Source organism: Gastrolobium bilobum, unplaced genomic scaffold (genome assembly GCF_033153095.1).
Source record: "Gastrolobium bilobum isolate Gb01-03AN ecotype WA unplaced genomic scaffold, APGP_CSIRO_Gbil_v1 utg8498, whole genome shotgun sequence".
Classification (NCBI taxonomy): Eukaryota; Viridiplantae; Streptophyta; class Magnoliopsida; order Fabales; family Fabaceae; genus Gastrolobium; species Gastrolobium bilobum.
This window is the reverse complement of record NW_026898476.1, coordinates 284,088-428,266: the sequence shown is the minus strand read 5'-3', so window position 1 is coordinate 428,266 and position 144,179 is coordinate 284,088. Positions and strand designations below refer to the sequence as shown.

At 33.3% G+C, this 144,179-nt stretch overlaps 13 protein-coding genes across 17 annotated transcripts; 5 read left to right on the top strand and 8 right to left on the bottom strand.

The window, feature by feature from the left end:
• Window positions 1–6,350: 6,350 nt before the first annotated feature.
• LOC133316573 (tubby-like F-box protein 3) lies at window positions 6,351–10,327 on the top strand. 2 transcript variants are annotated; one of them, XM_061518337.1, is made up of 6 exons: window positions 6,351–6,932; window positions 8,155–8,239; window positions 8,388–8,517; window positions 8,606–8,785; window positions 8,991–9,475; window positions 9,858–10,327. In XM_061518337.1, exons 1-5 carry the CDS (start codon window positions 6,645–6,647, stop codon window positions 9,460–9,462), a joined length of 1,155 nt encoding a protein of 384 aa, XP_061374321.1. In that variant the 5' UTR covers window positions 6,351–6,644; the 3' UTR covers window positions 9,463–9,475; window positions 9,858–10,327. The 2 variants fall into 2 exon arrangements, with proteins under 2 accessions (XP_061374321.1, XP_061374320.1); XM_061518336.1 differs by having other exon boundaries at window positions 8,155–8,242; window positions 9,858–10,326.
• A 912-nt stretch (window positions 10,328–11,239) lies between these two features.
• LOC133316577 (inactive beta-amylase 9) lies at window positions 11,240–13,890 on the bottom strand. Of its 2 annotated transcripts, none has more exons than XM_061518345.1 (3): window positions 13,474–13,890; window positions 12,432–12,913; window positions 11,240–12,329 (listed from the first exon to the last, which is right to left on the bottom strand). In XM_061518345.1, the coding sequence occupies exons 1-3, from the start codon at window positions 13,712–13,714 to the stop codon at window positions 11,445–11,447; spliced, it is 1,608 nt and encodes a 535-aa protein (XP_061374329.1). In that variant the 5' UTR covers window positions 13,715–13,890; the 3' UTR covers window positions 11,240–11,444. The 2 variants fall into 2 exon arrangements, with proteins under 2 accessions (XP_061374329.1, XP_061374328.1); XM_061518344.1 differs by having other exon boundaries at window positions 12,432–12,917; window positions 13,478–13,887.
• An 8,523-nt stretch (window positions 13,891–22,413) lies between these two features.
• On the bottom strand, window positions 22,414–23,616 carry LOC133316562 (uncharacterized). The gene is made up of 2 exons (XM_061518322.1): window positions 23,338–23,616; window positions 22,414–23,078 (listed from the first exon to the last, which is right to left on the bottom strand). The coding sequence occupies exons 1-2, from the start codon at window positions 23,460–23,462 to the stop codon at window positions 22,724–22,726; spliced, it is 480 nt and encodes a 159-aa protein (XP_061374306.1). The 5' UTR covers window positions 23,463–23,616; the 3' UTR covers window positions 22,414–22,723.
• Window positions 23,617–24,705: 1,089 nt separating this feature from the next.
• Window positions 24,706–30,869, bottom strand: LOC133316561 (probable serine/threonine-protein kinase At1g54610). Its single transcript, XM_061518321.1, is given in 8 exon segments — window positions 24,706–24,910; window positions 24,912–25,142; window positions 26,430–26,547; window positions 26,949–27,049; window positions 28,656–28,883; window positions 29,047–29,364; window positions 29,489–29,773; window positions 30,209–30,869. Coding segments are annotated over 8 exon segments (1,656 nt in total). The 5' UTR covers window positions 30,518–30,869; the 3' UTR covers window positions 24,706–24,844.
• A 15,264-nt stretch (window positions 30,870–46,133) lies between these two features.
• LOC133316584 (uncharacterized) lies at window positions 46,134–53,301 on the top strand. Its single transcript, XM_061518352.1, has 8 exons — window positions 46,134–46,509; window positions 46,722–46,894; window positions 51,406–51,499; window positions 51,770–51,880; window positions 51,984–52,073; window positions 52,428–52,513; window positions 52,712–52,776; window positions 52,897–53,301. Exons 1-8 carry the CDS (start codon window positions 46,138–46,140, stop codon window positions 53,001–53,003), a joined length of 1,098 nt encoding a protein of 365 aa, XP_061374336.1. The 5' UTR covers window positions 46,134–46,137; the 3' UTR covers window positions 53,004–53,301.
• A 943-nt stretch (window positions 53,302–54,244) lies between these two features.
• Window positions 54,245–56,051, top strand: LOC133316583 (divinyl chlorophyllide a 8-vinyl-reductase, chloroplastic). The gene has a single exon (XM_061518351.1). The coding sequence runs from the start codon at window positions 54,512–54,514 to the stop codon at window positions 55,748–55,750; it is 1,239 nt and encodes a 412-aa protein (XP_061374335.1). The 5' UTR covers window positions 54,245–54,511; the 3' UTR covers window positions 55,751–56,051.
• A 2,188-nt stretch (window positions 56,052–58,239) lies between these two features.
• LOC133316611 (CASP-like protein 1D1) lies at window positions 58,240–59,509 on the bottom strand. The gene is made up of 3 exons (XM_061518387.1): window positions 59,292–59,509; window positions 58,622–58,748; window positions 58,240–58,495 (listed from the first exon to the last, which is right to left on the bottom strand). Exons 1-3 carry the CDS (start codon window positions 59,507–59,509, stop codon window positions 58,271–58,273), a joined length of 570 nt encoding a protein of 189 aa, XP_061374371.1. The 3' UTR covers window positions 58,240–58,270.
• Window positions 59,510–61,217: 1,708 nt separating this feature from the next.
• Window positions 61,218–64,477, bottom strand: LOC133316576 (E3 ubiquitin-protein ligase MIEL1-like). 2 transcript variants are annotated; one of them, XM_061518343.1, is made up of 12 exons: window positions 64,252–64,477; window positions 64,033–64,120; window positions 63,873–63,929; window positions 63,726–63,758; window positions 63,549–63,626; window positions 63,309–63,352; window positions 63,167–63,207; window positions 62,488–62,570; window positions 62,282–62,373; window positions 62,124–62,200; window positions 61,950–61,984; window positions 61,218–61,618 (listed from the first exon to the last, which is right to left on the bottom strand). In XM_061518343.1, the coding sequence occupies exons 1-12, from the start codon at window positions 64,299–64,301 to the stop codon at window positions 61,493–61,495; spliced, it is 804 nt and encodes a 267-aa protein (XP_061374327.1). In that variant the 5' UTR covers window positions 64,302–64,477; the 3' UTR covers window positions 61,218–61,492. The 2 variants fall into 2 exon arrangements, with proteins under 2 accessions (XP_061374327.1, XP_061374325.1); XM_061518341.1 differs by having other exon boundaries at window positions 61,950–61,991; window positions 62,131–62,200.
• A 10,620-nt stretch (window positions 64,478–75,097) lies between these two features.
• LOC133316590 (uncharacterized) lies at window positions 75,098–75,849 on the top strand. The gene is made up of 3 exons (XM_061518359.1): window positions 75,098–75,527; window positions 75,646–75,755; window positions 75,841–75,849. Exons 1-3 carry the CDS (start codon window positions 75,098–75,100, stop codon window positions 75,847–75,849), a joined length of 549 nt encoding a protein of 182 aa, XP_061374343.1.
• A 519-nt stretch (window positions 75,850–76,368) lies between these two features.
• Window positions 76,369–82,466, bottom strand: LOC133316598 (lipase-like). The gene is made up of 11 exons (XM_061518371.1): window positions 82,247–82,466; window positions 82,082–82,156; window positions 81,239–81,318; window positions 80,650–80,715; window positions 80,458–80,505; window positions 80,263–80,330; window positions 79,436–79,508; window positions 79,194–79,355; window positions 77,870–78,064; window positions 77,051–77,139; window positions 76,369–76,832 (listed from the first exon to the last, which is right to left on the bottom strand). The coding sequence occupies exons 1-11, from the start codon at window positions 82,344–82,346 to the stop codon at window positions 76,619–76,621; spliced, it is 1,170 nt and encodes a 389-aa protein (XP_061374355.1). The 5' UTR covers window positions 82,347–82,466; the 3' UTR covers window positions 76,369–76,618.
• Window positions 82,467–87,609: 5,143 nt separating this feature from the next.
• LOC133316571 (ISWI chromatin-remodeling complex ATPase CHR11) lies at window positions 87,610–96,173 on the top strand. 2 transcript variants are annotated; one of them, XM_061518334.1, is made up of 25 exons: window positions 87,610–87,891; window positions 88,195–88,323; window positions 88,409–88,515; window positions 89,556–89,659; window positions 90,198–90,295; window positions 90,476–90,655; window positions 90,752–90,973; window positions 91,693–91,827; window positions 91,917–92,199; window positions 92,298–92,371; window positions 92,509–92,729; window positions 92,819–92,906; window positions 92,997–93,090; window positions 93,180–93,368; window positions 93,498–93,529; window positions 93,645–93,721; window positions 93,846–93,935; window positions 94,014–94,083; window positions 94,186–94,240; window positions 94,332–94,390; window positions 94,478–94,643; window positions 94,973–95,151; window positions 95,270–95,485; window positions 95,583–95,672; window positions 95,778–96,173. In XM_061518334.1, the coding sequence occupies exons 1-25, from the start codon at window positions 87,661–87,663 to the stop codon at window positions 95,793–95,795; spliced, it is 3,207 nt and encodes a 1,068-aa protein (XP_061374318.1). In that variant the 5' UTR covers window positions 87,610–87,660; the 3' UTR covers window positions 95,796–96,173. The 2 variants fall into 2 exon arrangements, with proteins under 2 accessions (XP_061374318.1, XP_061374317.1); XM_061518333.1 differs by having other exon boundaries at window positions 87,614–87,891; window positions 95,583–95,681.
• A 1,054-nt stretch (window positions 96,174–97,227) lies between these two features.
• On the bottom strand, window positions 97,228–104,439 carry LOC133316572 (serine/threonine-protein kinase PBL27-like). The gene is made up of 5 exons (XM_061518335.1): window positions 103,888–104,439; window positions 102,841–103,040; window positions 102,434–102,623; window positions 98,462–98,853; window positions 97,228–98,309 (listed from the first exon to the last, which is right to left on the bottom strand). Exons 1-5 carry the CDS (start codon window positions 104,018–104,020, stop codon window positions 97,698–97,700), a joined length of 1,527 nt encoding a protein of 508 aa, XP_061374319.1. The 5' UTR covers window positions 104,021–104,439; the 3' UTR covers window positions 97,228–97,697.
• Window positions 104,440–128,620: 24,181 nt separating this feature from the next.
• LOC133316596 (monothiol glutaredoxin-S10-like) lies at window positions 128,621–129,260 on the bottom strand. Its single transcript, XM_061518367.1, has one exon. The coding sequence runs from the start codon at window positions 129,132–129,134 to the stop codon at window positions 128,826–128,828; it is 309 nt and encodes a 102-aa protein (XP_061374351.1). The 5' UTR covers window positions 129,135–129,260; the 3' UTR covers window positions 128,621–128,825.
• Window positions 129,261–144,179: the final 14,919 nt, after the last annotated feature.

Below are 144,179 nucleotides of genomic sequence, written 5' to 3'. Positions count from 1 at the left end.
TTTTTTTTCTCTTCAATATATAGATTTTCGTTAGATGAAGTTGCTCCTCTATCTAAAAGCCCATAAATGCATCAGCTTATAATATGGTTGTTTTTCTTTTCTTTTCTTTTATATTTGCCGAACTTGTTCTAAACTATTGTCCCCTACTATCCTCATGTGGTCCTTCCTTTTTGTCATGTTCTGAGTCATGATTGCCCTTGTTTAAGCTTATCTGTAATTCTATCAACAGATTATGCTACTATGTACAATACTATAAATTCCTGGATAAACTGGTCAATGGCATACATCAAAAAATGTATATTAAATTTGGGGGGCAAATTGAGTCTTCTAACATCTAACTTCTAAGGTGTTAACCTCCACGTTCCTTTGGAATTTATCTTGAGCTTCTACAAAGGATAAATAAATAATATTGCGTCATCACTTCGCTGAGCAACGAAAAAGCTTCAAGAATTCATGATAACAACATAATTGTCTGAATGTCACCTGGTCCTTATCTCAGCCATTGGGTTAGATAGTTTCTATTGTTAATAATTTCAGTCGGCACTTTTGTACTTTAAAAGTTTTAGGAACTGTCTTTATTCTCTGTGTATGTTATCAAGTAATGAAATAAGATTAAAAATATCAAAATTTTAAACAAAAGTTTTTCTATCGAGATGTAGTTGTTTTCTAGTTTTTATTTCAATTAGGTAGGCGAAAGAAAGCGATTGCTCATAGTAAATTACATGTATGTCACGGGTTATTATATAGCTTACACAATTAAAGAATAAATATAACTTGTATGTCTGTATCTTCTTAAGATGACAACTAATTTGTTGTGAACTTACGCTATTTTAATTAAGTGATTTCAAATTCTCAATCAAATTTTTATTATACTGAAACTTACCAAAATACATTTTAAATGTTGGCAAAAAAAAAAAAAATCTTAAAACTTATATAATACGAAATCTGATTATACTATTTTGTCAAAATTTTCTGGGAAGGTTGGAGAACATGTTGCTTCATTTATTATTATCATTATTGTTATAAATATTTTAACAAATAAGTTATTTTTTTTTTTTGATGAAGACAAATAAGTTAATTTTAAAACATAGTGGAGTTGAAGTATTAATTTAAGGGGTTTGCATTTATCATTTAACATGACACAACAAAGTTTCCTACACACACAACATTTTGTGGGGTCTACATTTTTTGGAAAAAAAAAAAAAAAATTACGGCACGCAAAATGAATCTATATAACATTACACAATCACTTTTCCTACAACATAACCCTTATAAAACCCATAATTTAATGTCTACAATGTAGCAATCCATCCTTGAGACGTTCAAGAATCCTCGTTATTTTTAATTTCAACTATTAGTTTTAATATTTGTTTATCTTTTAATTAAAGTGTATTATAGCAAATTATATGATAAATAGTGATGAATAATAATGAGATAGACAACGAGAAGAATTTTAAAATAATCCCTCTCTGTTTTCCTTAGAAGCAAGTTTTTTAAGAACTAAAATTTGTATTCAATATAAATATAATTTTATCTTTCTTTGTAATCGACTCTCAAGCTAAGTAGTTACTTTTTGGAATGAGAAATTTAAATATGGTTTCTTATAAATTATTTAAAACTTTTACTACTAATTCACTAGTAATGGCAATTTTTTTTACAAGCAAATGCGACGTGATGATTTTGCTAGTATTATTTATTTATTTGGAAAAAGATGAAAAAAACTGGCATAACATGTTGTTTGGTGGTACTAGCCTAATTTGAAGAGAAGTGTTAATGAGAAGTTGCTCTCTTGTTGATGGAAATAGAAAAAAATCCCAAACCTAATTATAGAGGCAACGGAATGATTGAAATGAATAACAATTTGGAGCATGTAAAAAGCAAAATTGGGTAGCAAATTAATCGAAGTGGTTGATAGATGGGGCCTAACAATGCACTGAAAGCCATTGTTTTTGCGTATAGATATTAGTATGGTGGGGTTAGCATGACCTCTACCTAATGCTAAGTTGTGGTAGGAAGCCTAAGAATAGTGCCACTAAACTTTCCACCCCATTTGGACAAGGACACCATGTTTATATTTAGTTTCTTCTTCTGCACTATTTTTTGATCAAATCCTCAATAATGCTATCACTGACATTAAGCTTTAAAATTAAGGCCATTGGTTTTGATTATACTCTAACCAATCGTTTACAAGTCTAATGTTTATACGAGGGAAAAAAAATCTCCCCAAAATTTGAATGTTACAATGATGACTACTTAATGAGTGATTCGTCATACATATGTATGACATATTGGTCATGATAAATTAACTATTACCAAACTTAAAAAAGGGATAAATATTTGGTGATTAGGAATTCAAGTTAAGTATTACTTGAACTTAGTTTCAAGAAACTAAAAATAGAATAATATTCAAACTTGAGTTGGTGAAAATTTTAAAGGTTTAAGTTGTATTTAAGCTATAAAAAAAAAACTTTTTTTATTATTATATTTTGTTGCTGAGAACAAAGAATCGTGCTCCATAGTATTTGAATAAAGTAAACAATGTTGATTACCAAAAAAAAAAAAAAAAAGTAAACAATGTTGTTCAGTTTTGGTAAATATTAACGTGTATTAGTTGTGGAATCGAATTAATGATACTTGATTGCGGTGATGCTATTGTTTAATACGGGTTCAGTGTTAAAGATATGATATTATACAATAAAATACGCCTATTAGGCTATTAGCTACTACATATTGATAGTGATTCAATTAGCTATTAATATGAATATCAAACTGAATCTTCAATTTTCTGAAGCTACACTTGGGTTATTTCATCATATCACTCGAGCGTTTCCCAAAATAAAAACTTTAAAAAGGGCACATTGTACAAAATGTTAAAAATCTATATGTGTTGGGTTGCTTGTAAACGAAGGTTATCGATTTAGTAACACACGCACACAAAAAAAAGTTATTGATTTGTGTAAAGAACCTTGAGATACACCACCCCAAAAGCTAGCTCAAAGGGTGAGAGTGCTCAAAGCCTTATAAAGGCCACATTAATTGCACATCTAACCAATGTGGGATTATATATCTCAACACGCCCCCTCACGCAAGAGCCCTTTAGGCTAGAAGGGTGGAAATTGCACAGACCCATTTTTGGTTTACCTTTTTGTGTTTATTTTATTTTATTTTAATTCCACTTTTTAAAGTGGGGGACGGTGAGGCTCTGATACCATGTAAAGAACCTTAGGATACATCATTCCAAAAACTAGCTCAAAGGATGGGAGTGCCCAAAGACCTTATAAAAGCCACATTAATTGCACATCTAACTAATGTGACACTATATATCTCAAGAATTTGTTTGTTTGTTTGTCGAATGTGACCAGTTTTGAGTGTGAAAGATTCTACCTCGAATTGATTAATCGATAACTGTAAAAAGGAAAAAAAAAAAGAGCTACCCCTAAATTACAAACCTCATTTGATAATGTTCTAGAGTTGCTGTAGTTAACCACTAAAATTTAAACAGCTAACATAAAATTGTCTGAAGCTTTTATGTTACATTTATGCATTTTAATATTGGATCTCCAACTTCACATGTTGCTGTAAAAATTATTTTTTTATGCCACCAAGTATAACTATGTCTTACTTATAAGATATAATTGTAATATTAAAGATATTTTTTTCTCCACCACGTTAGTTAACAATTTTTTTGAAGAGAATTTTTGTTTTTAACATTACAATTATATCTTACAGGTAAGATATAGTTGTAATTGATTGTTACAAAAACATTTTCCTTATAGCAACATAAGAAGTGATTTTGCCTTTAATATTCTCCTAAGACAAGATAGCTTTATGTACACATAAGTGGGTTCTGCAAAGAGAATAAAGAAAGATAAAAATGCGGTTCATTCACTTGCATGTATGTTAGGGGATAAAATAAATTTTCTCATGTATTATCCTTTTTTTTTTTTTTGATAATCAAAACTCATGTATTATCTAATATGAACATATCATATAAGATGATCTTAATCATCAATAAACAAATTAACGGTGATAATTTTATAACTTTATATCTATATATTTTTTTTTCTAATCTTTTGTCACCATTGATTTATTCTTATATAGTTAAAATCTTTCTACATTATATAATCATGTTAATAACATACGAGAGTATTTTGAGCTTCTTTTTGCTTTATGTAACTCGTCATTTTTTTTTTTCTTAAAACAAAAAAGTTCCTCTGAGTTTTAAAAAAAGAAGTTATTTTTGGAAATCATGCAAAGTGGGCCATGAACACAATCATCTAAGTTCGTAGATGGTTGATTTGATTATTGTTACTTTTCGTCACTTTTTTTTTGTGGTAATTGTTTTCTTTTCTTCGTATGCAACGAGATATTCAAGTGAGTTAGTGAGGTCGGATATGTGTTCGATTTCCGCTGAATGCATTTTTGGGGAGGGGCTGAACCTTTAGCCATCACTGTTTTCCCGCACTCCGGATTAGTCCCATAGCCGGCTCAAAGAGTCGAAGCTCGTGGAGATACCGGAGGGAGCCAACTCGTCTCAAAGAGATAATTAGGGTTGGGTAACTCCAAAGATATTCAAGTGATTTTAAATTTGTAATGATGTATATATTAATGAGATAGGATATTGCAACAACCAAGTAGTGTTACTATCAATGTTACTATTAATCAATTTCACCGTTAGATCGATTATGTTGATCCATCGGTTATTTATTTCCATCTTTGCATGGTTATGATTCTCCATATTTAATACTTTATATTTATTTCTACCTTTATATGGTTATGATTTCTCATATTTAATGCTTTCACTTTAAATATGGAGAATCATAATCATACAAAGATGGAAATAAATATAATCTTTGGATCAACATAATCGATCTAACGATAAAATTAATTGGTAGTAACATTGATAGTAACACTATTTAGTTGTTACAATATCATTCCCCTATATTAATTTATTAGCTGGCTTTAATATTTGATATATGTTTACCTGGAAAGCTCCTAATATTTAAGCATTTTGTTTTAATTCCATTTCCGTAGTAACATTCTCCTTAAACAAGCGATTTTTGAAACTCCATTTTCTCCCTTGTATATGTTGCTTCCATATTAAAGATTAATTTTATGTTCAGAGGATCTAGAGAAAAGGTTGACGACACAGAAAAAAAGTGAAAATAAAATGAAAACTTCCAAGTTTCAAACAACATCCCAAAATATTTGACATTATATAAAGAAAAAAGTGACCAATAAAAATTCAGAAAAGTTTGTATGTGATATAAATAATCACTCTTTACATTAACAAATTGATCAACAATAATACACATAAACGCGGCGGAGAATCAAAAGATTTGATGAACAATATTTTGTTCTGAACATAAAAATTTTAATATCTCACAAAAAACTATTTTTTGTACGAAAATTTATTAGTAAAAAACATTAAATGGAGTAATATCTTAGGGTATAATTAAGTCATTAAGTGTATATTTAACAATGAATTGATAACTTCTAAAATATCATTGGATTGAATGCTCTTTTTTCAGAATTTTACATGTCAATATATGTTTTGACGGGAGGAATGTTATATTTATAATCTATTTTTGTTTATAATTTCTTATAATCATATTTTAATCGTTGATTTTCGTCTATGAACGGTTGTTATTTATTGTGAATTAATAATTAATTAATAAATTTAATTTATGAAAATAATAACCATTGATTGACAAAAATCAAATGTTAAAATATAATTGTAAGATGCTATAAATGAAAATAGATTGTATCTATAACTTTATTTTTTTATAGATATTAAATAAGTGATATTTTATCAAAATTTATGAATATATATATAAAAAAATATATAATATTTTCACATAATAAAAATAAAAAAATATTTTTCTCATGTTACATGTGATAATTTGTCTCATGCAACACACAAAAAAGTGGATGAGACCCATTTTTTTTTCTGTCTCTCTTTTCTTCGTAGTGAATCCTATCCACTTTTGTATATGTTGCATGAGACAAATTATCTCATCCAACATGAGATAAACATTTCTCATAAAAATAATGCAAAAATGTTTAGTGTGAGAGCCTCTTTGAACGTAATTTTTCCTAATAACTTAAACATTTATCTAGTTCAAATTAAATGGAATGATAAAAATTTGATTAGAAGAATAATTAAACTTTTCAAGTGGATCATCACATCACTAGGATTTTCATTGAACTAACCAAGCCAATTTACAAAAGATATTGAACCAAACTCTTTGAGCCGCCACCACCAGCTTAATGCCTTATGGCTTATGATTCCTCCACTCTTATATTTGCGCATCTCCCACTAAATTATTACATTACATTTCACAGTGCCACCTTTTCATTTTCATTTTCATTTTCATTTTTTTCTACTTCTCTCTCTCTCTCTCTCTCTCTTCAAGAAAAAACACTGAACTTTCTTATAAGAATCTCATCTCTCTGCTTCTCTCCTACCTTTTCTTCTCTTTTCCCAAACCCACCAAAAAAGGATCAATTTTTTTTATTCCCCAGAAAAAATAAATAAATTCCCCTCAATCAACACAACGCTTAAATCACCCTAGTTCTCTCTCTCTCTAAAAAGTACTAGTGGTATTCTGAAAGTTGAAACCTTTCACCGTTTCCAAATTCCGATGGCTATAATGAGGAGTATAATGAGATCGAGGTCGCAAAGGGTGGTGCAGGAGGAGGAGGTGGTGGTGTTCGACGACGGCTTAAGGCAGAGTTGTTGGGCCAACATGCCCCACGAGCTCCTCCGTGAGGTCCTCATCCGAATCGAGGCGTCGGAGGCCACGTGGCCGCCGCGGAAGAGCGTCGTCGCCTGTGCCGGAGTGTGCCGGAGCTGGAGACAAATTACCAAGGACATCGTCAAGACCCCCGAACTTTCCTCTAAGATAACCTTCCCCATCTCTGTTAAGCAGGTTTTTATTTTATTTTATTTTATTTTATTTTATTATTTTTTTGGCATTGATCTTAATTGGGTTTTCAATTCCCAATATTAGCATGATTGCTTAAATTAGGGCAACAAGGTTTCCTTATGTTACTTTGTTCCTTTATTTTTTTTAAATATTTTGTTATTAATGTTTGTTCAAAATGATTACAATATTTTTGGCTAGATGTTTGTATTAAATTGTGTTACGATTGTTTTAAAACCCAAAATAAAAATAAAAAATGGATGATGCTGTTACCCATGGCCATGGAACATGGTGGGCAAGACAGCATGTAATTGTGAGGGGTGACGTTGAACTATTCTTTTCATTTATTTTGTCTTCCAATATATAAATCTATTACATATTATTAACTTTATTTCCTTGGAATATTAATAATCTGTTCCTTTGTATTTTTTATTTTATTTTCCCTTCTGATTCATGATTTTTATAGTATTTGATGAGAAAATGAAATACTTAATTCCTGCTTCTACTGTAGAAAACCCGTCTAAATGTTCTTTTTCTTCCAGTGGAAAATATAATTTTGATTGACCCATCTTATTTCTGGATAATATTGAGTTGTTGGCAGAATTATTGATATCTTTCTCTTCCGTACATGGCCAGAAATAAAAGTTTTTATATCACCGGGGGGGCTTGGACCACTAAATAGTGATGTCAATTTTTTTTAACTGTTGTGAACTTTGTATGGGAAAATACTCTGTAATTTCCTTCCAAGACATTGTAAAGGACCATGTTTTGTAGCATATGGGTATTATCAATGTTATTATTGGCAGCCTTTAGTCCATCTTACATCAAGCTGTGTATTTTCTTGTGCCAGCTAGTTGTTCTAAGTCAATTATCTTCTACTAGTTTAGCAGGGATATATTATGTTTTGGTTGGGTAGCGACCACTGAAAGTTGAAATTTCTTTGTTTTTGATGTATATAAGATGCCAAGCCTAAAAGTAAATAAAAGGAGAGGTTCCTCCTCTTGGCAAATTGAGTGGGTACCTGAAGATGCTTATTTGGTGTGGAATGCTTTGCTTTATTATTTCCTACTCACTATGGTATTGCTCTAAAGATTCCCTTGTTTGTAGAAGGGCTTCACTATTGAATGTCACTATTGTGCTTGTCTTTTTATTGCTGAGTACTTCAATGTATTGTTTCCCTGCCCTGACATTGCTTTAACATGTTTTAATTGGCAAATAATTTTGGCAGCCTGGCCCAAAGGAGCATCTCCTCCAGTGTTTTATAAAGCGTGATCGATCCACCCAAACATATCATTTGTTTCTCAGTTTAAGTAGTAGTGAGTATATTAATAAAACTTTTGGTCGATTTCATTCTGCAAAAACTTCAGTTTCTTTGTCTTCCCTCAGTTTTTGGTTTCCTTTTTGAGATCGAAAGCTTCTATTTCTAAAGTTGTGGGTTCTTTCGGCCACTATTCAATTCAGCGCTAGCTGATGAAGGGAAGTTCCTTTTGGCTGCACGCAAATGTAGACGTTCCACCTGCACAGATTATATCATCTCTCTAGATGCAGATGATATTTCAAGGGGAAGCAACACCTATGTTGGGAAACTGAGGTGCACTGCTAATCAAGCGCTGACCATTATTTTTTTTTTCCTGTTTATTAGTGCAAAGACTTATACCATTTTCTTCCCCTTTGATAAGATCAAATTTTCTGGGAACCAAGTTCACAATCTATGATGGCCAGCCACCTCATGCAGGGGCAAAGATTACAAAAAGTCGCTCCACTAGGCTGGTGAACCTAAAACAAGTCTCGCCCAAGATCCCTACAGGAAACTATCCAGTGGCCCACATCTCATATGAATTGAATGTGCTAGGCTCCAGGTAAGCTTTACATATTGCAATTGTGCATAGATCATCCTCCATAAAATTAACTAATTACTGCTATACTATAATTGTCTTTGCATAAATTTTGACTTTCCATACATGGTTTTTGTTTGGTGGACAATAATATTTTGACTTTCAGTAGCAAAAGCTTTTGCTGAAAACATATTGCCTTACATACTTACCATCTATATACGGAAAGCAGGGGGCCTAGGCGAATGCATTGTGTGATGGATTCCATTCCTGTCTCAGCAATTGAAACAGGAGGGGTAGCCCCTACACAGACCGAGTTTTCTTTTAACAACGTAGATATGTTTCCTTCATTCCCTTTTTTTCGATCAAAATCAAATCGTGTGGAAAACCCCCCCTCCGGACCCCTGGGCGATCAAAAGGATGGGATGCTAGTGTTGAAAAACAAGGCTCCAAGGTGGCATGAGCAGCTGCAGTGTTGGTGCTTAAACTTTCATGGACGGGTGACAATTGCCTCAGTTAAAAACTTTCAGTTGGTGGCATCCCCAGAAAATGGACCTTCTGGACCAGAACATGATAAGATTATCCTCCAATTCGGAAAAGTTGGGAAGGATTTGTTTACAATGGACTACCGGTACCCTATCTCGGCATTTCAGGCATTTGCAATCTGCCTCAGCAGCTTTGATACAAAGATTGCTTGTGAATGATGTGTTTATACAGGTATTCATTTGAAAGTCCAATATTCAAAAACTAAAATAAAATTGATTAATAGAAAGCTATAGAAGCCAAGTGCTGTTTGTACTATTTCCATTGGCAGATCACTTAGCACATACATTTTGGTTTAGCTTAAATTAGTGCCACTATCCAACAGTAGGCCATATTATTAATTAATTCCTCTAGCTTTGTGTGCCTAAACTAAAGGATGGGAGGATAACTTCACTTGAAAACCTTTCTTATTCTATCTATAACCTTGTGACAGTTATCTCAGTTCCACTATCTAAATTTCAAACCAATTTTTTTTTTTTTTTTCTGGTTAGTGATTGATTCCGTATGTAGTTTTTGAGTATGCCAATTGACGACACTTGCTTCTTGTTCATGCCAGCTTCAATCCAGATTACATTGTTATTTCTTTTTCGCCGCTGCTGATGATGTATGGTTTGAATGTAACTTGGAGGGAAAGCAATCCGATAAAACATGTTCAGGAAGATGATTTGATGGTATTGAATTGAATTTAAAAGGACGGTGATGCAGATTTGAGTGTTTCAGTTGATTTATGGGATCACAATTCATCACTTGTGGGAAGATCACATGAAAGTGTAAAGTAACTTGGAACTTGTATTATCCCGTGTATACTGTTCCCTGTGTACATAAATACCCTCTCTCTCTCTCTCTCAATTCTTCTTAACAATTTGCTTTACATTTGGTTATTTATGCAATTTAATGGTGGTATGTAAGTGGGTCTATTAGCATCGAAGTTGATAGTAGCTGTTTTTTTTTTCATTCACGGACTTCTTGTCCTTTCATAAGAACAGAGTAATCTACTCACTTGCAAATGGACAACTAAATTGCCAATAGATGTCATGTAGTCAATAATAAAATAAATAAATTGTTGGATGTCAACTAAATTTGCCAGAGCTTCTAAACAAGACCCTGAAACCATGGCTGGCTTCTCATTATCAATTGGTAGAGGAAGAGGGCATGCTGATGCATCTTGAGAAGAACCAGTTCTTCATTCATATCTGTATGTAATTCCAATATTCCTTCATTTACACTGAGACAATGCTTGCTTCTAGGACCACTACAACTGCAACAATGAACGAAAAGCAACTGAAAAACCCACCTTTTTTTTTCTATTAAGAAAATTCCATCTTAAATTATTAGACATCAAGTAAAAGCTTCTGTTTCAATTATCACGAACCCTTACATTATTAGTTTCTAACACAAATTACGTTGTGTACAGTCAAAACAAAAACTCAAGAGTGACGAAAACGAAATCAAATGCAAAAAACCATATTAATGGAAAAATAAAAAATAAAAAATAAAAAAACCAAACGTTATGGCATTAAATTCAAAAGAAGCAGGGGAAGGGGAAGGGGAGTGAATGGATGAGGTAAAAGCCCCACTTCACTTGAGGTCCAAAGTCGAAACCTTTTCCTTCCGAACTTCTTGTTGAATGAATCACGTGTTCTCGTAACGAACGGAGCCATATACTCTTCAGCACGATAATTTTTCATCTTAAGTAAATATAGTAGTTAATAAGTGTATATCAACTCAAGTGCAAGTTTTAATTAGTTTATTTTACAAACCAGGGAGGAGAAGAAGATCAAGTATTATAAGCACTTTAAAAAGGGAAAATTGTTTCACTTTTCCTAAAAAAAAAAAAAAAAAATCATTCTAGTTAATTTTATTTGTCTCTTAATATTTTTATTAAATAAAACTAAAGTATTTAACAATTAATGCAAAAGTACATCACATGAGCACTAATAACAAAAAGGTCAACTGCTCTGCCACCCACCTTGGCTATGTTATAAGGAATGCTTGTAATGTAACTCTGCTCGAGGTTAAAGCAGGAAGGTATCCTCATCTTAAGCTTACCTAATAACATGTCCTCAGTCTCATCTCATTCAAGGGTATAGAAAATAGTTATATACAAATATACATGATTATCATCATTACAAATTTACAACAATTAGGCTGTTTGCATGCTCACGCTTGATTCTTGGCTTCTAACCGCATATTCAGCACCTTCTTCATCAGAAATCGGCAGATCATCTGAATGCAACTCTAGTTGATTAAGGCTCCGAACAAACTCGGTGAATGAAGGAAAATGCTCTGGGGAAAAGAAATATGCTCCCATTCTATGATATGTGAACAAGTCCAGCACATTATCCACTGATAAATACTTCTTGATTTGTTCGAAACCCCCAGGAGCACCAGACTCTGAAGAATTTTGACCCGAAACCTTCAACCCGTGCTTTCTGCAAGCTGTCATAATTTGTGCAAGTAACAGCTCAGGGCTGGAATGATTTTCATTTGGCTGATTTGCATCTGAAAGGTCCATTCCAGGTAATATCATTTTGCATGAGTTCCTAGCAAACATCTCTGCAACTGCTTCATAACCATCCCTCTTAGCTGTGTTATAGAACCCTGCTGTTAGCTCGGAAGGATGGGATCGAGTTCCATACCAAGAGTGCATGAGTGGGATTTTTCCATATATTGTCACACCAGTGTCACCTAAAGTAGAAGCTGCTAATGAAAGGAGGCAATCTCCATGAGTTATGAGCTGATTAGAATACCAGGAAAGGAAGAAGTCACCATATGTAGACTCCCAAGAACCCCCATCCTTGAAAAAGTTATTGGAGTATAGTGACTGGTCATAGGTAGGTGCATCATGTGGACCACCAAGCCCCCATAAAGGATTTCCAGAAGCTTCAGCATGTTGCTTGAGAAAGCTGAGCATGTTTTGGTCATAACACTGGAATTCCCCAACTACTTGAGTTTTCATATTACCATGTTGTGGGTGGTGAGATGGATACCGTAGCTCACCATCTGGTCCTAAACCCATGGAAATGCTCTGCAATATGACAAGATATGAAGATAATGTCAATCATATATAGTAATATGAAAGTGGATATTATTAGAGTACATAACTGGTCCTGGAATCCAAAATTCTTACCGTGATTGTAGAACCCATGAATGGAGAGAAGGAAGACTTGAAGCTCTCACAGAAACTCTGGTACACTTGGACTGGAGTCTTCCCATCAAGAACAGGAAGATTATCAACTGCCAGTGATAGGCATTCTTCATAATGCTGTCCTGAACGGTCTGTAAAGAAAATATTTGGTTGAGATTCACCAATCTGGGACACCCATTTGGGTAGAGGGATATTTGGATTTTTAGACCCATGAAAGCAAAGCGTCACATGGAGCTTGAGACCCACTTTCTGAACCATCTCAGCAATAGCAAGATAGCATGACCAATCATATTTTCCCATGGCATCTTTCTCAACAATTCCCCACCAAACAGGTAGCTCAACACCTTCAACTCCTAATAGCTTCAAAGCTTTTAGGCCAGCTGCAATTGCTCTAGCATTGTTTATTGAATTGCAGTCACGAGAAACTGCATCTAAGGGCAGCCCCACAAATAATCTTACACCATCTACCTGCAACATATCATTTTAAGCGTGTCATTCTTATTTTCTAATGGCTTGAACTTGACATTACATAACAAAACTTAATTGTATTTGACTGCCGAACATGTAGCATGACTGCATGATATTTGAATGTAGAGTTTACTAAACCTCTAGTATTTAAATCCCCTTCAGACTCTAATCCCTGTTTCTCATGGTTTTCACTCATTAATGCAAAAAAAAAAAAAGCCTCCCCTCAAATTCACCAGATGACAATTTCAAGGAAAAATTATCACTCAATAATATTGTGTAGCAAATTATTTGACTTCATTATTTACCTAGTTAGGTAGTTGATGTTGTTGATTAACTATGTAAATGAAGAATTTAACATGCTAATTTGGATAGAGTTGACATGTTCATTTAATTTCGAGCTAACAGATATAAAAATAAAGTCAAACCAAATATAGAAAAACTACTAATTGATAGTTTCCTTTTAGAGTCAAAAGACAAAAATAAAAATCCCATTTTTTTCTCCCATAGTTTTCTAGCATCCAAAAGCAGCACGCAACATAAAAAGAAAACAGAAAACTCACCAGTTTGGATCTTGTTCCAGACCCAGATCGCTTCTTCTCCTCTTGAACAGGTTCATACTGAAGAGCTTTCAAGGTGAAGCTTATCCCAGCCTTCTTCCACCTCATATTCCGACCAAAACTAACTCTATCATTCGAAAACCTGAAATTATCCCTCAGATTACAAAAACCCACTTCCCTAAACGCCAAATCGGACTTTCCCAGCTTCGCTTGAGAACTACCAATCACCGAAACCTCCATGGCCAAGAAAACAAAAACAAAAAAAGGTAATACTATCACAGCAAGAAAAATATTCACCAAATGAATGAAAATTCTAGCTTTTCCAGAATACCAACTTGGGGTTTCCAATATAATTTTCACAGAAAAATATGGGATTCAATGAAAGTAGGGATTTTGAAGATGGGAAAAATTGAAATGGGCAAGGCTCGTTTATAAAGAGATGGACCCTGAGACACGCTTTTTCTTTTTTCTTTTTCTCTTGTGCGTGGGACCCATAAACGAAAAAGAGTAACAAAGTTAATGCTTGCAATACAATTTGCCACGTGTCCTTCTGATAGAAAACCAAAGTTGAGCCGCATAAAACTGTTGTTCATTTTTGTTTCATAATTCTTAAATTCTTAATATATATATATATATATAGAGGTATGATCATTTGACAGCTCGTCTGAGAGAGTTATTAGATCAAAAAAGATTAACGACTCTGATTGGCAAGCATGTGACACCATTGATATTTTTTGATCTAACAACTATCAGATGAAGTATTAAATTTAAAATTTGATACTGATATCAAAGGATGCTGTGATATATATATATATATATATAGCAAAGAATATAAGGAATATAATAATTCCTCTAAAATTGAATCTGGTGTTCAATGGGCGTAGATGAGTTGGGTATGGCTGGATTATTGTATTATTAGGGGTTGATCTTTTTTGGTTCTGATGCTATTTAAATTTACAATCTTATATTAAAAATATTGTGCATAATGATGTTCCACCCCGACACATGGATAGATTCGAATTGAGTCCCATGAAATATTATGTGACATACATTATCCGAAATGGATTAATAGGTACACTATTAAATATCAATTATTAATGCCTTAAAATGTCTCTTTGTAGAGAAAATAAGGCAAGTGGCATGTGGCATGTGGCTCAGTTGAAAAGTAAAGAGAGCAGTGGTAGCCTCTGCGTCAAAGCAATGGGACACAATTGTTTACGTTCATGAATTGAATGATAGGTTGGGGATGTGCATCACACGTGGAGCTGACTCATATACTCTGTGCTCTGTGGTGTGGTGCTGTCACATTCAGAATCAGATTCATTTCATTGGTACGTGTTCCAGTGTCTGCTTCAGCTTCTGCAGTTTTGTTCTGGATCTCTCTTCCTCTATGACTCAGATCAGACCATGCACTTTCTGGATAAGAAAAATTAAAAATTAAAAATTATTTATCATTTTTAGGTTGCAGACAAATTTTGAAAGCAAATGTATTATTCTAAGGATAAAGAAATTTTATGCAACTACTTACTTATTTTTCATTGGATTTTTAATTCATAATTAAAGTTTAAATTATGGATAAAATTAAAAAGGTTTATGTTTAAAATTGGAAGAGGTCTAATTCTATTTCCAAGATAATATTCTAAGTCCAACACCAGGTGTCAAATAGAGGTTCAATATCTTAATCTATATTGTATTAATTTGTATAATAATTATGAAATTTTGTAATTATATTTTCTAATCTATTGTAAATATATATAAATATAATTTTGTTATAAATGTTTTGTTTCTGAATCTTCTGGTGATCAGGTTTAATAATAAAATAATATAATTTCATGAAATAATTATAATTAAAATAAAATTATTCATGTGTTAGACATGGAAACAACTCCTCCCAGAAATATGCGTACTTCGTATATAAAAACTATTGGCTGATAATTGATGAGAAAAGGTATGAGTTGCTTCTTCCAGTCGGCATTTGGCAAATTAACTATGTCTTATTTGTTTTATTTTCTTCCAAAAAAAAAAATTTTGTGAGAAAAATTACTTTGAGGCCGGAAAAATTGAACACTTTCTTGTAATATTGTGACCAGCCTAATTGATTGAAACCAATTCTGGGGTGTTAGGTCGGTGAATCATGTTATGTTCCAATGTGCCATGGTCCTAGATTTGATAAACGCGTTTTTTTGTTTGACTAATTCATTGAATAGAGGGAGGGAAGGGGATGGGAAAGTGGGAATTTGGAAAGGAAAACATGTTTCTTCATTTCAGCATAGCAACATAACTTGTTTCTGTTTCTCTTTAACCAACAGTGAAGAAGGGTGCACGGTTGTCAAAATAACTTGGATTTAACAATCTCCTGTTTGGGGTGTGAAGAAACAATTGAAGTAACTCGTGTGTATTAACAGAGCTGGCAAAATGGGCCGAACCTGCCGGGCCGGCCCGCCCTGCCCGCCAAACGGGGCGGGGCGGGCTGAGTTTTCTAAACCCGCTGCCCGCCAAGCACGCCAGCCCGCCCGGGCTAATTTTTTTTTTTTTTTAAATTTTTAGTGTAAAATGTGACGGGCTTGGCGGGCAGCCCGCCCCGCCCGCCCAAACGGGACGGGGCGGGCAGAGATATCTAGTCCACCTTCAATGGCGGGGCGGGACAGGACGGGCCAGCCCGTTTTTTGGCGGGCAGGGGTGGGGCGGGGCGGACAGCCCGCTTTGCCACCTAACTATTTGATTAAAAGTTGATGGCCATTGGTATAGGCACTTGTCACATTTTGTAGGTATAATTCCAATTGGGATTCAGAATTTTTTTTTTAGTACTTATTCATGTGAGATCGAGGTCTGACATAAATATAAATACAATCAATTTAAATATAATATGAATAAAAAATTATGTTAAATTTTTCTACACGAATATGATCTTCCATTTTGCAAGGTGATATAGAGGTTTATTTAAGTGCACTCGATTAGAAGTGGCCAAATGGGTAACCCGTCCCAAACTGTCTCATTCCGCCGCCAACTCGTCAAAAATGGGCGGGCTCGCCCCGCCTAACATTTTGATACGGGTAAAAAATTTCAACTCACCCTATTTTGTGGAGGGTTTGCGGGTCAACCTGCTTAAAAAATAAAAATTAATTAAAAATTAAAAATAAATTATATTTTATTAATTTTATAATATTTCTTATTTTCATTTCACAATCTCTTAAGTATTTTTCTAATCTAAAAAATAAATGTATACTAATATTCAGTCAAATATTTTTTAGGATCTTATTTTTGCCTCAATATATGGATAACTTTTATAATAAATAAAGTTTTTCTTCTTTATTTTTTCTAGGGAAGTATTAAGATAAAAAAAAAAATTTCATATCACAAAAGCACAGTAACAATTAAAATACTACCTATTAGTTTAAAAGAAAAAAATTGACCCGCAGGCCAACCCGCCCCGACCCACTGTCAACCCGTTTTGACCCACAACTAAGCGGGGCGGTTGAGGTGGGTTGGTGGGTTGAAAAGTATAACCCAACCCGTCCCGTTTTGACGGGTTGACCCGTCGGGTTCAACCCAAATTGCCACCTCTAAACCTGACGGGTCAATCTGTCAAAACGGGGTGGGTTGTATTATACTTTTTAATCCACCAATCCACCTCAACCCGTCCTTGCTTAGTTGTGGGTCAAAACGAGTTGGCGATGAGTCGGGACGGGTTGGCCCGCGGGTCAAAATTTTTTTTTTTTTACTAATAGATAACATTTTATTTGTTACTAAGCTTTTGTGATATGAAATTTTTTTTATCTTAGTACTCCCCTGAAAAAATAAAGAAGAAAAACTTTATTTATTACAAAAGTTATTCATATATTGAGGCAAAAATAAGTTCCTAAAAAATATTTGACTGCATATTAATATACACTTAGGTTTGAGATTGGAAAAAACTAAAGGGATTGTGAAATGAAAATAAGAAATATTATAAAATTAATAAAATATATTTTATTTTTTATTTTTTTATTTTTTAGGCGGGTTGACTCGTCAACCCATCACAAAACGAGATGGATTGAGATTTTTAACCCATATCAAAATGCAGGGCGGGGCGGGTCTGAACGGCCGACCCGTTTTGCCACCTCTACTCTCGACGCATATTTCATTGGGTGGGGCGGAGGAAAGAGAAGGAAATAAAAGAGATATTTTCTATGGTCCAGGATCACTTAATAACTTGGTGGTGCCCCTCACAACATCAATTTTTTCTTTTTCTTTTTATTCCTGCTATTTTTCCTCTTTCTCAATTTTACTTTTCCATTTACATTAAGGGACCACTTAAAAAATGATGGTCCCGGAACATAATAGATGCTCTAAAGGAGAGACCGAATAGAAAGAAAAAAAAAAATTCAGGCATCACTTTTTTAATGAGAGGACCACCGTAGACTTGAACCACTTAATTTTTTTTCTTTGACATGACACCACCAACAATTTGAGATATATGTGTTCTTGACAGTTGACACCAACTCAATTTGCTTATTATGCAAATTAACACTACATAACAAGATATATGTTTTGACTTCATATTTTATGATGGGATATAGAAACAAAGCACTAATCCCTAATTCCTTATTTGTAGTTTTGTACTAATATTAGACTTCAGGTATGTTCTAAGGTGTGAAGATCTGTTCAGATGGGCAATAAGTAATGAGGTTGAATCAATATATCTACAAGATATAAGTATTTGTTTTAATTGTGTATTCTTTGTGAGGAAGGTGGAAGGTTGGATCAATCATTTGCATATGCATAATTGGTGTCTTATATTAAGTGGTGATGAGTAATAAATCCCGTCAACTTGGATCATACCTTGGCTATTTATACCATGTCGTGTTTGGTATGAGATGGAAATTTTAGGAAATTGAATGTTAACCATTTAATGCTTGGTAAGGATTGCGTTATTATTTTTTCTTATATTAATTAAATAAAAAAATAAATCATTAAATATATATAAAAAAAGAAATTAATTCTAAAAGATCATATTAATCACTTTCAACTATTTTAAGATATGTTTTTCATATATTTTGATAACATAATATTCTTTAATTATTAATTTATTTTTTTAAAATGAGCACCCGCCACGTACGTGAGCCTTAGGGGGTGTTTGGTTCAAGTTTTTGGAGAGGATTACCGGTAATCCTTCTTTGGTAAATGTAATTACCACGTTTGATAGAAGGAATAAGTTACGATTCCCGGATATCCAAGGATTACCGGTAATTTGATTTATAAAGAAAAGTCACTATTCAGATTACCAAAAATAATATGGTAATTCGGAATACCAATCAGAATACCAAGTAAAGGGAAAGCACAACAATAAATTTTGAGACAAAAATACCTCAATACACATAAAAATCTAGACCCAATCTATCAATTACAAAAGTAAAAATAGTTTGGGGTTATTTTTGTAAAATAACCTCATATTCCAAGTCATATTTCGTTCTAAACCAAATATGGAATCAGTAATTTTTACCCAGTATTCCCGATAATATTTTGGCGAACCAAACACATCTTTCGTAAGATTCCAAGTAAACTCAATTTCTACTGAATTCCCATTAATCATGATTCCCGGTCACCAAAAAATTTCTCCTTTACCAAACACACCCTAGAAGGATACAAATAGGGATAAACGGAGACGATGTGTTGTAGTGTAGGATTTGAAGTCATGTACTCTCCTGACATGTCTCACAGTTTTACTGATAAAATTATAGGTATTATTTTTCTGCAGCATAGAAATAAAAAATGGAATTTATTAATTTCTTTTTTTAAAAAAATTATCAGGATTATTCGTCGTATTTATTGTCTTTTTTTTTGTGTTTTATGATAGACAAATTATTTCTATCATAACTGTAGAAATAGTTTTTCCCTAAAACTGTTCCATAAAGACTTATTCATAAGTATTTATCAATAAAACTTGTAAGAATAAAATAAAAAGTAATAATTTATAAATAAGCAAAATACTAATATTTTTGAGACATATTAAAATAAAGTAATTTTTCAAGTTATGCAAATAAATACACTTCAATTGTTATTTTAGAAAAAATGAAAAGTTAAAAAGGATGAAAAATAAAATAAAATAAATAAAATAGTAGATAAATTTAAATAAGTTTAAAAAATTATCACGTAACACTTATGGTAGAATAACTTTTATTGTATATATGGGGGGAAATTGTTTTTGATACAGAAATTTTTTCTATGACACTTAGAGCCCGTTTGTTTAGACTTCTTAAAAAAGTAATTTTTATCTCTTTCTTATTTTAGAAGTGCATTTTATAAAAGTTAAAGCTATTTATAGTTTTATAAAAAAAATTAGTTTTTGAAAAAATATTTGGCTTTTGACTTCTGCTTTTCTTAGAAGTTAAAATTTTTAGCTTGTGAAAAAAGTAAGTTTTTGGCTTTTTTGTGACTTCTACTTTTTTTAAAAGCAGATATCCAAATGAACTAAAAACAAGAAGTGTTTTTTTCTTAAAAAAATAACTGTTGAAGGAAAAAAAAAGCTTATCCAAACGGGCCTTTAGGGGTGTTTGGTACGCGGTATTCTTTAGGATTTTTAAGAAACTGAATTTTTCTAAATTTTTAATTTTCGGAATTTATCGTAAAGTGAATATAAAAATCATATTTAAGAAAATCGAGATTCCCGGATAAAAAAAAATTTCTCCTTTACCAAACGCTCCCTAAAAAAAAGAGAAAAAATATTAGTGGAATTTCTTTATTTTTATGTGAATGAGACAGAATATATATATATATATATATATATATATATATATATATATATATATATATATATATGATCCTTTGACTCTGGTGTCAAATTTGAAGTTTGACACCTCATGTGAGAGCTGTTAGATCAAAAAAGATTAACGACTCTGATTTGTAAGCATGTGATATCATTGATCTTTTTTGATCTAACGGCTCTCGGATGATCAAAGGATCATATCTCTATTATATATATATATATATATATATATATATATATATATATATATATATATATATATATATAAAAGACCGACAGACAAATAAATTTATACTCGAGAAATGATTATTAACAATATTAAAAGCATAAGTTAGAATCACAGAATTGTCGGCTCACAGAAAGTCAAGTAATTTTTTTTTTGTAAAAATTATTTGTAAATTTGTACAGTATCACATTAAAAATTTGGGGTTTTAGTTTGTCTTTTAACATGACCAGAAAAACTTTCCTACATACAATATTTTGTGGGGTCCACACTTTTTAAAGCAAAGAAAAAAAAAAAACTATGGCACGTAAAACGAATCTCTATAACATTACACAATCACTTTTTCTACAACATAACTCTTAGGGGGCGTTTGGTATGCGGGATTTTGAGGGATTCCCGGAAAACTGAATTTTTCTAAAATTTTAAATTTTCAGATATTATTGTAAACTGAATGCAAAAATCATATTTTTAAAAATCGAGATTTCTGAACGAATAAAAATTTCTCTTGTACCAAACACCCTCTTATAAAACCCTAAAAATTTATATAATATTCACAACGAGAATTGACACATCTAATTGTACCTTTTCCTCTTTGTTAATCGTGGTTTGGATTTGATTATTAAATTTTTCGCTTATAAAAGGACGTGCCTTTTCTTAATATAAAATTTCATAAAAAATAATAGGGAAAAACAATTCTTACGTTGTAGGAGAGTTCTCTTCTCATGTTAGTGAGAGTTCGTTTTGCGTGCAATAATTTTTTTGTTTTCTTTATTTTTTATGTGTGGACCCCACCATGAATTTGAGTGTAGGAAACTTTTCTTCTCTCCAATAACACGAGAAAAATATTACCCAAAATAATATAATGTCTAACTATTAATTGTTTTGTTAATCTTTAGTTATTCCCGGATATAATATTTCTTCTATAAAATAGAAACAGTGATCATTTTGTCACGTTTGGCCAACAAAATTATCAAACTGTCACGTCAACAGTAAATTTTCACGGAATGTCATGTGGGATAATTCGCTACACTGTGTAGCAAAATAAGCTTGCAAATAATTCGCTACACAGTGTAGCGAATTATGTCACGTCAGAATGCACAGTCAGCAAGAATGACACGTGTCAAGCAGGTAGTAATTCGCTACCATGTGTAGCAAATTATGTTCGCAAATAATTTTTTGACATGTGACATACTTTCGCAAGAAAAAAGCTGACGTGTCATAATTCGCTATCACTGGTAGCGAATTTGGTCTGCAATATGACCATATGTCACGAAATTATTGGCCACGAAATTCGCTACCAGTGGTAGGAAATTATGACACGTGGCAGTCTGGTAAAAAATACTGTTCACGTGATATTTAGATAAAAAAATTGACAAAACGTGACATTTTGATCACTGTTACTATAAAATTTCGTCAACACTAATTTCAGGATATTTTTAATGTAAGTTTGGTTTGCGAGTGTTATCCAGAAATAGGTTACAAAGATCAAAATAAAATAATTAAATAAAAAATATAAACATTTAATATATCAATATTTTAGAAAATATTAATTCTTTTTTAAGTACTAAAATGAAACAATAATATTATATTCATTACTTAACGTTTAATAAAACTCTAATTCTATTTAATGACCCTATCCATTAAGGCAAATGGCCATACTGACAACTCACTTAGGGCCCGCTGAAACGTATAGGACATTCATGGTGCATGTAGATATGCACTCATTGCGACAACAACCCAATTAGTAGATCGAATTCAAATTATTCAATAATTCATGTGAAGACCTCGAGATCCTTATCACTTTAAGGCATCTATGAGGATGACTGGTCCCTGCCTACACATTACGAGGTTTTTAATTTTATTTATTTATTTTTGTTTTTTGATAGTAAAATATTAGGAATAATGGATAGGTGGTTTGTCAAATTCTATAAACATCATTATTTTTTTTGGAAACATATAAACATCATTATTAGGGCGTTGAAATTGGACAGGTACAATTTATTTTATTTGTTTATTTCAAACTATTGAACAAGTACACTTTAGATGCTTTTTGATGTACCATTTATCTAACAAGAAACAATCACTAGGGTCGGGTTTTCTCATGGCATTAGTAGTACTAGTACCCACTACCCATCATATAATATAATAACTTTTTGGTCCAATATTACAAGATCTCCTACTACTACAGACACAATGAACATATAGTTCCATAATTTCAGAAAATCTTTTGGTTTATGCATTGGTTACTGTTAGTTAGCATGCATGAATCTGCCCACCAACCTTAATAAGGAGGTGGGGCTCCTGGTGGGTAATCAGGAGGGCCCACTGGATCATAAGAAGGTCCAGGAGGGCCCATTGGACCATAAGGAGGGGCAGGAGGTCCAGGAGGGCCCACTGGATCACCCGGAGGGCCAGGAGGAACAGGAGGCCAATAAGTGGCAGGAGCTACTGGTGGTGGCGACATGGGAGGCCCAGGTGGGCCAGGCAAAGGCGGCGGAACAACTGGATCCGGTGGAGGTGGAGGCGGAGGCGGGGGTGGGGGCGGTGCTTGTGGTGGAGCCACTGGAATTGATGGTGGTTCAGGTGGGGCGCCAAAACAGTCTTGGAACAACCAACAACAGCAAGCTATGTAGAAACTGTCAAAACACAAGAGAATTGGAATATGGTTAACAATTTATGTAAGGGGAGGGTTATATTTACAAACTTTTTGTTTATAAACTATACTATGTTTTTTCAGGAGAACACTAGGTTACACTATGTTCTCCAGGAGTACATAGTGTAATTTGCAAAAATTTGTGAAATTTTTTTGTGAATAGATCATTCCCCTTTAAATATAATGGACCTTAATGCTAACACATATATTAACTAAAACCAAGAAGAAAAAATGTTACCAACCAAGAAGATATGGTGTTACACAGTCCATGAAAGAAGTTGCCAAGAGGGGAAGGTGGGCCGGGCCATGAACCTGGATAGCCCGAAGGCCCAGGCCCTCCAGGAGGTGTTGGTCGTTGTGGTCTCATTCTTAGCTTCCAAGAACTTGCAAGCTCACCCCCAGTACCACTGAAGAGACCAAGCTGATAAATGACTCAAAAACACACCCATTTACTGATGCTATGAATATGAATATCTATATCTCACTCTCAACACGGTATAACTCATAGTCCTAGAGCTGAGAGCTGAAGCAATAAATATATAGAGAGACACAACCCATATGAATGAAAGTGGTACTTATGTTATCCATGGCTGCCACGTGTCCTTGAAACACCTAAAAATAACAGATTTGGAATCTAACTGTCAAACTCAGCAACTGCTATTCTTCAATCTACCTTTCTTTGTGTTTGGGTTGTTAACTTTTTTTAAGATGAAAATATAAATGGCACCAAAATTTGGCAATGTAATTGATGGAGAAAGTGAGAACTTAAACAGAGGGAAGGGCTATAAATGGGAGAAGGAAGATTTTAGGTATTGGAAAGTTTTCATTGTAGAATGGTAGGTCAACTCGGTCGTTGACACGTTCCATTGTCTCATCCAAAACCAAACTCAAATGGAGGACAATGATTTGACAAAATGAAACCCCACTAAAAAGAAAGGGAAAAAAAAGTGGGGGAAGTCAACAGAGGAGGAAGAAAGTAAAATGGCATAAGATGGATCTCAATGTGACACTTTTGAATTCTCTCAGTGAAGCCTAGCCTGCATACACTAAGATATAGATTATCCATAACCATCACTAAGGCTATTTTCATAATATCTAGTTCCACTTCTACCTCAATGAGATCAGAGCCAACCATAGATTTTGTATTTTAAGCATTGTTTATGAAGTGGTTAACTCCATCTTACATGAAATTGAGCTCTGGAAAAAAAATACTTCTGATAAAGAACTTGAGTACAGATTTAGCCTCGCACTCAAATGCTACGAGAAAATCACATAAAACCCAAAAAACAAAAAATATGTCTTCCAGGATAGTTGATAATCATTATGATGATATTGATACCAGAAGCAAATATCAGCTCTCTCATGCAAGCTATAAAAACTTGACATTTCTTTTACTATAAACTTTCTTTGATTATTCAATCAAAAGGCATTCCAACAAGAATCCAAGTTCCATTTTTGAGTTTTTTTTTTTTTTTTACCCTCTCACCCAAACATTAAAGGAACAACATAATTCCAACTTTAATTTTTATTAATGTTCATGTGACCTAATTGAACTTGTTATTTGTTAACTTGAGAAAAAGAAAAAAATTAAGATATACAAGATAAGGGAATAAACCTCTGATCATTGAGAAAGAGATGGGAGCAGGAAATAAAATATCTTTTACCTCCAAAACCAATGGCTTTAATACTTCTAAAAATAATGATTTGGTGTTATACTACAAGAATATTTCTTTGTCAAATGACACATTCTTATCTTTTTGAGTCCTCCTTTGATGACTTTGATTGTATATACCCATCACCTGCCATGTTTCTTCTTTCTCCTTGGTACAGCCACACCAGCAGGATCTACCAATGGGCCAGACCAGGTTTGAATATTTGCTTTAGGTTGTGAGAAGTTTGTGGAACTGAATGGAACATCAGGAGGATCAAAAGCTGGATCCATGTGATGTGAAGAACCCAAAGGATAGCCTAGAGTTCCATCTTGGTGGGGAGGAGGAAACTTCTCACTCTTGCTCTTAGCATTTGCATGTGTGATCAGTCGCCGTCTCTGTAGCAAGAGTTAAAACATTAACACTGTTCAATATATAAAGGTAAGCTTTGATATAACACAATTATCTGGAACAACACTTAAAATTCCAAGAGGGATGCATGTACTTAGGTTTTGCAGTAATACTAACTGTTTCTACAACCAATGCAACCAAATTTTCCAAATCTAAAGAAGCATTCCAAAAGATGGCGTCAGAACAGTTCAATCTGCACTTGCGACCTAACTTATATTAGGCTATGGATTAAAGAAAATATTTTAGGCTATGGATTAAAAACAAGTAATAAAATAAAAGACAAATCCTTTTATTTTATGCACTGCATTGGAACAAATTTTTAAACCATTAAAGCATACAAGAGTACAAGGCATCATACACCTCTAAAGGAATTACCAAATATCCTTATGTTAAGGTAATATATCATGTGCTGATTTTTATATAAGCTAAAATATTTATTAACCTATTTTTAAAGATGATTTCAAGTCTCAGTAAAGATAATCTATTATGTTAAGGAAATGCCATGACTTGCTTGTTCACATGCACATACAAATGGTCCTGTCGAATAGAACCAGTGATATAAATCAATGCCTGCTTATGACTGTTGCCATGTCTTTAGTTTATATAATCGTTAAAAAGGAAATATCAGGACGAGACTATATAATCAGATCATTATAATATTTAAACCGAACTAAACTAACTTCATTTGCACACCATCTTTCTACCCATTACTAATTTTCAGTTTTCACACATTAAGACTTAAGAGACAATGAAGCCTAAACTGCTACTCGTCTTTGGATATTGTCATGTCTACAAGCCAAAGAGTGAAAATTAATAAAGAGGCAAATGTATAAACAGATGAGAAGGGATGGAAATAAGAGGAGATTCATGACAATAGATGACTTTTAGTTTCTACAGCATTTGGGGCACATATATACAGCAAAATTTTCCACCAAGACTTTTGAAAGGAAAAAAAAAAAAAAGTTTTCACCAAGACAAAATTCCACCCAAAATAACATCATGTAAACTCTTCTACATCAGTAAAAATGATAACTGAGTAAATTATTAACTCGTGACATGAAAAAAGAAGGAACCAAACTTGTTCAAACTTCAATCAAATATCCACAAAGACTGCATGCAGCCAAGTGAAAAATAATAAGAAATGGATATCGTTATATATATCAACTTGACATTTACTTCATTACTGATAATCGATAAATTTATTAATTTTTCACATTAAGCATAAGCAATACGAAATACTTGCTGGAGTGAATGAGGTGCCTTATCAGACATACATCAATATTTGCTTGCAGTTCAGCATTGGCCTCTGGAACTGGAATTCCCCTCCCAATGCGCTCACGTTGACGAGATTTCTTGACACCATCAGCATTAGCTTTGCCAGCTGCTCTCAATCTACAGTCATGACATATTGAAATGTGAGGATTTTCATTGTGTCTCCTGAAAAGAAATATCTTCTGCTCCCTCCAGTATCATGAAGAGGTGGAGTAAAGATGGAGAGGAATGACTAAATAAACAAGTCCAAGTTACATACATGCCTAGCAAGTTCCTCAATCAAATAAAGGAACTTGAAGAAGAAAGAGAATTGAAATGAACAAGTGCAATATAGCAGAAGTAAAATTTAAAATGGATAATTATAAAGACATAAAAAGGACACAAAAGCAGAACCGAGCCAAGCATAACATGGTCAAAACTTAATCAACATGCAAGCTTTTTGGTAAATTTTTATAGAATTAAGGGTTTCATCATATTGTCGACGAGACAATCTTTGAGATGTCAAAAGTAATTTAAGCCACCTTCTAGCCTCTTCATCCCGTAGCTTCGCATCCATCTCCTTGCTCGGAGGATATTTTGGAAGGCTAGAGGGCTCACAAGCATACGGTTTTGTTGTAAAGAACTGCAAAAGAGAATCAAAGAATGTCAAACTAGGATCCTTACATCCAATTATTCAAACGCCATAAGGATTGCAAGCACAGTTCATCATATCTCAATCTTAAAACTATACACAATTGCCAACAAATAGCTATCTCTGTCACTTCCCATGAGAAACAAGCAACCCCACTTCTAACGCAGTATAGAGTTAAAAAAGAAAAGAAAATAAAGTAGTTTTGTTTGTTGCTTAAAGGGGGAAAAACAGTCAAAATTGATTGTAGTAAAGTTCAGCAGTTCACCCATCCATAGGTTCATTTTAAGTTAGTTTATCATCATTTCCGAACAAAAGTTTTACATATTTGTTCAGGATTAGCATAGGAATGTATTTTATAGAAATCAATCTTGATAGTTGCTACTTGCTAGTCTTATGATAAACATCGCAAGAGTAGAGAATTAACAAAAACAGAGATTCGTGATATGTAAGTAAGCTTGGGTATGATGAAGATGCTACGCACAGGTTTGGTAAATTAGTATACAAGTATGACTGATGGGGAGGGAAAACTGGATCCAAACAGGTGATCCAAAGCAGCGTAATGACCAGGATTACAGAGAAGTTAAAGTTTGGTAAGAAACAGCCAAATTCATATTGACTGACAATTGATAATCCAACAATTGACTAGGTCATACTGGCCTAATTGTTTAACCGTGCCTACCAAGTCTTGGAATATTATACTCAGTCTAACTGGACACGTGACAAATCAAGAATGAAACTACCTAGAAGATGAACAGTCCAAAATTTCAGAGTTTATTTGAACAAAAACCGTAGTGCAACAGCTAATTAGATAATTTGGTCTGCAACTGGCATCCAGAAGATCGCTTATTTCTTTGTTTGAGAATTTCAACAAATGTACACTTTCAACACTAAATTTTATCCAATGTGACACACAAGTTTTTAAAAGATAAATAGTTATGTAACAGAACTCCAGAGCTTCCAGTGTTATGAAAAACTCATGACAAAAATGTTAATTAAATAATTACCAGAAAGATGCACATGGTGCACTCTGCTACAGTTTGGTGTAACCTATGCTTCACTTTGCTGCATTTGGTAAGAGCATAACTCTTGTATCTTTTAGGATGTTTCAACGGCATAACACTTTGATTTGGGATTAAATTGGGAATATGGTTTCTATCTAGTGAAAAGCACATGGCCTTTTTAATGGGGCATCACTAACAGATATGTTGAGGGATTAGGAAGCTTCCTTCCATAGATTATTTTGTTTTTTCTATTTTGTTCTTTTGATAAAGAGTTTTCCTATACCTTCCTCTTTTTGTAATTCTTTTTTAATTTGTTTTAATAAATTTCTTCATTTATCAAAGAAAAAGAAGAGATCAGATACTGAGTAATTACGACAAAAACATATTTACAAAAGCATGAGCAGTGGGGAAAGGAAGAAAAGTCATCCAACTAATCTAAGAAGGATACAAAGTTAGGGTCATTCTATTTAAGAATTAAACATGAACAAGAGCACCCAGTCATGCAGCTGTAGCATTCCCAAACAAAAAAGAGAGAAAAGCAAAAGAAATTAGGTGATTTCACCACATTAATTTAGTCAATTCAATTATTATCTTACTTCACTATGCAATGCAGCAGTGGCAGTCAGCCGTTCAGCCGGATCGATTGAGAGAAGGGTCTCAATTAGCGGCAGGGATGATGGTGGAAAATCTTTAAAAGTGTCTGCTATGCATCGCTTGTATGACTGTTGGGGCTTAAAAATAGTAGCATGTGGCAACTTTGACTTTTTCCAATATTCTTCAGAAGGGGAACCACATAGCTTAAATATCTTATGTAGCTGCTCCACCTGCGAAGCATGAAGGATACCATATCAGCAAAATCTAAAGCATAAATCTCAGCCACAGACAGCAAAATCTTGCACCGGACTAGTAAACTGGATACATTACATATTATGCTCTTAAAAGGAGCATTTATAGAACCTATATAATGTATCCAGTCATAGAGATTACCTCCGTTCGACCAGGCATAATAGGCTTTCCAGCCAATAATTCTGCAAGAATGCAGCCAGCACTCCAGAGGTCCACTCCTACACCATAGTCAGTGGCCCCAAGAAGAAGTTCTGGAGGTCGATACCATAAAGTCACCACTCTACTAGTCATAGGGTGCTTGTGATCAGGATCAAAGAAGGACGCTAATCCAAAATCAGCAATCTTAAGGATTCCTTCATTGTCAATAAGAAGGTTTGACCCCTTTATATCACGATGCAGCACATGACGGTTGTGACAATGTTCAAGCCCAGAAAATAGCTGATGCATGTAACATTTTACCTAAAATACCCAGATATGACCATAGATAAAAGATCCACCTCAAGGAGCAACCAAAAAAAATAAGCTTGAATCATATATTTCAAACAACAAGAACATGCACTTAGATAAATAAATAGGCCAAAACCTGAGGCTCTGTGAACTTAATTGCTGGGTTTGTAGCCAGTCCAGCCAGATCATGCACCATGTATTCAAACACAAGATATAAACTGCATGACATTCTAGAAGTCACTAAGCCTTCCAGTTTGACAACATTGGGATGATCCAGACGACGCAGAATCAGAATCTCTCTGGCCATAAACTTCACACTCTCGGGCTCTAAATTGTCAAAACGGACCTTCTTTAAGGCAACAATTTTCCCCGTTAACATATCCCTAGCTTTGTAAACATTGCTGTATGTACCTTGCCCAATCTGATTGCAAAACAGTAAAGGCACCAATGAGAGATTCAATCTTTGTCAGGTAAGTATATAGGAAAATTAACTTTTAGACATTTTGATGGAAGACTTTTCAATTTATAAGTTCCAATAATAAAAAGTCAAAAATCCATATTTACTATTTTTAGGTGTTGCCTTTGCTTGCATTCAAAAACCAAACATAAACCCTTCTTTTGAGCCAAAATTCCTCAAGTTATCTTAAAACTTCAAAGAGAAATACAGTAACACAAACATCATCTTTTTAAGGAAATGAGCAATGAAAAACATAAGAACAGATCACACTTTCTTAAAATCCAAACAACAAGATCATATTATCACCACTCACCAACATCATCAAATCAAAATATCCACATACTCAAATCGAAAAATATATATAAAAAAAAAATCCACTGAATCAAAGGTGCCCTTTACCTTATCAAGTTTCTCAAAAGTATCAGCCCTTCTAGGGGTCAATCCATTGATAGCTTCCCCAGCAACCTTGGAGAGCCAAGATGGCCACCCTGCAGCTACCTGCTCACCATGAACATTGTTAGGTGGATTGCTCAACCTCGGATTCGGCTTAGAAGATCTCCTCCTCTCTCCCCTTGGCCTTGTCCTCTTCTCTTCTCCTCCACCTTCCTTCTCATTCTGAATCTCTCCTCCACCAACCTCTGCTTTTCCTTCTCTCACTTCCTCTCTCCTCTCCTCCGCCGATGACTCTTTCCCAAACACACACCCCATGTCTCAAAACATCTCATTTACTCCTCCTCCTCCATCATCACGCTCCCACACTTGCACCAACCACATTTTCCCTCACTTTCTCGCCATCCAAACACACCCCTCCCTAAAGAACCATTCAGCCTTGTAAAACCCTAATGATAAATCTTGACAAGCTGGAATGTGCAAACACTAATTCAAAAGACCCTAACTTTTGCAGACAAAAGTGAGAGAGCAATGATATGAAGACACCCCACAAATTGTGAAGCAGTAAAAGAAAATAAGACCAGTGTTTTTTTCTTTTCTTTTCTTTTTCTTTTCAAGGTGGGTTTTTTATTTTAATTTTTTTTTAATTTTTTTTTTTTTTTTCTCCTTTTGGTTTTGGATATGGAGGAGGATCAAAGTTGAAACAGTTAAAAGATGTAGTTGGGTCCTACCCGATTCATGGATCAATGAAAAGAAAAGAATGTTTTATAGAGAGAGAGAGAGAGAGAGAGATTATGGGGTGGATCTCTTCTTTTTCTTTTCATGTTCTCTCTCATAGCAACAAGCAACAATGGTCTATGCATTTATTTTGACTCAAAGGAAAGAGGACCAAAAGGGAGCAAAAAACTGTACCTATAAATTATAACCTTCTCTCTGTGCCTAACTCAGTTTTTTCTTCAGTACTGTGCTTGGATCAAGGTGAAGAAGCTTCCATTGTAAACTTTAAGGTTCCAATCAAAGTAATACACAAAAATCAGAATCAAGTACAAGGGAAGTGTTTATGCTAATATATTCACAACAGTGGTTTTATTTTTATTTTTATTTTTATTTTTATTTTTTTGGTTTTTGTTTCTTGCTTGCTTGCATGTGGTAAAAATATAATTGGCTAAGTTGGTGGGAAGGTGCATTGGATCCAATGTACACCTCATAAGTTGATATGTACTTTATTACATTTTTTTGGGGCCAGTTTTGATGGCCTGAAGTTATAACTTAGACGTTAGAACATAGCTTTAAGGACAAATGAAGGATTTGCTCGGTTGGTCAAGATTTATGATAAAAATAAGTGACAATTAAAGCATGTAGTTATTAAAATAATATGGGTTTAGTGTTTTTCCATGAATAAAATTATCTTTTGTAATTCCAAAGTATGTTTTGGGGTTTAATAAAATAAAAATATTTTGAAAAAATTTATATTATAGGAAAAATATAATTTTCAAAAGTCTTTCAATCCAAAACAACTTCATCTTAAGTTATACGAGATAATTCTATCTACTATGAATAAAATAAATTTCTAGAAAACTTTAATTTTTTGTGTAAAAAGGATTTATGATATTGACACAACAATATGCGTTTATTTAGAGAAATATAATCCCCAAATAATAAGGGAAAGATGTTTCCATTGTTATAAAATAACATTGTTTTGGGTTTGCACCACTTTATATTAAACCCAGAGATGTAATAAGGACAAATATATATATAGAGAAAAATATTTATCATTTTAAAAAACACAATTATATAATATTTTTAATAAAATAATCGTGTTTTGGTATATATTTATGAGTCTTTTATATTCTTTCTCCTTCACAAAATTAAGAGGAGAGAAAAAGAGAGTACTATAAAAATAAGAATGTAAAAAGTTAACAAATATATACAAAAACATAGTCGTTTCATTCAAAATAATATAAAGTTATGTTCTTTAAAATAATAAAAAATTTGTTTATAAATTAATTTTAATAATTTATATAGAATATATGGTCAAGTCATTTGTAATGTAATGCATGTTTGGAAAAAAAAAATTCAAATAAAATATTTTTTTTTTCAAAAACTCTTCTAGAAAGTTGTAATTAGAAGTTTATCTAAACAAACGTTTTCTCTTGGAGCCAAAAAAAAAAAACAAAGCTGGATAAATTATGCAAGGGGAATACTAGTTTCATTTTATATGAGATTATTTTTCTCATGTTACCGAGAGAAATTAAGTATAACCTATCATTAAAAGGTAAAAAAAAAAAGTAGGTGAGATTTTTGAAGTAAAAGAATATGAAATAATTATCTCATGTAAAATGAGAGTATTATTTTTCATTATGTAATGAATTGAAATATAGTTTATTTTGAAAGTGTATAGTTTTTCAATCATAATACAAATGTAGGAAATTTAAGTATGAATTCTAAGTAAATATATAGATTAAAAAAAAAAACTTCACATTAAAAATGAATTGACAAAGTAAAAACTTTACTAATTAGACGTTATATCATATTCATTATTGTAAAGAGTATATGAACTTATAGTTAAAAAGAATATTGATGGCAATATGAATAAAATAAAGTCTCACATTAAAAGAAATAATAAAAATTTTAGCAAAAGTATCCGTAAATTTGCATCAAGGTATATACAATATAATAAAATTTTCTCTTGTAACCTACTCACATGAGAAATAACACGGAAGGGGTCAATATATTCTACTTGTCTAGGACCAAATTAAGCCCACCTACCTTAACAACCATCCCTGTCTTATTGTAGCTGTCCTTATAATTCAACCTTTCAAACCTTAACGAAAAAGATAGTGGATTACGATAATGTAAAGCAATTAATCTTACTTGTCCAGTTTTGTATATTATTCACATAATAAGTATGGCAGAAGAAAATTGCATAACAATCTCACAACATTACCATGTACCACATAATTGGTACTCAATGGGTGGATCACACACCGCTGTTTCAAGCATTTTCTTTTTGCTTTTCATAGTATTTTTGGATATAATAGCATATTATCAAGTACTGACACTTCAAAAATTTTGACGTGTAATGTCTGATACTTCTCGACGCTCATCGACACTCTGACACTTCCCGACACTCCAATACTCATTGCAAAAACTCAAAAAAAAGTTCAAAGTTTACGTTGCATTGCATTTTGAGTTCCAACTATTAGATTCTTTAGATTATAATTATCATTTTATTGAGTTTAATATACACATTTGAGATATCTTATGTTTCTTTGTAAAATTAATGAGTTTTATAAGTTTAGCTTTGTTTTTTTGTTAATTATTGAATATTAAATATAACATATACTATATAAATTAAAAATATTATATAATACCAAAACGTGTCCTAACGTATCAAAATTTAATATTTTTTAGAATTAACATATCAGAATATCGTGTCGTATCGTATCCGGTGTCTCGTGTTGGTATCGGTACAACATAGATGACATAAAGCGATTTAATTAAAAGAAAATCTGTTTTGAAAGTTTGGAACGTTAATAGAATAGATGTAATGCGCTTATCTTTGATTTTTTATTTATTTTTTCATTGTTTTCTTTTCGAAAAAAAGTTATTAATATTACGTTAACGCTAGAATTTCCAGACCTTGTAATGTAAGAGGCACTTTGATGGTTTTCAATGAATGAACTTTTTTATTCTTTTTTATGTTTTTTCTGGGGTTAACACTTTCTTGTTACTTTAATTTCTCATAAAAAAGAAGGAAACCATATATTGCTACACAATCAGAATCAATTACTTTAGATAATATTTATTTAAAATATTAATATAAAATTATCAATATGATCCTATTTACGAATTTAAATTTTTGGGTTGAATTGACACTTTATAATATTTGACTCTTTTATAATGTAAGAAATTTATTATGTATGTATATGTAATATTAATTGTTAATTATTGTAATCAATAATTAATATTTTTAACTTTGTTCCCCTCTAAAGCAAAAACTCAAGAGTCCAATTGTGGAGAGAACCCCAAAACTTTGCATAAAAATGACAGATAAAACTGTACCTGATGAGCAACAATGATGTTGGACTTGCACAAAAAGTTTACGTTAAAAAAAAAAAAAAAAAAACTTCAAGAAAGCTAAAATTTGGTCCAAACTCCAAACTTCACTAAAAAAGCAACATGACCCACAAAAATTTGTTCATATTCGCACATTTAGTGGCGGGGTCGAGGGCAGCGCTTCCAAATTTTTTTTTGTAAAGAAAGTTTAAATCAACGCTTAAACTCGCTCATAATCTAGTTGCTTTCATAACAACCTGCAGATAATAGTTTGACCAATTATTTCTCTCTAAATCTTATCAGTCTTCCAAAACAAATATGAGAATATACTCCAGTACATCCATATATCATCATTCTATTTTATAGTGGTGAATAAAAAAGTCAATATTGCACCACTAGGGTTAGCCTAGTGGTGTAGGGTGTGTGTGTTAGGAGTGTGTGTAGTGTAGGGTGTTGTGTTCAATTCCTTGTAACCTCCAAAAAAAATAAAAAAGTCAATATTACTTGTACATAAGGCAAACAAAATCACAGTGAATCCCTCGTCTCTAGATATTAACTTATTTGAGAATGTAAAACCTGCAATCAATCCTCTCTTTTTATAAAAATGAAAAAGGAAACAAAAGATGAAGAGAGTATGAAAATGAGTACGTGACACGAGAGGAAGAATAAGTTTTCTCTCTAATCAATTTGCATTGCTACGTTGTTTTAATCATCTTTGCACGTTGCTACATTGCTAACTAATATAAGAATAAATATTTTTTTTCGTCCATAACAAAAAAATTCGGTCTCCACTTTAGCCTATTATAAAAAAAATTAGTTACCAGGTCCCTATAAAATTCAAAGTGGACCAATTTTTATCTTTTTGAGGGACTAATGTAGGTCTTTTTTGAATTTGTGAGAGACCACAATTTTAACTAAATTGATTCACTTTAAATTTTTTAGGAACCTCGAGACTATTTTTTTTTGTAAGAGATTAAAATGAAGATCATATTTTTTATTAAGGACTTAAAAGAATATTTACTCCTAAAATATATATTGAACTAAGGGATAAATAAAAACATCCAACAACAAAAAATTGAAATAAAAATTTTTATGACCGCACGCATTTTACCCAAGTGGGTCCGCCACTGGTAAAAACAATAAAGAAGCTTTAGCATGCCATTTAAACAATATGTGAGACCCACACCATTCCTGGTTCCTACGAATCAAAGCTGCACTGCGACCACTACCCACTACCTGTCATGATCGCACACATGACACAACCTATGTAGGTACACACACTTAATTAACTTGATATTTACCCAATATTTTTCTATTTTCATTTAATGCCAATATAAAATTTTAATATCAATCAATTATCTGCCATTACATCATTTGAAATAAATTAGTCATCATATTCAAAAGGCATAGTTCAATTATAGGTGATAATATGGGTTAAATATGACGGGTCAATCCGTTAAAATACAATTAACTTTGTGAGAAATGTTTTGTAACAAAAAAATATTTATGAACCAATATTTTTTACTAAATATTGTACTGAAGGGTAGATTCCTAAATTATATATATATATATATATATATATATATATATATATATATATATATATATAAAAGACATGATTAACTTACACCGATATAAAAATAATAAATCTTACACTCAATTTTAACTTTTGATTTTTGTCAATTAAACAGTTAAAACTGATTGAATTATTTTTTAATTAATTATTAATTCTCAATAAATTACAATTGTCAGATTTACGAAAATCAATCGTTAAGATTGAATGTAAGATTTATTATTCTTACACTGGGGTAAGAAGATCCTTTATCTCTCTCTCTCTCTATATATATATATATATATATATATATATATATTCGGGGCATGATTAACTTATACCGGTATAAGAGTAATATATTTTATACCAATTATTAACCGTTGTAATGTATTGGGTCACACTTATTAATTAATTATTAAATTTCAGAATATTATAACCATTAAATACATAAAAATTAACGGTTAAAATTTGATATAAGACTTATTATTTTTATACAAGTGTAAAATTATTTTATCTCTGTATAATTACATAAGATTTAACTTGACAGGGTTAACACAGCAGGTAAGTGGGTTGTGCACAAACTCCTATTGACGTTTGGTAGAGGAGAAGTATTTTTTTGTTCGGGAATATCGATTTTCAGAAATATGATTTTCGCATTCAGTTTATGATAATATTCAAAAATTAAAAATTTAGAAAATCTCTATTTCCCGATAATCCTATAAAAAATATTGTACCAAACAAGGGTAGCTCAACTGACAAAGTGAGATGCCCGGGGTTGTTTAATCCAAGGTTCAATCATGGGACAATGACCAAAGTGTCACGCTTGGACAAAAAAATTACCAGACTGTCTCGCCAACAGTAAATTTTGTCAAAATGCCACGCGGTATAATTCGCTACACTGTGTAGCGAATTATGCATGCAAGTAATTCGCTACACAGTGTAGCGAAATATGTCACGTCTGAATGCACAGAACCAAAAATGCCACATGTCAAATTTTGAGAAATTCGCTACCCTACATATGGTAGCGAATTTCTCAAAATTTGACATGTGGCATTTTTTGTTCTGACGTGGCATATTTCGCTACACTGTGTAGCCAATTACTTGCATGCATAATTCGCTACACTGTGTAGCGAATTATGCCGCGTGATATTTTGGTAAAATTTATTGTTGGCGTGACAGTCTGGCAATTTTTTTGTCCAAACTTGACAAAATGGTCACTGTTCGTTCAATCATTGGCCCAAACGATTTTAAAATTCTTGGAGGTAAGAGGAAAAGACTTCCAATATGAAATGTGCACAACGTGTGAATTGTTGAGGTTGAAAAGTTTGTATTTCAACTTTTAGTATTTTACACCATATAAGAATGTGAAATATAAGAATCATATTGTAGTAAGAAAAATCTACTGATGTTATAAATTATAACTATGTATTATGAGTATTATATAGTTATAATATTAAAGTTATTTTATTTTTTTTGCCATGTCAGCCAACAATCTTATGAGAAAAAAGAAAATTTTTATATTATAACTATATATTATTCGTAGTATATAATTATATTTTTTTTTGTAGGATTAAATTTATTTCTGACAACATGACAAGAATTAATTTATCCAAATAGATGGAACAGTTATTAAAAAAAAAAATTACACGGTTGCATACTTCTTGGAAATGAAAGAAATTCAAAAGCCACGAGTCACCGCATTATTAGGGCAATGAATTAATGGGTATGACTTGTTTATACAAAAAAATCTGGCATATTGGTTTTTTTAATGACCTTTTATATTCAAAAGTCATTTTAAATATGTCTTTATTTAATTCGAATTAATTGGACATACTTAAAAGAAAAAAAAATCACATTTTTTTCATTTATAATACTTGAGAAAATTTATTTTATGAAGTTATTGGTGGTCTATTTTTAAATAAATTAAACTTCAATTTTGTTTGTTTAATTCATTGATTTGTAAGCTAGCTCACTAATATTAAATAAATAATTTTTATATATTATTAAAATTATATATTTTTTGTTTGACTAAATTGATTCTAATTAAGGTTTCGGTTTTTCTACAGCACCGACAGATATTTGATTTTTGTCGCAAAGACAAAAAATGGGACCAATTATTTTTTTAAAAAAATTATCAGAATCTGATGTCGTATCCTGATAAATGTGTCTGCGACAAACCAAATATTCCTGCCGCAGATGCAAAAATAATTTTTCCTTTAATTAAACTATAAAAATACAATTTTTTGTTTCATTGCGAATTAAAACCTACTATATTAAGTGTTCATTATATTTGAATAAAATTATAAGGTATGTGTAACTTGAGTTAGTAAAGTTGACTTGAATCATTACTAATCCTTAACAACTACAATAACTAATCAACACCGTGAGATGAAACACGATGGGAGAGATCTACGGCAAAAGTTGTCTCATAAAATTCACCAATAAATCCTAGGTGAGGCGTGACATTCTTTATTTGTCGTTCCCAAATTTTATTTTATTTTTTGGATACAAAGGAAAGGAAAGAAGCAAATAGCAATAATTACTCTGGGCACAACAGCGCCCCTAACATAGTCCAAGACCAACTCTTTACATCCATCTGGAACACAATCATACCAGTGAGTATTCAAACCAACAGAGCCAACATGTGTAGCCATCCAATTTGCCACCCGATTGCCCTCTCTAAGAATGCTACATTTCCACCCTCCAAGGCTGAGATAACAACGCTCTGATTCTGTTCATAGGGGATAACAAGGGTGTGAGCTGACATAGCCATATGCTACCAGTTGCTTGGCTATCAGAGCATCCCCTTCAAATATAACTTTCCTTAGCCCCTGCTCCCAAGCCCAATCCATATTATGAATCCCTGAAGTTTAGCCATTAAGACCATACCATGACTCAGCTTTCTAGAAAAAGCTTTGACCCAATTTCCTGATACATCTCGTATAACCCCACCAAAATCAAACTCTAGTGTATGGAAGAAAATGTGAAAAGAGGAAAAAGACAAAAAAGTGGTGGAAAGGAAAAGAAAAAGAAAAAGGTTGAACTGTTTATCTATACAAAAACAGAAAAGAAAAAACAAAAGGAAAAAGGAAAAGAAATAAAAGACTCATATTATATGAATACGTGGAAGAAGAAAAGAGGAGAAAAATAAGAGAAATCTGTTTACTATATGTTGAATAGTTATATTTAAATTCCTCTTTGAAATTGAATTTTGATCAGTAATCTTAAGCCACTTACCCAGATAATTCCTTTCCTTTTACCTAAGCCACGTTACAACCTTAACAAAGACCTCTTGATTGACTTTGTATACCAGTAAGACTATGGAGAGTGAGAATATAAACAAGCTTATGGTAGTGTTAATTCAGTGAAGTAAGAGTGAAACACATACCCTTAAACACTGAGTGTGAGTAAATAAATAAAAATCCAGTGAGGTGGTGTTGTGGAACTGCATTAAACCACTCTTTATTTCGAGAACTTATGTTATGATTTTATGACTAGTGAATGTGAATGTATGTTTGAACTCGATGTATCATTGTGATTAAACGAAATACTTGGATGTCTCGTTATTGATCAGTTTTCTGTCTGTTATTCATTAAGCATGACTAGCCGTCTCCAAACTTTCCCATAGTTTTATTCTGTTTAATTGCTGAGGACATCAATGTTCAAATCTGGGAATTGTTTGATAAAACTTTAGTTTATCTTGTTTTATGGACTAAAATAATATGAATTATCTAATTGAACAAGTCAAAAACTAGGGTTTTAATAAGATAATCATGAATTTTATGAATAATTAATTAAATGAATTATCTTTGCTAATTTTAAGGGATTTGATGACAAAGAGATTCAAATATGAAGATTTGGATAAAGGGAGATCAAATTAGAAAAGAAGATGAATCAAGGTGAAAACAAGAAGATTGAAGATCTTATCAAGTTGTTAGCAGAGGGAGCTTAAGCCCCCATTTCGAAGTTTAAGCTCTCTAAAAACGCAAATAGCTACTGCCTCTGGGCGCTTAAGCCCCCAACTCAGGGCTTAAGCGCGCGGCCAGAAGAAAATTCCAAGTCGAGGAGCGCGCTTAAGCGCGCAACGCGAATATGCAATCACCGTCCTAGGGGGCTTAAGCGCGGTGAAGCAAGCTTAAGCGCCCCAATAGGTCCAACTTAGGCCCATTCAAGGTGTTCAACTAGAATACGAACTCTTGGCCAATAAAAAGACTATTGGGGACCAGAATTACATAACTTTTACTTTGCAAAACAATTCTGGGTGCTTGGAGGCAGAAGGAATGCGGAAGATTCATCCGATTCTTGTTCATGAGCGGCGAAGACGGATCAACGTCAAGTTTTCACTGGAGATATTGAAGATCCACCAATCACCTATGGAGTTTGGGGGAGCTTTTATATTGTCTTTTGTTCTTGATTTTGATATGTCTGGCTAGTTCTTTAAGTAGTTAGGGTTAGATGGATTTTAATCGATTTATTATGCTTTGAACAATTCGTCTGTAAATTTTCCTTTATATCATGAATGAAGTTATCTGTTTTTAATGCTTTATATAGGCTTGAATCTTATATAATGATCATCGGTAAATGCATGACAATAAGGATGTTGGTGTGTGATCCAGATCTGATAACTTCATCGTAAACGTTATGATTCTATGGATAGACATAGGGTTTGCGTAATCTTTAAGATTCTTGAACTTAATGCTCATGTTCTTGGGGAATAACTGGGGAACTAGGGTTCTTCCAAGATCGTGAAGGTTTAGGGTAACAAGGAATTGAGCTCTAATTATATAAGAAAGAATCGATTAGATTGATATTAAGGACGATTAACATTAAGAAGGAATTCAAACATAATAAAGAGATTAAAGGAAATCGACACCCTAGCTACGTTCTTTTAAATTAGTTAATCCCATCTTTAATTTCTTGCTTTTATTCTTGATTCGTTACAGTAAATCACATCTTTAAATTCTTATTTTAATTCTTGCGTTTAATGTTTTAAATTCCAAATCCAAAATTCTGCTCCAAATACAACTTTGATGTGAATGCTCACTTAGATTATCATCTGAATGCCCATCTTCATTATAGCTTATAATTTCTCATCTAGTCCTCCTTTAAGAAAATCATGTGAATGCTCACTTAGATTATCTTGTCCTTAAGACTAAATAAGAAATCATCCCTAGTTCTCTTAGGGTAGCCAAAAGATATGCACCCTTCCATACAAGATTCCATCTTATTTGACTACTGTTGTAGGACGTGTGCCGTAGCACCTTAAATCCGAATATGGTTTGATCTGGGCTTGCACCCTTTCCATAATTCTTTAGGTGTCTTTACAACAAACTTTGACGGAACCAAGTTAAGAAGGTACATTTCCTTCTCTTAGGCATCTCCCTTGAACAACATTGGCAAAGATGAATAACTGAACATGATCTTCACCAAGTCTAAACTGTTTGATTTTTGCATACTGCAACTTCATTCAACTAACGCGTTCTTGGAATTGATAGTTACGAAAACTATCCTCTCTTAAATCAGGTAAGACCTGACCTTATCAGACAGGTAGCCAACACTTTAGTCAGACCAAAGTGTTTTGATTTGAACACCTACATGTTTTTCTGCCTCAAACTTAAACCTCTTGGAAATTTCCAAAAGCTTTAGACTTATGGCGCACTTGGTTCATCTGTCCAAATCCAGAGTAAACATTCATATAATGAAGTACTCATCACCTCTTCTGGTCTGAACGCTAATTGGTCCACATACATTAGTATGTACCAGTTCCAGTTGAATAGTTGCGCAAATCTTATTGGCCCCTTTGTAGGATTGCTTGGCCGTTTTACCTTCCAAAATAGGACTAACATGTAGCTTTTAGTTAAAAGATTCTTGAACTTTCAGTCCCTCTTTTAACTAAAACATGTTTCCTACTTGAGGTAATGTGACTCAATCACAAAGGCCAAAGTTATGTTTCAGTTGAAACTTTTATTTCTTTGATGAAAATCCTTGTTCATCATCCTTTCCATTCAACATAATAAATTAAATGGTATATATAACTCAAGTAATAAAGACAATTTAATATACCGGAATAAAAGAAGTTGAACTTCTTATTGAAACTGAGGAATTAAATTGTACTATTAAATCATGTTTTCACAAAACAACTAACAGAAATAAAATTCTTCTTCAAATCCGGAATAATTAAACAGTCATCCAAAACTAAAGTCATAAATTATCAAAAGATAAAATAACTTGTTCTACTGCTAATGCAGACACAAGCTCTCATTTTCAAGCTTAAAATATGTTTGTCCACTGCTGACAGGCATACCATGTTTGAACTACTGCAAAAAGTAACAAACATAATTAGTGATTCCTGAATCAATGATTCATTCACTGATCCGGCCTTGATATACCCATGTTTGGTTCTTTTCATCACCTCTGGGCAATTTTTCTCTCAGTGTCCCTTTAGTCTGCACTTGAAGAACTTGCCTTGCGGCTTCTGCATAGCAACTGGTTTGACGATTGATAACCAAGTTATTTTGTTCTTGTTACCACCTTGGGTTTTCCCTTGGATTTAACAAGACTTTTAGCAAAACCTGCGTTAACTGCATTCTGTCTAGCAGAGTTGCTAGACACAACAAACATGTCATTAAGAGTCTGAAGCATCTCTACTCCGCTCTTAACCATGTATATTTGCTTATGCAAGTGTTTGAAAAGACCGACAAGAACATAATAGCGAACTACCATATTTGTCCTTCTTCAATCTGAGTATTGCATCCTTAGACGCATCATCTGCAGGTTGCTATGGCCCTTGTACTGTCAGGACAAATTTTATCTTTCATGTTTTTAGAACAATATAAAAATTATTTTCCATTCTTCAAAGTTAGTTCCATCTATAGGTTTTTGACTCAAAATCATGGCTATAGTATTGAAGGAAATTATTTTCTGAAAAAACATATAAAGCACACAATTACAAACAAATAATGCAATAAACAAACGAAGTACAAGTAGATTCTCATAACTACTCTTATTTATTGTTAACAATCATTCACTTTATCTTTACAAGGCTTACGATGGGCAAGTCACTTGTAAAAACAAAAATTGTTATTTGGGCCTTCAATGCCATTGCCAAGAGCCTCGATGAGAGGGTTAACAATTTTACCAAAGTTGAATGTATTTAACCATTGTTTACTTTCAAAATTATCTTTGGTGTCTAAGTGTTGCCGACGATGGGCCGTACAAAACTTTACTAAAATTTTAAAAATATTAAGGTTTAATCTAGTGAAATCCGATTATCCTTATCCGATGAGGCTTCAGCGATAACCATTCACTAATAAACCCACAATTGCAGCCCGCATGTTTTAAAATTAATAAAAAAAAATTTAAAACCTTCACCCATTCAACATTTTTGTTTGAGAATTTTTATAAGCCTTGTCGAATTCATTGTTTAATTTCAAAATTATATTTAATAACTTAGTATTATCGACGATGGGTCGTACAATACTTTATTAAAATTTTGAAATTATTAAGACCCAATAAAATCCAATCATGCTTATCCGTTGGGGCCTTACATGATTATTTTATTGATAGGCCCACAATGCGCCTGGAGGTTAAATTAATTTCTTAATTTGAATCTCCTCCCATAATTATTAAGGTTCAATCTAATAAAATTCAATCATGCTTATTCGATGGGACTTCACATGATTATTTTATTAATGGTCCTATAATGCGCTTAAAGGTTAAATTAATTTCTTAATTTAAATCTCCTTCCATTCAACATAAGCAATATTTTCTAATTTTCAAGAATTATTTAATTGAGAGTATCCTTTGTTTGATTTCAAAACTATGTAAGCAAAAGCGCTGATGAACGTGCATCACTTAGCTTATCTGAATTTTGAAATCATTAAGGTCCTAAAATTCGGTCATGATAGGCAGCGTGTGCTTCACACAATCATGATACATGATTGTGGTATGCAGCGTGTGTTTAATACATGACCATTTTAGTAGACCCACAAATTACTCGCAAAATAAAAGAATTCTCTTAGAAAATTTTCTTACTAATTGTCTTGATTTTAAACTCCAAAAATAATCAATTTGATTATTCTAGATTTTACCAAAATCATAATAATTAAATTAATTTTCGAAATTAATATAACCATTAATCTAGATTTTGTTACTAAAATCATAATAATCATAATTTTATTTTACCAGAATATTTAAAATCAAAAACTACACGCATAAACTATCATACTAGTCGATAATGACATAATAGTAAATATGCACATATGAAATGTGATCATGCAACAATGACACCTTCCTTACTATATGACATGTTATCGCAAATATCATGTTAATCGCACATATAATTCATATCAATCAATAAAAGCATTAAATAATAGATTCTAATTACTTTAATCCATGGCCTTCCTATTTTAAAGAAAATATAAAAATAAAAAATAAAATATTACAACTTTGGAATTCGACTTTCGCCTAGCCCATAGTATCTGTCTCAAGCCCCTTTAGGGTTTCCATGGGCCCAAAAGCCCAAAGACCCAATCCTTTGGCGAGAAACCCTAGGACGCGAAAGAGGAACCCTAGCCGTCAGGTCTGCCGCGCCGTCACCCAAATTCAACTTAGGTCGAAACTCCATGGGAAGGACCTCCACATAGAGACGAGTGCACCGCCACCGGAACCACCCAAAAAGGTGGCCGGACGCTCCCTCGCGCTCTCATTCATTGACGGAGAGTGGCGGCCACTCGCAGCCACTTGTGGTAGAGCGTGGAGGATCCAGTGGCGGCGATCCACCCACCGTTGCGTTCTTATTTCCGTCCTCTTTCCAACCATATATAGATCGCCCCATTCTGAGATCAGGAAGTCCTCGAAAAGTCTCTGACAGTGCTGACTGCGCATCTTCCTCGTGGTTTCTCGATCTTGAACTTTTACAAAATATTGGAAAAATACACAGAAATTCCGAAAATAAATAAAAATAGCAAGGAGGAAACCTAATCATATGGAATTAGCCTCCTTGTTACAAATCGAGAAATACACGAGATACCCTAACCATGGATTAAAGCATTTTTACCGATTAAAATTTAAACTTTTATGAAAATAAACTATAAAGAATTAACAACATGAATATCAATAACAAATACAGAATAAAGGTGCCATATTTTCAAAATCACATAGAAAAATAAATAAATAAATAAATAAATCAAAACTGATCTTAATCCCCATCACAATCCGGCTCTGATACCACATGAAGGTATATCATGAGAAACGCGGAAGCGCATCGTACCGATGTGATGAAGGATAAAGACACCGCTTTGATTACCTGGGATGAAGCAGCGAGCGTGACAATTTCTCACGTTCAGTTCTCCTCCTCGAGCCTCACGATCTGCAGCAACGCACTACGAACGGTCGCAATTTCGCTCTACGGTCGATCTTCCAGGCTATAACTCAAGGGGATCAGGTGGTCGTGTGGGCAACCGTTCAGATGATGAACGTCTGCCTCTTTGGTGTGTTTCTAATGTCTGTAAATCCAAAACTAACCCTAAGCTTCATGGGTTAAAATTAGACTTTGGGCTCACTCTCACTAAAGCTATTGGGCTTAAGTGAAAAGAGCATACTAAATCCAACATTCCGGACACTCAATAATTCCACCAATTCTATAGATCTCTAATTTGACAAACAGTACCAAAGTTAACACACAGAACCATTTTTTCGGAATGATATTTGGCTGGGAAGTTTTCATAATTGAGCTACCAAACGCAACATTCTTTGTTTCCCTACCATGCTTTCTCGAGTTTTCAAATAAAAGTCGCGTACCAAACGCCTTGTAAGAGTATAATTGAAAAATAAATATAAGAGTTCCAAAAAATTATTATGCATCTTAAAATTTTTTTTTTTTCCAAAAAGCTTTTACCTTTTTTTTCATTATAATTTTTTTTGGTAAGATTATGTTTGACTAATCTTCTATTATAAGGAGAAAAAAAGCTAAAAATAAGAACTCCAAATAGCTAGTTACAACATTGTTATTAAAGCTTTAAATTTGTTATAATGTTTTTATGATTGAGAAGAATCAATTCGAATGAGTGTAAGTGTTATACTTATTATTAATTATTAATTTTATTCATATTTAGCAGATGAAATAACTAATAAATTAAAATTATACATTCAAAGTAGGATTAATGACGGGATAGGAAATTTTTATTTATTTTTTGTTCTCCGTAGGTAAAATTGGCATTTTTATATAATAATATATGTTCACTTAGTCATCGATTTATATAATATTTGATGTTTGCAGAGTCAGAAGAGTGAGGTCCAGATATCTTGGGAAGAGAAAAAAAAATCAATGCTTTTGATGGGATTGGTTACAACCACTATCCATTTCACAGCCAACACTGTTTGTGTGCACCAACCACAAACACAAACACTGTTTCAGCGTTTTGGGCATTTCTCAACTCTCTGTAACTCTCTTGGGTTCCTTTGTTCTAAGTCCAACTACTTGTTACTCTCATCCTCTACACACCCCAGTTGGGGAACCAGGCTAAAGTCACCACCTTTATCTTTATCTCTGTCTTTGATGGCTACCCATTTGCATGTCTCAGAAGGTGCACCCAATGAAAAATTGGAGCCTTCCTCTTCTCTTGCACTTGGAGAGCATGACCTTCTCATCGTGGGTCCTGGGGTTCTTGGTCGTTTGGTGGCTGAGGAATGGCGGAAGGTAATGTTTCATATCTCTGTCTTTTCCAAATTATTTGTTGTTTATCTCTAGCTCTGGTACATTTTTGTTGATGATATTTCATTTTGTTCCATGTTGATTTTGTGGGGAATATGATAATGTCATGAGAGTATGGAATTGGAATAGTATTGTTTGATATGTAATGCTGCACGGGTTTCTTGGCATTTGTTAGTAATATGTTTCTATTGAAATAGGAATATCCAGCTTGTCAAGTTTTTGGACAAACAGTAACCACTGATCATCATGAGGAGTTGATTAAAATGGGTATTCATCCGTCTTTGAAGTGGACCAAAGACATGCACAAATTTCCCTATGTGATTTTCTGTGCTCCTCCTTACAAATCCTCAGACTACCCTGGTGATGTTAGGTGAGTAATCTTTAGAATTGATCCCTTGATGTGTAGTTGGTAGGATTTGTGTTTAGTGCATTGCTTATGAATGTGTTCGGTGCTATTGAACCGTATAAGGATACCTTATACCTCAAGGTATGCGCTCAGAGATATCTTAGAAATAGATATTTTGATTGGCTTATAGCCAATACTCCAATCACTGCGCACAAGCAATAGACTTATAGCCAAGACATGTGTGTGTGCACAGTGTTGACAGTAATAGTAAATAGGTCAAAAGTGTGTACTGAGGTCTTTAGCCTCTTATTTATAAGAATTACCATCATAGGCTTAGGCCTTTGAGATCATATGAAATCTGCCTTGATTGATGGGGATAGAGATCTTATCCCTTGATCCTCTCTAGATTATATGGTTGCGATATCCCTATTCAATCTTGCTAGTATTAGGGTTGTTAGGATATGGATCCAGTCCATAACAGAATGTATCCCAAAACTTCATTTTTTTGTTGGGTTGTTAGTAAAGCTAGTGTAGGCTCTTAATTGGTTAGCTTTAGCTGTTAAGCACCTTTGTATTGATTAATCTTTGTAAATTAATCTTCTTTATATGAACATTTTCCGCTAAGAAGGTGAAATAAGTTCAACGTTTCTATTAACCATCATGTGTATGAAATAAGGGTACAGATATGTATTCAAGATGTGAACCTTCCTTTTTGTGATGACAATACTGTTTTGTTAGATTTCTAGAATAAATACTCTGCATTTGTGAAGTTCTTTCATAAGAATTATTGGGAAACATATCATCATGCAAACATAATTTATATGGGAAGCATGCTTTCAAAAAATGCTGCTGAATTCGGTTAAAAGTTTCATCCTCTGATGATGATTTTTGGCAATCCATTTCGGATGCATCCAAATGTTGTATTAAAGTTTATATTAACTCTGTGTATTTTGTTATACCAATTTTACCATTATGCTTGATTACCCTCCCTAGTCTCTTATATTAGGGTTGTATTATAACTAGTGAAAAAGCATTTATGATTATGCTTTGAATATTATTTTAGTGTTGTTTTTGGTGTTGTTCCTGAATCCGAAAAGCTTTCTCAAAGAGATATCTATAAATATCTTAATATGTTTGTATGTCACGGCTGTATTTGTTGGGTAAGTGACTTCTAACAAGGAGGAGATAACACAACTCTAGAGGGGGTGAACAGAGTTGTTTTAAATTATCTTCTAAACAAGTTCGATACAACTCAAACACCTAAAGATATCTTTGGCATTTGTTGACTTTAGTGCACAATTAGATTGGATGGATGTGTCAATTAACTTATGTGAACTATTTCAATTTCAATTATAGGTTATGTGATAAGGTCCAAATGGTCACAAGAAATATAAAATTAGAGTTACCTTTGGTATGGAAGCTTAAGAGAATAGAGTGTAATTAAAATAACTTATAGCAGAAACTTAATAATATAACCAAAACAAAGAGTAATCAAAATAGTCGGGAAAAACTCAAGATTGCAATAGGTTGCTTAATCAACAATCATTGGACAGCGTACTCAATTTAACTTGCTGGAATCGAGACAATGAATATGAAGAATAAATCAAGATTCTTGTTTAAAAAAATAATCCAATGGAGCTCAACAATAACAACATATATAAATGGAGATAAGGGATGAGAGGATCACATACCAAATTTATAATGGTTCATGACCCCTTTGTGCAATGAGGAGGCTACGTCCACTTCCTAGGCAATAAAACATTAGGTATTTGTTACCACTAACTTTTGTCAAAGTGTTTTTACAATCAAACAACTTTCAAACAAAATCCTAGTGGTGGTTACCTATGAATTACCCTATATCAAAGTAGTTCCATCGAACCCTACACTAGCTCCAAACTCCAAGAGATCACTCTCAAGCTAAGCAAAGAATCAAGGCAATGTGCACGTCACTTTTTGATCTTATTTTGAGCCTACCCTCACTTAGGACAGCTCTATGCTCCAAGCCTTGAGATTTCTCAAGCCGAGCCAGCCAAATGCTGAAGATGCTCTTGATCCGAGACTACATAAATAGGGTCAATAGATCAACAAACTATACAACCTATGATCAATTCGACGACAGAAAGATATAAAGAAAATAAGCACCTCTATGTGCAAAAATAACAACAATACAGTCCTAATCACGTCAAGATTTAAACATACACAATGATATTGCTCCAAAATTTATGGGTATGAAAGAAAAATGAATTTTATGATAATTACTATTTATGATCCGGTAACCAGTGACAAAATAAGCACTTCAAATGATCACACAAGGTTAGGTCAATATGTTGTCCAAAGGATTCAAAAATTGAAGAATTTGGTTCAAGATATTTAGGCAAACCAATTAACCACAATGCATGAACCAGCAAAAATTACAAACACCCCAAAAGTGAATATAAGCATTCAATCAGGATCCAAAATATGAGTTATAATAGAAAGAATTGATCCAACAAAATCTAAATACATTGAGTCACAAAATTGATTAATCAATACTAAGAGTCAATCACCAAGAATAAAGACAAGATAGCACCTCTAGATCACAAAGCACGAATGAAACCAACAAATTTATGATGATTTTCCTTTAAATCAACCAAGACCGGAGAGCCCTTACTTTGAACGAACTAGAACCAACAATATCAACGAGCTTTCTCAAGAACTTTCACGGATTAAAGCTCTCAAGCCCTCAGTTACATAGTTTCTCATGAACTCTCTCAATAATTGTTTCTTTTCCTTTTTTTTGTTTTACTCAACTGCAATTTACAAATTTTTTTTCAAAAGAGGAGTCTTGGTTTCATTCAAAAATTTGATCTGAAATTTTTGGGGCGCTTTTTGCATGTAATTTTTGGAGAGAGTTGAATATTTAAAAATGGTGAAGGTTTTTGCTTAAATGAAGTATCAACACAGAGACACAAGAAAAATAAAAGATTTTTGGTTAATAAAGGAGGACTTCTTTCAGGTATTAGTGCAATAATTGATTAAAATATTTGAGAGATTCTTGTCATACTATAATGTTGATTATGTGTTGATATGAACAGGTAAGAGGATAAATGGTATTGATTATGTGATTTTCAAAATTAAAGATGAATGAATAAAAGAGAGATATTTTTAGAAATAAATTTGAGTATAATATTAATTCTATGTTGATATGAACAGATAAGAGAACAAATGACATTGATTAGGTGATTTTGGTAATTAAAGATGCTCGAATAAAATAGATAATTTTTGAAAAGAAATTTTTTTGGTAGACCGATCCTAATTACCTCTTTGAGGTAAGTCAGCCTTCGGTATCCCCACAAACTTCAACTCTTTGAGTTGGTTATAGGACTAATCCCGAGTCGGGACTTAGACATAGTTAAAGCTTCTCGTCCTTCCCCAAAGATGTATTTGGTTGGAATTAAATCTAGGTTGTCTCCCCACCTACTCAGCCTATGTTGACAACTGAACTACACCCATTGTGTTTTTTAAACTAAATTTTGAATATAAAGCTGATTCTATGAGATTTGAAAAAAAAATTGTTTTAATGGCGGATGAGAGTAATAGGGGTATTTTATTAAATTTTAATTTTATTATTATTGTTATTTAATTTAATCACTAGTTATTTTTAATGTTATGTTAAGCATGACTTAAGCAACATATAAAACCAAGGGTAATATTTTTCTCAAGGTGCATAAAAGAGAAATATTTTCCTACACTCACATACAATTGTGGGACCACACCAAGAGAGAGAAAAAAAATAAAATAGTAGCTCAATTATCAATGTGACTATGTGAGTGTAGGAAAATATTTCTCTCTTATGCAACTTGAGAGAAATATTACCCTAAAACCAAATTAAAAAACCCCCAAGGGTAGCTTAGTTGGCAACTGAGTGCCCAAGGGTTTGTTTTGGTCAGGGGTTTAAATCTTGATAAAATCAAATTCTTGGAATTTTTTGGAGCTAGAGAGAAACCGTGGTCCAATACACCCTTAATGAGGAACTAGCCTTAGGGGTCGTATTTCGAGAACAAAGTGACTGGAGGAGGTTGTGCGGGGATACCTCTAGGTTATCTACAAAAAAAAAAAAAAAACAAATTAAATGCTTTCCTAATGCGTGATGATGTTGAAAAAAATTTAAAGAGCAATACTAACATATGTATCATTAAATTGAAAGTGTAACATATTATTTCCTTTAAGCCTTGATGCTCTTCAATACTTGATCTTCAACTTGTACCCATTGTTGACATCATCAAAACCTCTTCAAAAATTCTTGTTAACACTTGACACAATCTGGGGGTAATGTGCTTTTTCAGAATTGAAACAAAAATGGAGGTAAGAAAAGTATGATAAAGGCCAAATTTCATTGTTGGGAACGGAATTGACTAACTGTTGTGTGTATACTTGTTGATCTTCTTAAGAATTCTAGAAAAAACTGAAATTTATTTTGAAAAAGGAAAACTGAATCACTTTACAAGTTGTGTTTTTCTTCTAAACTTATGTTTTGTGAACTGTCAACCAATCAGGCAAGCTGCATTATGCTGGAATGGTGAAGGTTCTTTCCTGTTTACATCAAGCTCTGCTCCTTATGATTGTAACGATAATGGATTATGTGATGAGGTCGGTGTTCAACATTCTTTTGTTGCTCTCTCTCTCATTTTTTTTCTTCTTCAAAATTAGGGAGTTTGAATTTGAAACAAAGAGATTGTTATTGTCTGCATCGCTTTTCTTTATCCAAATATTAGTTTAAACTTGTTTTGATTGCTTAATTTGTGCCATTACCCATCACTTATTTCCCTCATCATATGGAGATTTATAACATTGTAGAATCATGCTTCCCATGTTCTGTCAATTAGTCTTGCTGATAGGATTAGAATTACTACTGTGCAGGATACTCCAGTCGTGCCTATTGGAAGAAGCCCCAGGACTGATGTCCTTTTAAAAGCTGAAAATGTTGTGCTGGAGTTTGGTGGTTCTGTTGTGAGACTGTCTGGACTTTATATATCCTTTTCACAATTCAATTTGCTGGGATTTCAAATATCCATTCATCTGGGTGGTTATTTCTATTATGTTTATACCTGATGCCAACCTTGACTTTTTAAACAAAGAAGATCAAGGTGCACATGCTTATTGGTTAGAGAAGGGGATTGTTGAATCTCGTCCTGATCATATCCTGAATCTTATACATTATGAGGTCAGAATTTCATTTGCATCTTATTTTAGTTATTGTCAACATGGTAATGGTTTTATTTATATTTGGCAATTGGCATCTTTAAAACTGTTTTAACATATATTGAGGTATTGAAGCTCATTTTGTCCGGGTTTGTCAGCTGAAGATTGTTTTGTTTATGTGCTTTTTCTATTCCCATTATAGTTTCACATTTTGTTTAATATTTGGTATTTCTCCATGACACCAATTTTAGTTCCTAAACGAACTTCTGGTGATAGTTTCTCTAAAACATTGCATTTTCTTATCCACTTTTGGTCATTTAGTATTTGTTAAGATGAAAAGTTGAATATTTTGTTTAATGTGCCGCTTTCAAACCAGGATGCAGCTTCCCTCTCTGTTGCAATTTTGAAGAAAAAATTTCGGGGACGGATTTTCTTGGGTTGTGATAATCATCCTTTATCCAGGTTACATGCTTTCCCTTAAGTTTGTAACTATTATAATGGACACAGTAATTGCTTCTTTCTTTCTCAGATATGTTCCCAACTATTGCTATTATGTGTTTTAGGCAGTGATGCCAATATATGCGATTGTTTCCTTCTTTTCCTCTCCCTCTCTCTATTTTGAAAACAGAAAACTCTCTCACTTCTTCTACATATTGGCAGGCAAGAAGTGATGGATCTAGTCAACAAAAGTGGTAAATTTAGTAAAAAGTTTGAGAAGTTTACAGGTAGATAATCTTTTGATTGTGAGTGGTAGATTAATGAACCAATAACACCCTTTCTTATGGGGGGTTGCTGTGTCATTACTGATTGTGAAAGCATAATGCCTTTGTATCTTGCGTTTGCAGGAACTGATGATCCCCTTGGAAAGAGATTAAACAACTCCAAAACACGCCAGGAAATAGGGTGGGAGCCCAAGTACTCTAGCTTTGCTCATTTCCTTGAGACCATTTGATTAACTGCTGAGTGTATCTTTGGTGTTGAAATCAAGTCTATTCAATATTTTCTCCATGTTGACATCGTATAGAAAATATTATCATTAATCAGTTTTTAAGTGGAAACAGAAACTCTCAATTTGATATTTACCAATACTATTTGGCATGTATACTCTTACTTGAGAGGAATTTTTAGCATTGCTGTGGTGGGGTAAGCACATGAGATGCATTAGCAGATTAGTTGTTGTCCTTGTTAGTTACTATTATCTTTGCTTTGAATGTATCCAATCCTCTACCAGAAACTACAATAGTAATTTTCTTAGAAGGTGAACAAGTAACTTAACAGCGACAAGGGCATAATACACATGGACATATGTGTATCATTTTGTTTGAAGACAAGCATTGCTTGCTGAACACCTTAAATAATGAAACATATTAACTTGCCTTCTTGGAATGACTTCCATTGTTAAAGCAAATTCCATAGTACTTCCAACTTCTTGATTTATTTAGTTAATAATTTATACAAGAAGTAAAAGAGTATTTACCCTAATGGCTCTACCCCAAAAAAAAAAAAAAAATGGTGACATGAATGGATATATAAAGATAAAATTATAATTATTTTTTAACGAGTAGTTATAGCATTATTCTTTACACCAATGCACAAAAAAGAAATCATTCTCAAAATAACTTACAAATTAACCTTATGAAGATCTTCCACAATTTCCCTTAGCTAAATTTACGTTTTTGCTGTTCCAAAGCATGTTATTTAAGCATATTTCAGCTCTTTACAAATTAGCCTTATATTTGTAGGTCAGTAATTTGTGCCTTTATATATTTGAGTTTTGTTCAGAAACTTAATTAACATTTATCTTTCTTTCTCCTCTTTAAATTCTGTTCTAACGGTGTTAATGAGTGATAGACAAAGTAGGCAGAAAAGAATAAATAAAATAACCCATTCCTACTTATTAATATAATAATACATATCATGTCATAGGAGGGAAAAAATATAAATATAAATTTAATGAACTCTATAAAATAATCATTTTTTGTATATCTTTTAACATATATATATATATAATTTTATTTTTCTGTACCAGCGACAGAGAGAGCAAATATCTGTCACCAACAGAAAAAATAAAAATAAAGATCCACTATTTTCATTTTAAAAAAAAGTATAGCACACAAAATAATGTGAGAGAAATTGAAGAAAGCTTTCTGCGCGACGAAAAAAAAAAATGAAAAAAATTCAAACCTGTTGCTCCCATGGCCCATCCACTGCGTAGCTCAACCTCAAGGAGAGTAATGATATCCCCACATCATCTTATCATGACCATCCATTTGGATTATGTTCTCTCCCTCTCTGGCTAGTTCATTGCCAAGTTAACGAGCATGTGTTTCCCTTGTACCTCATAATTTTCTTCATGTAATTTGCACTGTTTATTCTCCTTCTCAATCTAACCGTGAGCCCTTTACCATCTCTAAAACACCATCCCTTACCCTTTTGGCATAACTTGAAGGAATTGGGAAAATGTCCCTTTGTTATTCTTCCAATTTGATCACACTCCACTCAGCTAAGCATCAAAGGCTTTCCTTAAGTTTCTCTTCAGAGTCTTCTCAATTCATCAAGCTATTCAGGGTAAGCTCAACTCCTTATGAACCCATTAAGTTTAGCAGGGAAAGATTGAAACTTTATGCCTCTCTGCCACCATCTCAAGTTGTTGAGACCACCCCATCTACATATAGAAACAAGAACCCAAAAGATGTTAACGTCTTGGTGGTGGGTTCAACTGGGTATATTGGAAAATTTGTGGTGAAAGAGTTGGTTAAAAGAGGTTTTAACGTTATAGCCATTGCTAGAGAGAGGAGTGGAATTAAGGGCAGCAATGATAAGGATGAAACCTTGGCTCAGTTAAGAGGGGCCAATGTGTGCTTCTCAGATGTGACTAATTTGGATACTTTTGAGGAATCTTTGAACAGCTTAGGGGTTTCATTTGATGTTGTAGTGTCATGTCTTGCTAGTAGAAATGGAGGGGTGAAGGACTCATGGAAGATTGATTATGAGGCAACAAAGAATAGCCTTCTTGCTGGTAGGAAGCTTGGGGCTTCTCATTTTGTGTTGCTTTCAGCAATATGTGTGCAGAAGCCCCTTCTTGAGTTTCAACGTGCCAAGCTGAAATTTGAGGCTGAGCTGATGAAGGAAGCTGAAGAGGATGATGGCTTCACTTATAGCATAGTGAGACCAACTGCTTTTTTTAAGAGTTTGGGTGGTCAGGTTGAGTTTGTGAAGGATGGGAAGCCATACGTAATGTTTGGGGATGGAAAGTTGTGTGCTTGTAAGCCTATGAGTGAGCCAGATTTGGCTTCTTTTATTGCGGATTGTGTGCTAAGTGAGGACAAAATTAATAGGGTCTTACCAATTGGAGGGCCAGGGAAGGCATTGACACCATTGGAACAAGGGGAAATGTTGTTTAAACTTTTGGGGAAGGAGCCTAAGTTCTTGAAAGTTCCAATAGGGATAATGGATTTTGCCATTGGGGTTCTTGACTTTCTGGTTAAGATCTTTCCTTCACTGGAAGATGCTGCTGAGTTTGGGAAAATTGGAAGGTACTATGCAGCTGAAAGTATGTTGCTTTTGGACCCCGAGACTGGAGAGTATAGTGCTGAGAAGACACCTAGCTATGGGAATGATACATTGGAAGAGTTTTTTGCAATGGTTCTCAGGGAGGGGATGGCTGGTCAGGAATTAGGTGAGCAAACAATATTTTAACATGGTTGTGGTTAAATAAGCATGAACCCAATAGGTCATATAATAGAGCAACCAGTTTTGTTTCTGTAAATGCATGTATTCAGCCAGAGTCACTGTAATATTTACAAGTTCTAGCATTGTTGAAAGATATTCAAGTCTCTGGAAATGCCTTTTTGAAGATTCATTCTTCAATTGCATTACAGCACTACCATTCCCCTGTTAATAAATTGCTTATTGCTACCGGCAGTTAAGTTTGATGTCCTAAAACCAAGTTCAGATTTGTTCTGGGAAAAGAACGGGATGAGTGTATAGAAATGTAATGTTCATATTTCCTTGAATATAATACTACGTCAATTTTGCCGAGAGACTTGTTAAAGAATGATATAAATCATTAAAAAAGTCACTACCCAATACTTTAAAGTTTTGTGTTGAAGTGATTCTTTACATGATATTAAGTGACTATAAGGTCATGAGTTTGATTCTTACCGTCTCCTAGTTTCGAGTGGAATCAAAATAAGTTCAAGGTAAACAAAAAAATTGGGCCTGTATAATATTCACGTTTCAAGTTCAAAGGGCTCTTGTGTGAGGGGTGTGTTAAAGAATAATATAAATCATTAAAAAGGCTACCCCACCTAACACCTTAAGATTTTGGGTTGAAGTGGTTCTTTATATGTGTAGTTACTATTGCCAATTGATAACTCAAATTGAGATCCTATTCAGAATGGATTGACTAAACCATCTTTTAAAGCACCTATTACCCATGAAAATCAATGTGCAAAAAAATATAAATAAATGTGATGGATGAATTCATAGTTATCAGTATCTTACGATATACGATACGACTCATAACGTCGGCGATATGTATCATGGACTGTATCAGAAAAGAGATTGCATCGAACGATATGATATTGTATTTTACGATATGATACAATAAATGTTTCATCAACATCAACATCAACAACACATTTATCCCAAATTAATTGTATTTTACGATATGATACGATAAATGTTTCATCAACATCAACATACGATACGAAAATTAAATCAAAATTTGTAATTTTTAATATAAAAAAATAAAGATTTGATTTGCGATTTAATAAATTAAAAAAATTAAAAAATTATTATTAATAAGGAAAAAAAATAAAGATATGATTTAAACTAAAAAATCAATCTGAAAAATCTGTATTAATAAAAAAAATAATTAAATAAATATTCTAAATTTCTTCAATATCTAAGGAATAAAGTTTCTTTTAGTCACATGCCTTATCTAATTTATTTAGATATGTAATTATATATGTTGTTATGTATATATTGATTTTTTAGGTCCTCGATAATGGCATTAGTGATAATATTAGTCTTAATGATTGATGAGTAGGAGAATATCTGGTTTGCACTTTAGTTACTTATGTATTTTGCTTATTGGATCCTTTTTAGAATTTGGATTTTATGTTGCAGCGACATCGACACGGGACACGACACGATACGACACACCGACATATTAATTCTAAAATTTTGACACTTTAGGACACGTTTTGATATTAAATAATAGTTTTAATATATATAATATAATTTATATTTAATACATACAATAGCTCATAATAAGTCACATAAATAATCAAATATTCAAATTCCATAACATAAATATAAAACAAAAATAATTTTTTCATGCCTTGTTAAATTTTATGTCAAATTTCATAACAGAAAATATTTGATTTATAAATTAATTTTTGATACTTAGTTAAAAAGATAAAATAAAATAAAATTTGAATCTTAAAAAAAAATGTGTCGGAAGACGTTGACCATGTCGAAAAGTATTGACTGCGTGTCGGAAAATGTTGACAGCATGTCAAACACGTATCAAAATATGTCGGAGCGTGTCGATGTCCGACACAATTTTTTTTCTAAAATACGTGTGTCGGTGCATCAGTGTTTGAATTTATATGCTATTAATTATATTATATCTTTTTAAATTATTTTTTATTATATGTTTGTATCTTACTATTCGATACATTTACGATACATCATACAAAAGATCAGCCAAACGATACTCGATACGTATCGCAATTCACCACCCTTGGATGAATTAACAAATCAATATGTGGTATTTAGGTGTCCTCACCCTGCTGTTACTTTTAATACTGTATTATTTCTTACTTGCCTGACAATATTGGAATCTATCCAACCGGCATATCAAAGTTAACCAACTTGATTATTAGCTACACGCCTACACCTCATAAAATGAGAAGGCATTACCAAAGTTACCTTCTCCAATTTCAGATGAAGGTTTAAGTCATGTTGGCAGATTTAGTAGTGTTCATACAAGTCTTTTCATTTTTATTTTTATTTTTGAGGGAGCAGAATGCAAAATACACATCATTTTCAAATACTCAATACCTCTGAAGAAAACACTCACAAACACAAAAGTTATTCAAGTCAATCCATAGATATTGACACACTGAATGATTTTGTGAACAATGTGACTCTGGAGTTGAGTGCATATATATATATATATGCTGAAGGATCCATATTCCTGGCTTCTATCTACTTAGGGACCCGACTGTGAATGGTATAAGCTGAAAGCCAGATGAGCATGACAGTCACAATGCTGCTAAACAAAGCCACTGCTACGGAGCCAGCAATATGCCTACAAAACTTGCCATAGACGTTGCAAATTTTAGTCCAATGCACATGGCTGTTTCCCTTTAAACCGAGATATGCCACACTCCCAGCTGAACCTGTTGCTGAGGCTATTATCCCCAATATCAGCTGCACAATGTCATGGTAAACAATTTATCTTAATTTGATATACTTTGTTATATAAAGCAATATAATTTAGAAGAGAGGATGAAGAGCAAGGTCAAGATTGAAAAGAAAGGTTATTTGATTAGTTACCGCATCCCAGAAGATAAAGTGAAGGAGGAACTTCAATTTGAATTCTGGCTTTTGGATGACAGAGATCGATGCAAGAGCAGATATGAGGCCATAAAGGCCAGAAACACAGAATGCAGCCAGAAAATATCTGCATGCATATCATTTTATATGTCAAATTAAAAATCTTAACAAGTAGTCTTCAGAAGACTTGGACAGAAAGAAAAAAAAAAGCATCAACGAGATTGAGGCTTTATAATAAATGTATGTGAATGGAAGACTTTGGACATTTGAATTAAAAATGAAAAAAAAAAAACTTGAGGAGCATGGCATTAGGAAAATATGAGAAAAAATAACCCCAAAAAAGAAAAACTGTCATAAGCACAGCCGTCGTGGATTTTTAACTTTTACTTGCAAAGCAGTTAATGGAAAGATGAGGTTTGCTTTTTCTATAAAACTTACATACTAAAGAAAGGCCAGCATTTAAGGAACGTTTTGATCTTAAAAAGGGTAAGTACACTTCATATTCGTAGAGGTTTTTCATCATTGATTTTCTTTGTATCAAGATATTTTATATCATACTGAAAATAACCAAATATAAAAAGCAGACACTTAGAAGGACTTTTTGCCTGAAAGAAGTGAATTGCAATAAACGGAGAAAATATGCAAAGAATTTGAATAATTATCAACTTACATAAAAGCTGGTGAGTATTTGAACTTGGCTGGCTGTGGCACAGGCATGCCTAGGAAATTCACTATCACAGTTTGATCACTAGTGACAATCACTGCAATAGCCGCCACTGATGCCCCCAACAAAAGAAATCTGAGGATCACATCGAATTTAAAGTAATCCACCCCAGCAGGAGGAGGTGGAGTTGAAGATGATTTGTACTCAGCCTCTGTAGAAGCCATAAAGTACTCTGAAAGGTAGCTACTGAATATGATTTGAATGGCAAGTGCTAGTAGTAAACTTAGTGGGACTAGCTTGCAACTGAGAGAAGCAGGAGACTATAACTGAGCACTAACCTATTTGCTTATATAGATGGATTTGAACTTTGAGGCAAGCAATTGAACCAAAAGGGTGTAAAAACAAAAGAGCTAGAGTTCCCTGCACGCTAAGTGATCTTGTTTGAACACTTGCTTGTTAGTTGGTGTATGTGATCAGCAATACGGCTAACTTGTCCTATGTGCCATTCATGTATAATATGTACATATATAACAATCATTAGTTGATTTCTATCCCCTTTATAATGCCCATAATATAGATGAGAAATATGATTGAATAAATTGGCAATCAAGGGTGTTATTGGTAGAAGAGAAGATGAGAGAAATACAAAGGAGTAAATGTTATAAAAGTGTAAATTTGAATGCTAGTTTAAATTCCTTTCAGAGATTCGTTCAAACTAGTGTTTTACCTTAGAAAAATTGTCAAGACCAAGGAACAACGGATAATCTTGACTGTACTTGTGTGCATGTTCTCGGAACTTCTGCTTCAGTATGAATATCTCTTAGGAAAATGGCGTAAAAACATATTAACTTAATAATAGAATGTCATCGAGTGAGCCGGCCACATGCACTAGTGGACTCAAGGCCAACATATCTCACGTCCTATTGTATGGCATAACATATTGACAATCATACTTTTTAATATTTCGAGAAGAACTTTGACTTATGTGGCCTGCCCAAATTCCATTTCCTTAATAAATACTATTACTACATTCTGATAATGTCTGTTGAGATATATAGCCTCACCCATCAGCTTAAGCTTTTGGGTTGAATTGGTTCTTAACATGATATCAGAGCCTCGTGTCCCGGGTTCGATCCTCACCGCCTCCCACTTTCTCTTGTGAAATTTCTTAACATAGGTAGGTGGGCCTGTGCATTGTCCACCCTTCAAGCCCAGTGGGCTCTCGTGTGAGGGGGCGTGTTAAGATATATAAAATCTTTAATGTAACCTCACCCATCAGCTTAAGCTTTTAAGTTGAATTGGTTCTTTACAATGTCTATTAACAATATATTCTCAGTCAAATTCTCTTATCCCTGCTGTTAATACAAGACTAGTTTTCTAGGTATGACATCCGATCAGTATCCCTCCATTCTGATGCTATTCAAGAATTCGTTTGTTTTTCACATTTTTTATCCCACCTTGTCCTATACCCTTGCATTTTTACAAAGAAGCTATTTCTCATACTCAAACCGTGACCTAACAATCACAAGGAGCAACCTTGTCATTGCTATAACCCACGTATCAGGCTGAAAAAATGGGGCCATATCACATTGCAGAAGCATCATAAAAGTAAAACCACCAGAAACTATGTTGCCTTTACTAGAATAATTAAAAACTAAATCCTGTTTATTTCACTTTCTAAAGATATTCTGCTTGATTATGCAGATCAATTTATGGCAGTGAACAAATGTGAAGGAGATTGTTCTTATAGATAATTGGCATTGTATTTTCACACAAACCCGCTGGAACAAAATATGATAAAGCAACATAACAAATCAATAACAAATAATTTTTATGAAGGCTACTTCATATAGCTGATTTGTGCAAGGAAGGAATCCATTGAGTTGTGTTAATTAAATTCAACGGCAAAGACAAATCAATCCATCCTCCAATATAAATACATCACTAGAAAACACAATTACCAGCAGGGTATGATGGGTGAATAGTTTTCCCTATATTACAGTATACAAATGTTTATATCAGGCTAATGACTCAGATACTAACTCAATAGTCCACTCCATATGGTGGAGGAAAAATAACCTAAGAAAAGTTACAGGGCACAATACATCATTGATCTTGATGATCAATTAAATAAGGATTTACAATAATTGGGTCACATCTTTAATTTACTCCCTGGGAAAATCTATCTCAGAAACTCAAGAATTTGGTCATTGAGGAAGAACAGGAGGAGCAATAGCACGAGTATTATATGAACTGCAGTGACCGCATTTGTGCCCAATAATGTGGAAGTAAACTTCGGTTGTGTCATTGCAGTCGTTACAGAGTATCCAAACCTGCAATGGACGCTGCTTAGTTTTCTGATAGAACCTTGATGTATACATGTGTAATTCATATGTAAAGTAGCACTCTATCATTTCAACCCATCCAAATAATACATATTAGAAGGGCATATCCAAACGTTAAATAAGTAGGCTTTCACAAAAAAAAGTTTAACTCATCGTATTTTTTCTTTTCATATAAAATCAGCATGGTGTTCTTTGCTCCATAGGCACAAAGGACAAAAGGTGCACTCATACTCAAGCACATTTCATGCCTTAGAATGGAGATAAACAGAGGCAGCACATATTAAACAAGCAATTTTATTTTTAAAGAATAAAATTTTACCTTTCTATACCGATAATCATCAGGCATGACAGTTGCTTCAATCTAATATAGGAAAAACAAACAAGAAATCAAAATTGTAGTAGAACATTTCTGCAAGTAATATTCTTGACCAGATAATTGCACCATAAAAAAACCAAGAAATCTAGTGAAAGCATCTATAGACTTTAATTTAACCAGCTACCTCTTCATCAATTCTCTTCCATGTACTAGACATGTCAATCACGGATTTGGAGCATATGGGACAACAGTACCTAAACCATATACAAAGCCAATATTTAAGCAGTGATAATGTTTTATAGACCAAAGATTTCTCAAATAGTTAGCATACTCACTTGTCACGCTGTATCATCTCTTGATAACATTCACAATGCATTGTGTGACCACATTTCATAACAGTAGTGTCTTTCAATGAGTCAAAAAGGTACTACACAAACATAGTGAAGTCAGATCAGAATACTCTCATGTTTCAAAAAACACAAAGAAAATCCTTGCTTGATTGAAAATGAGAGCCAGGGAAGAAGAGGAATAAAAGACGCACCTCATAACAAATTGGACAATGATGCCTCATGGAGTTCTCCACACATAAATGATTATCGCGCAGACCAATTGAATAACAAGACCCTATCAGTATTAAGCAATTGATTTGTTAACATAATAAAAAATAGTTCAATTCAGTAACTAATGCGATAGATTATTAGACATGACTCCAGATAGGCAGATACCAAAAGAAACAAAACAATCCATCATAGAGGAATTCAGTGAATATTATAGCACAATGGAAATAATCTGTTCAAAATATTATAAAACCCCATAGATCAAGGGCTGAATTTGAAATATATTCTTTGAATTTGGAAACCAAATCCTGAATGCTTTGCTTTTGAGGTGCCACTTTTGGCTCCCCAGTAGTGCTCTTGATCATCTGGTGTCATTAAGAGGCTGATAGCAAGTTCGGTAATTCTATGATTCTGTCAGTTCATGTACCGTGTAAATTTTACTGATTATTATTATTTAGTTTCATCAAATATGACCTTATGCAACTCACAGAAATAGATAAAGCAGTGACAAGTTCAAGAAAAGCAAAGGAAGGAAAGAATTGAATCTGCTATTAATATGGAAGGAAACTAACAATTTGCAGCATAATCTAATTTAAAAAAAAAAAAAAAATGCTAAAGCAACAACAATAGAGACACAATGGTGGCCAGATTGTGAATGCATACCGCACTTCTTGCAGTGGTAATAATTCTCACGACCACCAACTCTGTTTCCAATTACATCACCAAAAAATAGTTGCAAGTCATAAGTTTGGGTAACTCAACTCAGGAAATAATGGAAGGATTTACTCAAACACAGCCAACGTACCTGCAGATCCCACAATCATCACAATGAAACTGTTGTTTCCCCGTCTGTATAATATGTAAACAACAATCAGCAGCAAATAGGAAACAATTAAGATTAACAATCACAAACTAGGATTAAACACCAAATATCAATTCTCAGTCCATCTCTAATAAGTATGAAGAACCAAAAATAGAAGTAACATGATCATATTGAAGACACAAATTCAATCAGATGCTGCAGATTTATTCAGTGAGTCATTACATCATCATCGAAGAATTTGCAGATGTCGCAGAAATATTCTCCCATTCTGACGCCACAGTTTGTGCAAACTTGAGCAACCTTCAAAAGAAACAAATGAAAGAAAAAATAAGAGAAAAAGAAGAAGCAAAAACCAAAAAAAAAAGAGAGGTTCTAATCAAACTGGGAATGGATACACACTGGCTGCTCTGTGTCACAAACCGAACAAACAACCTGAAACAACAATAAAATGTTAAAAACCATATGAGTCTTACCATATAATGTTAATGACACAATAACCAAGACAGCGTGGAAAAAGAAAATCAGGGTTGGTCCATTTATCCTTACATGTTCAACATCGTCCCGAACGAGTTCATGCCGATCAAAAGGGTTGCTCAGCATGCTCTAATTAGGTGAATAACACGGACCCAGATCAGATAAAAGCAAAAAGACGAGATTTTTGATGTGAAACACAGAAGAAAACGAAGGAAAAAGAACAAAGGAATACCGTTTCCTCGTTATGACAATGACGGCAAGTGTAGACCTCATTACAGCAAGGAGCTCGAATCCTGCATCTTCTCCTGTAATGCTTGCACCTACCAATCAAACAAATGTCATCAAAATCATGAAAAAGCTAGGAAATTGGAACCCAATGAATGAAAACTAAAAACTTTTATTTAAAAAAAGAAAAAAGAGAGAACAAAAGAAGAAGAAGAAGAAAAAGTACCCGTATCCCATCTTCCCAAAATCAAGACGTTCAATGACAGAGCCTTCCATGAGTTTTGGAAGAGATGGGGAAGGAAGACAGAAAGGGGAGTTTCCTGATATGGGAAGATTTTGCTGCTGTTGTTGCTTTGTCTTGATCCACAAAGAGAAAGGAAAAAGCCATTATTATGTACTTTTTTTAATGCAAAAGTATGTACCCACTTGTGGAGAGAGAGAGAGAGAGAGAGACAGAGAGAGAGAGAGAGGATAAGGGATGGCTTGCAGAGAAGGATGACTTCAGCATTAATAGAAAGAGATATGATCGTAGGATCAACGAATGGGATTTGACGAATGGGAAAAACCCAACCAACCGCGATAACTTAACCGTTCTTTTGTGTCGTGTTTCACTGTTTGATTTTGTGGGGTAATGTAACATAACACTTGCAGTACCATGATAAGTTTCCAACTCTCTCTGAACTCAATCCAATAACATTCCTTCTTTGGGAAAATTCCAAAAATGGGCAAAAATAGTTACCATGATGCAAGATAACCTTTATATGCAGCAGAAGTCATATACTAATTTGGATTCTGTTACGCGAATCTCCTTTTTATAACGTGTTATTATTATTATTATTATTAAACCACATGTATTCTTGATGGAGAGAATTTTATTCAAGACGGATCCAAGATTAAAATTTTAAATTCCTCCCAAATATGATATGGAAACACATCTCACTCCCACCACCTGCTCAGCTCTCATGCGCTAACTGAGTTACGATCAGTGGCAGAGCCACTTGTTACTTAGGTGGTGTTTTGACACCAGCTAATTTTTAAAAATGATATAAATCTTCTTTAAAAATTATGATACAATCTTAACACTAGCTGAGTTTTAAAATAATACAACATTAGCACTGGTTGAATTCTACCTGGTTGAGTCTTTTGGCACCAACTGGATTTTACTTCTAGCTCTGCCGTTGGCTACGATGGTACTGGAAAAAATCAAACACATAGCTTTCACCCCGCCTACTCAACTCCAATGCGGTAACTCATCTACCATCACTTAATTTTTAGGGATTTGATTTTCTCATGTTGCATGAGAATTCAATTCTCATGTTGTGACTCAACTAGTGGTAGACCTCATATTTATTAAAAAAAGAAAAAAAAAAAAAACTTTGCACGCAAATCAAAGGGTCACTAACATGAGAGTTGAATTCTCATTCAACATAAGAAAAAGTTTTCCCTAATTTTTATGCTATGAATTTTGATCTCGGCTTCATGCACATATTTAGAAGCTTTACAAATCATACATGTATACAGATTATTTTAATTTACTGGATACTAAGAAGAAATTACAAATCATTTAAGCGAAAATATTAAATTTCATATTTTAAAAATGAGTTTAAATTGTCTTATTTTATAGAAGATAATTATCTTATGCTAGTGAGGCATAAAAAGTTCTGCCATTCTTTTTTTATTTTTTAAAAATGGTGGGACCCACATAACTTGTTTCTATACATGATGCAAGTTATCTTCTATTAGAGGAAATTAATAAATCCCTTTAAAAATATATATAACTATTATTCTTTCGGTATGATCTCGGATCACAGGACTTGAGGCGAGGTAAGGCTTCCTACTTGGATAAGACTTTATTGGACTGAGCTTCAGCCCGTCAGCTCGACCGTGGGCTTGTCCATGACCTTCTCATATCCACAACCATCATCCGGGAGTTATTGCTTTAAGCCACTACCATTAGAGGTGGCAAAGCGGCCTGCCCGCCAAAAAGCGGGCTGACTCGCCCCGCCCCGCCATTGAAGGTGGACTAGATATCTCTGCCCGCCCCGCCAAGCCCGTCACATTTTACACTAAAAATTAAAAAAAAAAAAAAAAAATAGCTCGGGCGGGCTGGCGGGCAGCGGGTTTAGAAAACTCAGCCCGCCCCGCCCCGTTTGGCGGGCGGGGCTGGCCGGCCCGGCGGGCTCGGCCCATTTTGCCAGCTCTAACTACCATCACCATAACAAGTATTAGCTTTCACGTTAGACATTGGTATTTACCTCTGAACAGTTATTATTATTATTATATGAATAAAGTGTGTGTCATTTAAAAATATGATCATTTTAAGATGGAGATAGTGATAGATCATTGGAGAGAGAGAGGAAAACAAAGGGTCTGTTTGATTTCTGTTTTGCAAAATAGTTTTTTAGTTTTCAGAACAAAAAAATTAAAAAACTCGTTTGGTAAGACCTGTTTTGTAAAAAAATGTTTTGAAAACTATAACTGTTTTTTTGTTTTTAAAATCAAATTTAGAGAACATGTCTGAGTTGTTTTTGTTTTCTGTTTTGGTTTTTACCTTTCAAAAAGAAATAAATATAGAAAACAACGGTTTCCATAACTATTTTACAAAACAGTTTTAAGAACAAAAAACCAGAACACAATCAAACAGCTCTCTCTCCTATAATTTATATTTATCCCTCTCTCAAAATGGTCTAACTTTGTGTCATTTAAAACGACACACATTTTTTTCTTATTATATTATATAAAACAGAATCTTTTTTATCTATATTGAGTATACAACCTAAATAAAACCCAAATTTATTCATGTAATTTTTCTTTTAATCTTCCGTATAAAACGAACAAGTTTTCTCAAGTTTGTATCATTCTTATTATTTCTAATTTTTTTAAGGGGGGAAAGAAACTAGAGGATTCTACTGCGTGCTTGTTTAAGATAATATTATTGGGGTTCGAGATTCATGCACCACGCAGTCCTTATCAAGAACCCATGTCTAAGCATGAATCATCTTTTTTGGGGGGAGGGGGCTTGTGAATATGTGAATCATCCATTTTTGATTCCACTAGAAAAAAAACACACCGAAGTGTTTATTACTGGATTAGATGTACTCAGTATCAACTACATTGATAATGATAATTGTCGATGAGAAACAATTATTTTGATTCTTTTGTGAGGTATAACTTTAGAATAGATTCGAAATTTTTTTATATTATTTTGTGTTTGAAGTTGTTAGATGCAAGAGATCCTAACTGATCTATGGAACATATAATTGCAAATAGTGGCAAATCGTTGTGCATAATGAGGAGGCTTGAAGTCAATGGAGGTGATGCATTAGTATAATAACGGTAAGGGAGGCTATGGTTTCAGAAGTCTTGCGTTTGCGGTTAAACCCAATATTTATAAAGGAGTTTACTTTATAATGGATAAAATTCATAATCTCCAACAACATATGAGGTCCATTATATGAGTCCAGAAAAGAAGTGATTGAAATGAATATCATTGGACTCCACTAGTTATAGATGTGAATTATATTAGTGCTTACGTCGTGGGTTTAATTTGAAGTATGTACAAGCTAAACTGATTTTGTGTCAAGCTGAATTTGTAAGGATTATTGTTTAATAAGTGAAAGTACATCACAGCAATTGTGTCTTTACAGTCATGCAAATTTCTTAATCCAAAATGATATTTGAAATTCACTTGGATTGTAGCCCAAATGAATCACAATATTAGGCTCTTCCTGGGCATGGTGAAAAAGTTCCATCTGTCTTGTAACTTGGAAAATCGTGTTCTGTACATTTGTAGTAGATATATCTGTCATTCAACAAGTGACACTTTGTAGAGGGAAGAGGAAAGAATAGAAGGGAGAACGAATAGGAAGAGAGAGAGATGAGATTATTGTCAAACAACTCTGATCCCTTTTGAGGTTTGAATTACCATATTTAAAGAAAATGCAAAGCCTAGTTTAGAATTTAAATGAGTAAGGTTTTTGTAACAACCAATCCTAAATTATGAAGGAAAAATAACAAATTCTAAATTACGAAGGAAATAACAAATGCTTAAAAATAGGAATTGAAACAATTAATCTTCTAAATGCAGTTAAGCTGCGTATTTTATTTAAAGCAAAACAGACTGCACTATGGGCTTGGCTCATGTGAGATATTCATCCAAGTATCTTGGGCTGGTCCGCATACGTGTGGGATGTGCTCTGGTGGGCTGGACCACAACATCTCCTTCCCCTTTTGAAATATCCACGTCCTCATGGATAAGGATTTCAGTAGATTGGCGACCAATAGCTGCGCGCTGCGTGGCCTGAGGGACTTGGGGTGTCATAATCTTCTCGGTCAGTGTGTCCGAGGCATGCATAATGGGTGGGGGTAAGGGAAGCTGTCCGTCATTTGTCTTTGGTACCTCATCCCTTGGTTGGCTCAGCTCTTCATCTTCTCCACGAGCTTGAGCCAAGCTATCCTCTTCTCCACTTTCATGAGCTATGTCCTCTGCTTCCTCCCTCGCCTGAACCGTGTCTTCCTCCCATGAGGAATCTTCTGGTGCACCGTCGGTCCACTGGACCAAGACTTCCTTAACTAGCTTACCTTTTTTCCAAACCTCCCTTTCTCCGAGGATAGCTACTGCCCGGTGAAGGGGTTTGTTGTCCTGCGTGTGAGGTGGAAGATCGTGAACTTTAAACGCGGTGGGCGAGACAAACGGGCGGAGGAGGGAAACGTGAAACACCGGGTGTATCCTGGAAGATGGTGGAAGCTGAAGCTTGTAGGCGACTGGACCGATGCGTTGCAGCACCGCAAACGGACCGTAGTATCGGAGAGCGAGCTTCTGAGAGGTACGTTTCTGAACCGTGATCTGTCTGTAAGGGTGTAGTTTAAGTAGAACCTGATCTCCTTCCTTGAACTCCCATGGCTTGCGTGTTTTGTTGCTGTAAACCTTCATTGCTGTTTGAGCCTGATTTAGATTTCGCTTCAAATGTTCCATGATTTTGTTTTTGTGTGACAGATCTGTGTCAATGGCCTCCAAGGAGCTGGATCCAAGACAATATGTTAACAAGTTTGGTGGAGGGATACCAAACGTGATTTCGAACGGTGTATACCCCGTCGATCTGTTGAAGGAGGTGTTAAAATGGAACTCTGCAAAGCTCAGGATCCGTGACCAGTGGGTCGGATGCTCGTGGACAAAGGCTCGAAGGTACTGCTCTAGACATCTGTTTACTCTTTCAGTTTGTCCGTCGGTTTGTGGGTGATATGCTGAACTGTAACGCAGGTTGGTGCCTTGAAGTTCAAACAGTGCGCGCCAAAAGTTGTTGAGAAAGATCGGATCACGATCTGAGATGATGGTTTTTGGAAACCCATAGAGCTTTCCCGTAGATTCCCAGAATGCTTTGGCAACTCGGGCGGCAGTGAAGTTCGCTGGTAAGGGTACAAAGTGTCCGCCTTTGGATAACCTGTCCACAGTAACAAAAATAACACTAAAACTGTTAGAGTTAGGCAAATGTGTAATAAAGTCCATGCTGAGGTCGGTCCAGATAGTGTTAGGTGGTGTGATGGGTTGTAAGAGCCCGTAAGGGGAATGGTTTTGGGGTTTTACTTTCTGGCAGATCTCACAATGTTTGACAAAATGCTTAACATCTCTCTTCAATCCTTTCCAGGTGAAAACGGAGTTGATGCGTAGGAACGTGTTCTGGATCCCAGAGTGTCCCCCTTGCAAGGAGCTATGGAACTCGTGGAGCAGCTTTTCCTTCAGAGTGGAATTATCTGGAATATAAATTCTGGATTTGTGAAAAAGCAAATCATTTTTTAATTTCCAATCTTCCCATTTATTTGGTTCTGTAATAAGGCCCTGGATGACTGTAATAGCGTAGGTGTCTTGCTTTAATTCCTGCTGTAGAATGTGTGTGATATTGCATGTTGGCCCTGTGATTGTGTCAAGCTGGGAGTGAGGGAACTCAGTGCCTCCTTCAGGAAACCGGGACAAGGCATCTGCAGCCGCATTTGTTTTGCCCGGTTTGTAGACAATGGTGTATGAAAAACCCAGAAGCTGTGACAGAAATTGTTGCTGCTCTGGGGTTTGAACAACTTGGTTCATCAGATGGAATAAGCTCTTATGGTCAGTACGAATGACAAAGGTAGCGCCCAATAAATACTGTCTCCATTTTGCAACGCTACTAGTAATAGCAAACATTTCGCGTATGTAGGTAGATTTCTTTTGCATTGCTGGAGATAATTTTCGGCTGTAGAAAGCGATAGGTCTGTCATGCTGCATTAATGCTGCTCCGATGCCAACACCTGAGGCATCTGTCTCTAAGATAAATGGAATTGAGAAATCAGGTAAAATCAGAATAGGGGTTGTAGTAAGTAATAGCTTCAATTTGTTAAAAGCCGCGGATTCCTTGTCACCCCAGTTGAATTCTTTTTTAGAGGTTAAGTCTGAAAGAGGAGCAGCTATGGTTGCAAAATGTTTGATAAAACGCCTGTAATATCCAGCCAAGCCTAGGAAAGCACGGACCTGAGTCACGTTTTTAGGTTGTGTCCAATGTGTGATGGAACGAATTTTTTCTGGATCGGGTAACAAACCTTTACCAGATATAATGTGTCCTAAAAACTGAATTTGCTCTTGGGCGAACAAACATTTAGACTGTTTTGCAAAAAATGAATGTTTCCGTAGAGTGGATAAAACCGTCAGTAGGTGCTCCTTATGGGCAGTCAGTGTTGTGCTGTATATTAAGATATCATCAAAGAAAATGACAACAAATTTTCTTAAAAAGGCAGAGAAAACCTCATTCATAGTTGCCTGGAAGGTAGATGGTGCATTGGACAGTCCAAATGGCATCACAAGAAATTCGTAGTGGCCGTGGTGTGTGCGGAAGGCTGTCTTGTGAATGTCAGAGGCATCCATCAGTATTTGGTGGTAGCCGGACCGTAGATCGAGTTTGGAAAATATTGAAGCTCCATGTAGTTCGTCCAATAATTCATCTATGGTAGGAATAGGAAACTTTTCCTTTACCGTTATTGCATTCAGGGCTCTATAATCAACACAAAAGCGCCAAGTTCCATCTTTTTTTTTAACGAGTATAACTGGTGAGCTATATGCTGAAGTGTTGGGGCGTATTATTCCCTCTGATAACATCTCGTGGACCAACTTCTCGATCTCATTTTTTTGGTAATGGGGATACCGGTAAGGGCGTACCTGGATTGGTTTTGTGTGGGGAAGAAGGTGGATATGGTGGTTTGTGGGTCTATGTGGAGGAAGTTTAGTGGGTTTGAGGAAAACATCTTGGAAAGTGGTTAGGATCGGTGAGATGGTGTGAGGAATAGGAGGGGTAGGGTCTGTATGTGGCTGAGGACGTGATGCGGTCAAGCACATGAGATAGGCTTGGATTGGTTCTTGGGCAATGAGTTTGTGTAGTTGGGAGTTGGTAATTGCGGAAGGTGTGAGAGAGGTATTCCCTTGAAGAGTGATGGGTTGGGAGTGGTGGGTAAAGGTCATGGTAAGGGTGTTGTAGTCTGTGATAACTGGTCCCAAGGTGGATAGCCACTGAACACCTAGGACAATATCTGCGCCCTGAAGTTCTAGCACAAAAAGGTCAATGTCAAAAATGTGTTGATGCGGAAAAGTGATACGAACCTTAGTACACATCCCTTTGCAGAATAGGTTGTCCCCATTTCCAACTTGGACCTGGAATGGGCTGATGGATTGGATGGGTAAGTGCAAGTTGGTTGCAGCGCGTTCAGTAATGAAATTATGGGTGCTGCCATTGTCGATCAGGATCTGGACAGCTGTGCCTTTAACAGTGCCTGTCAGGCGAAAAGCCTTGGTAGAGTGGTGGCCAAATAGGGCATTGAAACTGATTTCAGGATACGCGGGGGTGTCCGGAGTAGAATCTTCCTCCGTGTCCTCTACGTGTGCAATCTCTTCTTCATCATCTACTAACATACACATAAAGGAAGAACCCGGTTTACATTTATGGCCAAAGACATACCGTTCGTCACAATTGTAACATAGCCCCTTTTCTCGTCGTGCCATCATCTCAGTTTGGGAGAGCCGTCGTATGGGAATGGAGGTGGACGTGGTTGTGGGTGGTTTGCCAGGCAGAGTGTTGCTGGTAGGCTGGGTACGTTGTCCCCACCTCAAGGAGCGATCCTCAGCTTCAGCGAAATTGCGGGCAAGGCCCCAGGCCGCATGGAAAGTCTCTGGTAAATGGGCCTGCACATCACTACGCACCTTTGGTTTGAGACCCGAGATAAACATGCTCTTGCGAAGGGCATCTGTGATGCCATGTACTTTACTGGACATAGTTTCAAAAGCGGCTTGGTAGTCTCGGATAGAACCTGTTTGAGTCAGGCGACATAATGCTCCGGCAGGATCCTCATAAACTGTTGGGCCGTAGCGGCTGATTATGGCTGTTCGAAAGTCTCTCCAGTTTGCAATTAGTCCCTCGCGAGACAGATTGCGGTACCAACTAAGTGCGGGTGGGTCGAGATGGAATGAGGCCAAACGAAGCTTCTTCGGTTCGGTGATGGAATAATAATCAAAGTACTGGTCCACGACAAACAACCAATCAGTAGGGTCACCCTGGGCGAACCGTGGAAAGACAAGGCGTACTGGTTTTGGTTTGGTCGGATCATTGCGTGGTGGACCTGGTCCAAGAACGCTACCTGCCGGTTGGTGGAGGCGTTGGGCCTCGAAGAGAGCGATTATTTCGCGCTGGAACTGATCGAACCGTTGGTCGATTTGCTCCTGGTTGGAATGTTGCATCTGTTGCATGAATGCTTGGCGGTCCTCATGCGCGGATGTGATGAATGTGGTGAGCCGTTCCTCAACAGAGGTGATCTGGTCTTGCATTTGGGCCATGCGGGTGGTCTTTTCAGCCATGGAGGGAAGTTCAGGAATGAAAGCACCAAATGTAGAGGGAAGAGGAAAGAATAGAAGGGAGAACGAATAGGAAGAGAGAGAGATGAGATTATTGTCAAACAACTCTGATCCCTTTTGAGGTTTGAATTACCATATTTAAAGAAAATGCAAAGCCTAGTTTAGAATTTAAATGAGTAAGGTTGTTGTAACAACCAATCCTAAATTATGAAGGAAAAATAACAAATTCTAAATTACGAAGGAAATAACAAATGCTTAAAAATAGGAACTGAAACAATTAATCTTCTAAATGCAGTTAAGCTGCGTATTTTATTTAAAGCAAAACAGACTGCACTATGGGCTTGGCTCATGTGAGATATTCATCCAAGTATCTTGGGCTGGTCCGCATACGTGTGGGATGTGCTCTGGTGGGCTGGACCACAACACACTTGGATAAAAAAAATATTTTTCTCTCTTTTGCATACAAGCATGACCATCATTCCTCATTTTTATTGGATAAATGCACTGAGTGAATGGTACAGCAGTAGTACCATAAATATTTCCATAACTTGGACCACAATGCCACATGTCAATAAACGTTGAAGATAATACCCAATGATTTATTGTTGCTTTACAATTTTTTATTATGTACATGAATCCTTAAATATAACATAGTATAATGTCGGGAATCACACATTGGTTGCATAGGTAATTAATATGGGGTTTATAAAGTCTTGAGCACTCTCATCTTTTGAGTTAGCTTTTGAGATGATCTCAATATCCATAATAATTGGTACTTTCATTAAAAATTGAAGTTACGGAAAGGGCTACCTATAAGCTTAGATTAAGGTGTCGGTCAGACAATCTTGTTCGGAGCGAATATAAGGTTAAGGCTTTAAATTTCTTTCAAAAATGATACTGAGAGAATCGAATATATACTCTCGCCTCCACACCAACTTAACTACCATCGTTTGATGGGATGAGCTACTTATGAATTTCCGATTTGCCATCAATCTGAAGTCATAGGAAATTAGGAATGCCAAAAATAGGGTGGTCCACGGCGGGGAAAAAGGGGATACCTACAAAATAAGACACTTCCACGTTCGAAGCCTGTAGTAATTCTTGCAGTTTAACAGTACAAATATCAAAACGTACCTCAATAATTGGACTTGTTAGGTATTTATAGGATGTAGGTGGTCCTATAAATATAAATTTTCAGTAACTGAAGACAATTCAAATTAATTCTCAATATGGTGGTATGTCACCATTCACCAACTCGTTCTTCTGTTAAGCATTTCTTCCTACACCCTTGAATGCTTCTGAGAACTTGCTATACTATAGATAACAATTTTTTTTATATCTATGCAAAATAAGAAAGATCTTATTAACTTTATGAAACTAGCGTCATATAAATGCTCCCAATATACTTATTTCTTCTGTAAATATTTAATTAGAAATAGTTTGAAATAATAATAATGTTTAATTGCCACTCAAAATCACATTCTGGAAAAAAGGATTATGCATATTATTTATGTTCATAGTCGAAAATTACATGTGAATGTCCAAAATTAATTCATCGTGGATGGCTCAACACCAATGTGAAGATTCATGAACGGTAGTAACTATCAACCAAGCAAACTTTTTTGTTTACACATAACCATAGGATTAACTTAAAGTTCAAAATAACTTATAATCAAAATCTTATTAAAAAGCTTTTGAAAAAAAAAAAAAAAAAAAAAGAACTTTTTTGCATCAGAAATAATCAAAAGTTAGAACCAAATATGAACAAAATTTCTGTAACTAATCTCTCTCATGATTTTAGTGGACCCAATACATCAAAATCTCAATATTGCCATTCTTGGAAGGAGGGGGAAACCGAAAAACAGAAAACAAGAGTTTTTTTTTTTTTTTTTTTCCATTCAATGAAGGAAGTTTCTTAATTATAACCAACTACTTATATATTATTATTATTTTTTTCCATTAGCTGGCAATACAAAGTTCCAATTATAGAATAAAGGAAAAAATGGTTGGTACCATGACACCTAATTACACCCATGCATGCCATAGTTCCATCGCTAAATCATAACAACATAAAATCCTTCTCTTGTTCATATTATTCTATTAAAGAGAGAGTTATTCCATCCTTCATCTCAAGCTTCCTTCTACTTCTCTCTGTTTTTTTACTCAATCAGTTTACAGAAAAGTAGAAGAAAAAATAAATAAACAAATGGGTTGTGGGAAATCCAAACATGATGTTGTTTCAGGAAACACCGTCCTCCAGAGCAAGAAATCCAGTGTCAACACCAAGGTTGGCGAGGAAAATGGAACAGAAACCAAAGACAAAAACAACAACAACAACAACAATGCTGAGAATGTAAGTTCAGGGGTGGAAGTGGAACAGAAGGAAAGTGAAAATGTTAAAGAGTTTGTTGTTGAAGGTAAGGATGATGAAGGTGTTAAAGGCGAAGCTGAGAAAACAAATGTGGAAGAAGAAAAGGAAGCTGGTGATGAAGCAGAGGGAAAGACACAGGAAACAATTGCTGTAGAGGGAATGTCTGAGAAGTCTGAAGGTGGCAAAGATGATTCATTGAAAGAGAATGATCAGAAAGTCTTTGATGGTGCTGCAGAAGAAAAAAAACCAGCAGAAAATGAAAAAGGTGTGCAAAGGATGAACCTCTAGAGTTTTCTTTATCATTTTTGCATAAAAATTTCTTTAACCATGTCAAGCATAAGTTGTTGATTATAAATTTTAACTTGGTTTTTATATGCGTACAGAGGAAGTCATTGTAAAGGAAGAGAGTTTGGCCAATGAAGAAGAGGAGAAAATAAAAGGCACAAATGTTTCAACCTCTAAAGGTGAAGAAAAGGATTTGAAAGCTGAGGAGGTATGTGGGGTTAAACAAAAACTCTTACATTTATTGAAGTAATTGTAGTGTGAAAGGAATTAATTGAAGCATGTTTGTGTTGCAGGGAAAATAGAGAATCCAACAACTGGAGTTAATACAGAAATCATTCTGTTCATGTACCTTTGTGTAACAAGTCCATGGTGATTGCTGTCTGCTAATGGTGCAAATTAATACTGTTTCCACGCTAAGTAGGAAATAGCTCAGATTTAGTGTTAATGTATGCATGTTTCTGATATTGATAAGTTATTAAGTTTTATGTTTCCATTTCTTTCGTCCTCTCAAAATGTAACACATTGCAGATAATGGAACGGTTATAGTACTTCCCTCGTTTTTTAATATTTTTTTTTCTATGCCATTGCCATAGCTTTCATTACTCGTAAAATCAGCAAAATAAATAAAAACATCAATTTGAAAATTCTAGAGAATGACAGAAATAAAAATTCTGACACCTTCGCGAAAATTAATAATGATCAAATAGAGTGATACCAAAAAATAAAAATAACAAATAAGAGAAAGACTAGTCTAGTTTGAATTAATAAGAGCAACAGAACAAAAATGAATAAAATTGAACTTTAGAAACGACAAATAGGTTAAACAAATATCACCCAAACCACGGGTGAAATTGAGGAGAATTTGAAAGTGAATTTGTACACTTAACAACAGTATCAAGAATTATTAATCATATATATACAAGGACGAGCATATACAAATATACAAACAAACTCCTTCCAGCCCTAGCCAATTTCAATAAAATTCTTCTGCTGTATGGCCCACACCACTCCATTTGGAAGGACCATGAAGAACGAAGTATAAGGCCCCCACAAGAGATATCCCATGGCAATTCAATCAACATTAATGGGATTATCAAACTCCCTACTCAATTTGAGAAGGGGAGTTGCAGGATCTCTGGACCAGATGAAGTTTCCTCTTGAATCTCTGATGCCAGTATTTTGAACATAAGGATCCATAACAATTCTGCATGATCCTGGTGCATCAGATGCCAAGTTAACACCATAATACACTAAGTGGTCTGTGATGCTATTCCCACTCACTGATCTGCATAACATAACCAAATCAAATTTCAGCACCATTACTGTACAGGATCACAGCTATTCAGGAAATTGGAAATCGCTAAAACCTCTCCCACCAGTCCATCATAACACCAAAATTAAGGGATACTCTATAAATTTTGTAACACGGAATTCACAGCAGTGGCAAAATTTCTGATGAATCCTACATTTCCAGTGGCATTATGACAAAACAGATTGACTAACCTGCTGCAAGATGGATCCTCACCAGATCCATCACAAATCTTCTCAACGCCGTATATAAGACTACCTAAGCCAACGTTATAAAGCCATACCTGCAGTTCACAATAACTTCTTAGATTCTGGAATAACTGGAAAACAAACGAAACAACTGCTAATGGTTTGCATAAATAAACCAAGAGTCATAAGATCATGACAAAGTAGAATGTCCAAAACTAGAAAGTTATTGCATTGAGCAAGCAACAAACAATCACACCAGCAAAGACAAACTTCCACTACAAATTAGCACACCATCATTATTTCTAAAAAACCACTCTAAACCACTTCTCATTAAACCATGACTAGTGTAGGTAAAAGGTGAGGACAATCCTTGTACCCATATTTGTAAAGAGGATATTTCCTGAATTCGAACTTGTAACCTTTCGGTCGCAAAAGAATAGTCATCATTATTTTTAATGTTTTAAAATTTGGTTTCAAAACTATTAAAAGAAGAGAGAGCTTCTAGTAACAGATAAACACAAAATTCGAATGAGTACGGAAAATATACCTGCAATGAAGGAAATGAGACAGTTATTATGAATACAGAGAAGCCAAAGTTATATTAGTAATGCGACTAGGTGCAATTTAACATATTAATATACATATGCAAAACATATTTCCAATACACACAAAATATCTAATCACCACCAAAGGAGATACCGCAGATGACATAGTCAGTTGTAAGTTGTAACATTCCACAAACAAGCACTCAGACTTAATTTAATTTGAAGATAATAAAGTAGGTTTAAAGTCCGAATTTCATCACTTCATTATGCCATGCCCTACCTCTCTTGGGAAGTGGCGGTATGTCTTCTGTGGTAAATAGTGATAGTATGGAGGCAAATGGGGAACGATATCATGGTCATTTGTGATTCGGATTGTATTTGGAATCAGTTTGCTGTAGAGAGATGAAAAAGCAGCATTGCCAACACGAGGTTGTCCAAATGTCATAACCTGAACATTATTTTCATGTTGATTAACCTGTAAGAATGTACAACCAAACATGTAACTATTTCATCCTTACAAAATAGGAAAATCTTGAAATGATGACTTAAGTAATGATCTATACAAAACAATAATACAAGAAGTTAGCAGTTTGGACTTTGGACTCTATTCTCTGATCAATGCGTAGTTTATAGAAAACACATCTGAAAGTAAGTAATACAAAAGAAAAATAACACAACAATGCAAGAAACTGCAACCCGTTTATATAATACCTCAACACAAATATCACAAAAATATAAAGAGAGAAAACGTTAAAAAATATTTAACACATATCAAAGAAAGAGTTAAAAACTAAGTCTAGAGGTGATTTTGTTCCCAACATTGGAGAATATCCTAAACCATGAATAAAAAATTGTTTTTTAAAAAAACTACACCAACTCAGTTTCTGAATGAAACTAGAAATGACAGTTAGTTTGTCTTAATCAGTTTGATAAATTCAGTTTAACAAACACCTACGTATCCATCAATTACACAAATGAGAAAATATTTATTTTTCATCTAAATTCTACAGCTAGCAAGTAAAGTCCCCAATCCCACGTCATACAATTCAAAGTTCAACAGCCACGACAACAACAAATAACCTTATTCCACTAAATAATCAACGCCATTTAACTCTATCAAAATGCCAAATTTTCAGAAAATCCATTTAGATTGTAATGGTTTCTCCAAAAAATTTAGGCTTCCTCTACCCTTTTCAATTAAACTATCTTCCATTTGATCCCCTTTTATCACTATAGCTTCTGTTGGCCTTCTTCTCACATGACCAAACTAGTATTACCTTAAGAGAGTTTTCATCATTTTCTCCTCAAAAGATGCTAGTCCAATATCATTGATCCTTGTCATAGAGGATTAGAAAAAAATTTACATCAGCCACAGATTGCCTAATACAATCCTCGTCTTTTGCTTGGGACCAGCTATATAAATTTCTAATGTTGAATAAACACCTTTCCAAATATAAGAGTTCCACAAGAAATTCAAAGCCCCAGCCCGAGGCAAAATATAGACAATTCTTATACAAAGAAGTCAAAGGGAGCTTGAGAGTTGAGATCACAAAAACCTTGATGTATAATGAACAGTAATGCCAAGAAAGCTAAATTATTATTACCGTTAAATCAAGTCCACAAAAGGAAGCCATTGCCCCTCCCATTGAGTGCCCTGTTACTATAATTTGAATATCTCCATAAAACTTCTTTGCTCTTTCAACAGCATCTAAAATTGCAGGACGTATTGTTGTATTGTGGTACGCAGTATAAAAACCACGATGTACCTGGAGACAATGATGAAAATATATCGGAACTGACACTAATACAGAGCATAAAGTAAGGATAAACTTTTCACAGCACACACCATTGCATCATCCATGCCTGGATAATTTATTTCATGCTGCTTCCAATATAAATCTTCGATCCAGTTTTGTAAGCTGTATAAAAGCAGTTACAAATAAATCAGCTCAGTATATAACTCAAGTTGTCTCAAAAGTGAGCAAAAAATCTGACAGACTTGAACTGTTCTACATTTAAACATGTATTTAAGGACAAAATGTTTTCTCCGTGGGAAAATAGTATACTGTAAGGCTCTCTCAAAGGTTAACAACATAAGAGAACTTATGTTATCTTAAGAAACACAACAATCCATAATTTACAAGGTCTCAAACATGATCAGCCAACATGTTTTCTTCAAATATAGATGATTATGCTCTGACTCAAAAGTCAATACATGAGAACATATGCCCTGTTCGAAACACAACAACCTATAATGTACAAGGTCTCAAACATGATCGGATATGGATAGCCATCTATAGTATTTAAAAACTAAAATAATTTTGGGTCACAGAAATGGCATGCCTGGTGCAAGTAAATCTAGAAACAAGACATATTACTTGGTCATCTATGCTTTAAATATTCATGACGTCGTTATGCCAACATTGCATTGCATGCAGAGTAAATCAAATTAAATACATTTTCTTAGCTTACAACTACATATGCATGCATGTGAATATCTGTTCATACAAAATTCACATGCACAAAGAAAACATTCTTTCTTGTTTCTAAAATATGCTGGGATCTGTGTCTAGGCATCACATATAACACTACACTCCAATAGATCTATTTTAACATGCCTAACAGGTTTGAAATGCCTTCAAAAAAAATAATTAAGCCAGTAAGAAAATCCACCTGCGTTCATTAGTTCCTCTGAATGCAATGATAATGGCATGAGGATCCTCTGCCACTCCAACAAATGCCTAGAATAGGTAGTGATAATTACATAAGAACAATAGATGTAATTAACAAGTGAAAAAAGAAAATGAAGAGAATTAATTATTTCTATAATTTAAAGGAATATTGTTTCCGTGGTGAGAATTCACCCACCTGTAAGCAATGTTCGATATCAACAACCAACTCTATGATTTCAAATCCCTGTTTACATTTTAAAGATCTTTAGACCAACTATTTTAAAAGAAAAGCAAAATTAGTAGGATACTAGAATGTAAATAATTCAAAGCTCACTCACGACATAAGTGAACATGCAGAGTTAAAATTAATAATTCACATTCTCAGCACCTTGGTCAAGTCATCACATCTAGAGCATGTCCAAGTAAAAAGTTGCGTCAAATCTGACATGTATACCTGCAAGAACCAAACCTACTTCAGTCGTTTTATATAATTCATACATAATTCCCACAAAATGACTTAAAATCTTAAGTTATTCTGATAAACTTTATCCCAGTTTGACTTATTTTGGCCTTAGCCTGACCAGGATGGGGAGTCTCTATATCAGGATCAGCAGCTGAGAAGGTCCCTCAAATGTTAAATCATTTTAGTTGTGCAAAAGCAGAAATGAAGACATTGACTTCCTTTATCAGAAAAAGAAACAAGATATGATTTAAAATTGCCTAGTTAAAATTGTCTCAAAAACTTATTTTGGGGAATTCTTATAAACAACAAAAAATCTATATTGGACTCATAATTAAAGTTACAGCATTAAACCAGCTTAAACAAGGCCAAGCAGAAACTTGAAATTTTCATTACACTACTGAATTCCTTATCAACCCTCCATGATAAGTTAGAAAAGAAATAATGAATAAATAATTATAATTCCCCTACCTATAATTTTTAAAGGTTGAACACATAAAATTCCCAGAGAACTCACCGCAGAGGCATATTCAACTAATATTGTAGCAAGTGTATGATTATACTCGGGAAGATTACTTTTATGCCTAGCCTTGAGTTCTGCAAATGGAAAATGAATTATTGGTATGAAAATGTGAATGATCCACAAGACTATGATTCAGAATATAAGTTCTTCGTATCTCATGACTTCATATTATTTCATCCATGAAATAGTAGACATATTTGCATATGTGAATCAGTCATTGACTTTTCAAATACAGAAAAAGAAAGATCCTGTCTATTGTGTTTGAAGCATGCATTATATATCAGATAATCCTCACAAATATGCATATGCAATGCATTTCCTAAACCAGTACAAATAAAAGGGCATACCTCCGAATGGCCCACAACATTATCCACTCCCATATCATACCTTTTAAATTGGCTATTCCGCTACTGAATTAGAAACAGATAAATTCATTGTCCACAATTTTGAAGTCACAGAAAAAGGGAACAACTGTACTGAAAAGAGAAATAACATGATGCCTAACCTGGGTTAACCCAACAACAACATCCAACTAAATTAAAAATCAAACCAACACTAGGCCACCTGTAAGCAAAAATGTAATATTCTCTCCCCTATTGGTTTTCTTTCCTTTCTGAACTCTTTCAAAAGGGGTTCCTGATCCTCTCCCTCTGTATCCCTATTTTCTCACTGTCTAATAAAAGCTTCATTTTACCAACCAAATAAAATGAATAAAATCTAAGGATCCCTCATCATTGATAGACACACAAAACTAAATAATCCAATGCATTGAAAGATAGCAGAGAGACATGAAGACAAGTAATATTTATAAACCCAACGCACAAGTTCCATTCTTACCTCTACAATCCGAAAAGGCAAACATGCATAAACAGGTAACCAATATCAACCACCTAGTTTTCCCCATGCTAAACCCTGCAATTGAAGTACAGAAAAATCAGCAAGCAGCCAAAGGAAGGAAAAAAAATTTCATTTTGCTACAAATAAAACGTCAATTACTTCAACACCTGAAGTGGGTGCTCGTCGAATTGAAGAAAGAACGAAAAACAAATAAATTAGCGTTCACGTTCCAAAAAGCCAGCAACTTAAAAGGGGAAAAACGCATACAGGTGAAAAATGAGCATGGGAAAAGGCACGCGGACGGTGGAATGGGAATCTGGATCCTCCGCCGCAATGGTTTCCCTGAGAGTTCTCCGGCGAACGGTTGTTCCGGTGAGAGGGGAGAAAGGAGAAGTCAAAGAGTCATAATTAATAATTTGGGTTTGGAGAGAATAACAAAAGAAAGAATAGCGTGAATACGACGTCGCTCGGAGGGTTGATTTGGTAATTTTCGTGGCGTATCAAAACTCTCTAATAATGCTACTCTTGTACTCCAACTGTTGATTTGTCAAGCGGATAAGCATGCATGGATATGCCTGGAATCGATGCGTTCCTATATTTTTTCCCGGTAAACGGAATGCGTTATTTTAGATAAAATTATAAATTTTAAATAAGAATAAAAAAGATACATGATGAAAATTATAATATTTAGTTTTAAATAAAAAAAATATTCATTTTAACTAAAATGACTGGTTTCTAAGGGAAAAGTTATACTTATTATCAATTAAATTTATTATTTCTTATCACCAAATCTTAACCGATGATTTTCGTCAATCTTATCATTTATTGAATGACACTTATTCAAATTAACAAAAATCAACTATTAAAATTTGATGGTAAGAAATAATAAGCTTAATTGATGATAAATATAACATTCTTCGTCCTTTAATTTATATATAGGTTTTGTAAAAAAAAATTATTAAATTATCATAACTATTAAGAGAATAAATTATTGTTATTTATTTATATTTTTAAGATATTAAATATGTTACTTTAAAGTTGGAAAAATAAAATCAATGTGTTGCACTATTTGGCACTATTTGGAATTATTTCTATATTTTAGAAAGATTAATTTTGATGAAGTATAAAGATATTTTACGGTTATTTAACAAAAAAGAAGAAGAAGATATTTTACGGTTTAATTTCATAACATATTCTTATATTATTTTGAATTTGATTATATTATTATCATATAAATTCTCTCGTAAAATGTTATTATTTGATATATGTGTATAAGAATTTTCCTTTTTACAAAATTGTATAAACTTAGTTAAAAACAAAACAAGGAGACTTAGATTGAAAATTTCCACCACGTAGCACATGACCGACGATTTTTTGTTTTTTCTTTAAAAAGAACTCAAACTTAGTCTTTGAAACATCATCAGATTTATAAAGCATAAGTAAATGGGATCTATTTTTTGCTTTCTGTCTCTATTTTTTAAGTAGATTTCGTTCATTTTTTTATTTATTGCATGAACCAATTTGTCTCGTACCATACCAAAAACGTAATCCCCTTAATATTTTATTCATACCCGCGTATATAAATACCACCCATCTGCATAATGGGACCAATTTATAATAAGCAAAAAAGCAATGATTGCGAGTATTACAAAATAAATAAGGGAATATAGTTTTTTTACAGACACACACGAAAATAAATGAGACTCACAATTTTATCTCATACAACGTGTGAGATAGAGGTTATATTCCAACAGTTATTTGATTATTGGTACTAAAATATATATAAAAAAATTTAAGTGGTGCAATATTGTTAACACGTGAAATAAACATGCTTCTGTTTACCCAAAAAAAAAAACATGCTCGTTTTTTTCACTCTTTTGCTCTTTATTAATTAATTAATAATTATTTTGTCCCTGATTCGAAATTATCTACCAATATGTCCCTCTTTAATAGACTACCTTGCATTTTTAATCAACTAAATGGCCAAAACAGGCAAAAATGGTTGTTGGAAGATTTAATCGACTAAATCTTCCTATTTAGTCGATTAAATCTCCCAACAGACAACAAAGGAAAACAAGTCAGTATGTTTTTTTAATCGATTAAGTAGGGAGATTTAGTCGATTAAATCTCCCAACAACCATTTAGTCGATTAAAAATGCAAGGTAGTCGATTAAAGAGGGACATATTAGTAAATAGTTTCGAATCAGGGACAAAATGGTTATTAATTAATTAATGAGGGGTAAAATAGTCAAATAGCCAAAACATGCTTCTTATATGATTTTTTTTTTTTTTTTTGCCATGGCATCTGACATTAGGAGGCAATTATGCTTATTATCATTTTAGATTTATCACTCTTATTACTTTTTTTGTTATTGGTAGATCAATTTAAAATTAACAGTGGTTAATTTTTCTACTTTTTCAACCGTTGATTTTAAATTGATTTAACAATAACTACAAAAATAATAATACTAAAATGGTGATAAATATAACATTCCCTTATTGATTCTTATATCTCAGTCAAATTGATATATATTGTCAGTCTACGATTTCAATGATAAACAGTGAGTATCTTTTATGAGTTTATCATTTTCATGTTTTTTATAGAAAATTTTCTCAGTCATATTTATATAAAAGGAATAGATTTTATTGATTTTTCTTCTCTCTTCTCTTGATAATGAGAAGCACGAATATTTTTTCCATTTATTTTTTCATTACAAAGTAAATATTTGTTTTTATCCAGTGTCATAAATGATTGTACTTGTTATATGATGAGATTGAATCATTAGTATCCTTTATAAGTGACTTTATGGAACGTTTGGCAGAACGAAAAAAAAAAAGTTATCCGAGAATTTAAATTTTTGATAATATGGTAAAAAAGCTAATTTCTCAAAAATGTTATCAGAAAATTATTTGGTAAGCTAAAATATTATCGAAATATTAGCTCAAGTTTTTCAATTTTATATTTAGTTAATTGTCAAATATTGCTGGAAATATAAAATAATTTACGAAACTAACCTCTATCTTTCTAACTTTTCAGTCACGAAAGATTCAACTTCTCCTTCGTAATCCTTGGGAGAATAGGTGCACTCACACCTTCAAAGAAGGGAACTATGTGGCAGACTCAGTGGCGGACCCACATGGGGGGCTAGGGTTGGCCCCCGGCCCCCTTAAAACTTGGGAAAATTTTTTTATAGGTAGATGTTTTGGTGAATAAGCACAAGCTGGACTATACGTTTACCAAAAAATGGTTCTGGGTTCGCCTGTGATATGAAATAAGTGTTTTGTGTAAAAAAATTAACTGTGTAAAACAAGACAAAAAATTAAAATTAAAACCATTTTGTATTATTAAAAAATAAAAGCATTTAGATCCATGTGATACGAAGCCGAATATGGATTGACAAAAATATAATGCATATTAAGGCAAAAAAATCATGATAGATTTTATAATACATTTAAGCTAACTTCATTTAAAATATAATTAAAAATCATATTCGATTTAAATTGTATTATATGTATTTTTATTTATAATATAATATTTTTTATTTTCGTCCCCTCGTATTAATTTCTGGCTCTGCCACTGGACATACTGCTTGGATGGTGAAACATTTCTTCAAGGAAGGGAGACTAAGATATATGAGGATCCTCCACCTATTTGTTTTCCGATTTTTATGAACGACCTGATAGGTGTTGCCACACCCAATTTGTTTGTTTTTTCTTTTCATTTTTCGTCCAAAAAAAAAAATAGATCATCCCTATTTGGTTCCCACGAGCACAAAACAGCAAAAGAGTAACTGAACATGCTCGTCAGTAAAGCAAAAATGTTGAAAATATTCCCACGGGAATTCGAAAATACCACCCTCTTTCAATTTTTAAACACAATAAGGACTCCAGAAAAATTACTTTCTCGGAATCTTTTTCTCAAATGTGCCATCAAAGATGGTCATCTTGAAATCTCACCATCAGTTTTTCATATATCTCAAAATAATTCTCCTATCAAACACCCCTTAAAAGATTATAAACCAACCAATAAAGGGAATCTGACACGAATAATATTTTACATGTCATATGACGGGTTCAATTCCCACCCCCTAAAGTTTTATGACAAATCAATAACCAAAATTTGTTTCCATTAATAAGTTGAGTCACAGCCCTGGAAATAGAGTAAATAATATTGGAAGAACCACGTCTAATAATACTCAAATCGGATTAGTTCGACAATTAATAAAGAGAAATTGTTTTCTCACGTAATAAGAGATAATTTTATCATATTATGAGATATCGAAATCTATGCTATATATATATATATATATATATATATATATATATATATATATGTGGGAAAATTATTTGTTCTTTTAAATGACACAATTTGTATCATTTTACTCTCACAAAGAGATGAGACCCACATCTTTATTTTTTTTTGTCCACTCTCTCTCCCACATAATATATCTATTTCTCTCACTTAAAATGACACAATTTTACATGTTTTAAAATGATACACACCTCTCTCTCTCTATATATATATATGGTTCGTTTTTTATGCGATCAATGTAGAGAAGTTATCTACATTGATCCCAAAACGACGTCTTTCTCATTATAATTTTTTTAATTTTTCAATCCAAAACAACATCGTTCTGGGAGTGAATATAAACAATTTATCTACATTTCCTGTAGAAACATTAAAGCCATACATATATATATATATATATATATATATATATATATATATATATATATATATATATATATGGAAAAATGTTTATTCGACAACTTGAGATGAGCTTATCTCCGGTCATCCCAAAACTACGTCGTTTAGTTTATTTATTTCCTTATATTTATTGATTCACCTTTGAATGGTTATGTTTTACATTTTCTCTCTCGTCCTTTATCATCATTGATCCATCTTTGTACGGTTATGATTTAATAGCCCGAGATAAAATTATCTCAAGCAGCTTGAGAAATGATAAGTCTCTCTATATATATATCAGAAAAATATTTCTGCAGTTAACACAGATAAATTATCTACTTATAAAACAACGTTATTTTGAGACTGAAAGATTAGAAAATTATAATTATAAAGACTATAATAACCCTGAAATAAATTAAAATCACAAAAATACCATAATTTCCACCCAAAATGACATCATATTAGATTTACTGCACATAACTTATCTCCAGTAACTACAGAAAAAGTGAACCTTATATATATATATATATATATATATATATATATATATATATATATATATATAAAAGTTTTACATGACAATGGCCCAAATTCGAAAATGCTCTACCCTTTTTCTTCAGTATGCTTTATGATTTGGGCCTGAATAGGGAGCCCATTGAGGATGGGCCTCGGTCCATACAGTGGGAAAATCTTATTTCCACATCAATGGCGGGAAGTTCTCAATTCCTTTCCACGTTTTAACTGCACATTTGCTTCCTCAATCGGACGGCCATAAACACTCCAATCACCTTCCTTTTCTTATTCTTTTATATTTTTACACTGGTTTCAAAATAGAGGCGAGCCCTCTTTCGATTTCTCTTTAACAAACCCTTGATCTTTTATCTCACAATCTATGGCGAGACCTTCGAAGCCTCAAATCTCTTCCGACGAAGCACTCTCCAACGATTCCAGTTCGGGGGAGGAGGAGCAGGTCAATGAACAGATGAATGAGGAAGAAGACGAGGAGGAGCTGGAGGCGGTGGCGCGCTCTGCTAGTTCAGACGACGACGAAGTTGCAGAGGACAATCAACCAGATTCCGACGAAGATCCTGCCGCCGCTGAAGATGGCGAGGAGGAGGAACAGGTCAAAATCATCGTATACTATGTTGCTCCCACTCCTTTTTTATTTCGCTACTTTTGTGCTCTTGGGTTTCTACTTCACCGCATACTTGATCATGCATGTTTTGCTGTCGAAATTGTAATATGAAATTTGAAGTTGAATTTCGTTGACTTGCGTGGAAAATGCGTGGAAAATACGTGACATGCTCAAGAGAGCCAGTGAGAAAACAATGTAGTCACTAATTAAACAATGTCTTGTTAAAAAATTTGTAGTTGAGATATATGATTTTCTTAATTGGGAGCCTAACCTTTTGCTGTCGGACTTCAGGGCGGAGATAATGTCGATCCTGAAATTAGCAAGCGAGAGAAAGCTAGATTAAAAGAAATGCAACAAATGAAGAAACAGAAGATTCAGGAGATGTTGGATGCACAAAATGCGGCCATCGATGCTGACATGGTGCGTGTAGTTATGATTACTGTACTTCTTTATATAATAATCTACGATATGATTAATAAGCAAATAATCTTGACATCTAATACAGAACAATAGAGGAAAGGGGCGTCTGAAGTATCTTTTACAGCAGACTGAGCTGTTTGCTCATTTTGCAAAAGGTGATCAATCTTCATCTCTAAAGAAATCAAAGGGAAGGTACATTCCTCGGACTTATGTACACCATGCTATGGCAATTTTCCCTGCTTCTTTCTTGCTCATAATTTGATTACTTTTATAATCCAAATTACTTTGTAAGTTACGTTTCCACACACACACACACACACACACACACACACACACACACACACACATATATATATATATCATACTTATTAATCTCGGATAGCGACGCATAGCGGCTGACCTTCCAAACTGCTATAGCGCTATAGTGGGTAGCGCTACAACGCTACTGTGCAAAGTGTACCTAAGTGATACACTAAATTGTACTCCACAAATATAAAACTTAAAATATGAAAATGTGACATAAAAAACAAATTTGAAGGATCTCAAACTCAAACATAAATGATTTCAAATATTAAAATTCAAATCATAAGCAAATTGAAGGAATTAAGTCTCAAATAATGTAACACAACAAAATAAAGTGGCAAAATTAGTCAAAATTCAAAGTGCCACTTAAGTGAAATGTCAAAATCAAAGAACTTAAGGAACTAATCATAATTGAAATCATGAACATTCAAATCTTCATCTTCACTTTCACTTGTATCTAAGTTGTAAATCTCTTCCTTCTACGATTAGAACACTTTTGCAGAAACTACTGTAGCAGCGCAATAGCGGCCGCTACACTTCGCCTGACCGTCGCAGCGCGTTCTGTGGCGGCCGACCGCTGCACCGCGACGCAACTCCGCTATAGCGCGCTAAAGCGGGGCTATTTACAAGTATGATATATATATATATATATATACACACACACACACACACACACTATTTGCCCAGGAAATTATAGAAACAAACTAGCATTAACTTATTGATATACGGTAGAGTTCCTATATGCCTAAGTGTTTCAGATCGCCCAGTTGAAGCTTTTCAAAAAATTTCTTTTCATATTCAATTTTTCTCGCTCTCACAATTAGTATATCTCATAAACTCTTATTTTAATGTATGAAAAGTGCTATAGAGTGAAAATAAAAAATTGTGTGCTGTATAAAAGAACTTATCCTTCATTTAATGTTGTCCAGGGGTCGCCATGCATCAAAAGTGACTGAAGAAGAAGAAGATGAAGAATACCTAAAAGAAGAAGAAGAGGGTTTATCAAACACACGTTTGGTGACACAACCATCATGTAAGTGTTCTGTCTTTATGTTTATGTTCTTGCTTGCATGGGTTAGTGTGCTCTATTTTTAGTCTCTCACATTCTGCAGTTCTGCCGCTTTCCTTCCCCTTTTCTTTTCTACAATATGCAGATGTATTATATAATTGTTTTGTTTTCTCTCCCTCTCTTTCTCAATTTGTGGGTGAAAATGCTGGATAAGGATGCATTAATCAATTTAAGTTTCAGAAAAATTTTAGATATGGCAAACATTTCACTTGATTTTTATTCTAGTGGTAGAAGGCTTGCATTTTGGGTACATTCTGGTTTCTGTATTTTTCATTGGGCTACATGTGTTAATGAAACTCATTTTGGAACTGTTCCCTCTGGTTGCTTTCTTGGTTATTGTCTACATCTAGTCTGTTGGCATCTGATTGATTGATATTCAATCAACAGTTTCTGGGGGTGGGGGTGGGTTCTTCTTCTAATATGTGGATCTTTCAATTCATGGTTGATATTTTTGAACTTTTGTTCACGATATTTTGATTTGCTTGTTTGTTCTGTATAACAGCTATCCAAGGGAAGTTGAGAGATTACCAACTTGCTGGACTAAACTGGCTCATACGACTGTATGAGAATGGAATAAATGGAATTCTGGCTGATGAAATGGTAGGTGTTTCATGGTGGGCTTGCAGATGTGTCCCATTGAATTATCTGCATCTGAATCCAATTACTTCGTGATGTGTAGTTTGATAAACTGAGTTGATTTAGATTTCCCACCCAGTGAATAAGGCTTAGATGTTGATGAGTTGATTTAGATAAGTCATGACAAATAAATGTAATTTGCAGGGGCTTGGCAAAACATTGCAAACTATATCTTTATTGGCTTATTTGCATGAGTTCAGAGGAATCAAAGGCCCTCATATGGTGGTGGCTCCAAAATCTACTCTTGGAAATTGGATGAATGAGATTCGGCGCTTTTGTCCCATTCTGCGTGCAGTAAAATTCCTTGGCAACCCTGACGAAAGGGTAAGACCAGCTTTGCTGGATTGAATTATTTTGGCAAAGTTTACAATTGATGCTTGATCTAAATGCTTTTTTCCAAATGGTTTTAAATTTCTGCAGAGACATATAAGAGAGGAATTATTGGTTGCTGGGAAGTTTGATGTTTGTGTTACAAGTTTTGAAATGGCAATCAAGGAGAAGACTGCTTTGCGTCGATTTAGTTGGCGCTACATAATTATTGATGAAGCCCATCGAATCAAGAACGAGAACTCCTTGCTGTCCAAAACAATGAGGCTCTACAATACAAACTATCGCCTCCTTATTACTGGTACACCACTTCAGGTATGACTTGTTGTATTATCCATAATCCTGTAATTATCCAAAGAATGTAATTTTCTTATATTTATTTTATTTTAATTTATTGGTCTATTCTAAACATGGAAATGTTGCCAATTTTTCAGTCTAACTGAAATTAGTATGATCTCATCTATACAAAATCTCAGCAAATTTTCAAATGAAACTGTTAGTAATGGTGGATGGTGGGGCTTTATTGCTGAATTTAGTCTAAATCTGTCTATTTTATATGATCTTCATTAGTTGTAGGTTAGACCAGTTTTGAATTTTTCTTCTTTCTTTTTTGGGGAGGATGGATGTGAATAGCATTAGCAGTAGAAATTGATATTATAGTAAGGAAAGAATATTTTAAAAAATAATTAGCTATTCTTCTTAGGAACCTTTATCAAGTGATTTGTAACAAAATTGCATTATAGGTGAAGCATTGGGCATTGTGTTTCTGCTGAGATTTTTTACTAACAGTCAAATTATGTTGTTTAAACAGACTTAAAAGTTTGATGATTTATAACTTTGCATTGGTTGAAGTTTTAGTATTGTTCTTCGGTGTTATTGTTGGTTTTCCTTCTGTCTCTCTGTGCTTAAATTTCTAAATTATATGCTTTTCTGGCTTATTTTGATTTGAAATCTGAATATTCTCATTTTTTGTTGTATGCATAATACTGGTATCAAGTATTTACTGCTGTTTGTTATCTCTTTTCATGGCACAGAACAATCTTCATGAACTCTGGTCTCTTCTCAACTTTCTTTTGCCCGAAATTTTTAGTTCTGCTGAAACTTTTGATGAATGGTTTCAAATCTCTGGGGAAAATGATCAACAGGAGGTTGTGCAACAATTACACAAGGTAAATTGTAGAACTTTCTTTTGATTGTTGAGAGTCTTTAATGTTAATCTGGTACATAGTTGACATTTTCATTTTCTGTGTATATTAAGGTCCTCCGACCATTTCTCCTTCGAAGGTTGAAGTCAGATGTTGAGAAAGGATTGCCACCAAAAAAGGAAACCATTCTTAAAGTAGGCATGTCGCAAATGCAGAAACAGTACTATAGAGCACTATTGCAGAAGGATCTTGAGGTTGTCAATGCTGGTGGAGAACGGAAGCGCCTCCTAAATATAGCTATGCAATTACGCAAATGTTGTAATCATCCATATCTTTTCCAAGGTGCTGAACCTGGTCCTCCCTATACAACAGGAGATCACCTCATTACAAATGCTGGTAAATTCTATTTACAATAAGAAATACTTCTGAAGTTCTTTGTAGGTTGTTCAATAAAATCTGAGATTATTTCATGTTTTACTAATTTTCATTTCCAGGTAAAATGGTTCTTTTGGATAAGTTACTTCCTAAATTGAAAGAGCGTGATTCTAGGGTCCTTATATTTTCACAGGTCAGTTCTGTCAGGATATGATTCTTGTCACTGTTGATTGTGAATGCCATATATTTTGCAAGCCTTTGTTATTTGATCTCATTTATTTCTGCCTTTTGAATTTTCTTTTGTGCTTAATTGTTGGCTTTTCCCCCCAGATGACTAGGCTGCTCGACATACTTGAAGATTATTTAATGTTTTGTGGATATCAATATTGTCGCATAGATGGCAATACAGGTGGGGATGATCGTGATGCTTCTATTGATGCTTTCAACAAACCAGGAAGTGAGAAATTTGTCTTCTTGTTATCAACTCGTGCTGGAGGTCTTGGCATTAATCTGGCTACTGCAGATGTTGTCATTCTGTATGATAGTGACTGGTCGGTATTTTAAACGGTTGTGGATGCAGCCATCTGATTTGTATGTGTGCCATAATTATTATTGTTGATGGTTGGTGGTTTTACAACAGGAATCCACAAGTTGACTTGCAGGCACAAGATCGTGCTCATAGGATAGGTCAAAAGAAAGAAGTTCAAGTTTTCCGTTTTTGCACTGAGGTTTGCAATTTATACTTTATTTTACTTTTACTCTTCAGTTAATTTTCACTATATGTGATAGTATCTCATTGCAACATGGTAATGCTACAGTATACAATTGAGGAGAAAGTCATTGAAAGGGCTTATAAAAAGCTTGCACTTGATGCTCTCGTGATTCAGCAAGGGCGATTGGCTGAGCAGAAGAGTAAGAATTTTTCAGGATGATTTTCTTCTTCTTTTTTGCTGCAAGATGCATGGACTGTCTAATATGGTTCCATTGGTTTATATGCGCAGCGGTAAATAAAGATGAGTTGCTTCAAATGGTTAGATTTGGGGCTGAAATGGTTTTCAGTTCCAAGGATAGTACAATTACAGATGAGGATATTGATAGAATTATTGCTAAAGGAGAGGAGGCAACTGCTGAGCTTGATGCCAAGATGAAGAAATTTACTGAAGATGCAATCAAATTCAAGATGGATGACAGTATGTAACCTATGATTATATGTTCTAGCTTTGAAAACAATAATGGCTTGATCTTTACAAGTTTTATGCTTTGTCACTTATCTTCTGTTTATTAGATAGGAGTTACTGATACTGATTTTCTTTTTGTAGCTGCTGAGTTATATGATTTTGATGATGAGAAGGTAAAGATGACATTTTATTGTGTCGTTGGCTTTTTTATTTCTTTGCATCAGCCTTCCTTCGGCTGTCCCCCTTCTTATCTATTAACTAATATTAATATTTCATTTTTAAATAAAGGATGAGAACAAATTTGATTTCAAAAAAATTGTGAGTGAAAACTGGATTGAACCACCAAAAAGGGAGCGGAAGCGCAAGTAAGCATTACTCTTTACATTTTATACATCCAGACTTATTCTGTACTTTTTTAATGACTTGATATGCGGGTTTTCTTTTCTTTTCCCTTTTTTTTTGGGGGGTGGTGGTGGTTCTTAATTATAGTTACTCAGAGTCTGAATACTTCAAGCAAACAATGCGCCAAGGTGGTCCTACTAAACCAAAAGAGCCCCGTATTCCTAGGATGCCCCAGTTGTAAGTTTCTACACTTGATTTTTCTCTTTTAACAGTGCTTCTGTCATGACTGATAGTTTTTTGTTCTTCTGCATCCAGGCATGATTTTCAGTTTTTCAACACACAAAGGCTGAGCGAGCTGTATGAAAAGGAAGTGCGCTATCTCATGGTAAGTGTAGGTATAGGTAAAATGAATTTGCTTATTTACGTTTTTAAGGTTTAGGTCAACAAATAGGTATCGTTTGGTGCTCATTATTTTATACAATTTCAGCAAACACATCAGAAGAATCAGATAAAGGATTCAATAGATGTTGATGAACCAGAAGGTACACAAGTACTCTCCAGACTACTCTTTTGATTTCTTCACCTTTCTACATGTATATTGATTATTGTAATTATGATGTATTGGATGTTTAGAGGAGGGAGATCCATTGACTGCCGAAGAGTTGGAAGAAAAGGAACGCCTGCTAGAAGAGGTGAACAACTTTTTTTTTCCTCTATTTTTTGCAAACTAGCTTTTCATATGGACCTTTTTTTTAACTATTGTTATTTGGTTAATATAGGGATTTTCATCATGGAGCCGGAGGGATTTTAATACTTTCATTAGGGCCTGTGAAAAATATGGCCGAAATGATATAAAAGGTATTGCTTCTGAGATGGAAGGAAAAACAGAGGAGGAAGTTGAAAGATATGCAAAGGTCTTCAAAGAAAGATACAAGGAATTAAATGGTATGTTATAGCCAATGTGACTATGAAACAATCTTTTGTAGTACGTTTGAGCATGTAAACAAAATACTTAGCCAAACCTAAATGAGTGTTTATCTGTAAGTTTGCGGTAATCTTTTTCAATAAAATCAATTTACTTGTTTCATACAGCCAACTACTTGAATGGTTGATATTTTGATATGGGCTTATTTGGTGTTTGTTGAGTTAAAATGAAGCACTTTTTTGTATTGATTATTTTTAATATGCACGTCTGTTGAGTTATTAACTGTAGCTTGAAATGAGTTAATGTTAAGGTTCTACCTAATTTGTTTATTTTGAATCATTATCTGCAGATTATGATAGAATTATTAAAAACATTGAGAGGGGGGAGGCTAGAATTTCTCGGAAAGATGAGATCATGAAAGCTATAGGGAAGAAGTTGGACCGCTACAAGAATCCTTGGCTGGAGTTGAAGATACAGTATGGGCAAAATAAAGGGAAGTTATACAATGAAGAATGTGACAGATTCATGGTATATTTATTATTATTATTACTGTTATTATTATTATTATTATTTCTTTCATGTCCAGCTCCACTGATCTTCCCGGGTTTTTAACACAATTTTTTTTATTTTGCTACAAAATTTGCAGATATGCATGGTTCACAAACTTGGCTATGGGAACTGGGACGAGTTGAAGGCAGCGTTTCGAACATCACCCTTGTTTCGTTTCGATTGGTTTGTTAAGTCTCGCACAACACAGGAACTTGCAAGGAGGTGTGACACCCTCATCCGGCTGGTAGAGAAGGAAAACCAAGAATACGATGAGAGGGAGAGACAAGCTCGCAAAGAGAAGAAACTTGCCAAGGTTAGTTTCTCTGCGTTTACCCAAAATATTTTGGGTTTCTAATGGCACATTCGTATATGGAAATTTTTCTCGTACTCATGTTTGACAAACCTTTCAGAGTATGACCCCATCAAAGCGTGCCTTGGCAAGACAGACAGAGAGTCCATCTTCTTTGAAGAAGCGCAAGCAGTTAACTATGGATGATTATGCAAGCACGGTATGCATACTCGCTAAATACGTCTTGTATTCTTTTTTGATTACTTAGAAGTTGCTTGCTGCGTTTTTACTGAAGAAGATCATGCTATTGTGGCAGGGTAAGAGGAGAAAATAAATGTGACATCTGCCTTAAATTGCTTAGGGTAAGAAAGGTGTGGTTGGGTTGTAAAAGCCTTAGTGATTTTGATGTGGCTCAGTTGACATGACAATTGATGATCAGGTTCGCTTTCCAAAGTCCGTGCTACCAACCCCGTTTTGATTTGTGTAGTCCCCAAATATCAGCTTGAAAGGCTGCTTATATAATATTATGTAGAAATCGTATGTTCGAAGTTTGTAAATCTACGAACAAATCCTTTAGATTTTAACAGCTAGTTCAATGAATGTATGTAATTTTAACTTAAAACACTTTCGAAGTAGACATGCATAGGCTCTAATATTTTGAAAATCGGATTGGCCATTATTGAAATTGTAAGGGAAAAGCCTCAAGGTTTTGATGTCGAATTGACGCTTTGTACTTACGTATAAATACTTTGTTATTATATAATTATGCAAGAAAAATTATGGAGAAAAATATTGAAATATTGAGACAAGGGTGAGAAATGGATGTGAAAATAATGGTCTTCCATCCCTGCTTTTAAGTAATTAGTACTGTATTTGTTGATAAAACAAACACTATACGTTTGAAAATCAGATGCATACTTTTATAATTTGATTCATGACTAAATCAAGGTAAAATGAATGTTATTGGCTGCTGCCTTTGTTCTTGTAAAGATGTTTTATAGAATTCGATGCTGTCAAATCCAGTATGCCTTCCAACCAACAAATAATTTAATATCAGTTATTACTGACATGTATATCCTGCTTAATGCTTAATGAGATGATGAATGACCATTAGAATAAAAAATAATAAAACAAGCTTTTGAGTGACCCTAACTGCGAAGTATTTTTACTTTTTAGTGTATTTGAACTCCTGTACTGTATATAAGGTTCACAAACTTCTATTTGAAAAACGTATTCATTAAAACGTGTTTATATTGGTTTCTTCATTCAAATTATATTGGTTAGTATAGTATTCAGACCATATGATTATATATTAGATTATTTGAACTTGGCACTGCCATTTCATCCGTGAATTTGTCAAAGGATAATAAACATATAATGCTATTAATTCATTTAACTATAATATTATGTTGTTAAAGGCATGCCGAATATTTTAACAAACAGCGAAGGAAACATCGCCTTCTTCCGTAGGAACCCATTGAAGTAATGGACTCCAAAGTAATGCGTGATCATTTGTTAGGCTTATTTATCGAGGCCAACACAACGGACATAAGTGTGACAGTCCATCTAAACTATCGTAGGAAGGTGAACATGTTCAGTTGTTTCATTTCTATATAAACTATATGTTAAAAAAATCAGCATATTAGTCATTAACCATATTTAATTAATATAATGCAACTCATTTATGATTCGTCATTGCATGCGCAAGAGATAGAGAGGAGTCACGTGGAAAACAATGATATAATCAACCTTTTTTGTATAAGCCGAAAGCATAGATACTCAAGACATTGAATAGATACAGTACGAGAATAACATGTGACAGCAATGACACCCACACCCAAATCCGCTAAGATCCCCCCATTGTACAAGCATATATGAGGGGCCAAAAATTAGACGCCTTTGCTGCTATATGCAACATGAACCTAGAAATTGTTAGTAAATAGACAAGGATGTTGAATTCACATTCTGCAGCATCATTACATTTAAATACCCCAATCCATATTAACTTTCCCCAGCCCCCCAACCCCAACCTCTAATTTTTTTTTTTGTTTTTTTTCAACTGTGTACTGTTTCCTTCACATGATGACTAACTACTAGAATGATGTGGGAGAACAGTCAAAGTTGGATTCAAGACACTGGATAGACATAAAATCTAAGACATTCTCTCCTGTGACTCAATCATACATCTCTTCACTAGAAGATGAACAGCAAGTTGATTTGGTGTTGTGGTGTCTGTTCACTCATTTGTAGCATCAAAGCTCCCCATGGCATTTGCTCTTTTCTTCTCTCTCCAATTCTCACCCCATACTTTTGCTTCTGCAACTGCGCGTTCTCTGTCCAGGTCGCGGTTCCTTGGAGTCTCTCTAGCTCTTCCAGTATTTACAGGGCTGTCTCTCTGAGATTCCTGCCTTTCTAAATCATCCAATCCCCATTTTCTCCCTGACCCACCACCAGTGTCAATCCTTCCTAACTCTGTCACCCCACTTGGATCCCTACTGTCTCTCTTCCTGAAATCAGGTGAGTTTCTGTGGGTGGAAGGAGAGCCAAGCCGTCCACGGTCCGGGCTATCCACACCATCTGCCATGCTCCTTCTGTCATCCCTGCTCCTTGGAGTAGATGGACCAATCCTGTTAGACTGACTCGGTGCATTTGGATCATATGTCTGGGAAGCCAGATATGTAAGAGCAGTCACAACATCCCCAATAAGAGGCCTTGTAGCAGCTTGTTCCTGCAAACACATTGCTGCAACTGCGAGTGCTTGGTACAGTCCTCTCATTGGATAACGGCCTTGAAGTAGAGGGTCAGCCATTTTCGGAAACTTCCTACGGTCTTTAAAAAGAGGCCGTGCCTACAAAGTTCCATGCATCAAGAGTATGAAGACAAACGGTGGTAAATTTGTTTCATGTTTAATTTAGAAGCCGATGAAAATATTAACATACAAAACAATTTACATGATGCATGGCTGAAGCTAACACAAGGATGATTAGGTGAGGTACTTACCCATGCAACGAGATTATGCTCTCCATGCGCACGTGTATTATCAATGGCCTTGCGCCCGGTAATGAGTTCAAGGAAGACAACTCCAAAACTGTAGACATCTGATTTCAGAGTTAGTTGACCAGTCATAGCATATTCCGGGGCACAATAGCCATATGTTCCCATTACTCGTGTTGATACATGAGTTTTGTCACCAACCGGACCAAGTTTTGCCAGCCCAAAATCTGATAACTTGGGATGATAACCCTCATCTAGGAGGATGTTGGATGATTTTAAGTCTCTATATATCACAGGGGGATTTGCCTTGTCATGCAAATATTCCAATCCCTTTGCTGCACCAGCCGCTATTTTCATCCTAGTGTTCCAGTCCAAAGGCTCCTTGTCAGGAGGAAGATCTGGAAGAAAGAGACTCAGTAAGATATTTCTCCAGTGTATGGCTGAAACCTTATATGGGTTAATTTCTAATAATAACATAGAACTGCAAAAGCAGTGTCTACTGGTGATGCAAACCAACACTATATTAGGCTTCTAAAGAACTTATCAAAGGGTCTTTTTTTCATCATGGAAGATATTTTTTCTAAAAGAAAAATTATGGCACCCTGCCAATTCAGATGTAAATCATCATATTTGCAGTTGCAACATCAAGCAAGTAACAAGGTCAAAACTGTAATACAGGAAGAGATGATTTTATTTTATTTGCGGAAACAAAGCTCAGTTGTTAGACTGTAACTGGATAGATGAAATACCAACTCTCCTAGCTGACATCAATTCAGAATTTCAGATCTGGAATCAATCTTTACTAGAAGACAGCTCATATCTACAAAGTCATTGAAGACAAAAATATTGATAAAAGACTTATCTTAAATCGTTAGTCACAAGCTTTGCAGATCCCTAGGCACCATTAACACGATTATTTGAATTTTTGGCAGCGGTTATTGAGGACTATCATAGGAATTCAAACACACACACACAACAAAGAAAAAAAAAAGGGGTTAGCATCAATCAATGCTGTAGTAGTCTAGTCTGTTAGGATCTGTTACTATGCGGCTAGTTCAGTTAGTCAATTACTGTTCAGTTAGTGATTAGGCTTTCTATATTTTCTTTCCTATTTCTAACTCTAACAAATGCCAGTGTTACTTCAAGTCAATTTTACACATTTAAGTTCCCAGTTCCCACTATGTAGATTATGCTGATAAAAATTCAAATTATTTACTCCAAACTATTATCTTTTCCCTGTAATTGTCATTAGGAATTAGAATTCAAATGCTTGATTGCATACCAAAGTGGGCCTAAAAATTTAAAATAATGCAAATAAAAGAGTGGCAGGAAATGTAGCTGGCAATAATTTATAGTGTGCTTGACAGCAATGCCTACAAATGATGGCAACATATCTTTTTATAAAGAGGAATATGAGAGGGAGCTGCTCCTCATAACCTCTTGTTAAGGTATCTTCCACATATGTGAACAGGATGATAATTTCTAGAAGTGTTTAGACATTGTTCACTCGACATTTGCTAACAAGTTTTGCAGACTATAATGGAGGGCCACCTTGACAATGTGCTTTCAGCAAAATGTTTATGATAAAAGAATTTTTTATTAAATGCTGTAGTTCACTATTTTATTCAACCTCAAAATACCTCAAGTCAGTAGAAAAGAATACACCTTGCCAGAAACCACAGCACTGCCAAAGTATGAATCTTATAATTCTTTTAGGCAAGGGAGACAAAAAAAAAAAAATTGTATCCACGAATAGAGGGAAATGGATATATGAGCAGCTATCCACAATATTAATTTACCAGAATCATAACATCTAAATCATCTTTTAGCCTTCTCCTTAACTAGTTGGGAACTTGTTCGGGCCAAAAAAATGACACTAAATTACCATGTACAATATTCAAGGCTTATCTAGTTGATACAGAGAAAATTGATAGGATGACGAATAAAAACACAGAAAATAATCACCATCCTAAATCATCTAATGTTGCTAGCCCAGCATAAGTAAATCCTATTAGGCAAGTTCACTACTAACATCCTTGAGATCAAATTCAAGTAAAAACTCCATTAGTCCTACAGTTCTACATCAGAATTAAGACTGTGCATCTAACTACTAGAGCTAGTACACTACTAATATATCAATTCCGCATCAACAATCTGGTTATGGAAAAGAGATCCATTGATCAAACATTTTTGCTTGGCAGTGAGAAAAACCATTTGCTAAGAGTCTAAATGGTTTTCCTACATCAATAACCATCTGTGCATTAAAAGCTTTTGCTGATTAGAGACAAACAAATTATCTGTATTTAGCTGAAAGCATGCATGTCTATGCCCAAATGTGAATTAGTCCTACACACCCAATGGGTTTTGATGTGAGGACACCTAGTGGCCTTGCCCAAAAAAAGCTGAAAACATGCTAACTGTCACCCTATGCAAATCTGCACGTTCCATGAAGCTAGAAAGCTAGAGACAAAAATGAAAGTTGACACAGGTTATTCAGAAACCTATGTTTGATACCATATAGGATAACAAATTCCCAAAACCCTCAAACTCAGTTAAACCATCAGTATATAACCAGCTACAATTCTTATTGTTTTAGTCTAATAGTATAAAAGAAAAATTGTCCTATTTCTGAATCTGGTGTATGAAAAAGGCAAATCTGGTCCATGAAAATACCTTCTCCCCTTTTTCATAATAAATTAGACCAGCAAACAAGCAATATTATCCTTGCACGATATCAGCCACCTCTATTTTCCACCTAGCTAATTAACTTCCACTATATATCAGACCATTATTTTCCAAAAACACCAAATGGTTACTCCAATATATCTGGCAGTTGGGCATGCACAAGAGGATTGTAGGTTTTGAAGGCTATATTTGGAAAATAGTGAACACCAGTCATTCGGTTAAATTGCTTTTCTATCTCATAACCTAAATAAACAAAATGAAAAAAGCGGAAATCCAAAATAAATGACCAGTCAATACTCAATAGTCAAAAATCAATCCTCATTGGTCAACTTCCTAGCCCACTGATACATGATTTTCTCATGAAAGGTAATAATGAGCAAAAAGTAATAAGAGAATCATATAATATAAAATTGAGCTCTGCATGTTTAACAGGCTTCAACAATTGTCAGAACTCAGAACCTACATCATGATTTTATAAATCAAACCATTAACAATATTTCCATCTGTCATAAATCATAATTATGAAAGTATCTACAATAGTCATGCTCTCAAAAGTTAATGATACTACTTGAATCCTAGATGCCAAACTAATCTTAAAAGTTAAAATAACAATCAAGTGCCATCTATTTGAAGTTTTGAACAATGCAACATCATGTAAACAAGCTAAAATTTTTAAACAGTATAAAGTGTAAACAACTAAAAGAATAACATCTACCATCCAATAGTTCAAAGTAATCGTTGATAATATGTGAATTTTCAAGGGAAATTTCCATTATTTAATGGGAACCTATGATGGTTATTCAATGATTATATTATCTCATGGGACACACAACACACTTTGACTAGCTGAAGGAGAGGATAAATTGATTTGTAAAAAAGAGAAAATCTGATACATTCTCATTTTCTGTATGCCTCTGGAACAGTATATTTCACCCTTTTAAGTTTCAACTGCGTGTTAACAATCTTATCTTTTCACCCTACTGTCATGTCAAATGCAATTTCCCCCATTTTAATTAGAAAAGACATGGTCAAAAAGCATACTAACATAATTCTTTTGTTTGATAACAGTAAATTTAACCTTAGAATGGAAGAAACTTCCCATTCAACAAAGAATCATATACTTTCCTTCTTCACTTGTTACCTCCTAATCCTACAAGTTACAGCTTTCCTTTGACATTTAAGATATTATAAATAATGAATCAACATGAAATTTAATATTTTTTTAGTTTCATAATATGAAAGCGCGATATTTCAAGAAGAAAAGGTATCAATAAAAAAGGAATGCAATCTGACCATGTAAATGATCCTCCAAAGATCCCAACGGCATAAATTCATAAACAAGCAGTCGCTGATCACCATCAGCACAATAACCAATTAAGTTCACAAGATTGGGGTGATGTAAGAGGCTGAGCATGAGAACTTCCACCAAAAACTCTCGATTTCCTTGAAGGCCATTTCGGTCAAGCTGTTTTACAGCAACTACCTGCAAAGAAAATGATTTCATCCACATAGATTAAGAGAGAGAGAGGCAGAGTTATAGTAATAGAGCAATAATCAAATAGAAAATTGATGACAGACAGATTAATTATCCAAGCCCAAATGTAAAGTAAAAATGACCAATCCTTTTCATATGAAAGGCATTAGGCCGAGCTTCAGCAAATGGTAAATCCAAAACTTTCATATCAGCAATCACAACTTACTTGTCCTGTGCTCTCGAGGCGACCTTTGTAAACACGTCCAAAACCTCCTTCGCCTAATAAACATTCTGGCCTAAAATTCTTTGTAGCAGCTGCAAGCTCTCGGAACGTAAATGTTTGTGCAGCAATATGGGCTGTTGTGCCATCCTTTGGAATTGGTGTTTCCTTCTTAGGATCTGAGCCATTTTGTGATTTTGATTTATCTATATGAGTAATTAAAGATAAGTAGGAGTGAAAGCAATGGGAAAACATATTGGATAAATTAGAGAATAAAAATATGCAGAGAAGGTGATGCCATTATGTTGATGCTGCACATCATTATGCAGTCTCATAAGGTATAATGACAACATTATATTTTTGTATTAAATCACTCCATAACAAGGTTTTCATTGTTAAATCATATATCACATCCCATTATCAGTTAGAATGAGAATCACGTAGTTTTAATAATCCCAATTGTCTAGTAGCACAAATACAAGGCCTAGATTGTAAAGTATTCAGTATCTATCTTCTAAACAAACTAAATGCTTCAGCAGATAAGGTCATTCTACATTTTTTTTTATAGAGGTACAATCATCCTGGTTAAAATTATATAATTAACGACAATATTGAACACTTCACTAAAAAAAAGCAGCTAGATATATATAAAAAAGAAGCAGCAGCTATTGGACCCTGCATCTGCCTTGCATCCCAGAATTGCAAACAAAAAAATGGAAAACGTTGTGAAACAATGTGATATACTTGTCATATCAGGAGCCAAGGGCAGATCTCCAACGATGTTACTATGACCTCTTAATAAGAATGAAATTCAATTACTTGAAGATAAAACATATCCACCACCCATCAATTCACTTCACTAGCTGCAGCAGTGGAAGCACAACCTCAGATGAACCAGATCAAAGTAACCAGCAAATTGGATGGAAAAAGACGGTCATAAAAGTTAAGAAAACGCGCAGAACAAGGAAAATTCAACAGAATTGAAGCCAACCCAGCAATCAAAAGAGGGCAGAAGCAGTTTTAGAAAGAAAGTTCCAAAATTTGGTATCTGACCTGAGCTAACCCTGCTAGAGTGATGAGACTGAGGAACAGAATCATCTTTAAAAGAATCCTTCTTGTTCACTTCCTTCACCCCACTATTGTCCTCTTTGTTGGATGATTCAAAACAAGGAAAACACCCACCCATATCAAATCCAAGCAAATCAAAGCCACCCCTCACAAAACCCAGCAAGGAATAGCTCTCATAACAAACCCCTCACAGTAAAAAACACAGCTTTCCAACACAATCACATACCCATCACAGAAATCACCCACCAAGCTTGTACCTTTTTTTTGTCTCAGTCTCTCTCTCTCTCACTCTCTCTCTCTCTCTCTCTCTCTCTAGAACTCACTGTGGATGTGTCTAAAGATGATCTTCATCGGCCATTAAAGGGAAAGATCGAGACCAACATGCCGGAGAAGCAGATCAACCAATCGAAGAAACTGATGTAATGAAAGACAAGGTAAAAGGAAGAAAGATTAAATGAATAAAATAAAAATAAAAATATAAGAATTTCAAATTTGGAATTTTTAAGTGGAAATAAATGAATTTTAAGAGGAATTATTAGATGGGTGATCCGTAATTAAATTACGGAGCACAATTGCGTTACACAATCTCTATTACGAGGTTACCATTTTGTTTTTCCAAGTTGCTATGAAGTTTCACTTTCACCCCTTCAACTCTCAATAATTACAAACGTAGTTGTAATAATCATCATCGCGGTCGGAAAGTGGGTCCCGCATCTAGGATGTGTGATGGACATTGCTAACACATGTTATGTTACAATGAAAAATTATTGGGAAAATGGTTGATCCACCTACTGGTGCAAATTGTACAGTACTAATCAATACCAGTACATTCTACAGATTTTTTTAAATTCTATTATAATTTGAATTTTTTTTGTTAAAGACATATAAAAAGATACAAAATAATTAATTAAATCTTATTAAATATCTTAAGATTTTGATTGAAGTGATGCTTAACATGATATTAGAATTTGAGTGCAGATTTTTTTAAAAATTTTGGATTGAAATAGCATTTCACAAATTTGAATCATATATCTTGATTTTTTTTAGATAGTCCTATCGGATCCATTAATCCGATTTTATATTTGAGTCTCTTTATCCTCTGAAGAAAAATTCTAAAACTCCTTCGGATGGCCACTGAACGAATAAATTTTTGTTACATATCTTGATTTTTGGATTTTTTTTTTTTGGTAAGCGATTTTGGATTCTTTTAAAACAAATGACATATGCCATTCTTTAAGTCAAGTTACTTTTAAATAACAACATAATAGTATTTTAATTTAATGGATAGTGTTAGCCTATCACTTTTATTATCTAATTGGTTATCCTTGAATCAATTTAAAATTAATGGTTAAAAAAGAATAGTTGTCATTGATTTCGAATTATTTCAATGATAACTAAATAAATAATAAGAGTGTTAAATCTAAAATTATGGTAAATATAATATAATCACCTATAACTATTGTTATTAAAATCTCGATTTATCACTATGATTTTACGTTTTTACGAATTTTTTTCATCAAAACGATTTTATTAATATTCCAAATGCTTTTACGATTTTTTTATATTACGATTTTACGTTTTATAATTTTTTAATCCCCTTCTGATTTTACTTAAGATCTCGATTTTAACAACATTGCTTATAACTATTATCGGTTTGGTTATAAAAATATACGAGACTCATTTTTTTTTTTCTCTTTTCTCTTTACAAGATTTCACATAGGTTGAAGAAAATAAAATTTCTACATGAGAAACAATAATTACTTATAAGGCTATGTAAATGAATTTTTTTTTCTCACTAATTTACGTTTTGTTGACTGGTCCTTGAGGTTTGAAATACTACATGGTGTGCACGAAGGTGCCTACAGGGCTAATTTATGCTCACAAAAATATGAATTAAGAAATGGAACATAATTATCAACCTCTTACGATATTCGACACGATTCAAACGATATGATATAATTCATAAACTTAGCGATATGTATCATGGAGTGTATCAGAAAAAGGTTTATATCTTACGATACGATATGATATATGATACAATACAATATATGTATACGATACAAAAATTAAATCAAAATTTATAATCTTTTATATAAAAAAAAGTAAAGATTTTATTTGAGATTTAAATTTAAATTTTTTTTAAAAGGATCCTTTCTAAAAGAGGACGATGAATTAGTTATGTCACTGATAAATATTGACAGTGATAGTAGTGATAATATTAAACTTAATGATTGATGAGTATAAGAATAACTAATTTGCAGTTTACTTACTTATGTATTTTGTTTATTGAATCCTTTTTGAAATTTGGATTTATATAATATTTATTATATTATATAATTTTAAATTATTTTTTATTATATTTTTATATCATATAATTCAATATAATTTAGGATATATTATAAAAACTGACCAAATAATACAAAATGAAGTATTTTATGGGAATACTTTTTTATTCACCCCTTTTCCTTTTGTTACAATGAGTGGGTCACCTATATTGTTCTACAACTTTCTTTCTCTAACCTTTTTGCCTCCCTTGATTCTTTTGATGGTATATCTTTTTTTGTTTTATTACAATTTGTCATCCGTTTGTTGTTTACAGTTTTGTTTGCGCGTATTGCATTCTTCAATTTGCGCTACTAGTTCACACGTGAATCACGGAGTTGTTTACTAAACATGGCGGTGAATTTCACGAACACAACCACTTCCTTTTTTCAATTCTTTCGTAATAAAAAGATTATTATATATGCGAATAATTGTTCAGATTTTAAGAGAGTTTGATGTTATATATGTGAATATAATTCTTTTCTTGTCGTTTTTAAAGACACAGAATTGTGTTATTTTAGCAGTTATAATTATATATTACAATTAATATATAATTATAATATTAAAATTGTATTTTTTCTCTCTGAAGAAGTTGTCAATTGTCTGCTGAGGTAGAAAGTGAAAAAAAATACGACTTTAATATTATAATTATGTACTATCCATAGTACATAATTATACTTGCTAAAAGGACACATATTAAACCCTATATATATATATATGAGATTAATATTTCTTATGTTGTAGAAGATAACTAACTTTATCTCTTATATATACATAAAATTGTGCGAAATTGATACTTTTTTCCTCTCATATGAGTCCACACACTTTTATATGTTGTGGAAGATAAATTTATCTACTACAATATGAGAAACATTATATATATATAGGGATAGGATCTTTTGACACCGGTGTTAAATTTAAAGTTTGGTCTTTGACACTTCATCTGAGAGTTGTTATATAAAAAAAGATCAATGGTATCACATGCTTACAAATCAGAGTCGTTAATCTTTTTTGATATAACGGCTCTCAGATGAGATGTCAAACTTTAAATTTGACATCGGTGTCAAAGGATTCTATCTCATATAAATAAATAAATATATTCATATAAATATATTTATTTATTTATATGAAATAGGTTATTCTGCCTACTCTTATTTTGCCTACCTCGCTCAACATCGTTAGATTACAATCTCATCTAACTGTGGAGATTTGCAGAATAAAATAAATCATTTTTCTTTTTCTTTCTCCTTACTGCATCTAGGGGTGTTCGCGGTCTGGATTGGATCGGTTTTGGAAGTAAAACTCATCTGATCCAATCCCTTCGGTTTGATCATGTAATCATCCATTCGGTTTAGATTTTTTTTCAAATCCGATCTGATCCAATCCAATTTTTTTCGGTTTGGATTGGATCGGTTTTCGGTTTTTTGAATATCCTAAAATTAGTTTCGTGATTATTGTGCAAATAACATCTTTTGTATATATTGACTTTGTAAAAAAAAAATTGAAATACAAAAATATTAGTAAACAATACTATAGTTGATGAGAGGTGACTAAGTTTTTTTTTGGGTTTAGTTGATGAGTTAATGGGTCTTGAGTTTAAAAAATTTTGGGCTATGATTGGAGAAAAGACAAGTAGGTAGAGGATAATTAATATATTAGATCGGTTTGGTTTGGATCGATTTTCATCAACCCATCCGAAAACCGATCCAATCTAATTAAAATTTGCGGTTTTCTTTCGGTTTCCGATTTTTCGGTTTTCGGTTTATTCGGTTTTCGGTTTATTCTGTTCGGTTTTCGCGGTTTGAATCGGTTTGGATCGGTTTATGAACACCCCTAACTGCATCCCACGCTCTTTCTTTATCCTCCCCTTTCACTCTATCGATTTGTGTAATTTACAACTTGAATTTATATTTGAATCTAAATCCATGGAATGATTAATGGCATTATAGTTCTACTGGATTAGTATAATTTTCAAAATTTCTTGAATATGATAAAATATTAAAATTAAACAAGGTAGAAACCACAAAATTACAAAAAAACTAAAATCACGAATAACTCTTGCCTAGTCTTATTTTGCCTACCTCTCTTGATATCATTAGATTATAATCTAATCCGACAGTGGAGATTTGTAGTATAAAATAAATCCTTTTATCCCTTTCATTCTACTCAGTGCCTCCCACCCTTTCTCTCTCATTTTCTTTCTCTTTATCGACGAAGACAAAGTCAACTCATTGTATTGTAGAATTGTATTCAACATTTCTCTTTTAAATAATAACATATGATGATGGAACTCATTATATTTTTTATTTTCATTATTATTTTTATTTTCTTTTACTTATATTTATATATATATACATATTACTATTCTATTTATTTATTTATTTTTACTTTTTTTTTCAACCTTTTGTATCTTTTATTTGGGTTCATCTATCACCGACACCAATTAATTTGGGATAAAGATGTTGTTGATGTTGATGTTGATGATGATGAACTCATTTTGTTGTAGAATTGTAGCAATTGAATCAGCAAAACAAAAAATTCGCTTAATGAATTTGTGCCCGCAACTCAGTATATTGTAGATAAATCAATCAACATTTTTGTTTTCTTTCTCAACTATGGAGGTCTCCACCCTCATTCGCACCATTCAACAATTTAGAGGTCCGTGATCCGAAAATTTTCCTTTTTATTTGTTGAATTTTCTTCATTTTGTCGGTGATTGGAATTATGGGATGAGATGGCACCCTTTTGCTATCTCTACCTTAAACCTGGTTCAGGTATTTAGAATTACTGATTTTCGACATTAAAACGAATTATGGATAAAGGGGAGGAGAGAGAAAAAGTGTGGGAGGCAGTGAGGAGAAAAAAAAGTAAAAAAGGATTCATTTTATACTACAAATTTCCATCGTTGAATGGGATTATTATCTAATGGTGTTAAGAGGTGTAGGCAAACGTAGACAAATTAATAGTAGACAGATTAACATATCTCATATATATATATATATATATATATATATATATATATATATGTATATATATATATATATGAGGTAAGATATTCTTACTACGAATTTTTTTTACTACCACTCTAATCACCATTGGATTAAAGGAAATGTTGAATAAAAAGATAGAAAAGAAAAATAACTTTTGAATATAATAGTGATTAGAGTCGTAGTAAAAAAATTTGATAGTAAGAATATTCTACCTATATATATATATACACACACACACACATATATGGTTTGAAGTTTTTAAAGTTACTTTAGATTACTTTATCTAATGTTCACCAAAATATACATATAAAATTTTGTAGGACCCATGTTTTCTTTTTCTCTCTTTTCTCTTTCTATGGGTCCATATGGTCATACACACTTTTATGTGTATATTTTAGTGAAAATTAGACAAAGTTATATAAAGTAACTTTAAAAACTTTAAACCCATATATATAAGTTTAGCATTTCTCATATTATAAGAGATAAATTTATCTCTTACATAAATATAAAAATATGTGAGGACTATATTTTCTCTTTCTCTTTCTCTTTTTTTTCTCATATAGGCTCTATATATACTTGTATTTATTTATGTGTAGGAGATAAAATTATCTTTTACAATATAGGAAATGTTAAACTCTAATAAAGAACTAATGGTCTTGCCAATTTTCAAAAGATGGGTTCAAAAATTGCAAACTTTTTTTTTGAAAATATTCCAATTGATTTATTGCTTCGCGACTAGTCTGATTCGGGGCCAGTCCTGAGATCAGGGCTTTAAACTCTTCCCAAAGATGATATTGGAGAGGATCAAACACATACTCTTACTCCCACCTACTGAGTTCTTTGGCACCAATTAAGTTACCATCATTTGGTAAAAAAAAAAGTAAACTTTGAACCATCACAAACGGTGATTGACGTTCAGGTTAATGTTTTTATTAAAATATCTAATGAATATTAACAATCACTAAATGCTACATTTTTTTTGTTGATGACAAAATAAAATTTTGACTTAGTACTGCTATAATTATTTTGCACTAACCATAATTTCCCGAAATCGTTTGATTTTTTTTTTTTTGTCCAAGTGAAAACAAAGAGAGCTCTAATATAGTAATATTTGTTTGTTTAGAGCAGTAGTCGCGACTCAAAAAAAATCCAACCGAACCTTATTGGATATGGTTAGGTCCATGATGAGTGAGACAGAACTCCCAAAATCATTTTGGGGTATGCCTTAAGCACTGCAACATACCTTCTGAATATGGTACCTTCTAAATCTGTTCAGGCCACTCCATATGAGATATGGACTGGTAGAAGACCAAAATATTCTACCCATAAGCCTTTGTAATGTCTTGTATAAAGCTGTGACTAAAATCCTTGCCACCAGATTGAGACCCCACATGAATACCTTGCCAAATCAAAGCAGCTTCATTAGAGGGGGGCAGAGTTCGGACAACATAATAATAGCCCAGGAGATTATGCACTCAATGAGGAGGAAGAAAGGAAAGAAGGTTTGGATGGCCGTTAAGGTGGACCTTGAGAAAGCGTATGACTGTGTTGACTGAAAATTCTTGCAAAAAACTTTGGAAGACGCCGCTATCTCAAGCAAAGGGATACAACTCATTATGGAGTGTGTTTCTTCTACCACCATGAGTGTTCTGTGGAATGGATGTACAACCAGAGATTTCCAACCATCGAGAGGGGTGAGACAAGGGGACCCAATATCCCCTTACCTCTTTGTTTTGTGTCTGGAAAAGCTGGTTCACATCATTAACCTTGCGGTTAGTCACAAAACTTGGAAACCTGTGGTGCTGAGGAAGGGGGCCTCCAATTTCACATTTGTTCTTCGCTGATGACATGCTGCTCTTCGCGGAAGCGTCTGTGGAACAAGCACAACTAATTAAAAGAATCTTGGATTGTTTCTGCCACTGCTCTGGCCAAAAGGTGAGTATGGACAAGACTAAGGTTATGTTCTCTGCAAACGTTCATCACCATAGGGCTGCCGAAATTTCAGGAGTAATGGGCTTTTCCAGAACACCACATTTAGGGCGTTACCTTGGCGTTCCGTTAATTCAGGATAGGGTGAATGCAAAAACGAAGAATTCATACTGGATAAAATGGATGGTAAGCTAAGCAACTGGAAAAGAGCTACACTCTCAATGGCAGGCCGCTCTACCCTTGCACTCTCGGTTCTATCCAGTATCCCCTTGTACACCATGCAGACATCCACTGTTCCAAAAAAGACGTGCCTGGAGATGGAAAGGAAGACGAGGGACTTCGTTTGGGGGTCGACTAGGGAGAAGAGGAAAATTCACGGGCTTTCCTGGAAAAAGTGTGGAACACTAAAGCCAATGGAGGCCTTGGGTTTAGGAATATGTCCTTAATGAATAAAGCAGCCACTATGAAATTGGGTTTCAGTCTCTTAACGCAAAAGGATAACTTATGGGTTCAAGTTCTTATGAACAAATACAAAGTCAGCGTTGATTTGGTTCCTCAGCTTTATAAAACGAAAAACGCATATAATACGTGGAGAGGCATAGTTACGGTTTGGCCCAAGGTTCTAGAAGGAATCCATATCCAAATTGGGAATGGGAACTCGACAAGCTTTTGGAATGAAAAATGGACTCCAAAGGGGGACCTGCTGATCAAGCATTTAACTACGGACATCCCACAAGTCATGCGGTTTTCGACAGTTAAAGACATGGTGGATACAAGGGGAAACTGGGATTGGAGCCGTTTCAAGGAGATACTCATAGCGGATGCGTGTAGTAGGATTGCTAAGGTTATTCCCTCGAACAGTCCAGAGGTGGTAGATAGAGTGGTTTGGTCTGCCTCCAGTGATGGTCTTTTCAACATGAAAGCTGCCTACATGATGCTGCAGGATGGGGTCCAAGATGATGGTTCAAGAGACTGGAGGTTGGTATGGGATTGGGATAGGCCACAACGCATTCGGTTTTTCCTTTGGTAACTCAAACAAAATATCCTGCTGACCAATGCCAAGAGGAGGGAGCGCCATTTGTCCTCAACTGCAGAATGTGCGAGATGTAATTTTTATACAGAGGATAGCCTCCATGCTCTTAGAGATTGTCCGCGGAGTAAACAAGTGTGGTTTCTCCTATGTCCTCACCATGTGATCAACTCTTTCCTTAACCAACAGCTTGACGATTGGCTATCCGATAATCTGAAAATTCAAGTTTTGGTTGGCAATAACTTACCCTGGAATCTGGTTTTTGGTGTAACGACTTGGCTCCTTTGGAAAGATAGGAATACAATGATTTTCGAAGGTGCACAATCCCAATGCAACACTATCCCGATGAAGGTTTCAAACCTAGTACATAATATCTTAACGGCAAATCATTTACTACGGTCCAAAGGCTTGACGAATCCCCTTAAGAGGGAGATCATGGTGTCTTGGATCCATCCAACAAAATGTTGCCTAAAACTAAATGTTGATGGCACTTGCAATCATGACGGAACCGCCTCCAGTTGTGGGGGTGTTTTGAGAGATGCTGCAGTAGGTGGATCTGTTGGAAGTATTCAAGTATGAGTTGTAATGAAGTACCACATTGGCTAGACCTAGACCAAGTGATGACTATATAAGTGCAAAAAGACCCATAAACCTACAACCTTAAGGTTTTGGGTTGAGATGTGGTGTCGGCCCACTTATTATGGTTTGTCATTTAACCCATTGGTGGATGTACCCTTTGCAAAGGGTTTTGGGCTCCCTCGTTCCATTCCTAACAGTGGTATCAGAGCCAACAATCTGGGCCAAGTGTTTGGAAGGCAATTTCCCAACAGTGGTATCAGAGCCAAAGGTTTGGCTGGGCTGGGTATTTAGAGATGGTGATGTTTCAAGGCTTCCGCAGAAGGCTAGTGTGACTCCAATACTTAAAGAACAAAGACTTCCGCAGAAGTTGCCCTTAAGGGGGAGCATGATGTTGGGTCTCATACTTGAGGGGAAGATGTTGGAAGTATTCAAGTATGAGTTGTAATGAAGTACCACATTGGCTAGACCTAGACCAAGTGATGACTATATAAGTGCAAAAAGACCCATAAACCTACAACCTTAAGGTTTTGGGTTGAGATGTGGTGTCGGCCCACTTATTATGGTTTGTCATTTAACCCATTGGTGGATGTACCCTTTGCAAAAGGTTTTGGGCTCCCTCGTTCCATCCCTAACAGTGGTATCAGAGCCAACAATCTGGGCCAAGTGTTTGGAAGGCAATTTCCCAACAGGATCATGGGATTTTGCTGCAATCTTGGCCAAGGGAACTCCCTCTCTGCAGAGTTGCGAGGATTCCTAGAAGGATTAAAAATGGCTTGGAGCACAGGTCACAGGAATATCTGGGTTGAAGGGGACTCCTTACTGGCAATTAAACTCATCACAAGTGGTTGCCAAGGCCATCATCCCATGGCGCCAATCATTTTTAAAACTAGGGAACTTCTGGATAGGAGTTGGCACACTTCGATTACCCACACTTTCAGGGAAGGAAACATGCTTGCAGACTGGCTTGCAAACTGGCTTGCAAACCACGCTCGGAACTATCACGATTGGGAAACCCACTTCCAGGAAGAACCTCCTTCTGATTGCAAGAGACTCTATGGGCATTTGTAGCCCACGCTTCTGTAATATGTAGTTTTTTGTTTTGTTATCTTTCCTTTTGTATCCAAAAAAAAATAAAAAATCCAGTGCCCGGTCAAATCGTGAGATCTAATTGGATCCCTCTAGATTTATTATTCTTGGATTTACATGATCAAGAGGAAGAAAAAAGCGACTAGACAAAACATAAAAACACACGCATATATAACGATACATGTAAAGACCCAAAATTTAAAATAAAATAAAAATAAATAATGTAGTCACAACCTCTTTTATTAATGATAAAAATGTAAACCAAGGTTTGAGAGTTTGATTATGCATAAGAAATGATGGAAATTTAATCTCTGCACCTCTAGTACATCTATTTAAAATATAATTAATTTAAATTAGTTTTGCAAATTTTTATTAATTTTAAAATATTTGTTTAATCTCAATAAAATAAGATAAATAATAAAACTATTTACAAGAAAAGAAAACTAAATTATAAACATTTTTTGCGCTTGACAGAAAAATTCTGCTTTGATCGACGTATTCGCTGATACAATAAAGAACTTAAAATTATGTCGTTTTTTAAAAAAATATATGTGTTGGTTGATTTTAATTTTGAAAATAATTCTAAAAAAATCATTTGATTGAATTTAAAAGTTTTGGATAATCAAATAATCACAGTTAAAATAATCCAACATAATAATTATAGGATTAATAAGTTGTCTCTACTCAACTAAGCCTTTCAAAATAAAAGAAGTTTTTCAACATAAAAGAAAACAATAATAAAGCTTCAAAGAAAAAAGTTTAGATGACCAAGTTGCCACAACTAAGATGACTTTAATTAAAAGTTATGAGATTAATAAACTATCACAGCTAAATTAATTCCTAAAAATAAAATAAATTAAAAATCAATACAAAATATCAGATTTAAATAAATTTGTCACGCTATCAAAGCTAAAGATTGAAAAAAACCAACTTCTTCAAACACCGATGAAGGATTCCTGAAAAATTTCACGAGAAAGAAGTGAGAAATTTATCTACTTTTCCATGTTGGTTTTATTTTTATTACTTCAAGATAACTGTTCTATCACTCGATTTTTTTTTGTTTTTATATTCGTTTCTATTTCTAAGCAAACAAAGGATATCTTCTTACGCAAATTTTAGCAATTCTTAAGAAAATCTCAGTACCATTACCAAAACAAACATGAAGCGTAAACTTGCATGCAATGCAAGTAATTATTGGTATAATTGTTAGAGACTCAAATTGATCAAAGTATGAAAAACTTGAATTGTATTTTTCATATAAAAATAAAGGGTCCATATTTTTTCCTTTCACATAAGAAATTTTTTCTGCAGAAGTTGATTTTTCAACAAAGTCTGATTAGTAAGACTTTAAAATTATTTTTCTCTCTCCACCACATCAGTCGACAATGTCCGAAGAGAAATAAAAATGAAGCATCTTTATTAGTATAATAAAGTCTTACTAGTCAGACTTTGTTAAAAATCAATTGCTGAATAAAAATTTTTCTATGTGAAAGGAGAAATACATTTGCCAAAATTAAAAGGTAAAAGAGTTAAGGGAGACAAAATTAATATAAATATTTATGAACAATCAGGTGTGTTATTAATTGTGCTCTCAAACTATATTTATAAACTCCACGTATCAAAATACTCGAAGCGACTAGTCGAATAATCAATGAACCGACGAATGTATATATATAGGGTTTAGCGGATGTAAAGTGACTGCACCTAAGGTAGGGGTGTTAACGGGTCGAGCCGAGCCGAGCTTTGGTCTTAAAAGGCTCAGTCTGTGTTTAAATGTGTCAGCCTGACCAAGCCTGTTACCTGTTATAAATATAACTATCGGCCTGTGGCCTGACTTATTTATAAAAAAATAAAAGCCTTGTTTAGCCTGTTTAAAAAAAATAAAACAACAAAAATTTATCCAAATAGAATATACAATCAACAACATTAGTAATTTCATAAATTTTCATAAATTCAATTTATATCCAAACAACATAATATAGAACAAAATCATTCAAAAAGTTTGTTTAACCAATAAAATGGGATAAAATGGATTGAGGAGAAAGAGAGGGCTATAAAAAATATAAAATATAAATAAAAAATAATATACTAGGCCAGACCTGAGAGGCTTTAAGGCCGAGCTTTTGAATTGAAGCCTGAGACCTTATTATTAAACGAGCTTTTATACAAGTCCAAGCCTGGTGCCAACAACCAATTTTAGACATGTAAACTCAGGCCTTCACTAGCCGAGCCAAAGGGGGTTTGTTTAGCACCCCTAACCTAAGGATTGATGCAGTCATATAAAATTACGTCGTTTTATAATGTGAAAACATAAAATATGGGGAATAATAACTATACAAAGGTGGAAATAAATATAAAACATTAAATATGATGAATCATAACCATACAAAGGTGGAAATAAATATAATATTTTTATTTTCTACAATTAATTTTAAACGCGAACTTCCTTTATCCCACCCAAAATGACATAGTTTTTAAGTGACTGCACTAATGCTTATATGCAGTCACATTACAAATCATTTTGCCATATATATGTATGTATGTATATATATATAGGTAAAATCATTTTTGCAGCCGCTTTACGTACAACAACGATAGGTGTATGTTTATGATTTTTCACATTTAATGATTTCATCTTTTGTATGATTATGATTCTCCGCATTTAATGCTTTCAAGTATATATATAGCAAGTATTTGATTGATGCACGTACAGCAGCTGCAGAAATGTAAACCATATATATATATATATATATATATATATATATATATATATATATATATATAAACATTTCTACATAAGGTTAACTACAGTTATCCCTTTTTAACTAAGTCTGATCAGTCATACATAAAAATTGCATTTTCTCTCTCTGCCACGTCAACCGATAATGTCTTAGGAGAGAGAAAAAACAGCTTTATTGTTATAACTATGTATGACTGGTCAGGGTAGCTATAGATAATGTTATCTAAAGTGGTCGTAGAAATACTTTTTCATATATATATATATATATATATATATATATATATATATATATATATATATAAAATAGTAATAACAACAACACTTTTAATTAACTCAGCTAAATGAAATAACGAATGTATCATGTGGCAGTTCCTTATTTATTTTGATAATTTCTTTTTCATAGATGCCAATTTGTAATCCCCCAAGAGTTGTACCTCTTAAAAATATATTCTTATAAAGGACTAACTAAAACTAAATTGATACACAATAAACCCCGAATAAATCCAATTCATTTTTCCTGTTTTAGTAAGAATATTAAAAAATAATATAAATAATTAAAAAGATTCTCATTCAACATTTTAATGTTTTGAATTAATTTTTTACATAATATTAAAATTTTAATAATTATAAAATTACGAATTGGATATTCATCACCTTTTTATGAATTAATTTTCATTGACTAAACAGAAGCATTATATAGCTAACTAGTGCTCGATTAAAGTGCATAGGAAAATTCAAGGAGACAAAACACAAAAGTGAAAAACCACCCCCCCCCCCCCCCAAAAAAATTTAAAATTAAAATCGTTGACCTTACACTTTTTCAAAGGTTGACGGTGGAAAGCCGGTGTCTAATTTGAGATTATCTAGATCTTTACTAAGTAAGCCTAATTTGATCTGTTTTTAAAAGCAGAGAACAAATAGCAGAGCCCGAATTCAATCACTTTATCGAATTTACGCAGCTCTTTCAAAATTCAAATGAATGGGAAATTAATCTAGGAGTGTTTGGTTGAGGTAAATTTTTTTTACTAGAGAAATGTAAATACTACGAATCTGCAGTAAAAGTGAGTTAGATAGAAATTTTTTAAAAAAGTTATTTGGTTGGACAAAATTTTACCAAGAAAATTGAATGAAATTCCTGAATATGTATTTGATTGAAGATAAAATATTGATGGAAAAACTTATTGAAATTACAAAATTATTCTTTTAAAAATAACCCTTTTGTACCACTTGAATAACTTAGCCGGTTTTCTCATACAAATACCACCTCCTGATATGCTTTCTAGAACAGTGTTAGATGGATAAAATTCATCACATCCATAAACCAAATGTGAAGAATTGAGAATGCATTCTGCACTTCGCTGAGAAACTAGAAAAAACTCTTTGAAACAGACACCCATAGAGTTATTGTGTATACCGTGGGAAATTAATAAGTTGTGTACGTATTCTAATGACTTTGCATTATTCTTGTTGTCATGAGTAATTATAGTTCTTCATTATTTGCAGAGAAGACCTTTACCAATTGAGTTAATGCTCATGGACCAAGATAAGAATCGTTATGAACAAAAAGTGCATAAAAACATGTTTCATCAACAATAAGCAAAGGTTTAAATCTTAAGAAAAATAATAATATTAATGACAGAATAAAAATTAGTCACAAATAACATATAATTAGTGACAAAATTAATATTCGTCACTAATAATCATATTTCTTATAGTGTTAGTCTCGGAGTGATAAACTATAAAATATAAGAATCTGTACAATTAACTCAGCTAATTTAAAAACATTAACTAGGTGAAGATATCAATGTTTTTGCCTTCTTTATCAATTTTTTTTAAAAATATTTTGTGTTATATCGAACTCAAACAATAATGTAATAGCAAACATAATATGATGCATATTATCAAATTCAAAACTAAAATTCAGTGTACTTGTTTTTCTTTGTTTAGCATTCAGATAGATACTATGAAGAACATTTAAAGTGGGAGAAAAAAAAATTTGATGATAGAATGCTATTTTGATTTGTGTTTTGTTTAAGAACTTGATGCTATGGAACATAAAATATCTGCGAAAAAGCCCATATTCAAGAAAGACTAACTGAGGTGGGCTTGAGGGCCAGAATGTTTTCACTTTTCAAGGATTATAGGTTTCACATAACTTGATCCAGCTAGGCCTTTTTCTTCTTCTTTTGTCCCCCTCCTACTATAAAAAAGACATTATCAGCTAAAAAAAAAAAAATCAAAACAAATTTAAAGCTCTTTTAGAGTTTTTGTGAATAAAAATAAGGCACCATATACAAGATGATTACAATATCACAATCATATAAGCAATAAGAAAAAAAAAAAAAATATATATATATATATATATATATATGAAATTAAAAAGAATTTAATTTGATATTCTCGTAATATAAAAAAGTGATACACTTGCATTCGATGATGTGTCAACACATTATTGAATGAGTTTGGCATTTCACGTTATTATTGACATAATCAAACTATATATCATCACAAAATTAGACGATAATATAAAAAAATGTTTACAATTACACTACATCAAAATTAAACTCATTAAAAAATTTAAAGCTCTTTCATACGTAAGTCTTATATTTCAGATATATTTTGCTTAACACAAAAGCATATATTGTATTATAATTTACGGCTTTACTTCTCTCATGCACTAGAAGAGAAGTTATCTTATATTGAAAGATAAATAAAATAGAATCCATAAATTTTATTTTTTAAAAAAAGAGGCATATTTTTTAATGTGAATATAACATAAGAGACAAATCTCATGCAACATGAAAATATAATTTTCTATAATTTATCAAATAACTTTGAATTATATAGAGAAAGTTTAATTGCGAATAATTGCAATGAAACTAGTGTTGTAAAAAGTAAACCAAATTGGCCAGTGCATGGCAATGAGTTGAACCATGAATCAGCCGTGTTATTTATTAGTTAAATTACTCCTTAAAAATCGAACAAATTATAACAAACGGGACAGTTTAACTGTAGACGCATCATTGCTTCATGCTTTGCCAATTGCCACTGCAGTGGAACCTAAGAGCCACTCACGCCACCGCTTAGATCCCAAGAGCCATTTTAATGCAGAAGTGCAGAAATTTCAAACCATAGCTCAAAATATTTTATTTATGGAAAAAAATACGTATTATTTTAAATGACACACAAGTTATGTCATTTCATAGATACAAAGAGGTTCACATCTTTAATTTTATTTTTTATTTTTTATTTTTTATTTTTATTTTTTTAGTGGGACCCATATCACTTTGTGTCTATGACATGATATAATTTGTATCATTAAAAATTATACATATTTTTTCCTTTATTATATGATAAAAAGCTAATAACATTGTTTGATAAATGTCGACAACATATACTTTATTATTTCCTTTACAACATTCTTGAAATTAAATTTTCTTAATATATACTTTACTATCACCACTTCTCATTAAATCCCAACTAGTGAGAGAGTGGAGTAATATAAGTATAATTTTTATACGCAGCCTTATATTTGCATATTTGTAAAAAGATTATTTTCCAAATTTAAATCATTGATTTACTGTTATTTTAGGCTCTCCCGCTATTTTAATATTTTATTTTTATTTTGTAAAATTATTTAAAGATATTTTTAATATATATTTTAATATTTTATTTTTATTTTGTAAAATTATTTAAGATAATAAAAAAATTAGATAAAGCATGTTCTAATTTTCTCTTCGTTTCAAGACCTGAAACTTTAATACAGACACGGACTTAAAAGAAGAAAAGGGAAACAAATGTGATGATCACCTCAACATTTTATACAAGTAGAATTAGCTAGTACTTGAAACTTTTTTTTTTCTCCCTAAAAATGACACAATGTATATAATTGGTTGCTTGTAATATTGAGAAAAACAATATTCTTGTACTGCGTCAATTTTTTTCAGGATTAACGCACATTGCGTATACATGAGACAGTGGGCGTGGGGTGATGGTATAACTTTCTGGATTATTGGATAAAGTAGAATCTGTTCTATTCCATCATTCGAAATAGAGATAGTGAATATTAGCCTATCTTCCCTTTCTGCTAAAAAAATGGAAGAATGCTACCATCTATTTATTCTTCTTCCTTTAGCATCTTACGTTGCTCGATCGAAAAAAAGAGAAACAGGGGCCAACTCCGGCTACGCCAACAAAAGTACAAATAATAACTACTGGACAATTTGGGGGTAATTATAGTCACGCAATAAAAAAAGAATTTGGAGAAGGTTTTAGGGTATATATATTTCTGTGTGTGGATAAACCACATGTATCCTATATGGGAAGTAATCTTGTTCAGAACAGGATCAAGATAGACTTTAAATCTCTCCCAAAGATTATATTTGAGAGAATCAAACAGTTTTAGGATATCTTTTATGGGTGTTTTTTTTTTTTTTTAGTTTTTATATAAGAATATTTTTAAATTAATTTTTTTACGACAATTGTTATATATATATTTTTTTATACATATAAAATTTCTTTGTAGACATACCTTAAGGACAAATTCACATGTTATCTAGAGGTGTCAGCCTGTCAGGTGCATATTTTGGAGGAATCATAATAACACAAAGTTGAAATTCGAATAGCAAGAGCTGAGAACTTATTATTATTATTATTATTTTTGGATAACTGAGAACTTATTTCTTTAATCATAAACCAACCCATAACTTATTCGGATTTTATTGATAACTCAAAGCCCATTGATAAGTTTGATTTACTATTGTAAAATGCAATTTAAATTAGGTGCGTTTCGGAAAATTATAACTTTTCAAAATCTACAACGTCTTTAAGTACTAAGAAATGTTTAAATTAAATTAAATATTGTTTGGTAAACATATGTAGTCCTCTTAATTAAGTCGGGCATAGAGTGTTACCCAAAAAAAGTTATAATCGAGCACTTTGGGTATATGCTTCCATTGTCCCAAAGGTGCACTACTAATTACTATGCACAAAAAATATAGATTATTATGCCAATAAGTCTCATAATATACATATATACGTTTTGTCTTTAAGAAGCTACCATTTGCGCTTAGGGGAAAGAGTGATTCGAACCTGATTTCCCACATATGGTAAAAAGCCAGATTACCACGTCAAGTGGCAGCTTGATAATACATATAGTGACACTTGTTTTAGTCGGAATCTAAGGCAGATGTTCGATCAATTCGATTCTTGTTATATATCAATTACATACTTTAGATCACATGTTCGGTCCCTCAAATGATTCTAGAAGCGTTTATCGCTCGGTACAAGTAGCATGACAATTCAATCTTATTGCTTGGTACATAGACAATTCGATGGTGTGAAGTCTTCAAGTTTATCGCTCGACAATTCAGTCTTATCGGTCGGCCGACACATACAAATGATCAATAGTCACCAATTGATTTAAAACGCAGCAGAAACAGAAAATGTAAAAAATCAGAGATAGAGATAAATGACACAACAAATTTTGATATGGAAATCTTTCCCCACGACAAAGGAGTAAAAATCACGAGACATTAGTTCAGGAAATCTTCCATTATAAAATAGTAGGATTACAAAAAGATCAAACTTTCCTAGTCACATAGAGATAGAGGTACACTCAAGCTTCACTAACAATGGTGGTTACAATGATCTTCTCTAAAGAGGTCTAACACTCAAACTTCTCTTTAAAGAATTTTCACACAGTGTCTCAAAATTGTTTTCTTCTTCTCCGAGAACTCTGATACAAAGGTTCTTCTTGAGTTTATATAGGTGAGGGGAAACTCTACACCTTCTTCTAGAGTTTTCTTCAATAATGAGATGGGTAGTATTTATTTAGGTGATTGTGTTCAGACATTAAGCTATGTACCCATAAATGAAGTGCATGTTTAGCCACTAAGTATTAAAGGAGGAACACATCCCAACACTTTATTACCTTCTAGATCTATAGATTAAAAGGAAAACAAATTTATTTCCTTAACTAGAGCTAAATGAATTTGTTAGAGGTAGGGATATATTATATTTTTATTATAATATTTAGGAAAAATCTAATTAAAGGTTTTAACAATTTATTATGAAACTAAGAGAGATAAAAAAGTTACAATTTTTTAATGTTTTATGCTTCTTTAAAATTTTAATTTAATTTTATCCTATTATATATTCCACGAATAATTTCACCAAATGATATTACTTGATTTCTATTTCATTAGCTCATAATGTTTCTGAGTTGACAACGACAACTATAATAATTTTAAAAATTTTCATTAAAATTATTTTAATTACTGTTAATTAAATTAGGACTTTCTATTGCTATTGAAATTTCGTGTCCTTTAAAGCTTACTAGAATATGTTAGGTAGCAGCGTGGTCTGGTCATGACATCACCCCTTGTAAATAATTAGTATGCACAGGGCTTAGTAATGCTATAAAACCCAACTTGATTATTAACTTGATCGCGATACTAGAAATATGAATTATTGATTTAATGAGTGAATCATTAGTTCAATCACTTGAACCAGATTAATATATACATATTTATAATTTATACAAAATTATCAAAAAAGTATGATTTAATATAATTTAATAATTAATATTATATTCATTAATTATGTTTTACAAAAAAAATTTAATGAACTTTAAATAAATTATTAATGATAAATATATATATATATATAAATGTGGACAATTCAAACGTTAGACACGAGACCAATTTAAATTATTCATGATAAATCAAATAATGGTAGCTCATTTAGCGTATGAGAGCTGAGTAAGTGAGAGTGAAAATATGTGTTCGATCCTCCCTAATATCATCTTTGAAAGGAGTTTAAAGTCTTAATTTTGAACCCGCCCCAAACTCCGTATTAATACATAGAGAACTTATGATATTACCGGAAGGATAATCTCAAAAAAAAAAAATTATCCATGATACCAATGTAACCCACCTAGAAAGTATTAAATTAAAAATATATAAATAAAATTCAAAACTAAAAAAAATTATTAATAAAATTATAAACCTTTCAAGTTTCAACTCCCCGCCTCCTAGAGCCCTACGTCTAATTTTTTCAAAATTCTATCACACCTATTTCAAAAATCAATATCTCATTAACTATCCCACTTTCTTATATTACTCCACTTTTCTTTTTGTCTCTTTCCTCTTCTCTTCGTTTCTTCACTTCTTTTTTGCCCCTTTGTTTTTCACTTGTTTTCTCTTTTCATTTAATGCTTTTTTTTTCCTCTTTCATTACCCATGGATGCTTCCGTTACCGAAGATCCAAAGCAAAGAAAGAGCGAGCTCTAATTTCTAGTTCATTAATCAATAGAAGATACCCATATGTTATTTCATTTCTACATAGGAATGGAACGAGTTGACCAGATCATTCAATATCTGAAGGACTTTACCGCTTGAACAACCGATTCCTGATTCATTGCTCGCTCATGACCCCCTCCTTCTTCTTTGTTTTTTTATTATTTTATCTCTATTTTGATCATCCTCCTCAAAGCCATCAAACGCAAAAATGGGTTTAACTCGGTCGACCAATGAGTCGCTGGTTATAATGAAACCTGGCCGAGTTACACGGATCATACATGTTAAAATGCATCTTCGATCTATTGAGATACCCAGGTCGATTACATGACTGATTTTCATGTAGAACCGATTGGTCTAGTACGGATTTTACAACACTAACTCTTATAGATATGATTTAGCAATACAGGTTGACTTTTTTTTTTTAAAGCAATTAAATAATCAATTAAGATATAGAATATTATGTCTGTTTTCTCTCTTGAAATTCTGATCTAAAAAGAATTAGCTAGAATAGACATAAAAAGATAAGAATAACATCATTACAAGATAGGGAAAAGAGAGAAAGCATAACCAAAATTGTGGCTAGACTCTGGGCGGCTTTCGCCATCCCCTTTACAATTCCCAACAAAGAAAAAAAAATTGTGCTTTGAAAGAGAAAGAGATGTTAAAGCATTTCAGGCAAAGTAACAAGGTGTAAGACAGAGTCAGTCCCCTGCGTATGCTTATTGCTACATCGAATATTGCACTTGGTTTTCAAGAATCCTAATTTCATTGGCAGTCACGCACATAGGTCAATTTTTCTTAAGTAAATGATTCAGACACTTATCACGTTATTTTTCTATTATAGGTCATCGATCATATAATGATACATTTTCTTTTTCTCTTTCTGAGAGTGGAAAAACGAAATTGTAGGGTGTGAATCAATCAGCATTTTGAGTTAACAAATTTAAACTATTGGGGAAGACTTAAAATCTCTCTAAATGAAAATTAGTCTTACACTTGAAATGTATGCGGAGGTTAGGGGAAAATAAATATAGCAAAACCACAAGTCAATGTAACATTGATTTATGGGAAATAATTATCTCATGTTGCAACAGGGATAAAGTAATGGGGTCCACATTATTTTGCTTTTTTGTTTTTTTTTTACAAATGGTGGACTCCACTATCTTGTCTCTGTTATATGAGATAATTATCTCATGCAACATGAGATTAATAGATCCCTTGATTTATATTTTAATTTTTCTAGATAATAAAATCACTATATATTTACTTCTTATAAAATCTTCGTATGCGATTAACAAAAAGCGATAACTAAAGTCGCGTGAATGAAAAGATTCCTTTCCAAAATTGACATTCAAAATATTTCGTATTTCGGAATCACTTAATAGTGAATGGCAACCATATATAATATTTTGATGCATCGCTCTCAATAATGTAACTATTCGTTTATCCAAAAAAATAATGCAATTATTCATTGAAACCTTTTTTGTTTTGCTATAGGAAATTAAGTTTTAGGAAAGAAATGTAGTAATATTGTAATTTTAATACAAGCTAAAATTATTTTTTGATATCATTAAACACGTCAATCAACTAGTAAGAGATTATTTCAACTTAATCAGTATCTTGAATTCAAATTTTGAGTATGCAATTGTGTTAAAAAATTATTAGAGAAAGTTTTACCACTCTTATAATCCTACCTTACTTGACCAATTTTTTTTTATATATACTTGACGAGATTAATTGATAAACAGATGGAGAAATTTAAAAAAAAATATTTTTTAATGAAAAAACTTATTATATAGAGAGAGAGTATCAACAAGAATAAAATGATTTAAAGAAGGGATTATTGTCCTCACATCAATGAACTAAATAGTAATTCACCATAATAAGTGATTTTGACATCACATCTCAACCCAAAAATCTTAAAACATTAAAATTCATGGATCGTATAGGTTCATTACTTACCTCTTTCATTTTCAATGAAACTTTATCACTCACATTTGAATTAAAAAAAAAACACATATTTAGTCACTCAAACATTTAATGATAAACTTACACTTTGTAACGTATCTCCCACTTAATTATAATATTATATTTTCTCAATTTTTATTACTTGAAAATCTTTTCTCGAGCTTTGTGGGTGCTCGGCTGCTCGCTAACTTTACAATAAATTAGTAGGATAATCTATATATTTAATTGTTCATTTTTCAGTCTGATAGGCTATATAGTTCTGTCATTATTAAAATAAATTATCATTGAATGACAAGCGCTATCAATTTCATAAGATAGCTAGGACCCATATTTTAACTTTAATTAAGAAATTAATGTATAAAGTTAAATTAAAAAAAATTGGTGCTAATCTTATGCAGCTCATTGAATTACATTTCTTTTGTATGTTTTAACTGTTTAATTTGATAAGCCACTAAAATTGAGTTAAAATTAAGAGGATTAAATAACGAGAAAAGTATTTCTACAACCACTTTAGATAAGGTTGTCTACAATTACCCCTTTTTTACTAAGTACGACCGGTCGTACTTAGTTATAACAATAAAGCTGTTCTTTTTTCTCTTTCCTCAGACATTGTCGGCTGACGTGGCGGATAGAGAAAATGCAATTTTAATGTATGACCGGTCGTACTTAGTGAAAAGATGGTAGCTGTAGACAATGGCGGACGCAGGTTGTAGCACATGTCCGCAAGTGCGGACATTAATATTATGATTTTTTTACTTGGTTCAATATTTATATCAGGAATAAATATCCTTTTAAGTCCTTAATAAAAAATACGGTCCTCATTTAATTTTTTTATAAAAAAATTAGTCTCGAGTTTCCTAAGAAATTCAAATTGGATCAATTTAGTTAAAATCGTGGTCCTTCACAAATTTAAAAAAGATCCACATTAGTCACTCAAAATGACTAAAATGTGTTCACTTTGAATTTCATAGGGACTAGGGCACTAATTTTTTTTTGTAAGGGATTAAAGTGGGACTGAATTTTTTGTTAGTGACCAAAAAGAGTATTTACTCTTATATTAATTACAACGTAGCAACGTATAGAGATGATTAAAATAATGTAGCAATGCAAATTGATTAGAGAGAAAACTTATTCTTCCTCCCTGTCACGTACCCATTCTCATGCCCTCTTCATCCTTTATTTCCTTTTTTCATTTTTATAAAAAGAGAGGATTGATTGCACGTCTGACATTCTCAAATAAGTTAATCTCTACATACGAGACATTCACTGTGATTTCGCTTGTCTTTTGTACCGATAGTGTTGACTTTTTTATTCACCATTATAAAATAAAATGATGATAAATGAATGTATTGGAGTATATTCTCATATTTGTTTTGGAGGATTGATAAGATTTAGAAGGAAAAATAATTGGTTAAACTATTGCCTGCAGTTTGTTATAGAAGCAACTAGATTATGAGCGAGTTCATAACCTTGAAAGCGCTAATCTAAACTGTCTTTACAAAAAAAATTTGGGGGCGATGCACCCGAACCCCCACCGCTAACTGTGCGGACATAAACAATTTCTTTTAGGTCCGCTACTGCGCCGTAGACTAGCTTATCTAAAGTAGCTGCAGAAATATTTTTCCCCATAAAGTTGTAAATTTCGGTTTCGCTATGTAAGAAAAAACCAACTTTATTTGCATTCTTGAACTGCACGTGCATGCATACGTGATCGATGCCTCGATGATACATATTGATATGCGTTTTACGTTTATTCCCCAGCCCCCAAATTATAACCATGTAAGTAATCACTAAATTGATGAAAAAAATATAAAATGAGTGTTGTGACAAGCAAGATATTATCATATTTAATTTAATTTTCAAAAAATTAATCAAGTATATTTGTTTTCATTTATAAAATAAATGTCAAGATGTCGCATTGAAGTATCAAGTAAAAGTGAAACATAGAAGAAATAAAGTAATTAATAGTTTTATAAAGCTTAGTTATGAAAAAATCATCACATTATTTCACTCTTAAAAACAACGAAACTGAATACAATATCGAACTATCTAATTATCTGAAAATGGAAAAGTCCTGAATATATTCAAATTATGAGGTAATATGGAAAACACCCCACAAGCATATTGAAGGGCCCAATATGATAGTACATGCATGTTGATGGAACAACGCTATAATAAGAATATTTTATATTCGATGGGAAATTTATCCACTTCTATATGCATATATGTCAATCGAGGAATATATCCTCTTTTGGAATGATAGAGACTGCAATACACACTACATGTCGTCTTTGTGCCACGTACTCCTCCATAAAATTTGTCAAATATTATTTCAAAATTAATGGGTATGCATGGATGCATCTACGTAACTCAGAATCTTCAACTCCCACAATTTCATTGCAGTTAAACCCCATTTTATTTTCTCTTCGCTCTCTATCTTTTTATTTTAAAACGATAAAGAGTGATGTCATTAACTCGAGTTTTTCCTTCCCCTTATCACGCAATATAAATACATTACTTCCGGGTTGTTTTTATAATAGACTAAAAACTTGCATTTGTTATTACAAAAAAAAAAAAAAAAAAAAAAACTTGCATTTGTAATAAAGTTTGTCTATAACATCCATGTTATAGACAAAATATTTTTATTAAGTATAACGCATTGCATTTAATTGAGAACTTGTTACTGAAATATCATAAGAAAAATCAAGAACTTGAGATTTTGATCAATATATTTCACTCCAAAACATTAATTATAAGTGAAACAATGCACCAGAACACAAAATTATATTGGAGCATAATCTCTAGAGATTATTCGGGTACAATGCATGCAGATTCTAGAAGCCGCAAAGGTCTCATACAAAAAAAAAAAAAAAAAAAGGCTTGTTATGATATTATAATAAAACAAAATTAACTTCTCATAAGGCCGTGTTTGACTGTTTGCATTGCGCTAGAAGGTAAGCTCCATGTCTATGACGTTTCTAAAGCCAGAGAGCACCAGCATCTCTGAGCATTCTCTTGAGTGAGCCATTGAGGTGAAGGGTCATAACTGCGTTGGCTGAACCCACAAACTTGCCACCAATGAACACTGCGGGGACAGAGGGGTTGCACCCTAATCTCATTAGAGCCCACTCTATTTCCTTGCCCCTTGAATCTTCATCTACCTCATAGATGAAAGGGCCTACACCTTGCTCGTAAAACAGCCTCTTTATGGCATGACTCATCCCACATGAGCTCTTACTGAAGATCACCACTGCCTTTTGTGATGCCAATTTTGTTATACGATCCATCTATATATATATATGTATCTACCTATATGTATATATTTGTACACTTGCTTTAATGTTTAATATTAGATATGGCTATGGCTTAGATGAAAAAAAATGAAATGAAAGGAGTAGTAGAGGAAGAATTCGGAGGTGGTTGAATTTGTGATGTCACTGAAGGTTGAAGGACTTGTGTATTTATATACGTGGAGTTGAGGACACTGAACATAATCATGAAAGGATGATAATTCAGTTAACCTATGCGAGTTGAATAATTGAGGATGAGAGTATATGTTCAATCTTCACTAATATTATTTTTGAGAGGAATTTAAAACCTAATTCTGGATCCGCGAAAATAATTGCTTTCTATAAAAAATACATATAATTTATTAAAAAGAAAAGAAAAGAAATGGTTACATAAGGGATGCATATAATAATAATTGGTATAGGGATGAAAAGGTGAAGGTTCTTCCATGAATTGTTGATGCCCAAAATACCCTTGATTTGATTGGGACCTGTGTGGTGTGTTATATTAATTGTTAATAGTTAATACACTTAGCTAGCTATTTGTGCGACAAAGAATCAACTACGCCATAAAGATAAGCCAAACACTGCCGAAAGCGGGGACCACGAGAATTAGAGGGGAGGAATATGTGAGGGATTTTATGTGGACGAAGATGCCGTTGATTAGTGTGTGATGGTGCGCAAAGAATGTCAACTTTACGAGAAACTCTAAAAATTCAGAATAATATTTTGGATAGTTTAATAATTGTTCAGTTCTAAAGTTATAATATTTTATTTTTGATTTAATAATATATATAATTATGTGATGTCATGTCTGATATTTTTATTGATTCTTTTAAAATATTATTGGAGCACATTAGGAATCTCTTTAATTAATTTTGGACAGAGGAGCACATAACACGTGGGATGAGCATGGAAGGGTGACACATGGGGGATACGAATGGTTGCATTCCTTGGAGTGAATATAGGTGATCTAAGATTTGATATACGTGGAATGAACAGCAAAATGATTCTTATACCTAACTAAATCAGAAAAAAAAATTCTTAAATATTTCTCTTTTAGTTTATACCTTTTTTTATTTGGCAATACTTTTTTCCTGCATACACCTATTGAAATTCAAGCTAGCATTTTTTTTAAGTTGTGGGCCCACTTTCTTATGTGTCTATAAAAAACAAATTTTTTTCTTATTGCAAGAGAAAAAGTATTGCCATTTTTTATTTTACCAAAATTTAAAAATACACTTGTACTACAATTATGTTTTGAGTTTATTTCTTTTTTGGTTACACTAAGGGGCAAAGCCCCCAACAAAAACAGAAAACACAGACTAGAACAGAAAGGAAAACAGAACAGAAACAGAAAACATCAGAAAAGAAAAACAGCCCAAGCTAGCAGAATAACAGAAATCAAACATTATCCTATTATTCTCCTAACTGTGTCCAAATTCAGCCCCGGATCCAAAAGATCAGCAGCAAGGAGATTTAACAGATCACTGTGAGGGGAGGTGATTGAGTTGAGACCAGAAGAATCCTCCAAAGCCTTCTTCGCAATCCAATCTGCACAAGTGTTGCAACTCCTAGGAATTTTATTCAGTAGAACAGTCCACTCTTTCTGTAAAAAGACTCGAATCTTAGCTCCCAAAGGCAGCTTTCGAGTGTCATTACCATGATTGGTAAGAAGGCTAAAAGCCTGAGAAGAATCAGTTTCCAAGACTAGTTTCCGCCAGCCATGCTTCCAAGAGAAATCTAATCCTTTAAGGAGAGCCCAAAGTTCAGCATGCAGGGGTATGCAGGAGCCAATGAAGGCTGAGAAGCCGCCAATCCATAGACCATTCTTATCCCTCAAGAGTCCTCCACATGCTGCCCGATTGCCTTGCACAGCCCCATCTACGTTTAACTTCAGAAAATCCTCCTCTGGTCTGTTCCACGATGCAGGGAGATGAGAAAGTAAGGTACCTGTAAAGGTTTTTGTAAACTTGTCCCAACAGTACCTGTTTTCCTCAATTTCAGCAGCAATAGTCTTTGAAGGGTCCTGAGGTCTTTTGAACTCTTCTTCATGAATTTCCTTGTTTCTTCAGAGCCACAAATAGTAGCAAATGGTGAAGAAAAAATTTCTCCATTCCTTAAGCTTGCTGGTGGTTGAGTTGAGATTGAGAATCATCCATTCCTTAAAAGAGTTTTCAGTAAGAAACCCCATTGGAAGAGGGTGCAACATGGGTAACAGCCAGATCTTTCTTGCCTTCCAGCAGTCTCTAAATACATGGAGACAATCTTCAATCATTTCAGGGCAAAAAGGGCACTTGTTGGAAGTTCCACTCCACTTTGAAATTGACTCTATTGTTAGGATTCTACCATGAAGCATTTTCCAGATGAACAACTTGACTCTTTCCTTGCCTTTCCACTTCCAGATTCGGTCCCAGCAGTCAAAGGGAAAAGGATTGCTTGAACATAACAGGTTGTTGTAAGCCAGCTTGACAATAGATTGCCCAGGATTCCAGTTGCTCCAAGCTAGGCTGTCCTCTTCGGCTTCCTCATCAGGATGGGGGATTGCAAGGATTTTGTTCACCACATTAAAGTCAAAATGGTTCGCTAGATATTGCACATTCCATCCCCTTTCTGATAGGAAAATGCTATTATTGATCTTTAACTCCAAGCCCTCTTGAGATGGAAGGGTATGAGAGTGAGCCAGGAGGTTTGGGCTGAGTCCAGTCCAATTGTCTTTCCAAAAATCAATCTTCATTCCATTGCCAATTTGCCAAGAAGTATTGCTTATCATTTGAGGCCAGATCTTACAAAGGCTCTTCCACAAGTGAGAGTCATAAGGTTTACTGACCACCTCCTTTAGAATGTCTTTTTTCCTGCCATATTTGGATAACAAGACCTGGACCCAAAGCTGAGATGGAAATTGGACCATATTCCAAGCACACTTTTGAATAAATGCTTCATTTTGGCTTCGGAGATTGAGAATACCTAATCCACCTTGATTTTTTGGTATTCCATTTTTTCCATGTGTTATTCCATTTTTTCCAAGCCAAATTTACAACATATGAACAAAAACTTACAAGTTAATTTTAAGGTAAACTTATTATTTTCCTGTAATATGTTTCTTTAAATTAATATAAAATATTTATTCAAATTTGTAAATTTTTAATTCCATAGCATTTAAACTATGTTTCTTCAAATTTGTTTAGGCGGCCTTAATGGATACACTAGTAAGTAGGCCAAGTTATACCATCACACCTTGACCCGAAATTTTAAAACTGTGAGTTTATGTGTCATTTCACTTACAAGTATGTTACTTAGTCCTATTTCTAATGGATATGATACTTAATTACTTATCACTTACATTTGAATTTTCAACAATCTCTCGCTCAAGTGTGAGATCCAACATTAATATATATCCCACTCATAATATTATGGGTCCCAAACAATAGAGGTAAGTCTTGGTTTGCGCAAATAAATGAAATCACCATTTCCAAATATTTGGCTCATATATGGGTTATAAACATTTTATATCAATATAAATTGCACTTTTAATCTTAGCTGTTGATCTCACTTTTATTTAATGGTTATAATTTTTCAGTCATGTGAGCCACTGAATACAAGTGGATTAATGACAAAGATTAAGTGTAAAATTTCTTATAGTTATGCTGGTGTAAAAATAACCCGCCATTCTCTCTCTCTCTCTGTGTGTCTCTTTGTGTGTGTGTGTGTCTCTCTCTCTGTCTCTCTCTGTGTGTGTGTGTGTGTTTATTGAGAAAATTTTGTCCCATGCAACACATAAAAAAGTGGTGGGTGGGAGATACTAAGGAGAAAAAAGTAAATTTTACCCACTTTTTATGTGCATGAGACAAAATTATCTTATGCAATATGAGAAACATATTTCCTAATATATATGGGAAAAAGACTTTCTCATGCAACATGAGAAGTCTCTTCTCCTACACCTTCATTTTGATGTCCGTGTCAACTACTATTTTATTTTATATTTTTTTTCAAGAAGGGCCCATTCCTTTCTCTCTTTAGTAGAAAAACACCAACTTATGAGAAATTGAATGTTGTAAAAATCAGACCGGACCGACCGGGTCAACCCGGAACCCGGCGAACCAGTCATCTGATTGGTCCGGTTATCACATTGGATCGGCTAAGTATCAGACCCGGTGCGACCCCGCTGATTTTGGTGAAAATCGGTGACCTAGCCAGTTAACCAGTGACCCGTCCCGGTTTATTTAAAAAAAATATTTCCAAAAAAAAGTTCATAATTAACATATTTAAGTGATATGTTGCTTATTGACTTACATAAGTTATGTACCTATAATACTAATGTTATCTCAGTTATGCACTATGCAGAGAATTTTGATTTGATTTATAGTTAAAGATATCATTTACTGAACCTGAAACACCAGTATAACAAACATTATATATTTGTTTGATCCTTTATTGGACAATAATGTATAATTTGTTATTTTTTATTTTAAAATATTTAGAATTTATAAATTTTTTTTAGCTATTTGAGTATGTTTATAATTTTTTTAATATAAATTATAAATTTATATATAATCACCGGGTTCAACGGTTCAACTAGTAATTCACTGATTGAACCAATAATTCAATAACCCGATACTTCAATTGGATCAATGTCCAACTGATTTTAATAAGATTTGCAACCTATATATATATATATATATATATATATATATATATATATATATACGGGTTTTGATTTTCTCATGTTAAATGAGAATTCAATTCTCATGTTGTAGAGATAAGAAGCATGTGGGACCCATGTGTTAAAAAAAATTATATGTAGGACCCATGTCAGCACGGAAATCGAAGGGTGTGTAAGAAAATTTGAATTCTCATATTTAATGAGAATTATAAAACCATATATATATATATATATATATATATATATATATATAGGCAAAATGATTTCTGCAGCTGCTGTACCTACAGCTAGCCAGGATCCGCGTGCGGATCCTAGGATACGGCACCGGATCCTTGTTTTTTTTGTTTTAAACGCCGTGGGGCCCACTTTTTTGTGTCAGTTGTAGAGAGTGTTATATACAGCGGCTGCAGAAATGATAAGCCCATATATATATATATATATATATATATATATATATATATATATATATATGGAAAAAATGTGTGTCATTTTAAATGACACACCTTATATCCTTTCACTCTCACAAAGAGGTGAGACCCACACCTGTAAGATTTTTTCCACCCATTCTCTCTCCTATGATTTATCTTTTTCTCTCACTTAAAATGACACAACTTTATGTCCTTCAAAATTATACATATTTTTTTCTATATATACGGAAAATGATCTGTTTATAAATTTTTACAAATTATACTATGTACTCCCGAAAAAACATAGTATAATTTGTAAATAAAAAAATTGTAAAAAACTAAATATAACCCTCCCCTGTGTATTCTAAGAAAATAAGTATCGGTTGCGCATCTTAGCTTGGCAAGACTCGGGTCATGTCACAGTCATATCGAACTTTCTGTTGTTTGTGTTTTGTATCACGGTTAATGGAAATGTAAAAAAATAATATTTAAATTAATTATTCATCTTTATTGTTGTATCAATAAATGGTTAAAATTCATCACATAATATGTCTATATTTAAGATTAGACATAACCAAATGATGATAGATCAATTGGTATATAAGAGTTAAGCAGATGAAACTGAGAATATGTATTCGATCCTTTTCAATACTATTTTTGAGATAAATTTAAAGTCTTAATCCTGAACCCGCCCCAAACAGAATTGACTTCCATAAAAGATACATGTGATTTATAAAAAAAATAGACATAAAAATAGTCCATTCTTTCATGTCATGGAAAATAGTCATAGTTTTTTGCTTAATAATAAATACTTTGTAATTAATTAAATTAGTTTATTAGTTAATTATATCAACAATATATTTATTTCAAATTAGTTGTGATCAGAGGCCAATAAATCTAAATAAAAATATAAAAATATTGAGAGAGAAAAATATTATAATGACATAATTGTTATAAGATTGAAAAAAAGTCCTCCATTGATGCAAAGCACTCTGTCTAGAATGCCGAAGTTCAAAAGAGATGCCAATCAAGATAGAGACAAGAATTTGATATATAATTTGATTTGTTAAATCTGTATCGATTTTGGTTATGGTCATATGATTTGGAAATTTGTATCGATTATGGCTATGGTCATATCAATTGTATCGCTTTTGGAAATTTTGGTCATATGCTTATGGTTAAATCTGTATATCATTTGATTTGTTTCGATCTTTGAACTAATTGAAAGAGATTAGCAAATGAAAGTTTTAAATGTAAATATTAATATTTTTAAATTAAGGAATCAAAAATGCAAATGAATATTATATATGAAAGATTTTCAATATTTAAATTATATGAATAAATATTTATTTTATTTGAAAATAAAGATTTATATAAAAATTTAAATTCAATTTATAAAAATAAATTTATTTATTATAAGATTTTTTGACAGAATTTTATTCATTTTCCGTTGAAAATTTTTGACGGAATTTGTTTTCCGTCGAAAATTATTACAATATTTTTTGATGGAATTTTATTCATTTTCCGTCGAAAATTAATTCAAGATTTTTTGACGGAATTTCATTTATTTTCCGTCAAATTTTTTTTGACGAAATCTGTAACTCCGTCGAAAAATTTTTACCAACGAAGGAATATTCGACGACTTTATTTTCGTCGAAAATAAAGTTTTTGACAGAATTTTTCTGTTGAAAAAAAGCATTTTTTAGTAGAGAAATATTATAATTATTTTTTGTCTTGAAAATTTTTTTTTAATTGAATTTGGCAGAGAAATTTACATATGAATTTATCTATTGTATTATATAAAAAATAGGAACTAAACAATTTAATCCAAGAGAAGCTTAAGTAGTATGTATCTCCATTAGTCTTACGTTATGTTAAATTCTTAATTCTTAATTTTAATATAAATTTTAATTAATTTTATGTTTATAAATTTCTTTACCCAATTATCTAAGTAATATAAGAGTTTTGCTAATTTATTATATAGTTACCAATTAATCATTATAAGAATGATATTTACGACTTTATATCTATATATTACTTGAAGATTAATATATCCTATTGCCTTTACGCTTTCCAACAACAAAAGGCCAAAAGCTACAAACAAATGTTTCGAAAAATTTCTTCGGACCTCGGACTGCTTACTTACAATTTTAAAAAGTATGGAAATACTTTCCAAAGCAGTTTATATATGACTTGTAAATTTGAAGTACTTATTCCTCTTTATTTTTTAATTAAATTTCAAAAATATCCTTCTAATCAACCCCATGTATCATCTACTTCAATATTGTTGCCCACGACCCAAACATAAATTGCTTCATTTTGTATCATATTTCACTTTTTGGTGTTCGTGATATTACAATTTTACTTCTATTTTTAAAAATAGTGAATCTAATTTACATAACACATTTTATTTTTATTGGAAAAAAGCTTACAAACAAAGACGAACCAGGAACAAATTCTCGCAACCTTAAGTTTACCAGCATTTCTTTTAACATGATAAAATGAATAATGTACGTTTATATTGGAATTTATTTATTTTAAGTGTGAGTGGAAAATCATATACTTGAAAAAGATACATAAACTCATTGTGGGTTTAAATGTATTAAAATAATTAAAATGTATTAGAAAAATATGATATAAAATTATTAAAGGCTTATGCTTACTAGCTTCAAGTTTTTGGGTTGAATGAATCTTTGAACCCACTCATATATAAATTTTGGGCGCTGTATACCATTCCCACGGTTGTTGTAAATAAAAAGTGAAATAATTACGCCGCAAGCTGATGAATTAAATTGCTATTCGTGATTAAAGGGAATCCCTCCGCGGTATGAAGCTTTCGAAGTAATAGTTGAGCCTTTTATATATTCTTAGCCCATTTTACAGATTACACTATCCATTTCTATTGGTCATAGGTTTACAATCAAATCCTATCTTATCAACAAGTCCACATTCAGAATTCAGAAGTCAGAATATGACAAAAAATATGCATTATTGTTTAAATCTAGGTCCTCTCTGTTGAAAGTAGATGATCGTGAAAAAGCTTTTGTAGGGATAGTTTGTATCCAATAAATTGTGTAAAGGGGACTAATAATCAATAAATTTATTGAGATGGATATGTAGTTAAGGTAAATAACCATCAATCTAAGGTATAGAAGTTATGGTGGAACTCCTATTGACTGAGACACTATAATAGAAAACCAATCAGAAAATCGGAAAAAGAAATGTTAACAAGTAATTAGTAACACATATTTCACCAACAACAAAAAAACATCAGAATCTCAAGAAAGGAAGTATAATAATTAAAGATTAAGAAATAAAGATCCACATGTTATTAATCAATTAATTGCATGTGTTAAATGCTTAAATATGTATTAAGGTCAGCATTAATTGGTTATATGAAATAACTACACAGTTTACCATTTTTTGAAGATAAATATATGGGAAATGCTTTTCTCTTTTCACACGAGACAAGATTTCATTCCTACACATACATCGACTTCCGTGTCAAATTTTTGTTTTATTTTTTATATTATTTTTTAAATCGTTGATCCCACTTTTTTGTCTCAGTAGAAGACAACTCTTCTCTTCTATTAAAGGAGAAAAGTATTCCCCTAAATATATATAAGTATTTTTTAAAGATAAATATATTTGGAACATGGCCCACATATCAATTATTTTACTTGAATGTTTATGATAAACCATACCTTACAATTTTTGTGATTATATGTTTTTTCAAAGTTGCCGTGCCTCAAACCGAAGACAAATAATAATGCTTGTGGGAATCATGATAGGCTTGTAATCTTAGCGAAATCTCGGAATATGTTTCTTTATAATAAAGGGATAAATAAATATTAATAAATGCTATTCATTATCGATTGTATATATATTCAGCAATATTTTGTTCCTTAAGCAATTTTTTCATCTTTTGGAGAACTATTCCTTTTTTATTGTGCTTTTGGGTGGTCTTGGAAATTGCATGAGAGGATTCTCTCTGTCTCGTATCTTAAAAAGCAATAGAAAAGGCCAAAAGGTATATAACTTATTTATGGTTGTCCTTTCCCTTCCTTCTCTTTCTCTTCAGAGGAAGAATATGTATATCAAATATTTATTTCTAATTATGTATCCCCCAAAAAAAAAAAAAAAAAAGATTAGCAATTTGCACAAACTTCACTAACCACAACACCCTAACTTGGGATGCCAGGGTCCGTCATCGCATTTCTCTTTATCTTTTCCACCTTATAAAGCTAACATATTCTTTCCCCAACTCGTCCCACCATATCGCTCTCCTCTTTCACACCTACTTATCTTGTCTTCCCGGTTTAATTATATGCATATGTGTACTCCACACAATATATATATATATATATATATATATATATATATATATATATATATATATACACGCACTATATATTTATATATATATACACGTAGGAAATAATTTTTTTATAATATGAAAAACTTTGAATTTATGTATATATATATAATAGAGGATAAGTTATTCTACCTATTTATTTTTCATGCATACCTTATCTACTACTCTCTAACACCATTAGGTCAGAATCTCAATTAATCATTATCATCTTCTCTCTTCTTTTGATATTCTAATCTAACGATGTTAAAAAATGATAAGTAAAGTAAGTAGAATAACTTATCCCATATAATAATTATGGACTTTATTCTTGATATAGCTACGAAATAATATTAAAAAAGTAACTGTTGAGAACGATCAAAATAATTAATGATAATGTAGTAGTGTTGTCGCGATGCTGCAATCAATAATATTCATTCTAAAATTCTCTAATTTTAAGGAAAAATTTAAGTGCATAATAAAATATTTATGCATGAATGTTGGTGGCATGTTGGATAAGATGGCTTTGGATCCACATGCGAATAATATAAATAATTAAAAAGGCATTTATTCAATACCTTAAGATTTTGGGTTGAAATGATTATTTACATAGTATCAGAGCCAGTGACCACAAGGTTACGAGTTCAATCCTTACTCCCCAAACTTGTGGAATTAAATAAGTATAAGGTAAAACCAAAAAGAAAAAATTGGGCCTATATATGCAATACCCACTTCAAGCCCAAAAGGCTCTTACATGAGGGAGTGTATAGAGAATAATATAAACTATTAAAAAGACTTTCATCCAACACCTTTAAGGTTTTGGGTTGAAGTGGTTCTTTATATTGCCAAATGATTGTAATTTAGTTGGTTTCAGGGAACTGAGCATGTGGGGGTGAGAGCATGTGTTCAATCCTCCCTAATATCATCTTTAGGAGGGAGTTTAAAGCCTTAGTCTCGGGACCTACCTCAAATCAGACTAATCTCGAAGCGATCTATCAATTGAAATATCTCAAAAAAAAAAAAAAAAATGTCTGTGGATTCCCTCACTCAAGTTTTTCACGGAGTTTACATTTTATTTTTCTTAACCATTCAAGATATATAATAATTTAGCTTCGTCCTAAAATGAATGGCACGATACATACTTTTTGAGAGCTTGGTATTATTTAGTATTGGTTGTATAATATGACAAATCACTTTAAGTCCAGGCTACTTTTGCATGGTGCCATGATTAATTTAAAAACTTATTCATGTATATGCAATATAAATCATGCATGTAAGATGCATGCCATCAACCGGGCTTTATTATTTTGTATGTATACACTTATAATAATGCATGAAAATGTTGTACATAATTTATATATATGTGAGCATAAGCAAGTTAGGAGAAGTTAAATGTGTGAAGTACCTATCCTAAAGGGCTTAAAGTGTAGATGATGATCTTATGTTGAAATATAATTTTTATCAACAAAATTGAGACCATAAGTATTACTTTTTGTACAATGACATAAGTCACTTTAAGTCCATGTTACTTTTGTTTAATGCCATGATTAATTTATAAACGTATTCATGTATTCACAATATAAATCATGCATGCATATAATAGGGCTTTATAATTCTGTATGTATATTGTATATTGTTGCGATTACGGTAAATATATCAGTCGTATAAGTAATAAAAAAGTGAGTAGAGTTATTGTTTCTACAAGGATTAAGTATACCAATCACTATTCTCATCATTCCCCTTAATTTAGACAATTCAAAAGATTTAAAAAAGTAATTTTTAATTATGAAAATAAAATGAAAAGTAATTGCAAATAAAAATAACTAGAGGACAAGCATTCAGAGAATTTAAAAACTGGATTTTTGAAGTCAATAACGAAATTGTAGCTAGGATTTTATTTCACCTCCGATCTTTTTTAAGTGAATTAATTCAATTCATTAATATTTTATCTCAATTAATTCAAATAATTCATCATCTAAAATTTAATTGTTTAAATTATAATTTCTTAGTTCTTTAACCCTTTAGCCAATTGGAATCTTAATGTCTTAGAAACCCCTTTCACATTAAACTTTAAGTGCGATGAATTATGAAGTTCAATATCCTACAAGTCTATGTCTAAATCATGCAAGAATTGATGTTTTACCCTTGTTGAGATTAAGATCTCAATATGTCTATTGTGAATCCTAACCCTCTTTAATTTATTCCTATACGAGTGATCAATTCATAAAAGAATTTTAATGTGAAATTCAAGGTAAACACAAACAATTAGAGACAATTTATTAGTGAACGAATTAACCCAAAATAAGGATTCACGTTGAATCCATATCCCTAACTACAGAAGAAAACTTAGTCAGACATAGCTGGCTTAAACAAAATAAAGAAAGAAAAGAAAGTAGATGAAGTCATGAAGATGAAAGAAGAAGATGATCTCCAGTGTTGCTTCAATCTCCTTCAATCTTCATTCTCTCTCTGAACTCTAAATTTCCCAGCAATTTCTCTTAGCTTTCTTCGTGCAATTTTCTTTGAACTGACGCTTGATTCCCTTTTTATATCCTTGGAAAATCAACACCAAATCCCTTAGAGAATATCTTCAGATATAGTTGAAATTAGAATTTAAAAAGGGTCACGTGCTTCTGGCGCGGTTCTGGTGCTGCTAGCGCTAGAAAATAGAAGTTTATTTATACTTTGGTGCTGATAGTGCCATTACCACGCTAATGGAATGGAAAACTCACAGTTCTGACCCCATTAGCGCCACTCACACGCTAGTAGGGCGGGGCAACAGGGACCTTTGATGTAATTGGCACTGGTAACGCCAATTTGGCGATACTAGCGCAGTGAAACATAAGGTGAATTGCATGTTGGTGCTGATGTCGCGGCTGGACTAAAGCTCTCTTTCATTTGCTCTTGAAATTTAATCTATTTTTAGTGTAAATTTTCCTGCAAAACACGAGACTTTTAATGAAAGTAAGCCTGAGAATGGATTAACAATCTTTATCACAATTATATGTCTTTTGAATCAATTGAGATTAAATCCATATTTATTTTGATCTTTAAAACATAGTATGTTGGAAGCATATCATATATACATACAATAATACCTTATAAATGTGAGTATACGCAAGTAGTAGTTAAATGTGTTAAGCACTACTTCTAAAGGGCTTAAAGTGTAGATGTTAATCTAATATTGAAAAAAATAATTATTAAAAAAATTGAGACTATAAGGATTAAATTTTGTATAATGACATAAATCACTTTTTAAGTCCAGGTTACTTTATACGGTGCCATGATTAAATGAAGGATCCCTTTTTTTTCATGTTACAGAAATACCTGCAACCGTCTTTTAATTATGTACTTCCAAAAGTACATATATAATTATAATATAAAAGTTATTTTTTTTTAACCATGTATTCTTGAGAGGAATTCCTGTAACATGAGAAACACAATTCCCTTAAATGAAACTATTCATGTTTTTACGATATAAATCATGCATGCACTTATGCAAGATGCATGCCTACAATATTGGGCTTTATTATTGTGTATGTATATACATACAATACAATAATGCGTATATCTTATAAATGTAGCATAAGCAAGTTAGAAATAGTTAAATGTGTCAAGGATCAATTCTAAAGGGCTCAAAAATAGTTGAAATTTAACTTTTAATTTTATTAAAAAACTGACAGCACGAGGATTAAACTTTTGATAAATTTAAACTACTATGTCGAAATTCGTTTATAGTTTTATATTTAATAAAATTAATAATCAAGAACGTGTAGGTTACTGGAGACTAAAATACCTTAATTTTGTAGGTAGTAACCTTATATTTGGATTAAAAACTTTTAATCAATAATTTTTTTTTTTTTTTAAAAGTTATTCCTAAACGAGATGTTGGTGTGCACATTTGTAGTTCCCACGGCAAGACGTGGCGCTGTGAAACTTTACAAACACACAAGGTCGGGTATATGAAACACTATCGTATTGTTGGAGGTGACATCAATTGCAATTGCACGCATCATCAAGATTCGTTCAGCAACAACCAAACACTGAGTTGGAAAGAAGGCAAGTAAGTAGCTTTAATTTTATTTGATTTTTCCAGAAATCATATAGGACACAGCCAAGCATGCATGCATGCATTATATTGACATTTCCCAGAATCTTTTAGTCGTAATAGATAAGCTAAAAAGTATGCTGCAGCAATAAAACCATATTGTCCATCCTCCTCAAAAGAATTTTTTTTTTTATTTCCCCCTAATTTTTTTAAAACATATATACCCTTTGGTTTGGCTCCATTTAAATTGTTCACAAGACTAATATTTCCAGTTCGACTGTAAGAGTATGAGGATATATAATGGTCAAAACTATTTCAAATCAAAAATTCAAGTTATTAGATGAAAATATGTAAATAACTTTATGTTATATTTCTAGGTAATCTCTGTGTTATTGAATATTAACTACACTAGACTGTTTACCACCTTGCTGTGGCTCATTGTATAGCTTTTTTCCTTTATTTTGATTCATCTAAAAGATTACCTTCATATACCAATATTAATGAATAATTAAATCAACTTATGTGGCAAAAGCTCTGATCCTTGAGGGTAAGATGCTAAATAGAAACAAGGTGGAGTTTAAAGGCTTAATTTCGGACCCGCCTTGAATCGAATTATTCACTAAGCGATGAACTAATTGGAATATCTCAAAAAAAATAAAAAAAAATAAATAGAAACAAGGTGGGGGTAGTGGATAATGCTGGGGACCTCATAGGCATCTAATTACTCTTTCTTGTAGGGCCTTTTCTTCGCATTCATGGCATGGGACGACGACATGTGATATAAAAGATTAAGAAACGACCTCTTTAAGTTAAATTGATTCAGAAAATCAATTCTCAAATGATCTCAATATCTGTGTAGATTAGGTCTAGCGCCACAATTATGTAATTCCAAGAAATAGAAAAATTAAGGATTTTCTCCCCCTTTTTTTGTTTGGTTTGGTTTTGTTTTATCAGTGAATTTATTTCATGTATTCAAAAATGTGATTGATTGTGTGATGATTGGGAAAAGATTAGACGGTTTCCATTCAACAGAGACATACATATACAATAAGGTTATCAGAAACAAGCATTTGAAAAAAAAAATGTTGTAAAAAGATTTGTTAAACATAGTTATTATTATATATAGAGAGACACGACAACCCATATTGTCATATTTTTTTAGAAAATAAAAGTAGAAGTGAATTTTTTTTACTTTTTTTTTGAGTAAACTCAAGAGTATCCTCCAATCGTAATCTAAATTTAATCTCTATCGAGCACTGTCAAATTTTTTCACGGACGGTTCTCCCAAATCCTTTTAATAGAAGTGAACTTACTAACTAGAGTAAATGATTATATATATTGTTGTAATAAATGAATGCAATACCTATGCCAAAACTAGTCATCCTTTTTTTTTTTGGTAGAATTCCTAGTCATCCCTTCACTACACTCATATTTCCCTTTCTAGAATTGGATGCGTATCTTAATAGCCAAAAAAAGAGGTCCCAATAGGATAAATTCAACTTTTCTTCCAATGCAGCAGATGCCTCCAAGATAGATAAGGCAGAAGCCCCTAATAATATAGCACATTAAAAAAAGT

Coding starts and splice junctions, on each gene's coding strand:
- LOC133316573 (XM_061518336.1), top strand. CDS start 6,645: ATGGCTATAATGAGGAGTATAATGAGATCGAGGTCGCAAAGGGTGGTG. Junction 8,243..8,387: donor GTTTCTCAGTTTAAGTAGTA/GTGAGTATATTA, acceptor TATTCAATTCAG/CGCTAGCTGATGAAGGGAAG. Junction 8,518..8,605: donor ACCTATGTTGGGAAACTGAG/GTGCACTGCTAA, acceptor CCCTTTGATAAG/ATCAAATTTTCTGGGAACCA.
- LOC133316577 (XM_061518345.1), bottom strand. CDS start 13,714: ATGGAGGTTTCGGTGATTGGTAGTTCTCAAGCGAAGCTGGGAAAGTCC. Junction 12,914..13,473: donor AACAAGATCCAAACTGGTGA/GTTTTCTGTTTT, acceptor TGTTGCAGGTAG/ATGGTGTAAGATTATTTGTG. Junction 12,330..12,431: donor TCATGGGTTCTACAATCACG/GTAAGAATTTTG, acceptor GTCATATTGCAG/AGCATTTCCATGGGTTTAGG.
- LOC133316562 (XM_061518322.1), bottom strand. CDS start 23,462: ATGAGACCACAACGACCAACACCTCCTGGAGGGCCTGGGCCTTCGGGC. Junction 23,079..23,337: donor TGTAACACCATATCTTCTTG/GTTGGTAACATT, acceptor GTGTTTTGACAG/TTTCTACATAGCTTGCTGTT.
- LOC133316584 (XM_061518352.1), top strand. CDS start 46,138: ATGCTTTTGATGGGATTGGTTACAACCACTATCCATTTCACAGCCAAC. Junction 52,514..52,711: donor GATAATCATCCTTTATCCAG/GTTACATGCTTT, acceptor ACATATTGGCAG/GCAAGAAGTGATGGATCTAG. Junction 52,777..52,896: donor AAAGTTTGAGAAGTTTACAG/GTAGATAATCTT, acceptor TTGCGTTTGCAG/GAACTGATGATCCCCTTGGA.
- LOC133316583 (XM_061518351.1), top strand. CDS start 54,512: ATGTCCCTTTGTTATTCTTCCAATTTGATCACACTCCACTCAGCTAAG.
- LOC133316611 (XM_061518387.1), bottom strand. CDS start 59,509: ATGGCTTCTACAGAGGCTGAGTACAAATCATCTTCAACTCCACCTCCT. Junction 58,749..59,291: donor AAATACTCACCAGCTTTTAT/GTAAGTTGATAA, acceptor ATATGCATGCAG/ATATTTTCTGGCTGCATTCT. Junction 58,496..58,621: donor ACTTTATCTTCTGGGATGCG/GTAACTAATCAA, acceptor GACATTGTGCAG/CTGATATTGGGGATAATAGC.
- LOC133316576 (XM_061518343.1), bottom strand. CDS start 64,301: ATGGAAGGCTCTGTCATTGAACGTCTTGATTTTGGGAAGATGGGATAC. Junction 62,374..62,487: donor ATTGTCCAATTTGTTATGAG/GTGCGTCTTTTA, acceptor ATGTTTGTGTAG/TACCTTTTTGACTCATTGAA. Junction 61,985..62,123: donor AATTGATGAAGAGGTAGCTG/GTTAAATTAAAG, acceptor ATTAGATTGAAG/CAACTGTCATGCCTGATGAT.
- LOC133316590 (XM_061518359.1), top strand. CDS start 75,098: ATGGGTTGTGGGAAATCCAAACATGATGTTGTTTCAGGAAACACCGTC. Junction 75,528..75,645: donor ACCAGCAGAAAATGAAAAAG/GTGTGCAAAGGA, acceptor ATATGCGTACAG/AGGAAGTCATTGTAAAGGAA.
- LOC133316598 (XM_061518371.1), bottom strand. CDS start 82,346: ATGCGTTTTTCCCCTTTTAAGTTGCTGGCTTTTTGGAACGTGAACGCT. Junction 81,319..82,081: donor TGCCTTTTCGGATTGTAGAG/GTAAGAATGGAA, acceptor TTCCATTTGCAG/AACTCAAGGCTAGGCATAAA. Junction 78,065..79,193: donor TTTGTGGACTTGATTTAACG/GTAATAATAATT, acceptor ACATTCTTACAG/GTTAATCAACATGAAAATAA.
- LOC133316571 (XM_061518333.1), top strand. CDS start 87,661: ATGGCGAGACCTTCGAAGCCTCAAATCTCTTCCGACGAAGCACTCTCC. Junction 90,656..90,751: donor TTGGCAACCCTGACGAAAGG/GTAAGACCAGCT, acceptor AAATTTCTGCAG/AGACATATAAGAGAGGAATT. Junction 95,486..95,582: donor AAGAGAAGAAACTTGCCAAG/GTTAGTTTCTCT, acceptor CAAACCTTTCAG/AGTATGACCCCATCAAAGCG.
- LOC133316572 (XM_061518335.1), bottom strand. CDS start 104,020: ATGGGTGGGTGTTTTCCTTGTTTTGAATCATCCAACAAAGAGGACAAT. Junction 103,041..103,887: donor CTCTAGCAGGGTTAGCTCAG/GTCAGATACCAA, acceptor TTACTCATATAG/ATAAATCAAAATCACAAAAT. Junction 98,310..98,461: donor AGCATAATCTCGTTGCATGG/GTAAGTACCTCA, acceptor GGAACTTTGTAG/GCACGGCCTCTTTTTAAAGA.
- LOC133316596 (XM_061518367.1), bottom strand. CDS start 129,134: ATGGATCGTATAACAAAATTGGCATCACAAAAGGCAGTGGTGATCTTC.